Raw genomic sequence first — 103567 nt, 5'->3', positions numbered from 1 at the left:
TGGCATGGAATCCATTTGAAGAGATTGAATCTAGAAGGCACCAAGGCTAAAAGACGTGAACTGAAGGTTACTGAGCTATCTTTTGGAACGTTCCAATAGAGCTACAAGCTGATTTAATCACTGAGGTGATAGGTTTTCATTGTTCAGACAGTACATGGTCACTACAACCACTGTTACAACTATAGCAACTATAACAAGATAAACACTGTTCTATGTGATATTTTGTGGATCTAAACAGTAATAAAACATCTATTATTTTAAACACTCAAAGTAGAATGCAGGAAGAATTTTGACAAAGGAAGAATTTTGCATGTCCTGGATAAAAACTAAGTTAAAAAAATAGATTTTAAGGCTTTCCTTTTTAAGAAACTTATTTATATGTTAAAGTGATGCAGTTTGTTGCAAGATTTCATTAAACCTCTTCAGGGAATAACCTTTTTAAACCAACAAATGCAACTTTAGATATTAAAAACTGTAAAAAATAAATAAATAAATATGAAATATAACTGTGATGGATAGAGAGCTTAGATTTGCAGCACTACAGCAGGATAAGCCTTTGCATTTCAGCGTCAGCCTTGGGTGAAATTTGTTTTGTCACGTTTTCAATTCGTAAATACCAGAAACACATGAGCACATTTATTCCTGTCTCTTAGGGCTACTCAGGAAGGATAACATTCTTGCAATGCTCAGGTTAAATTACATGACAACAAAAAAGGTATTTCATTTTGCTGTCTTACATTTGTGAAAATATTTACAGAAAAGGTTTGATTTTCTTTTTTTGGGAAAGATCCCAAGAATTTTAGGCGGATATCTTAAACAACCAGGGTAAAACCCAGAGTTTTATACAGGACTTTGCAAAACTATTCACATCCCTTAAACTTAATAATTGGCATAATGCACAACAGCCAAATAAAAAATAATGCATAAATAAACAGATACGTTTCTGCATTTTGATCTTTTTGAATAAATAATTATGGAAATTGTGTGCTCTGAATCTTGACTTCACCCCCCTTTCTGTGATACCCCTAAATAAAATCCCGAGATATATTTTTCTTTTGCATAGAAGTGTATCATCATTAAAAGAAAAAAAAAATTACCAAGAAACCCTAATTAACTTAGCCTGCCACATTAACTTACGAAGGCATAATCGTCTGAAAAGGTGCAGCTTGAGCCCCATTTTAGTGTGCGAATAACAGAGAGGAATAACAGAGTCAGCAGAAAAAGGCTAGAACTAATGAGATAATTACAGATATGACACAAAGACATCTTTTTTAAACAGATAAGCTCTTTCAGCAGCCAGTTGTTGAAAGCTTTACAGATATACTCAGCTCATTTGGAATATAATTAAAGGCATCTTAATTGCAGCCACAATCTTGAATTTAATGTTTATAGAGCAGTGCTGTTGCATTATGGGTAATTTTGCCATAAGCCTAAACTTCGGCCTCCCACATTGTGATTGGTAGTCAGTTTTAAACAAGACATCCTTAGTCTCCCCACAATGACAAGCTGTGTAATAAATTCTCAGTTTTTTTTCCAGACAAATTAAAACACATTTCCTCTGAGGTGGAAAACTAAAGCTGCACAACAACCTGAACACACCAAAAAAAAAAATGGTGGTGGCAATAAATGGTCAATATGCGCCTCAAATGTATTATTAATATTGGTAGTATTTTCTATTTTAGGGTTTGACTAAGTTATGAATAAAGAAAAATAAAAAAAAATGTGTCCCAGTACTTATTGCTCTTTAAAAAGATGTGTGAAGTAGCTTCTTCACTATCCCAGTGGCTCAAAGTATATGATTGTTCAAACATCCCTAATATGTAAATGAATGAATATATAAAAAATATGGTGACAACCTTCTTGGGAATGCTTCCAACAGAGGCTGGTTAGAGGTGATAGGATGGCAGATAGAGGTAAATACACAACAATCCTGGATAAAATCCTGTAAAAGATTACCCTTAACATACCAGGGCCACAATAGGAGGGTTTGGAATAAAATATATATAGAATATGCAAGTTACAAATGAAAATCCTATTAAGAAATGTTGGCAAAGATTGAAAACTGCTGTTTAGAGATGCTAAACATTCAGCCTGCCTGAGCTTAGGGTAAAAAAGAAAAAAAAAGGATTGGGGAAAATGAGTCTCTAGATTTGTAAAGCAACTCCAAAATACTTGAAAATGTAGCTGGCTAAGGGGTGTGAATACAAATGCTTGCCTTTCTTTTAAATGTTTTATATGAAAATCCTTCTCCTTCCACTGCTTTTACAAGGCCTGATTGCTTCTGTTCCTGGATTTCTGTATAATTTTCTGTCTTTTTAGAAATGTAAGAGAAAAACATCCCTGTTTCTGTGGTCATCATAGAGGCTTCTGATGTTCAACTTGTAGTTTCATCATAAAGAGGAGTTTATTGAGCATGTACATCTATTTAAAAGGATGCACTGAAGACACCGAAATTATTCGAAACTGTTTGTGCCAAAACCAAGTGAACTTTTAAAGGCTTCCTTTTATCTTTTTTATTAAGAGCAAAATTATTTTAACAATTTCACAGATGCAGCCTCGTTGCTCTGTCCACTTGGACGTGCTTGCAGAAAAAAAAAAGCACAGAATTTGTAGTTCAGTATGTATACTTGACCAACATTGGCCTTCATACTTATAGTGACAAAGCAGGAAAGAGTTTTTATCCTTCAGTCTGTCCTTTCACATTTCAAAATGATGCCCTTAATATCCATTTAAACCTTTTTTTTTTTTATAAAATAAAGCGGGAATCTATTGATTATTTTTGTCTGCTAAGCAAGGTTAAAAAAAACTCCATGGATGAAATTTATAAGGTGGGTAGGCATAAGCTCGAAGTGGAATATTTTAAGAAAGAGAACAAATAACAAACATAAGTGTCTGCATATTAAGATGTTAGAATGCTGTACTTTGCTTCACAGAGCTCTGTGGGGAGAAGCAACGTCCTCCTGCTTTTCTTTGCTCTATGTGCCGTTTGAATGGGAAAACAACAAAACGCTCCTTTGTGCTTGAACAGACACACAACGTCAACAATGCATAATGGAAAGAACGCATTTCATGCAGCGTTGACCTCCATCTAGTGGCAGAACCGCTTTGGTTTGAAAGGCATCAAGATTAATGATGGAGCCTCTGTAACACCGAGGAGGGGAGACAAGAGAGAAAAAGGAAGAATGGAATTCAAATCATAATGGAGACACATATACGCTCACAAAGTAAGATTATAATGTATTGAACGTTCAGAAAAAGCGGTGAGCCAAATTGTGACACTGTCATGAGCAGTACAATAATTAATTGAATATAATTGAAAGGGACAAATCCTATTACAAACTACAAAGTATTTAATGACTCAGGAGAGAAATTATGATTCCTGTGAAATCACAAAGGGAATTATTTTCAAGTTTGCAGTGTGCAATGTAATTAGAATAACAAGCAGGCATGAAAAATGAACATTTCAGCTGTGAGAGAAGCAAATGAACAAAATGCACCAAAAAATAACACAGCGCTCCCATTTCAGGGGTGATTTAGATTCAACTATTCAGTTACATTTACCGAGCCATGTAATTCTAATTAAAACTGAGGGGTTTGCCAATATACAAAACAAACCAAAAATAAAAAATAAAAAAAAGAACAACTCCAAGCGAGGGACAGTAAAAAAATAAAAAATTGCATTTGTAATATTCAGTAAAAACTACTGCAGGATTCCCTCTGAGCCTTATTTGCTAAACCCTGAATCCCCCACAATCCCTCAGGTGACTGCAGCAGCAAAAGGCCTAAATAACCTTTGTTCTGACAGCTTTTACCAATGCACAGGGGCTCAGCATGAGTAACTGAGCTGGCTCTGTTGTTGTTGGCTGTAACTGAACATCACCAGCAGGATTCTCTGGTTTTGGATGAAATATTCGAACTGTTAACAAACAAAAGTGTCAAAATACTATAAGGCTCACAACAAATCCACTTTAAACACAAAGGCATAGATAACAGCAGGCATGGGTCTGAACATACAACACAATTCACATCCCTTAAACTTCATACATGTGATTTGCTCTTTTTATATAAAAACAAAAAAAACTGTTTTCTCACCCCTCGTGGGGTGGTATGTGTCATCCTCAAGCTCGGGTCCTCTACCAGAGGCCTGGGAGTTTGAGGGTTCTGCGCAGTATCTTGGCTGTTCCTAGGACTGCGCTCTTCTGGACAGAGACCTCTGATGTTTTACCTGGAATCTGCTGTAGCCACTCTCCCAGTTTGGGGGTCACAGCCCCTAGTGCTCCAATTACCACTGGCACCACTGCTGCTCTTACTTTCCACATCTTTTCTAGCTCCTCCTTCAGTCCTTGGTATTTCTCAAGCTTCTCGTGTTCTTTCTTCTTGATGTTGCTGTCGCTTGGGATTGCCACATCTATCACTACTGCCTTCTTCTGCTGTTTGTCGATCAACACGATGTCTGGTTGGTTAGCCATCACCTGTTTGTCAGTCTGGATCTTGAAGTCCCATAGGATCTTAGGAGCTCGGTCATTCTCAACTACTTTAGGAGGTGTCTTCCATTTTGACCTTGGGACTTCCAGCCCATACTCATGGCAGATGTTCCTGTACACTATGACAGCTACCTGGTTGTGGCGTTCCATGTATGCACTTCCTGCCTGCATTTTACACCCCGCTGTTATGTGCTGTATTGTTTCAGGGGCATCTTTGCACAGTCTGCATCAGGGGTCCTGCCTGGAGTGGTAGACCCTGGCCTCTATTGATCTTGTACTGAGTGCCTGTTCTTGTGCTGCCATGATTAGTGCCTCTGTGCTGTCCTTCAGTCCAGCCTTTTCCAGCCACTGGTAGGGTTTTTTGATGTCAGCCACTTCTTCTATTTGTCTGTGGTATACGCCGTGCAGCGGCTTGTCCCTCCATGATGGTTCTCCTTCCTCTTTCTTGTCCTCACTTTCGGTTTTCTCCTGCCTGAGGTACTCACCAAGCCATTTGTCTTTGGGGGCCATCTTTCTGATGTACTCCTGGATCTTAGTTGTTTCATCCTGGACAGTGGTCTTGACACTCACTAGCCCTCGGCCTCCCTCGCTACGCTTGGTGTACAGTCTCAGAGTGCTGGATTTGGGGTGGAACGTCTTGATGTCAGTAGCCTCTATCTCCTCCTTTGGCCAGTTTATTATGGCAGCAGGGTATCTGATGACTGGTAGGGCATATGTGTTGATGGCTTGGATCTTGTTTTTCCCATTCAGCTGACTTTTCAGGACCTGCCTTACTCTTTGTAGGTATTTAGCTGTGGCAGTCTTTCTTGCCATCTCCTCGTGGTTTCCGTTAGCCTGTGGCACCCCAAGGTATTTGTAGCTGTCCTGAACATCTGTTATGTGGCCTTCTGGTAGTTCAACCCCCTCGGTTCTGATCATCTTCCCTCTCTTTGAGACCATGCGACCGCACTTGTCCAGTCCGAATGACATCCCAATGTCGTTGCTGTAGATCCTGGTAGTGTGGATCAGTGAGTCGATGTCTCGCTCACTCCTGGCATACAGCTTGATGTCATCCATGTAGAGGAGGTGACTGATGATTGTTCTGCTTCGGAATTGGTATCCGTAGCCAGTCTTTGTGATGATCTGGCTGAGGGGGTTAAGGCCTATGCAGAACAGCAGCGGGGATAGTGCATCGCCTTGGTATATGCCGCACTTGATGGTGACTTGTGCTATTGGCTTTGCATTGGCTTCCAGACTTGTTTTCCACAGCTTCATTGAGTTCTTGATGAAGGCTATTAGAGTCCTGTTGATCTTGTACATTTCCAGGCATTCCAGTATCCATGTATGTGGCATTGAGTCATAGGCTTTCTTATAGTCAATCCAGGCAGTGCACAGATTTGTCTGCCTGGTCTTACAATCTCGGGTGACTGCTCTATCCACTAGTAGCTGGTGCTTGGCTCCTCTGGTGTTGCTTCCTATTCCCTTCTGGGCAGGGGGCATGTATTGAGCCATGTGCCTATTCATCTTAGCCGCTATGATGCCTGACAGGAGCTTCCATGTTGTACATAGGCAAGTTATTGGCCGGTAGTTGGATGGGGTTGTTCCCTTCTGCGGATCCTTCATGATCAGGATTGTCCGTCCTTGGGTTAGCCATTCTGGGTGGGTCCCATCCAACAGCAGTTGGTTCATTTGTGCTGCGAGGCGTGCATGAAGTGCGGTTAGTTTTTTCAGCCAGTAGGTGTGGATCATGTCACGGCCTGGTGCTGTCCAGCTCTTTATACCTGCCGCTCTTTCTTGGACATCTGCCGTTGTAATGGTTACTGGTTCTTGTTCTGGGAGATTGCTGTGATCTGTTCTTAGATCTTCCAGCCACTGAGCATTGGTGTTGTGGGATGCCTCCTTCTCCCATATGTTTCTCCAGTACTGTTCAGTCTCAGCCCTGGGTGGATCTGATCTTGAATTACCCTGCCACTGCGAGTACGCTTTGGATGGGTTGGTGGAGAACACCTGGTTTATTCTCCTGGCTTCTGCTTCTCCCTTGTATCTCTTTAGGCGGTTGGCCAGGGCGGCGAGTCTTTGTTTGGCAGTTTCCAGAGCCTCAGGAATCGACAGCTTGTTGCACTTAGGTAACCTCTTCCCTACACCTTTCTGCAGGTCTGAGAGCTGACTAACCTCTCTTCGTGTTGCCTTGATCTTGGCTTCCAGCCTTCTTCTCCATGGGGGCTCTGCTTTGTGGCCTGTGGTGTTTATCTTATAGCCAAGCATCTCTAGGATCACTGTAGCTGTGGCAGCTCATTGGTGTCCTTAGTAGGGATAGTATGTAGTGCTGCATTTACATCTTCTAGAAGGCTTTCAGAGGGTACTCTGTCACTTAGCCTTGGCAGTCTTGGTCGTCGTACTAGGGGATCCAGTTTCGTTATGATCTGCTGTCGCAGGTCAGCTGCCCTTACATCACAATTTTCAAATTGTGATGTGCATTTAAGCTTAACCCTCTGTTCACTCTGTTACCCATAAATAAAGGAGTTAGAAAAAGAACCTTAAAAATTAATGTCAGTATGAGGAAAGAGGGACTTTGGTTTGACCAAAATTAGACATTTAGGCCAACTTGAAAACCACAATCTATACAAAAAAAATGAACGCTCCACCCCAATGGTCAGCCACGGTTCACCTTCTAGCAAGGCAGTGATCTTATGCACACAATACAGCATGAACCAGGAACCAATCACTGGCATGTGTTAGGATGAAACAGTCAAAGTCTAGACATTATCCTAATTAATATATGTAGTAAGGCTTGGGAATTTGGGATACAGTTTTCATGCACTCTGACTAAGATGGAGCTATTTGCAAAGAATGGAAACATTTTCAGCCCTTGGATGTTGTGCGCTGGGAGAGCAGTGCCCAGAAAAAAGGGCTTTTACAAAATATGGAATTTTAGAGGGCCTGAGATCAAATATTTATCCTGGTTTTTATTAAACACATCTCATTTTATTGATATTGTACAGTACTGCGCTACTTTATATATTTAGATCACTTATGATAATTAATTTCTATTTATGACTTGAGTAAATAAAGCTTAAGCAAAAACTAAATCTGATGACTGTTATTGGCTTCACCTGAAACACCTGCAATGTCCCTGGTTCAGCTACAGCCAATCAACTTGGGGGTCACACCTTCTCCGAAGCCAATCAGCTTTTAAGACCTCCTTCATTTAGCTCCTGGTCCAGCTTCCCTCTCCCACACGCAAGCAAACTTTCACCCACCTACATCCCATCTCCTCCCTCATTCTCAGACTATTCTCAGTCCCAGTACCCACTGGCTTATTCCACCACCAGTGTCCCTGGGAGGAAGACTACTCTAATCCTTCTCTAGGTTACTCATCCAAGCGTATGTTGATTCACAGCATCGAAGTCTCCAGTCGCATCTTGGTTCGACTGGAGACTTCCCCACTATCACTACAAGCATGCTCAGCGCGAGGGAATGAAGAGTGTCAATGAGTCCTCGCAATTAGCTGGTTTTCCTTATATAGAAAAATTTTGAAGAATACTATTGTTAATTGTATAACTAGATTGAATGTTTTCTTATACAGCTTTTTCTCTGTGTGACTCTCTCCAGGTTGAAATATGCAAAAGTTTTAAAGGAATGTATACTTTTGCATGGTATTGTTCAGACCCCATCAAACATGTTCAATTGATTTTTTTTCTACTTTTCCTATTTGAAAGTTGTGTTAAATATTGATTGAAGTTATTCAGGATCGAGTGCAGCTTTAGCTCAGCAGCTGTTTTGACAATCTCATTAGCCTGTCCAATTTACTATTCTAACATGCTGTTTGCAGTTCCTAAGAAGAAAAAGACACTTCAAGCATTAAAAGAGAAAGGGTGCTTTCTGGGTTCATTTCTAAACACACTTTTTAGATTTTGGATATATTTTTTCTTCTTCCCCCATAAAATGAGGTTATCTCATGGGAACTTTCTCATTATCTGCAACCGTTTTGCTTCTTTGTGCTTACACTTTAATTGGAGACTTTCCTTATGATTTTATGAAATAAATGCTGCTTTCTAATTAACAAGAAGACAAAATGGTCTTTTGTTAGTTGCTCTAGCTTTCAATTATATTCCTTTAGGGTTACTGTACAACAGTGGCTCTGAGCTATCAAACTTCCTCCCGTAAAGATAAAAACGAAGCATTGCAAATGAACATTAGTCATCATAGCCTAGGGATTCATTAAATCCCTGGCATCAAACTGGTGTTTTTTTTTTTTTTGGTCATTTAATTAGGATGCAATAACTATGAAAAGATGAATTCCCACAACAGTAAAAAAGAAGCCGTGCCTGTGTTTCGTGGTTTATTAATTTTTTTTAATTCTGTTGTTTGTTTCTTTCCTGTGAAAGAGCAATATTACCTTCCTGATCTCAATGGGTGAGTGAAGCTGAATGACAAACATCGTGCAATAATAAATGTGTTCATTTTCATTTTGCAAAGTATGTATTTTATAGGATTTTTTTTTTTTTCAAGAAATTGGCTATCTGCTAATCAGGGATTCTCTCAACATATTCAAAGGGTTTTCTTAAACATAACAGAAAACATTTGGTTGATGTGGTGGCCACTAACGGTCTCATTTGAATAAGTTCAAATGAGACTTTCTTAGGTGGAACAAAAGGCCGAACTCTTCTGATCCACTATTACTGTATCCATCTTGCAGGGACGTCCTCATTAAATAAAAATCACACACATCTAATGGACTAGAACGACTCTTGCCACTCTAAATACCCCCGCTGTTGCTTTTAGCAGTATAATAAAGTCAGCATGGGGATGAAGCCAACAATATTCAAAGCAAGCTGTGAAATATTTGTTTTAGAGTCGCTCATGTGTTGGGCCTATTTTGCATAAGTTGGGCAGCCATGACACTTTCTGTTAGACAGATTTATCAAAACAACTATTTCCTTTTTGTTGCCAGAAACAAGCTCCTGGCATATTTCTGACTGAATAATTAAACACTAAAATGACTGGAAATGACAAAGCTCACATGTAGGCTCTTAGTTTGTTGAAGGTTAGGATTTGGATTGCAGGGTAGCCATTCAAGGAGCTAAATGTTAGCCTTGTTAGCCATACCAAAAACTGTTTTGTTTTTTGTTAGGGAGGCCTTCTTCTGCTTAACGTCTGCCTGGTCCAAACTTTTAGCTAAAATGGAAGATACATAAGTGGCTGTCATTTTAAACTGGTGAAGATACTATAATATCTGATCCAGGAAGTGTATTTTACATAGGCACCATACAAATAAATTCCCATCCAATATTGACTTTTTTAAGATCAAATGAAAAGCAAATACTGTTAACCCCAAATCACTGGCATTTTTTTTTTTAGTTTATCAACATGTTTCTTTTGACATGATGTGACTTTGAATTTTTTGAAATGGTCAAAATAGAATCCTGGTAAGAATCCAAAACTGAATCGGTAAAGAAAGCTTAAGAGTGGAGGGATGGTAAAGATGCCTATCAACCGCAAAGACATGAAGGTCAAGGTAAATCCTTCATACATCAAGAAAAATCTGCAAAATTAAGCTCAGAAAAAAGTTTTAGGCTGGGTGCCAAAAAAGATTTTACAATCAATTATACAGTTTGTCATTATGATCATAAAGTCTTCAATAAATATGAAAGGAATATTCATCGAAAATACAACAACAGTCTAAGGATAATAAAGTTTTGCCAGCTGAATTAGATGAATGATTATCCATAAATTTTGGATATAATTGTTTTTGTTTTAGTGAAGTGAGATGATTGTATAAATATAGAATTAGACCAAAAAATTTAGTTTTTATTCAAAAAGACACACTGAGCACATCCATAATACCTTTAAATGGAAAATAAAAAACATTCTGGGATGTGTCCATATTTTTTGCTTCCCTCTGTGAGCAGAGCAAATTGTGGACACTGCCTTATTTGAAAGGAGCACATAAAGCACAACTGTTTGAATATGGCAGAGTTGGTCCTTCATAGCTATGGTATAACATATAAAAAGAATACTGATATTGAGAGTGCGTGCTCTGAACAGCAGAGTGAAATAAAGAATACATTCGTTAAGTAACAGTACGTCATACAGAGTCGGATCTCAGTACACGTGCACATCCTGGGATTCCTTGTTAAGGAAAAACACTGTACCACTTTGGAAGTCGCCCGCATCTCTTGAGTAGCCCTGTTGGAGACATTACCAAGCAGGAATACTGTGATTACAAAGAAATATCCTCTAATATAAATGCAAAGCAAAGGAGGGAGAGCCTCGTTAAAAGCTTACACTGAACTTAGCTTTCATCTCCTCGACTTCTCTTGGAACTCTATCCGTCTCTAGAAATAGACAGAATATTTGAGCGGGAAATAATGACTATCAAACTCTTGACTTTTTATTGCATTTCATCAAGCTATTGCATTTTTATACCACAAATGTAACATTCAAGGAAATGAGTTCGCTTACTGTGCATCTTCCAGAACTTAATAGCCAATATGGCCACGACCACCAAGAAAATGACAGATGAACAGACCACCACAGAAAGCAACATGGGACTAAAAAACAGATATAAAGCTTGTTGAGGCAGTGTGCTTTTATTTAAAATGAAGGCACAGGACATCAATGCAATACAGTACTGGACTCTTACCTGTGATTGCTCCAGGTCTCCCTCGTGATGGGTTTGGCTGGGGGCAGGTTAGGAAAGGACTGATTTGTTACAGGTGGGACTGTAAGATTCAATACAGACAGAGATGAAGATATTAGAGATAAAAAACAAAACTAAAACTCCACTAGTATGGTGAGCACAGGAGAGTTTGTTTTGCAATAAAAACTCTATTCAAAGCATCAATATTCTTGACAGGTGAAATGAAAAAATCCATAAACTGAAGAGGTAGTAGTCCCTGCTTGACAACTGAAAAACATTTTGATCCTAAAAGCAACTTCTTTTTATTTCAAAGGCTTAAACAAGTTGATCTCTAATGTAATAATTACAAATATAAATTTCTCCATAAAATAAACTTGGCATTTGAATTGTGGAGAATCTAAGCTTTCTAAAGATGTATAACATGTCTATAATGGTAAAAGTTTAACCGGTGCTATTTTCATTTGACCCAGCAAACCAGTGGATGTTAAGACATAAATTAAACAGCTATCAGCGTCAATAAAGAATCTTGTATGCAAAAAAAGTAAACATAGTTGGTCTATTTTTTGAGAGTAAAGAGAGTTGCAAAATCTTTCAGTCTTAAACTAAAACAAAAGCTTAAAACACCATTTACTTAATAATTACGTTCTAACACATATCTGCCATTGGGTTCTATCGAATTTAAATAGTCCTAAAGTGAACACCGAGGACATAGAGATTGATTTAAACACCACATTTTAACAAGCAAGGTAAATTTGTATGTCTTCACCAAGGCATTTAATGTAAAATAAAATTCTTTTAAAATAATTGTGACTGAAAAAGCATTGGAAGGATGCCTCATTTAAAACATGAATAATTCTAGATCAAAGTCATGAATGAAGAAATTGCCGGAAAGGTAAGGGATAAAAACTGTTAAACAAAAACAAAAAGCGAAAAACTAAATTAATGCAAACCTTAGAGCCTAAATGTCCATGACTGAATGACTTAACCTCAACATTACTTACTGTAATATAACTATCGTGAAGTTAGAATCACATAAGAGAAGGTAGCCATTTTTATTTCTGTAATAAAGGGTATAAAACAAACAAAATGTATTAAAGTTAAGACTAAAGAATTCAGTTGTTTTTTGAAGATGAGTTTGGATCTTGAAATTACATCACACCTATTGGAAGAAGATAATTTGTTGTTAACTGTTGATGTGCTAAAATCTGTTAGCAACAATATTGCATATCTTTGAATTTTGTATCATAATATCTCAAGAAAGACTATCAGAAATAGAGGTTGGGCTTCTGATTTTGTATTAAACAAACCATATAATACACTTACCTTTTCTATATGCACTGCAGCCACATTAGAAATTGAATTTAAATTGAAATTTCACATTCCCAGTTGGAATTTTCATCTCAGGGGTCTGTTTTTCTCATTTTTCCAAGTGTTAACTTTTAATATTTTTCTTCAAAGAAAAAAGATAAATTATTTTTGCAGTAGGACATCTAAGCCATTGTGATAGACATAACACTAGAATATCTCTTGGGGTTGAGAATCCAATAGGGGAAATAGTTGGTTGCTTAATGATTCAGGGTTCAGCATCCAATATGGCTCCAGTCCATATAGAATGTAGTGAGTGTTGTCTGTATGAAACATTTATTATCCCTTCTGAGGGAATGCTCATTAAATCAGAGGCTACGGTTCTGTAAAACATGAACTCGTGAACTTCTTCCTTCTGTGTTTGAATACAGAAAATGGACAGGAATAAATCAGCTTGCATTGTAAGTAGTAGTTATTACCACAAAAAATAAGGAAATTCTGTTGATTTACCAACTTTTTTGCCTAATAACCCAGTTTATTCAAGTTTAATATTTTCCTGGATCTATGCTCCAACTTCAAACTACTGAGAGACTATGAGAGGTCAGGTGCATTTGCTGGCTAATCCTTACACTCTCCATATTCTCTTTGAAATATTAAGCTGTTATATTCCTAATTACAACAAAACATATCACAAAACTATATTAAATGCTTTTAAAAAGCTACAGGAGCAAGATGCAAAAAAGCTTTACCTCATGAAGCGACACCACATTACAATATCTTGCTACATTAGCTGGTACATACACCGTATTAAAGAGTTGAACAGTTAAAACTTCACAAACTCTAAATCTGATTTAGACTTGGCAGCAAAATAATACTTTTTTTTTTGTTTCAGCAGCAAATATTCCCATGACAATATGAAGGCCTTGAGGGTAGATGTTTATTTAGCTTTTCCTTATTTTGGTAAAGGGTGCTGCTTGCACTGCGCTGCAAGCTGTAACTCTATTAGAGGTAGAGATTGATCTTTTAAAAGCCTCGGTTATGTTTAATTTGCTGTTTTGTCTTTTGCGAAAGAAATAATTTTGTTTATAGCAGATTTGTCATTTGTATTCATATTTACCTATGTTAAAAAAAATAGACTGGTATGTGTAAAAAAGACTGGTAAAACTACTGATTGAACTCTTTTGCTTAATTAAAAGTTAGAAAATGCAGATTCTACTTTATACTTAAGGACAAAAGTAACATGTTTTTTTTTCCACAACATAACTTTTAAAAACTATTCTTAAAAAAAAAAAAAAACAGTTTCATGCATAAAAAATCTTTAAAATGTTCTGTTTTGTTCACTGTATAGGTAGGATTAAATAGAAAATACTGATCTGGCCTAGTTTTGGTTTAGTGTGAATTATCTAACTGTATAATGCAGCTTGAACTGAACTGGAAGAACAGCTGAAAACTTTTAGAGCTCTGCTATTCACAGCATTAAAGTTGCAAATAGCATTAAAATTGAAGCTGAACCTAAAAATAACCAACATATAAATGTGAAATCTAATAAAGGGTGAATAGATGAGGAATGCATTGTCTCAGAAACAGATCCATCATCTGTAATGTGCCCCCTTTCTTCATCCACGACTCTACCAATGCTTTAGTGTTTTTTATAAACATCTGTGCACAAACCAGACAGATTTTCTTCAGGATTTGGATTTTCCCCATGTTTTGTTTTGGCTGTGTTACATCATGTTGTTATCAATACGTATAGAAGTAACAAGCCTGTTTTTAAAACCTAAGGAGTCAAAATTAAAAACATTGGTGTTCAAATATAGTGAGTAAAGATCTTCGAAAATAGTCCTCTGAAAAATAAATACTCAAGTAAAGTACAGATATTAATAAAAAAAACTATTTAGATACAGTAACAAAGTATTTTATACTTACCTACTAGACCCCAGGGAACTATTTCAGTTGGCAGAAGTTTAAATGGCAAGTAATTAAAAAAATTAATATCTTTTATGGCACAAGCATAGACAATGAGACTGAAAATTCTGTACCCTAATATCTAAACACGATTTATTGTGTACGATACTTAAATAAAACTCTTCATTTATTCATTCATATAGAAAAAATATTATTTAAGGTTTACCTTCTCAACTGTATGGATTTGAATATACGAACCTACCGTGTTAAAATTTCAGTTAATATGCTATAATGCACTATTTACAAAACCAGATTTAAATATAATTGGTAAGTGTGTTATAATATCCAAACTTCTGTCTTTTACAATAGTAGACTAGACCTATTTGTATACTAAGTATTTTAAAGAGAGAAGAAAGATTAAGTAAAGGTATTCACACCCCTTTAACTTTGTTGTATTTTGTGTTGTTTCTACGGCAAGCTTAAATTTTTTGTGTTAGAATTTTGGGTGACCTAAATTCAGTAATAACTAGTAAGAAAAATATTAAATGGTTTGTAAATTTTTGCAAAAATAATTTTTTAAACGGTATATTGTTTTTTCTTTTTATTTGTTTAAGAGTGAGGAGACAAAGTGATGGTTTGTAAATGAACTTTTTACTCCAGTTATACTTGAGAGTATTTGGGAAATTTGGGCACATATAGAAACATATATTGTTCTGCGAATAATAGCTCAGTTGTTTACCATAATGCAAAGCATTTTGCATTAAGGCAAAAAAAGTATAAACTAGCCTATTGAGCTAGCCTGTCAGTGTTATGCCATATTCCATGTGAAGATGTTAGATTGAACAATGTTTCATGAGAAGGTCAAAGCTTGGAATATTGCTCTATAAACTAACGATGCTTCAAAACCTCACATATTTCTCCTTGACCTGTCTGCTTACATTGACTTCTGAAGGTAAGAGGTTGCGCTGAAATTTATATGGAGGCATCCAAGTATGAGGCTAAAGCTGCATGCAAAGCTGTTTTTAGAATTCCTATTTTAAAATGTGGTAAAATATGTGTTTTTGCTATTTTATAATTATCTGCTACTTTGCAGTTGCCTTTAATATAAACTCAAAGTGAAATACATTTGATTTTTTTTTTTTTTTTTTATGAAAATATGTGGGAAAAGGGCAGGATTTTAAAAGGCAGATCAATGCAAACCTGTCTAGTGCATTTTTAAAATGTATTATACGGAATCAACCTCCAAGCTGAAATATGTATTCAGTATATATTTTTTCTCTTGATCAACCTACTGGTGGTGGGTTTGGGTGTGACCAGCAAGTGTACAGCTATCTTCTGCTGCCCTGCAGAACACCAGTACCAAGCTGTATGTTTCATCTGCAGCTTCTTAAAGGTTACGGTGAAAGCCCTAGTTCTGTCATCTCTGATGGCCACGGAGGAATCTTCATAACTCCCGTCAGAACCTGTCGACAGGCAGGATCTCCAGTCACCACTCCGACACCATTTCTTCTCACTTTCTCTGTTGGCGGGCAGACACAGGGGAGTCACTGAAAACTGGTCTTCCAACAGTGTTTTGACATGAATGACAGATTTATGGTTTTCAAATGTGACTGAGAGCATTTTCAACAACACTTTAACAGCTGCTCTAGTGGTCTAATATAAAACCAGCACAATATTCTTAGAAATAAAATAAATGTAAATGCCTGTATCTCTCACTGTAGAGGCATTCAATTGTGACAGATCCCCCCTCCGCTCCACTCATCCTGCTGTTCACAGCTGACATACCTGCAGAAATGAGAAGGACAATTTAATGTTGATACTAATTCATCTAGAATGTAATAAATAAGTTGATTATTTTCAAGGATTATACACTACATGAAGAGTATTGCCTTAAATTATATCTCAGTTTATCCCTACTAAATGGTTATGGCTTACAGATAATGAAAACCCATCATTTGGTTGACTTAAACTTGAATTATTATATGAAAAGAATAAAAAGATGTTATCAAATAAATAAATATTGTGTGTATGTTTAGGGTTTGGGGTCCTTTTGCATGAATTACTGCATCATATCATCATATATCTGCATTATTGGGTATGTCTCTCATCTCCGTCCCTGCACCTCCTAGATTCTCTATGGGGTTTGTTGCGGCCATTTATGTAAACTTTTTGTAATTTGTAATTTCTACCAATTAAGTTTTCTTCTTTGTGTTGATAAAATATGTTTAAGTTGATTTAGAACCAAAAATTATAATACATTTTTTATGTTTAGATTACATTGTTAATTGTTAGACCCTCCCATTAATTTGAGTAATTAAGAACACACTGGGTACTGGATGGATTGTTTGGTAAATGTCGGGTACGGATAGGAGGTTTTGTAAAAGGATTATTGGGTTATTTTTATTGGATCATCTTTCGTTTTAACTTTGTTGCAAGACATTTTTAATAATCAATTTGTCTATGCTTTTACGATGAATAAGTTAAGTCGGAAGTGCGTACAAAGCCAAAAACCACCTGTTACCACCTATGGCCATTATTGGAAATTTCTGTATTTTTTGGAAACTAAGGCCGTGACAGGATTTATGTCAAACAGTCTTACGATGTCATTAAAGTGGGTATTAGTTCTATTTCAAATACAAGGCAATACAAATGTAGCTGGACAATAAATCAACATCTATATAAAGTACTCTCAAATGTCTTGATAGATGGCTGTGTTGACTTGGACTTGATAAAACACACCGAACCAACACAAACATATGTGAAGGCTGCACAAAACATCAAGGAAAGGAAACATTTTCATTGGACTTCAAGTCTGCTGGGGTTTTCCATTATCCTTGGGCACTTTTCTATTAGACTTTTTGTTTCACTCATTGTTCGTTCAGTATGCTTTTGTGTTGAATATATAGCAGGGTGCATTACTTTTTGTGACTTCCTCACCTGCATGGAGGGTGCCAGTGACTGTGCATTAGACAACTTTTAGGCCTGCAGTAGTCTTTGCTATATCAGGTCTAAATTTACAAACAGGTCTAAATCTGATGTGACTTTTCCCCAGTTTTCTGAAAGAGATTTTGACAGCTATCCAGGCGTATTTTCTGAATGCTTTTTCTCACATTTATCTTGTATTTGTAGTTCTGCTGTTTTTAACTAGATAGACAGCCATCCTGTAAGGTGCATTTGAAGTCAGATTCAAATAATGACCCACTCATCACTCTCCTGGGTCCATCCATTTCTGCATCATGCTTATCCCAAGCGGGGTCACCAGGGTGCAGGTGCCTATCTCCAGCTGTATACGGGCAAGAGGCGGGGTACACCCTGAACAGGTCATCAGTTCATCCCAGGGCAACACAGAGACAAACAACCATTCATGCACACACTCACACCTAAGGAGGATTTAAAGAAACCAATTCACTTAACATGTTTTTGGACTTTGGGAGGAAGCCAGAATACCCAGAGAAAACCCTCGCATGCTGAGGGAGAACATGCAGAAAGACCCCGGGCCAGAAATCAAACCCGGAACCTTCTTACTGCAAGGCAGCAGTGCTACCCACTGCACCACTGAGCAGCCCACTCTCTCTGTACAGTAAAACCGATGAAACAAATGATCCAGAACACTGTGGTGCATCAGTCCAAAAGGTTCCATGTCAGCCGTCTGTTCATTGAGCTTCATTGGTTATCCCTGGCTGCCCCAATCAAATTCAAGTCCCTAAAGCTAGCCTACAAAGTGTCTAAGGGTACGCTCCCGTCTACTTGAGCCCTCTAATAAAGGCTTATGTCACAACTCGTTCACTCCGGTCATCAGTGGATTGGCCTACACCTCGCTAAAGACAATCCAGACTGACCTACCAAGTGCAACAAGAACAGCAGCATCCCTTTCTCTCTTTAGGAAACTCTTAAAGACTAACCTATTCAAAGAACATCTCCTATCCTAACGTCCTAACATCCTTACCCATACCTCTGTACTCCTCTACTACTCTTTCTGTACTCCCCTCTCTCTCTCTTTGCTGTCACCACTGATTCTGACGATGGATTTTTCCTCTAGAGAAACCTATTGTCATATTGACGATAACTGTAAAATTATATCTACTTTGTAAGTCACTTTGCATAAAAGCATCTGCTAAATGCATTACATAAACACCACAAGGGTCTGATATTTAGTGAGTTGTTTACTCTGCCACCTGACTCATGATGACACTACTTATATAATTTCTTCGTAATTTGTTTAAAGGCAGGGTTATAGATGCTTTAAATCTCTCTGTGTTCTAAGATTAAAAAATACAATTTGAAAAACAGGTAAATTAAGCCAGCTTTATTTAACGAGAAAAGAAACTCTAATGCAGGGGTTTTGAGATTTTACCCAAAACCAAAATGATATTTCTTTTTTAGTTTTCCAAATATTGCAATTAATAATCTTTTTAAATTGTCCTCTGCACCAACCACAAGTATACATGTTTGGCTCCTGTTTTTATGGCCTTGAACGGTCCTTGCATGGAAAGTTGCTTACTTGTGACCTCTATTCACAAACCACTGGACTATCTGTTGATCACTTTTCTCCTTTGTAAAAATCTAAATTAAAGCGTAAGACCGTTATCTAAAGGGTTAGAATGAAGAAGTTAACCTCTTACTCTCGTTGAATTGAAGAGGACCAAAAATTTAGTAACTCTATGATTGGGAAACTGCTACTCTCATAGCAATGATTATATTGCAAATGCTATTATTATTTTTTTTTTCTACAGCACTAGTGGCTTGTTTTTTTTTCTAACAGTAGGCTGACAGGAAAGGAGGTATTAGAGAGGAGGAGAGACATGCAGGAAAGGACCAAAGGCCGGATTCTAACCCGGGTCGCCCATGTCAAGGACTAAGGCCTCCATACATGGGTTAATTTAACAGCTTTTCACTAAACATCTTATTCTCTATTGGCTTTATATTGAACATTTTCCTAAGCTAGAAACATGGGTTTTTATTAGCTATAAATCATAATTCAAATTATGAGAAATAGTTGTCAGAAATTTTAAACAAATGATGTCATTAATAAACGAGTTTGCATTTTTGATGTTCTGATTCACTGAGATTCGCCCGGGTTTTGAAAGCCTGTCAGGATTTGATTATTGGTGGAAAACCTTTACACTACTTACCATGTATGACTTTAATGTTGGTAAAAGTTGTGTCATCAGCGCTCCACATACCACCAATCTCCACGCCACACATGTACCAGCCAGATCCCTCCTCCTTCATGTCCTTCATGGTCACGGTGAACACCAGCTGAACTGGGTCATCAAAAATGCTCACTTTATTGTCAGCTGGATTTACGAGGTGGTGGTCATCGGTCCGAGCCAGCGTGGTACAGAATTCCTTGGTCCTCCCCTGGCACCAGTACTTTACATAGCTGGCAAACTGGGGCTCATAGTGGCAAGGGATTGTAAGAGTGTCGCCCTCTAGGACTGTGAACTCTTGCTCAGTGGTAACCTTAGATAGGAATGCTGACAGGAAGCGGAGATAATGCATGTGGGAAATTAGTTTAATCTTCACAAACGCTCCAACGGGAACAGAAGTTATCTAAAGAACATGTTTTTTATCCAAGTGACCTTCACTGTGTTTGTTGTTGCAGTTTTCTTTGTGTCATGGGAGAGTTTGTTCAGTTTATTCGTTTATTTTTAAAGTCCTTTTACTTAAAAGTGGATTTTCCTCCCTATATTTCACAAGATTTTAAAAGCCTGGCAAAATGAACCTCAAACATACCATTGCCTGCAGGCAAACAGTATAAGAAATTACAAGACTTAGAAAAACACTAAATCTCTAGGTACTTCTCGCAAAAAAAAAAAAGAGCAGCTATAAGAACTTTCAAGTCAGAGCCCAACAAATGATTAATGAAGGAGCTGAAAAAATGATATTGAGTAGTGAAGCAAAAAGAGTATGTTATGACTAAGCAGTATCTGGTAAGCACATAATAATAAAGTGGAGACGAAACAGCAGAGGCATTAATCATCCTTTGTGTTAAACTTCATCAACAGCTGCAAATGTGTTTGCCTGAAGTTTCTGACCTCAGTACTCATACCTGGAATCCATGGTAACAGGAGGAGGGTGACCATGTAGAGCGGTAGCATGTTTTGACTTCCCTTTAGGAGTTCTTAAAGATGATTCACTTCCCAGTGTAAACTCTTAGGACTCTGGGTTCCGTGGTGTCGATTTTCTCTTGGTCACGTGACCAAAAGCTGGACCCAGATGTTCCAGATGTTAACCATATAAATGCCAGGTACACAGAAGGAGAATTGGAATTGGGGCAAAGGGACGGTGGTTGTGAAAATAGGGGAACACAACTGCATAATAAAGTCACAGAAGTAACTTCACAAGAAAGCCACTGGTGCTTGCTTGTATTTTGGAATTTCCTACATATTTTATTTTGAAAAGATAGACCCAACCTTAAATCAAGACAGACAGTTAAATCTTCTTTGCAGTCTTACATTTTTATCATGCAAGTGAGGATTAATAGGTATGTGTTTCATAACGTTTACTACAAACCATAATCTCATATATACTGTATAAAAACATAGAAACTAGCTTTTCCTCTTACATTTCCTACACTACACTGTCCTAGTATTTATCCATAAGAATTTCAAACATTGGTCAATTATTTCTTATGGAGATTTTCTTACTTTATCCAAATCAATTGAACTTAAATTTCTTGGTATGTAGTAGTGTTGGCTTTGACTTGGCAGAGGTATCCTGAGTATCCAGAGCAACCTGCCTGAAGCTTCTCACTGAATTGGCATATTTCTCCTGAAAGAACTGGTGTAACCGAGCCAGGTTCATCGGCTGCCTTGCTCATAATAAAAAATGTTGGCCCTGCCAACTTCTTTATGATGGCTACTTCAAAACATTGATTTTGTTGACCTTATGCTACTTGATAGTACCCTGTGATATGGAAGGCTGCAGCTTTTCACTACATGGTTGATAGGCTATTTGGAGATAAGGCTGTTCTTTTTTATATTTTAAAGCACACCAGTTGCCCCTGCAGCAACACACAAAATGCTGCTGCAACCCCTTCCATTAACCATCCAAATGTAATGTTTGTTATTTATGCCAAACACTGATTTTAATTCAAATTACCTGACATGTTGAAAAATAATCAATCCTTGAATACATTATGTCAGCCTGTCACAAAGTTGGTGTGAGGTGAAGGGCTACAGTGCTGTGTACTGTAGCTATTGTTTCTATATTAAAAAATTCAGTTTGAACTTAAATAATGGATCAGGGCCAAGTCTTGGTCTCAAGGGTTTACAGCACTATCGACTCGAGTCTGTAGGAGACTGTGTTTTTATATCACGGAGCCCAACAATATAGGTTTAAAAGCCAAGTAAATAACTGGCTACATTCCACTTTCTGCAGATTGAGGAATAAATCAATAAGAGCTGACAGTGAATCTTGGGGTTATTTGAATTAACTGGTTTTGAACAAAGTTTAGTAAATGAAAGGCAAATTTAAAAGTATCTGCTTTTAACCTCACATTTCTACAAATCCATCTATGAAGATTAGATGATGGAATAAAGGTAAATAAAAAAATCTGAAATAGTTCTAGATTTTCACTGATTTAACTAAGTGAAAGTCTTGTATGTTAGAAATGTATCAGACATAGCGAAGAATAGTTCAACCCTTTTCTCACTTACAATATTGAGGATTATGCTTTATAGAAAATCATATCACTTAATTCGATCAGAAAATTGGAATAAGATAAATAACTAAATAAATTGTTAAACAGCAATGTTAGGCGTCTTTATTTTTACACATTTAATACTTTCTTGGCCTTTCTTTTGCCCGAATAACTGCATCAGCGTGGCCAGATACGGAGGTCATTAGTCTGCAAATTTGATGGAAGCCAAGCTTATTTAAATGATGTCCAGATCACCTGAACTGTTGGGTCTAGAAAGTTCTAGAAAGTAAAGGTCTAGAAAGTAAAGGATTTTAGGTCAGTCTGCCTGCCTGCCTAACCAGTACAGGAACACAATGGTCACTGATCTGCTTTTGGTGCATCTGGTAATGTGGGCAAGTACCAAATCTGGAAGTACTCCAAATGTGGTGTATGTGGTGCTAACTACGGACTTAAAACAGATAAGGTCAAAATCAGCAGACGACATGGCATTCAAAACTGTAACAGACTGAAAAGTTCACACTCGACTTCAAGGGATGTGGCTTCCATGCCTTTCCACTCTTCCCCGAGTCTCTGGGACCTTGTTTTATAATTTCAATGTCCACTTTTTCTAAAAAAAAAAAAAAAAAGATTAGATTTGTAGTCCAGGTTTAGGGTTAGTCTGGCCATGCTCTTGATGCACCGACTCCAGCCACATACCAGTCCTAAAATTCCCCATAAAGTTAGTTTTCATTTAACAATACCCTCAAAGCTTTGGTTATCCCTTTTTCTGGTGTTCTGTCTAATCAAACGTTTTCCTTCCACTCAACTTTCTGCAAATATATGCTTGGGTGAAGCACCTGTGAGCAAAAAGTTCCTTTAGAAATGAAATGACTTTGTGAAGTGTCAACATTTTCCAATCTTAACTGACTTTTACTATTAATTTTGTTTTTTCAGTTATTTTTGATTTTTATTTTTACTTCTTTTAAACCTTTATCCTGCAGCTGCATGTATCCTAACACATTGCTTATTTATTGCACTTCTGCTGCAAAATATGTTTAGTGTTCTTGCCATGTATTTATTGCTTTTATTGTATTGTAATGTCTATACTCATATTTATCTTATCACTGTTACCCGTCATGTCCCGCACTTTATGTCAGTTTTTAAATGTCAGTCTTTCTAGAGAGTAAACGTAATTTCATTTCCCTTGTATGTCTTGTACATATGAAGAAAGTGACAATAAAAGCTGACTTGACTTGCTTTAACCTTTATAGGTTGTTTTTAATAATCTGGCCAAAAATTAAAACTAGCCTTTTGGCTAACTGGCATATTTTACTGTTGTACTATGTTAAAATACATTGTCCTTTTAACATAAGACTACTCAGCAGTTTATAACGATAGTTTGACCAGCCCCATGAGCCCCGCTGATATCATTTAGAGCACGGCTCCTCAATTCCAGCCCTCCAGCCTCAGTGTCCACCTTGAAAATGTGTATCTGCTTCCACACACCGGAATCTACCCCTTAGTAAGCAACTATGGCTGCAACTAAAAATTATTTCGCAAATCGCTTAATCTGTCAATTTCTTTTCGATTAATTGATTAATAATCGCATACTCAAAGGTTCTTTAAAGTTTTTTTTACTAAATTAAGCCAAGTGAAACTCGAATTTTTCCACGAGTTCTGGATAGAGCATATTGAAAAGATAATTTTTTTTTTTCAATCTTAAATGCAAAATGTTTTATTTTTTTTACAATCTTGGTATAATTACCTCTCTAAGTGGGTCTCTGTAAGCTAAAAGCTTGTTTTACAGTCTCTATACTCCAGTTAATGATTACTAAATTAGTTGACGAGTATTTCAATAATCAATTAATCACAATTATTCCGATTGTTTCAGCCCTATATGCAAACAAGTTTTCCTATGTCTTGCTACGGAACTGAACATTTGACTCATATTCGACTTTGATTAGGGGGAGACACCATGAATCTCCAGCATTTAACTTTTTCACAATTTCATATAATATTGTGCATGTCAAATGACATGCAATATAATTTCTTTATATCCTTAGCTGTGTAACACATCCACTACATTGTTAAACAAGAAACACCAACCAGCAGGATGTTCTCTCACCACTAACCTTTTCTCTCATATAGGTAGCCAATTAATTCCAGTTAAATCCATTATTCTGACAGGAAGACATTTGAATTAAAGCAAAGCCACCATTACACTTCTTTTTTATTTCCGTCAGTGCAAAAGGGAATGTTTTACAAAGGTCAACATAACTAATGAATTATTTCAGTAAGAAAACTGTACGGCATCAAATGTAAGACATTGCATCTCATTGAGTGTTGATGCTGGATGTCGTCTGTCCAGATAAGCTGCTGTAAAACGGAGGAGATCTGATGACTCCTTTTGTGATCTGAGGGCAGAAAAGAGAGGAAAAAAATGACGTTTATTAACCAGGAGACAAAAACAATGGTCTGACTTATTTTGCTGTTGGCAAGTTCAAAATACAATGTCACTTTTTTTTTCTCCTAAGTAAAAACAGAATGTGGCACTCTACCAGTTTCTATGACAGTGGAATGATAAATTGGCAATGCTCGTTAAAATGAAACAGGCCTAAAGGGTAAGACTTGGTGTCTGCTTTTCTGTCCTATAGAAAATAAATACACCAACGTTCCAGATTTAGGACGCACAACGTTTATGTTCTAAGTTTTTAAAGTACATCTGGAGAGTATTACAGCACTGCACTTTTGGCACATCGAGTTATTTTACAGTTTCATTATAAATGTAACTAATCTCTTCACTCAAATTGTACATACAATATATTATTATGAGAATGCAGGAAATGTGTTTTGTGGCAATATAAAACTAAGAAATAACATTTAAGAAAGTATTTATAGCCTTTAGATTGAAGCTTGAAACTCAGTTAAGTTCCTTTCTGTTTCTTAATCATCTTTATGATGCATCTAAAATTTAAACATAGTCCATCTGTGGTGAATTCAGTTGACTGGACACGATTAGGAAAATACGTGCCTGTTCAGATTGGTTCCCCAAGTCGACAGTGCATGTCAGAGTGCAAACACTAAGCATTAAATCAAAGAATTTGGAACTCCAGACAGGATTCTTTCTTGTTAAATACCATTGATTCCTTAAAGCAGTGGTTCCCAAAGATTTTCTTCTGGGCCCCCCTTTGGATTACAATAAAATGTCCACCCCCCCCCCCCCCCCCCCCCCCCCCCCCAAAAAAAAATAAATAAAATAAAATAAAAAAAGAATCAACTGGGCGTTCAACCAGATATAATAAATCTATACACATATTTTGTTTTCAAACTCCACTGAAGTTTATTTCACACTTCAGGTTGCAACAAAACAAACTACACCATCTTTACAGTGGAACACTTTTGTGTAACTGTATTTTTTTCATAGTTCTATACTGTAGATTAGAAGAGGATTCTTTGTTGTCTGTGTTATTTTAAACATATTTCTTTTTTTTTATTTGTAACAATATTTAACTTTGCTATAATCTATACATTAAAAAAGCCTCTGTGCAAAATGGAGTGAAAACATTTAACAGCTCCCTGAGAGTTTTTTCTTTGTACTTTAATCCTCCCATCTTTTCAGTGGCTGTAGTGAGCCTGCTTTTTGCTGTAGATCTTCTCAAATCTGGGTTGCAGTGTCACAACTGTCCATTATGCTCAGTCAAGCAAGCGCTGTTTTTTTTTTTGTTTTTTTTTCTTCACTCATACCGCTTCCCGCGCCCCCCCTGCAATGGCATTGCGCCCCCCCTAGGGGGCGCGCCCCACACTTTGGGAACCACTGCCTTAAAGCATGGCGATGACGGCATCATGCTATGGAGATGTTTGTCAGCAGCAGGAGCTTCCAGGAAATGAAGCGATTTATAAGACATCCTGGATGAAAACCTACTCAGAACCACTCTGTAAATGGCAAAGCCAGATATATGGAACATGTACACAGATTTGTCCAATCAAATCTGATGGAGTTTGAGATGTACTGCAAAGAAAAACAAGCAAATCCACTGAAAGAAAGGTGTATTAGAGTTTGGCAGCATATTAAAAAAGACTTATGGTCGTTCCCGATGTAGAAATTTGTTTTCTATTCTTAAACTTTTAGCAATCTCAATTTTTTTTTCACATTCCCTGTTGTTTGATTTGTACAAAACTGATTATTAAATTGGAAAAAGGCTTTAAGATAACTAAATGTGAAAAAATATGAAGCATTGAGGATAATTTCTGGATGCAACGTAAGGTGATGAGACACCAAGCATATGCTTATAATTATAAAGCAAAAATATGTGTTGGAGACTCTGATAAATCAAAAGTCCTAAAGGAAAACAGCTTTGATAACTGTTGAGGTTAGTGAATGGGTAAAATAAAGACCTTTGTGAAGGGGTGATGTGTATCTGATTCCGATTTATTTCAGCCAATGAAGTTCATCACAACGAGATGCAAGACGGTGTGAGCGAACAGGAAGTCAGCGAAGGCCCGCTCAGGAGAAATGGACAAGAAGTCCCCTTTGTTCTGATGGTTGATCTGGATACGAAGACACACTGGAGAAAAAAAAAACAAAAAAATATGTGAACAAAAAAAATACCAAGAAATGCTGATTCATTTTCACTTCATTATACTAAATGCAGACAATTTACTTTAAAAAATTATTTTTGGAGGGGGGATTTTATTGATTTATTACAAATTGGCACATTCTGCAGATTTTTCTTTGAACTGTTCAAACTTATTTTACCTGTAAAAAAAAGTGAAAAGAGAAATGCAAGTCAACAAAAAAAATGAAATGCCTTTCTAAAAAGAAAAATCCACATTTTACAACACAGTTACACATTTACATGAAAGGAAGCTTCTGCGGCAAAAAGAAGTTCTAATATCAACATCTGAAAAGCTTAGCCTTTTCCTTGAATTAACAGCATCGAAGTGCCAGCTGTCACTGCAGTGAAAAGGTTAAGAAGGAAAACTGTGCATAAAGTGTCACGTTCAGGTTAACTTGTGCACTTTAAAAGGAGAATTTTTTTATAAATATCAATAACAAAAAACAACGTAACCCAGAGCTAAATAGAACCCCTATAGTGCACCTTAGCTATCTTTACTTCTTACAGCTCATACTAACAAAAAAGTACAAACAAATTCAGAGAACAGAATCAAACTCTCCTCTGACTGCATTGTAGGATGGAGATGCACTTCTGATAGATCTGTTGTGAAACCTGCTCTTAACAGATATTTTCATTTAGCAGTGATAGCACTCTGTTTATTGCAAGTTTCATAACTTGGAAAAAAAACAGTTTCCATCCGACTAAAACGCGATTGGGAAATCTAATTTTTTCCAGCTGCCTTGTCTTCTTAAAGATACAGTCCACTACATCATAAACTGCAGCTAGCAATAGTAGGTTCTCTTTTTATTCTCCATCTTAAGTGAGTTTGGCTTTGTGACAAGTGAAGCTCTTCATTTGCAGATTCAGGACAAAATATTATATTAATAGGCCAGGATATGATGCTATAGGCTTTTTCTATGAAATCAGTTCATTCAGCAACTTGCATTAAATATCCCAAATTATGTAATATGCATTTTACCATTTTTTAACCATAAAAAATTTTGTAAAAATTAAACAAGACAAAATGTCTTATTTTGTTTTGTATATGTTTTATTTCAAAATTTCTACCAAGGTTACTATTTTTTGAAGTAGACAAATCAATTGCCTAATATCCCCATAGAGTGAGCTAACATCTATCAATCAAGTGGCTCTCGCAGCCAACGGACAACAACATACAGCCAGGGTTGAATGCTTACCAGAAGTCTAAAGCATTGCTTTAATGATTTGACTAAAGCCCCCGCCTCGTGTCAGTAATTTTTATAAAAGTCACAGTGTCAGAAAGTAAGGCTGGGGAGAAGAGAAGTTGCATTGTCCAGATGGGTTGTGAGAGAAGCTGCTTGTATTCAAACAAGCTGCCAAACAAGAATACAAATCGAGCGATATAGAACTGGTAGCAATAAGTCAAATATGCAAAACTACTGTATACTTTAAAAGACACATTACTGAGGAACTTTTAACCTCCATTTATAACTAAAAACTGGCTGCATATTTCTTATATTATTTCAACACATTAAAAAACCACTTGCTGCATGTATTGAATTTATCACTAGTGATGCACCGGTCAGATATTAATGTCGAATATCGGTCCAATATAAGACAAAAAACAGCTTATAACAGATTTTATCAGATGGCAACTAAAATCTCAAATATTTACATGCTGATAGAAACACTGCTTCTGTTAAAGGTATTTGTAAGTCCTTAGTTTTGCATGGGTCAGTTGTTGTCATACGTTTTGTTGCTGACGTTTGTTCCCCGTTTTAATAATATTGCTTGATCAAGCCATTTGTAACATTCTACAGCATAATTAGGCTTTTGTTTGTGCCACTCTATAAGCCTGGAACTCAAATCTTACTGGCATAGGCCAGTATCAGGTATTGCAAGCCAACAACAACCTCAACAACTCCCCATTACTAAGGGGACCTGTTCTTCCAGTTCAGTTCATTTTCATGTTCTCTAAGCCATAAAAAGACTTTATTGGGCGACTCTATAAAAGCCTGGAACTCAACGCAAATCCAGACATTTCAATTGACAAAGCTTCCTGGATGGGAAGCCCAACGTCTTCAAACTTGGAAAATGGTCTTTTTTTTTTTTTTTTTACCATGTATTAGGGATTCACGATATTGGGATTTTGGCCGATATCCGATATGCCGATATTTTAAAACTCATGTAGCCGATAACCGATATCGATACCGATGTTAAAGCTGGACAAAAATAAATAGTCATTGAAAATAGCAGTTCTGTTATCCATTTCTGACACTTTGAAAAATAATAAACTTAATTTGTCTTTAAAAACATTAGATAGCTTCTTTATAACAAAAAAGAAAACATGCGGACATTTGTTTTAGCTGTTAGCCAGTTAGCACGAACCAGGCCAGAGCTCAATTTTGACCGAGAACTCTAAAATCAAGTGTTTTATACCCATCGCACAGAAAGCTTCATAAAAACCGTTGCAGAATTAGCTACCTGCGAGAATAAAAGAGCCCACGCAGGAGATGAAGCCTGACAGAAAGCTGTTGAATGGGAAGGTACCAACGAGGAGACAGTAGAGAAACTGCATCGCTCCGGTTAGCAGGATGTACAGCAGGTAAGCGTCCACCACTTTCAGCTTATTAGGCGTCGTGGTGGTGTACTCCTCCAAAAACCTGGAGATAACCGACACGACTGAGTTCGACATGATTCTTCTATTGTATTATTTAAAAAAGGCTGACGAAGGTATGCACAGCTTCTGGTCTTCACTTCTATCAGTGACGTGTCCTCACCAACCGGAAGAAGCCACTGTGTTACATTGATAATAATCCGAGTAGCACAGATTGCCGCTTGCCAGTTGTGTCTAACTAGTGCCTCAACGTAGTCGCCATATTGTGAGTGGCACGTCTGTTTAAAAACATCCGTTTCTCTGCTCCAACGCTTTACAAGTGATAATAAAATAAAAATGTAACCTAAATTATAATTAGACACAGCAAGACAACGTTTTACCTCCAATATTTCAAATACTAGGGGAAGACCTTCATATATTCAACACTGTTTACATTCCCAGACTATGGCTAAGGAAAACCATTTTTGCACTTATATAACCTTGAGTGATTAAATGAGTGCTCTCAAAGTTTGTAGTCAGTTCTTATTCCAAAGAAAAAGACGTGAATACATATTATCTCTTATCTGTACAACGAAATAACTCAAACAATGGCAATAATAATATCTATGAATATATGAATATATTTAATTGTGTAATTATCATTAGTCTTGTGTGTCATTATTTCATCAAACAACTTCACGCTGGCTTCAAAAGGGTTTGGCTAAAGCGAAACATTAAAAAAAACTAAAAATACATTTAGTTACAGGAAGTGAAACTGAATGAAGGTGCATGCTGAATTATTTTAAGTAATCTGTATATTTAGATATATTGTGACTACATTTTTTTCGTCATGGATATACTTGTTTATCTTAATTTACTGTCTCAGTTGTTGACATCGTGAGAATAAAAACTAAAACGTTTTCAGAAATCACAGAGCTTTGTTTCCGTAGCAAAGTTGCCACTCACAATATGTTAGACAACTTTACGTACCGGTCATGCGGGGGTGAGGAAGTCAAATTCCTACGTACAGTACGTAAACGTTACCCAACGTGAAGCACATAGATTCAAATAAAGGAAAGATGTTCAGCTACAATTTCATTGCATTTATAGTTTTTTGGCTATTTATTTTTAAATGTTTTTGCGTTTTAGATAAGCGTATATATTTAACTCACTCATATAGAAACGACATTTTTATTAACTTAATTATATATAGATATCTTAGACTTTCGGTGGGAATGTGCAGTTTAAAACGATATAGTTTATTTTTTCTTATGTTTGTATTGTTTGTATATTCTCAATTTGTATCACCTTGTGGAATGTTGTTAAACATAAACAATGGCTAAAGTGTTTTAGTTCTGTGAACTCTCAAAGGTTTTCTCAACGATGCTAATAAACAGGGGACTCAAATTTTTTGCGGGCAACTACATCTTTCTAAGAAGCGATCTTTGCACGCGGTCACATTACGTAGGAATTGGTTGGTTACAAAACGTACATAAGTTAAATAGATAGCAGACAGGGCTTAATGCAATTTCGGAGAAGTCGGTTGACATTTGTGTGTGACTTTGTTTGATTTGAATGTAACAGCCGATGGATCCAGCTCCAGCACCAGCTCCCATGCAGAACAACTGCGAGACAGAGTGAGTAACTTCCACACCTTTAACTAAACATCTCCGCTCTTTACATCACTCTACATTAGGTCAACTTGTGAAAACTGGACGTGTAGGTCCAGTTTTTATTATCTATAAGGGGTGAAAAATAAATAATGATGTGTCAGGGAGGTAGAAACTGCTCCCTAGTCTGGATTTACAATCTTTACGTAGCTGTTTATGTATAGCCTAATGTAAATGTAACATTACATAATCTGAAAAATGATAACCTTTTATAATAATCTGGCTCCTTGTTTTTAATCTGAGGGAATATAAACGTTTAATCGAGAATCATATGGTGCCATTATTATAATACATATCCAGTAGCCTGTTTAGTTTGTTTTCTATTATTAATGGTGGTTAAGCAAACATGCTTAACAAAAGCCCCTGCGTGAATAAAGGAGAGCAGAGGTTAGAGAATAATCTCCAGTGACTCAGAAAAACTGAGCTGCATTTTTATTGGTGGAACAGGTGATAGTTTTACCTTTGCCATTGATTTCTTCCTGCATTATCAGATGACATCATCCGGCATCCTTTATGTATTGCCTTTACTTTTTACCCACTTTTCTATCATCACAAGAAAAACCATAAAACTGATATAAATCTAAAGGTTAATACAGATATATATGAGGTAAAGGTAATTGCTGACTCATGTATTTTTACAAGTTTTGTTCACCATCAGATAATTGAGCTCACGTCACTTCAGTTCAGCTTCATCACTCTTTGTTCTCCAGGTTGGAAAATACAAAAAACAGGTGAGATTCCAGGTGCATTGCTATGTTATAAAATACTAATAACCAGTAAGAGACTATCAGGTTTGCACTGTGCTTTTGGTGAAGCATGTATAACCTTAAAATGTTTTAACTATGTTTTGTTTGTTTTATTGGAAAAATAACGCAGTGTGGTGAATAGTTATTTCATGGAAATAATAGATTCATTAATTTATTTGAAAAAAGAAAAAAAATTCTCAAGCATGAAGTTTGGTCTGTTGTATTCTCTTATGTTTTCCTCCCAGACTGCTCTGTATTTATGCCTCATCCTATCAATTCTGAGAACTTTTCCTTGTTGAAGCTGGAGGAAAAATATCCCACAGAATGATGCATCTACAACCATGCTTTACTATAGGAATGGTGTGATTAGTGTGTTAGTTTTCTGCCACACATGACCTCTTCCATGGAGTTCATGTTTAAAGGCACATTGTCAGAACATCTTTTTGCATTATTTTCTGTGTCTCATACACATGTGTGGTCAAAAGTAAACAGCATTTTTCATAGTTTTTTCTCTTTTTGGAAGTCCTCTACAAAGGAGAGTTTTGTAGAGTGATTCAAATTATTTGGGCAGAATCTTTAAGCAAATCAGTGAATCTCTGCGGCGACTCCAGAATGTTTTGGTTTCTTCTCTCAATAATGCTCTGAATCAATGACCTGTGAGGAATCTCTGATATGTCCAAACCTAAGGATGTTGTTAAATAAGCATAATCTGCTTTAAAATTTTCCATGGACTTTCTGCTGTGGTCCCCTAGCCTAATTATGCTGTTTGTCAGCGTTTTCTAAGCTTTAAGTCCTCTTTATAATGAAATTAATTTAAAGACAGGCACTTCATATGTATTTGCAATTTGTTGCACTAGAATTTATTTTAATTTGCTATTATCAAAGCAATAGAGGGATAAATACAAACACACACCTAAGTTTTCAGAGTTTTTTTAGTTTGGAATTCATTAATCCTTCAATTTTTAACTTGACATTTTTTTATTTTTTGTTAGTCTAAAGACAAACATTTCAATAAATCACATTAAAATGAACATAAAAAAGACCTAAGAAAAAGGATTTCTGTTAAACCATTTACCTTGTCATCTGGTTATGCGGTGTGTGCTTAAAGGAGGGGGGGGGGAAAATCCATATTTTGATATTTCCTGCATGAGAGAAAAGCACTTCCACAAAATGTTCCAAGGACCCACTTCTCTGACCTTGAACGTATTAAATAAAGGCTATTCACAGCATGAATGCTTTCAAATGCGCTGTAGTCTCTCTCTCTGTCTTCTCCGTTCTGTGTGTTTATAGATGCTTTTTTGTTACCTTGTGGGGACAGTGTAAGACCAACTTCCCCAATTTTTTATGCTCCTCTGTGTGGACTTACGAGTCCTTGTGCAGACCAGTTGCCTGTTTCCCATGAGGGAAGGTCCAGTTTTGGGGTAGGGGTTTAACCTTAGGATTAGGGCGTAAGTTTAGTTTTAGTTACCTTTAGGGTTAGATGTTTATTAGGAACAGTTATGGTAAGGGTAAGGCCGGGTCTGGGTTAGACCATAGAAATAAATGGAAGTCAGTCCAAATCATCTGGAGGATAACAAAAGTGTGTGGTTGGGAGTGTTATGCAAACGATGGCATTGATTACACTTACTCTAACCCTGGACTTGAGCCAGAGGCATTGTTAGTAAGCATTCAGCATGTGCTGAACAGTTTCTGTACCATCTAAAATCATATTCTTTACATGCTTCTCTTTTCATTTTATTTTGATTAGGTCAGGTTCAATCTGGAGCTGGTGGCCCTCCTGGCGTCCGACCTCCATGTCCCTGTTGAAGACTACAGAGTCTAAAATTCTTGCCTGTAAGGCTGTGTTCACAGACAGTATGCAGTTTGATTACGTAACCACTGAGCATTCGTTAGAAAACCTGTCTCACTGTTTCATTGCTCCACTCAACAGGTATTAAGAATGATTTATGGGCAAGGTTTGTGACCCTCCAGAACCAGGACCGAATATGGACTCTGTCTCTTACCAACAAGGGGACTCCCAAATCTGCAGAGCAAGGTATTGAGATCCTAAATAGTCCTTGCAGGAAGGAAATAGGCGTGAAAGCAAAATAAAAAAAGCTTAAGACTTTACATTAAAAGTCAGCTCTCAGAAGATTGATGTTTTCCTCATCCTGTTTTTCCCCAGCACCTAAGACTCCCCTGGTAATGGTTCATGGCTTTGGAGGAGGGGTTGGACTGTGGATCAGGAACCTAGATGCACTGAGCCGCTCACGGACAGTCTACGCCTTCGACCTTTTGGGCTTTGGTAGGAGTTCGAGGCCTCCATTCCCCTCAGATCCTGCCAAGGCAGAGGAGCAGTTTGTCGACTCTATTGAACAGTGGAGGCAGGCTGTTGGTCTGGAGAGCATGATTCTATTAGGGCACAGCCTGGGGGGCTATCTGGCTACCTCATACGCAATTCAACACCCTTCCAGGTAATTATTCATGGCTCTCTTTTTACTGAGAATAAGTTCACAGAAAAATTTGAAAAAAAAAAAAGTAATTAAAATATGTATATAGGAAAATAACAGACAAAATTCCTGCTTTCTACATTAATTAGGACCCCTGCTGTGTCAATTTGACAGTCCAATAACATACACGTCACTGCAGCATCTTTGATCAGTCCTCTGAGATACTCATGAACGAAGGTTGATTTTATGCCCATCGAACCATTGCTCAGTTGAGTTGAAGTCCTAGTAAACTCCACATGTTGTCATTTGTGATAATAGGACAAAGAATAGTGTCTAATGGTTGCTATGGAAACTTGCAGACTCCTAAGTTTCCACTCTGTACTGCGGTTTTCCAGTAGTTAGCTCTAAAAAGGATTTACCCCTCTTACCACACTGAATGCTTACTCTGCATTCTTTAGGCTGCAGTTCCACCTTTCATTGTTAAACCACCACTGTGAAGTAGGTTTACTGGTTAGCAGCTGCTTTCCATAAACAAATCCTACAAGCGCAATTTGCATAGCCCAATGCTAAGACTATTAAACAAGGTTTCTCTAAATGAAACTGATAATGTATCTTTTTATGTTCACTATTGCCTTAAAAATATTTACCCACCCAATAACATCTGTCTAATTTAATAGAGTTATCTTTACTGTTACAGCCTGCTGCAAATGTATTTAGAGCAACACAAAGTTTCTGAACAATCTTTTCAGATTTTAAAAATCAGCTCATGTTGAACATTTCTGAGATTTCTTTAACAAAATAATTAAAGAAAATGTTCCCTTTTATTTTTGTCACCATCTGGTGGTTATTCCATGTACTGCATTAAATACTACTACCCTTTTCTACATATAAGCTGCTTGTTCCAAATAAATGTCATTATTTTAATCTCTTTACAGAGTTTCTCACCTTATCTTGGTGGACCCCTGGGGCTTCCCAGAGCGACCCAAACCAGAGAGCCAGCAGAGTCAGGATCAAGGTTCTGAGGTGGTAAAGAGGCCCGGCCCTCCCCGATGGGCAAAAGCCATTATATCGATTTTTAGCTTGTTTAACCCTCTGGCTGTTATCAGAGCTGCAGGCCCATGGGGTAAGTATTTAGTATTTGTATTAGTTGAAATGTTGCACCATCATCTCACCATTTTGGTTTCCTCATTCAGGTCCAGGATTGGTGAACAGATTCCGCCCTGATTTTAAAAGAAAATTTGAGGACCTTTTTGATGATGACACAATGACACAGTATATTTACCACTGTAATGCACAGACTCCAAGGTACGGTCAAATAAGGTCCTAACATCTAATTTATTCCTGGGAAAAATTACAATGTCTCCCTTTCTTGTTGTTGTCTCTCACTCTCCCAGTGGGGAGGTTGGTTTCCGGGCCATGTCAGAAACACTGGGCTGGGCAAAGAGGCCCATGCTGCAGCGAGTAAATCTGCTGTCCCCTTCCATGCCTGTCACCATGCTGTACGGGGCTCGGTCCTGGGTGGACAGCTCATCTGGGGACAGAGCAGCCGAGATTAGGTGCAAGGCCTACACCAAAGTACTGGTGAGTGGACAAATGGCAAGCAACAGGCTTATTCAGTATATACCAGTAATAGGCCTGTAATTATTCATATCCCTTTAATTTGTACAACTACATCATCAATGTCTTCATCAGGATTTTATTTGATAAGCAAACAAGGGATGTCCCGATACAACTTTTTAATACAATATTGATATTGAGGTAATAAGGCAGCAACACAAATCATACATGCTTTAATTACTCGTTTTGCAGTCGGTAGTGTTAGAAAAGGCTTTATCAATTGGTATTACTTAAACGGAGAACGATAGTCGACAGCATTAGGTTTTAGAACAATTATCCAATTATTTTTAACCAGTGGGTTACATTAACTTTAAACTGTAGAAGATAAAAGCATAGTTTTTCTATCAGCTTACATATATTGGAGATTTTAAATGCAGGCCAATCAAATCCGATGCTGTATTATGGCTGTTATTCGACAAATTCTAAAAATTTATATTGGATAGGGATATCCCTAAAGAAAATGAAAAAAAGTTGTTCATAATTTGGAAAGTCAAATAATGTGTGTTTGTTTAGGAAACCAATAGATCTGACATGATCATCATGTTATTTGTGTTAATGTTAGAGTGGAGAGAAGAGAAAAAAGTAAGTTCTGGAAGATTGATACATGTCTTGGGACATATTAAACTTTTTTTTTTTTTGTGCCCTAATATGCAACTATAGGTGCCTTGGGAAACCAAGACTGAAAATTGCACTGGGCACCACATCACCAATATAAGCTAGGATAGTTACCATGGATCTATATATCGATCCGCCATTCAGTTTGACTTAGCTTAAACTATTCCGTTATGATGAACTGGCAATACTTTCTGTCCTTGGATTTACAAAGCTGATACAAATACTGTATATTCCAACCAAACTAATGCTACATTTACAAAAAAAAAAAAAAAAAAAAAACATTGTTCTTTAAAGTGTGCACTCTGGGAGCTTAACACCAATGCATGTCACACTTTCAACATGCATGACTTAGACTTAAGAGTTATTTGCTGGTTTTTATTTGTCTATAACATAAAATCTTAGAAAAAAGTATATAGAAGTTTTAATTGCTGTATGTTGAAATGTGAAAAGTCTAAACTAATGTTCTTATGAAAGGCACCTTGCCACTTCAATCAAAAGCTAAAACTGTAAACTTAGATGTGATTTTAGTTAAATAAGTCTGTAACTAGCTGTGTTTCATGTCCTTTTTTCCCCAAACTGTTCCCTTTGCAGCTGATAGATAACGCCTCACACCATGTGTATGCTGATGAACCAGAAGTCTTCAACAAGGTGGTGGAAAACATATGTAAATCTGTGGACTGAAGGCGTGTTTTTGCATCTCCAAAGAACCTATGATTCTGCGCTGTATCTGCAGAAGCCATCATGGCGAATCCAGCCCTGCAGCCTCAGCATGTCAAACAGTCTAAATGATTTGAGGCTTTTGTAGATATATTATGTGTCTGAAAGTAAATCTGCTCTTTTTTTAAATTGTTATAAATCTTTTTTTTTTTTTTCACTCCCAGTTAATGGACGATGTTTGTAATTTGACAAATATGTATTTATTACACGATTTAATCATTAATGTCATCCCACTGACAGTTAGCCAAATGTATTTGTCCAGCACTTAAAACTGTGGTAAGGTTGACTTTATGGTTAACACAAAGCGACATAGATTCATATCTTAAGATGCCTGTGTTTTATTTATTCCTGAGCTGCCAGATAAGCTTGTGATTCCCACTTTATTTTGTGCCTGGAAGGGTCATCTTCAGTTGCCTTCTAAGTCTCCTTTACTGTTTCATCTTATCACAGTCATATTTCATACCCTAAGAATGTTTCCCAACCACTTATCAGTCATGTACTACATTTCCCTACCAGTAGAGGTCAGTACTCATTTCTTTTGGGATCTGATAGATTTGTTTCTTCTTAGCAAAAGTAATAAAAATGAGCACCCTGTATTAGTCAGTTCATTGAAATATTTGTATATTTAATACTGTATTTGGCCTTAACTTTGATGAGATAATAGACTGAGTATTTGAGCAATAACATTTTGCACGGAATCTAGAGGGGAAGAGTGGCAAGAAGGACGCCATTGACAAAATAGTAAAAGAGATCCTATTTATAGTTTGCAATAAACCATGTTGGGGACATTAATCACTGCACATCAACCCATAAACATGCAATTTCATATCGACAGCAGCAAGATGCTGCTACTGTAAAGACTTTTTTTCTGTGATGTATTTTAGGATCTTGAGGTTTACCTTTCAGGGTAAACTTACTTAGATGTTCAAACCTGTTTACAGTTGTTTTGAATGGACTTCACCTAAAGACATTGTGTACATTGGAATGGATGATTTCCTTTTTTTTTTTTGACCTGTTTAAATCTGTACCTGGCTCATAAACGTCTACACTTTCCTGAACTGCTCAGACATGTTTTTGTATGTTACCATGGTGTTCAAAATTACAACCTTATATATTGTATCTATTATTACTATCTGTCTTCGGTTGATAGGGGGAATTGGTGCTTACCTCAAGGAAACTTTGGATAAGAGGTTGGGTTTAACTTTGATAGGTTACCAGTCACAAGGCTTCACAGAGAAACAGAAGACACACAACTATGCACACATGTACTCATACCAAAAGGATTAACAAAAGAAAGAAGAAAACATGCATGGAGAGAACGTGCAAAGTGCATAGAAAAGACCCCAATCAGGGTTTTGAACCCAGGACCTTCTTGCTGCATAGCAACCATAATTTATTCCTCATCAAAACTGATTTTTAAAGGTAATTTTAACATCTTCAGTTCCTGTTGATTTATGTTGCTTGAGTTGTTCAGTAATAGCAAAGTTAATATTAATTGTTCATTTGTCCATTTATTTAAAAAAGACATGTTTTTTTAGGACAGGTGTATATGAGCAGCTGTTCCAGTCCTGTCCTATTCTTACTTGACATCTCCCCCAGTGCTGCTGCATGATGCCCAACACTCTTTCAGAGTTAGTTTCGATCAGGTTCTCATTCGACACAAACTGTCACATGCGATATCCTTCCTCTGCACCCAAATACACCAGGGTTCGTTCAGCGCCTCATTGTGGATGCATTTTATGTTCACACTACCAGCTCTGCCATTTTAATGCCCATTGCAGGAAGAAAAAAAACAAAAGTTCAATTAGCTTGCTTGTCTGTCATTAATAATCACCATATCTTCATCAGATTTGATGCAGAGGTGTGAAGTAAGGTTGGAGGAAAATCTCATTACAAATTAACATAAGTTAAGATCAGTGTCTTTAAAATTGCAAAAAAGGACTTTCGCCAGTTGACAGCCTTCCTCTTCTGCACAACAAACTAAATGTTTTGTTTTTTGTTTCCTTTTTCAGTTAATGGTTAAACCAACAAAAGGTATTTGAAAACTGGCCCATTAGAGGCATTTAAATGCATGGTGTGAAATAAGAAATAATTAGGTTGTATTATTCACTAAGAGTCAGCCAAATTACCTTAAAGTAGGGCTGCAAAATGTAAAACAAAAATGTCTTGTTAAACAAATTACCATTATTTATTCTCAATTTCATCACTGATTCACTCAAGTTATTAAAACTGTAGTCAAGGACAGAAAAAAGAAACTACTATAAAAATCTGTTCATTTATTATGTCTCAGAAATATTAATATATACTTTCTCACTTAATCCTCCTCACAGCAGGAAAAAATGATCTATAGCCAGTCAGTCATTGATTTACCATAGAAACATCTTTAGTACATTACAGGGTGAGCACAGGTACATGCGACAATTCACATACACGAATACATTCTTAGCAAGGATGTGGGAAACCCACTAAAATTCTTAGTGTCCATGCCTGTTGTTTACATTTATCACTGCAGCTGGAACTTTTAACAGGCATGTGCACATTTTTTATGGGGGGTGGGCAGGTGTCTAAGCCAAAATAAAGCCCCACCCCCCATCAACAAAGTTATTCATCAAAAAACACAGTAGAATGTTGATGTGCTGGTGAAGATTCTCAGTCATCCAGGTCATAGTTATTCCATAAAACTTTATTTTAAAAAAACAATCCACTGGACTTTGTTTTCCAAGTTTAAAGACGCTTCACTTCCCATCCAGGAAGCTTTTTCAATTCAAAAATGCTGGATTAGCATTGAGTTCCAGGCTTTTATAGAGTAGCCCAATAAAGCCTTGTTATGGCCTAGAAAAAAATGCAAATTAACGGAACCGGAAGAACAGGTCCCCTTAGTAATGGGGATGCATTGACGTCTTGTTGGCCTGCAATACCTGATACTGGCCTATGCCTCTGAAAAGGGGAGTCATTAAGGGCGTTGTTGGCCTGGCTGACCAGGCGAGATGTCTTGGACCCCAGCATGGCGATGAGGATTGAGTTGATAGCAGGAAGGAATCAACTCTATTGCTGCGTTGTAGGTTTTTGAGAGCTGGAACCTGAGACCACCCTTTCTGTCTTTCAAACCACATGTCTTCTTTGTCCAAAATGTGAACAGTCTGGTACTCAAAAGAATTTCCTTTGTCCATGAGGTGTAGATGGACAGCCGAGTCTTATCCACAAAAAGCTTTGTGGATGGGAAGCAAAACGTCTTCAAACTTGGAAAACAAATTCCAGTGGTTTCTTTTTACCTTTTTGTAAAATAGAATGCTGATGCTTTTGTAGCCTCCCTATCAGTTGCTTAATTTGTAAAACTACATTGTTTTATGGTTTATATACAAATTAAAGGAATTAATGGAGCTTAACTGAAAAAAACTTTAATTTGAAATCATAAACCCACTTTAGTTAGTTCATGTAAGTGCATTTGATGCTAATAAAGTCCGACTAAGTAACAGTTTCCTACTAGTGTTTATTTTATTGATACTGCTAACATAGATCATGTTTTTATTTCTACATTTATTAATTATAATGTTAATAAACAGCGAAACTTTTTCTAGGCGACAGTAAATGAATGCATGAAAAATATGTCTTCACTGAAGGTGATTTTTCACAGAAAGTGTTTTAGCCAGGATCCTATAATTAAATATTGCATGTTATATTTTCGGGCTGCATAGTGTAGAAGGCAGCACTGTTGCCATGCAGCAAGAAGGTTCCGGGTTCGATTCCTGACCAGGGGTCTTTCTGCATGGAGTTTGCATATGCTGTGCATGCATGGGTTCCCTCCGAGTACTCTGGTTTCCTCCCACAGTCCATAAACATGACTGTTAGGCTAATCGTCTTCTCTCATTTGTGTGAATGGTTGTTTGTGTTTCTGTTGCCCTGCAACAGACTGGCGACCTATCCAGGGTGTACCCTGCCTCTCGCCTATAGAGTACTGGAGATAGGCACTGGCTCCATCGCAACTCTGACCAGGACTAAGCGGGAGTAAATGGATGGATGGATGGATGGATGGATGGATGGATGGATGGATGGATGTTATATTTTCCAGACTTTGTTTAAAGTATTACTGAAAATTCTGATGATGATATAATGTTAAGTATTGCTTATTTTTACGCGCCTGCCTGTTTCATAGAAGTTATGCAGATGCTGCAGTTTGGTCTGTGAAGCAGGAGATTGGGTGCTTAAGCACCACTCAGCTCCATCTGTCTGAACTTCAATGTATCTTATTATAGTTCTGCCAACTTTAAGTAGGGTATAAGTAAAAACATAAGTGATACATTATTTCTTGAAGTGTAGTTTTCATTTGTAACCTGCCTCCTTAAGTTGAGACTGAAAAACTGCCTCTTTACATCCATCTTCCATCCACCCTGTATCATGTTCTTTTGCTTCTTGACCCACTTGCAGAATCAAACCCAGAACTTGAAGCAAACAAGCTTATGTGCATCTTGCAGCAAGAACACTTTGGAAAAATTCACTTTAGTGACATCTGGATAGAGAGGATGCACACCCTGGATCCTGGTGGTAATCAGAAGATTGCTTTTAGTGAGAAGTTGCATCTCAGCTGGGTTCTGATTGTAGCAGAGCAGGTGGAAGATCTGAGCACAGTAACTGTTTGGGGCGCAGAAAATCTCCATTAGATATGATTTGGCTACAGCCGACCATGAGCATTGAAATTCAGATGAGGGGTGGTCTCTCAGCAGGACCTGGAATCTTTAGCTTTCCGATGACCAAAATGCAGACAGGTGTGTGATTTACACTTTTTTATTTATCTATTTATCCGAGTAAACACTGCTGGTTACAAATGCAAGCTACATGTTATATTTGTTAAACATTTTTAATGTTTTATTGTCCACTTTGCAGCAAACAAGGCAAAATCATGAGGTCAGATGTGGTCTGCATGGTATGCAAGGTCCACCTCTACTGTATGTGATATGTTACCTGCTGTAAATTAAGTAAAAAAAAAAAAAGGTTAATAAGTTAAGTTAAAAACCATCAATTAAATAATGCAGTTAAAAAGATCTTTTAAAAACGTATTAATCTAAGTTTAAAATGAAATAGCTACCTGCATCAGCATTAATGTTCTGACAGTTATTCTGTAACAAATATGTTACTTTCTGTAAGTGTTTTTCACAAATTTCTTAAAGATTTACATTGTATATATTTTTAACTTATTAGGGGAAGTGACTGTTTTTGTTAATGACATTGAGCTTGATTTGTTCCATGATAATCCTTCTTTTTTTAAGTTACAAATGTAATATGGTCTTGTTCTGTCCTCCAATAACACAGTTGAATTGAAATTTTGAACTATTTCACAGAGGGACATTTATAGGGTTAAAAAGATGTCTCAGTTTCTTCTCCTTCACAAATAGGTACTACCATCTGTTTGGCTAGCAAATAAAATCCCAATAAAACCTCTCATAATGTTCTGGTTGTAGCATGATAACATGTGGAAAGGTTTAAGTGGAATGCATACTTTTGAATTGTATCATGTAAACTTTAGCCTGCAGAAGGAAGCTGGTCCAAGAATAAGTAAGACTTTTGACTTCAAATGAAAAAAGAATAAGTGAAGTGGAATTTAATTCACCATAATACGTATAGGACCATAAGCTGTCAAAGCAGGATGATTGCTTCATCCCAGAACAGCTTAGTCACTAGTACATTGTGGTTGTGCTCATTTCTTAATGGGCTAGTCGTGTTCAGTGAATGTGATAAGTGAAAGAGTGAAGTATTAGTCATTATATAGGACTTTTTGAATGATGAAATTTACTTAGGGTGTGTCACCTGACTCAACTTCCCCAAAACATAAACACACACTGCTGAGTAATCATTTACAAAGAGCATTTTTTTTTTTTTTTTTACTTGCAACAAAGATGCATTAATAAAAAACTGAGTATAATTTAAAACTTTCTGCTGTTTCTGCTTTTACTTGTCATAGTAGCTACATCTGGGCTGGTGCTCTGTTCAGTTTTGACATCATCCTGGAGGGAAGTATTAGGTGAGCTGATGGTGCCAAGAACTTCCACTGCATGAAAAGTGGGATTTTTGTCAATATGCGGCACTGTAGATTGTCGTGGAACTTCAGGTTAGCGGCAGTTTACGACAATTTGCAGGCTTCGCCGAAAACTCCCGTAAATTGTCAGAAATTGACGTGGACTTTCTTAGGCAGTGTTCCCCCCATGCCTCCCCCCCATGGAATTCTAGGGGAGGCTTTAACATGTAAATGAACATGCTGTGAGCTATACAAATGCAAATCAGGGTTGCAGGGGGGGGTTTACCCCAAGTGACATTTTTCTAAAAGATAAGAAAATCTCTGATACAAAGAGATCAGGCTCAGTATAGCCTCTTACATTTTAGCTTGAATTGATTTATTTAATTAAAGTATAGAGACCAAAACAGATCTTTAGCTGACAGAGCAATACATTTAGAGCAGTAATTATTTAAAAAAAAAATTGCATTTAAGATAAAAAATAAAATGTTGTCTGTCAATATGCTCAATTCACAATTACTTAAGTGAAAAAGTTTCAAGAAATGAGTCTGAGATGATTCACTTTATAACATGGCGCATTATCCTGTTGGAAGTAGCCATCAGAAGATTGGTACACTGTGGTCATAAGGTCCGGCCAGGTCAAGATCCACAATTGCAATCGCACCAAACAGGAAAAAGAACATCGACAAATTCCGGTTCGTCAAATTAAAATATAGCAGCAACAGATCGGTGACTAGAAATTATAGCACAATTCTTATATATAAAAAAAAAATAAATAACACCGTTTATTTAAATGATTGGATCCAAACTATTGGTTATTCACCAACGAGGAAGCAGATTTCTCATCTCCATCAAAATATTTATTTTATACCGAGGGAATTAAACTTTAATCAAATCCATTCAAAAGAAACTTCTTATTACAGGAATGAAAAGAGATGCTGAGTTTGGGAGTAATGAACAAGTTCATTAAAAAAAAGCAGTTTTGAATTATCCTTATCCCCGTTACAAAAATCTTCAAAAATATATACATATATTTGGGCAGAAACTGAATATATGCTGGATGATGGTGGGATTTTTTTAATATGTCACATTAAATTAAGCGTTCACAGGGTTCATACAGGAATGAGTGACTCTAATTTAATGCTATTTGAAATGATTTTATTGCCATCAACAAGAACCATGTACACAAGTTATTAGTGTACATGAAAATGAAGGAGCTGTAAGCACAGTTCCATGACTCCTGTATGTATGTGAACACACACACACACACATATATACGTATATATATATATCCTCTAGCTTTTTCTCCGCCTGGAGCGATATAATATATCTGACGAAATTGTTTTTATAAGCATTTTTTATTAAAGAATTATAAATACTTCGATAAACATATTTAAATAATTTTAGTGCCAATTAAGGCCTTGATTTAAAAAAAAAAGAATGATTTTTTAATTATTTTTATTGATCCGCGGAAACCCTGGTTCATCTCGCGCATGCTCTGTACAATCTCCAAGAAACTCAGAGCGGAGGGGTCTGCAGCCACAGTGGAGGATGTATGCTTTGCTTTGTGCAGGCGGTCTGGAGCGTCTGGATTTCGGGGTAAAACTCCTCTTGGACGCGATGGCGACTCTGCATCGAACAAGACGAACTCAAAGAAGAGATGTTAGCGGTAAATATATGTTCGATTACTGCCTGCTAGGCTAAAAGCAGCCTAGCCTAAGCTACGGCTAATAGCAGCCTAGCCTAAAGCTACTGCTAATAGTAGCCTTGCAAGAACAAGCTTTATTAAAGTGTATTTTTTGTGATTCACAGGAAGCAGTACGCCGTCTTCACAACTCGGAGACTAATTGCAGGCGCTATGAACCGGAGCAAGGGTAAGATTTAAAGAATATGCTTTCATTCTGCGGTAAAAGGCAATGGATACGGATGGATACCGATCATAGCTCTACATTTTGTTTTCACAGACCTCCTATTTGCTCGGAGCCATATCAGCAAGTCCAGATTTGCACGATGTTGATAAAGACGACATTGTGTGTAAGTGACTTGTTTTAATGTTTTCTCCTTCCTTGTTACTGTGACTTGCGTTTGATTTTTTATTCATACCACTCTCATTTAATTGTTTTCCAGCTGCCTGTAAGACGTATTTTCAGACGGTACGCAGGAGCTTCAGATATACGCAGCTAGCCAACACGCTGCGTGCGGAGGCTATCGGCTCGGAGTCGGGCCAGAAGAAAGAGGGTAAGACTTTATTTGGTGATTATTTTTCAGGTGCATTAATAGATGTGTTGTGTCCATACGCAGTGCGCTGATTCATTGTTTTTTTTTTCAGCTGCTGAAAGGGAGGCAGAGTGTGCTGGCAGATGAGGAAGTGGAACTCTGGAAGTCGGCCACCGTCGGCCTCATGTCCGACGAAGAAGATGGCGTCGTTGGTGGTGTCTCTGGATGGATTGTACCATAGATATCCATAATAAAGGCTAGATGTCTTACGGCGGAGTCTCAAACGTCATCACCGGCGGCCATCTTGCCTCAGGCAGGCTTTCTGTTGTGCTCTGTGGCATAGATATCCATACTAAAGGTACCTAATGTTAGGTGAGTGATCAGCACGAACACAAATACTCCTACCTCACTGAATTCTTGACGGATTTACAAACAGTTTGGTTTCTTACAAACATTATGAACGTGGCTATTATTCTTGATGCTTGAACATGTCGAAATTGCTGATTTTCTTGTCGAAAAATGACTTAATCGCGCAGCATAGTTGTGCATCACGGCTACTTGCGCAAGTTATCACGGCTGAGATTATTAGTCAATTATATAGGTTTTACTGACACCAATAACGATTGTATGACAATTAATCTTTGGTGTAAATTACAATCTTTGTGGATGTGGTTGTAGTTATTAGTTGGCTAATAACAATAATCTGAGTGTTGTTGTATTTTCATTATTAGCCTAACGTTAGCTGGCTAATAACAAGAAGCTGCGAAGTGAGACCTGTCGCTACCCCGATCCGTACCGGTAGCACGATCCGTACCATCAGCTCATTTGCGCCTGCGCGAACAGAATAACTTCCGGGTCGCCAAAAAATAATGTAATTACGGTACTGAAAAAACTTTATTTATATCCTTAAATAATTAAAGAATACTAAACTACATCGTAAAGACAATATTGAAGACTTTTCTGGAAGAAATGGATGCTTTTTAAATTCAATCCATTGTATTGCTTGACGTCATTTTTCTGGAATAAAAATCCAAATTTTCGGGAAATGTTCCCTTATCAATGAAAAACTGCAGGTCACGAAAGGTAACAAATGAATCCATTGTGGGATTAGTACTGCTGGAGTGCATAGTTAAGTACAGAGTAAATCAAATATTTAAACAAATTTAAATATATACGCTGTGTGACGTATATTTGCGCATGCTCAGAGCAGTCAAAGTAACTATCACAAAGCGATTGAACTTTTTTTATGTATTTCTGTTTTTTTATTTTTAGAAAATGCAATATTGACGAAAATACAAAGATATACAAAAAGAAACCCATGCCTCTAAAAAATACAAAAGAATAAAAAAGTAAGAAAAAGGCCACCGGAAGTTATTCTGTTTGCGCACGCGCAAATGAGCTGATGGTACGGATCGTGCTTCCGGTATGGATCGGGTAATGACAGTACCTAACGTTAGTAAGTTAGCAGCTAACGTTACAGTTTAGCTAGCTGCTAACGTTAACCAGCAACTTTACATCAGTGGAAGAGGCAGAATTTAACATGATTTCCAATCGATTTGGTTTGTCAACACATCTTACATTATGTTACAGGAATTTGCTGGGTTTATTAAAAGGAAAATGCCAGACTTTTGCTATGACATAATAGTATTACAAGATTGTTGTTGACTCAAAGCTTTTATAAGTTTGCATTAGTTTCATTTGGACAACTTAAAGATGGTGTTGTGCCAAACATTTTCAACTTTCCAGCTCATCTTCAAAAGGGCATGTGTATCATTGAAATTTAATCACATATTGATATACCAATCTTATACACCGTGAATTGTTGTTGGTCACTTTTGTTTTTGTTTCTGCAGGTTATACAATGTGTAAGCAGGAGGAGAAGATCTTCCATCCCCGTTTGCTGACATTCCTGCGCTAGTACATGACCACAGCTACCTTCCTGTCCGCTTTGATGGCCTTGTGGACAACGCTCTCTTGTACATTACACAGAAGCTCAATAAAACCTTCCTTTGCAAAGGGCATTAGCCAAGCTATGTTTTTTGGGTCATTTTTTAAATCTCTGTCTTCCATGTGTATACCATCACAGTAGTGTAGGTGGGGATTTCAACATGCTACATCTATATATACTTGTGAAGGGGACTATTGTACCAATTTTAATAGCAAATAAATGTCACTTTTATAATGGTTTAAAAATAGGAACTTTTGTGTAATTACCCCTGATATATAATCCGAATAGTCTACATGAAACTTCAAAGTGTTACCTTTAATTTGAAACTTGGATTATGCTTCTACACCAAGAGGTTGCCACACAATAAGCCTTTTTTGTCAGTATTTCATATTCTATTATAACAATAATATTCATATTATAAAAGTATGTATTTAAATATAAATAAATTAGGACTGTGAAATAATTAATCACACCCAAATAAAAGTGTTTATTTATATATATATGTATATATATATATATATATTTATATATATATATATATATATATATATATACATATTTATATATATATATATAAATATGTATATATATATATATATATATATACATATTTATATATATATATATATATATAAATATGTATATATATATATATACATATTAAAATATATATATATATATATATAAATATGTATATATACATATATATATATATTATATAGGTATCTATATAGATATCTATCTATATAGATATAAATATCTATAGATATATCTATATATCATGTTGCCATTCAGTACACTGAGTTTTAATAGCATATATTGATTTAACATAAATACCTTGTGCATGTGTATATTTATTGCACCTGTATGTTCTATTCAATGTTCTTTTCATATGAAATTCCATGGTTATAATTATTCATAAGTGTGCAGTATCATAACTACATGTCTGACTTTTGTTTAACAAACCAAACAGTTTGAGAATCGTTAGACAATTGAGGAAGTTATGGTTATTTCAGTACATGCGCCTTTAAAACACAATGTTACGAATGAGCGAGCTGCCTGTGGCAAGATGGCCGCCACGTGCGGACGTCGACCCCCATTGGCCAGCAGCGCGGACGAGACATCTAGCCTTTATTATGGATATCTATGGATTGTACGGTCGCCGCCATTTCGTAGGCCGGATCTCACTGAACTCTGTGTTAAGCTGCAGTCCCGGTTAGAAGCGATGCCTTAGTACAGGGCCACGCACAGTGAATGCTGCCAGTTACCTCCAACCCCGAGGAAGCAAACGGACCGTTCACGGACTTTTAATTTTTAGATACGCATGTGTTTGGATACGCGTTGTATATAGTTGTGTGTGTTTTAATAAAGCTCTTTCTTTGCATAAACAGCTTCCTGGCAAATATCATTTTCTGTATAAATTCATTCATGTCCTTGATGGTAGCCTAATAATTGTGTAGTAGTGTAGAATAACATAAATACACAGCATATGAATGAATAAATATATGAATGAATAAATATATATTCATAAATTTATATATAAATATATATATATATATGTAAATTTCTATGTAGATATATATGTATGCCAACCAATCACGAGCGACTTTACTTGTTTAAAAAGAAGTGGTTCCGTCCAATACTCAGTAAGAAAATTAAAGCCTGGCGTGGCCACGTGTGGTTTTGCTGCCAATCACGAGCGATTTCATTTGTTTGAGAATAGTGATTTCAGCCAATACTGAGTAGGTTATTCAAGCCAGACCTGGCCAGCCGCGCGGGTTTACTGCATTCATATGCTAATTAGGGCCATTAGTACAGCTGATCGCTCTCCACATACGTCAGAGTCCGTTTCCGACAATTTGTGGCACGACAAACGCGGACAAGCGCGGGTTGCAAATTGTCGGAAACTGATGAAAATCAGGCAGATCTGCGGGAGTTTACGGGGGTTTACGGGGACGAAAATCTCACTTTTCATGCAGTGAAATATTTGAGGAGGAAGAAGGACGGTAAACATCAATAGCCAATCCTAGTCACTATACACAGGGGTATACATATTTTACCAGTGGTTGTCGTTGTGTGGGCTATGAGAAATAAATGTATGAATGAAGATGTCTGTGGGCACGTGTCAATGTGTATATGTATGATTTTATACACTGCCTGGCCAAAAAAAAGGTCGCCACCTGGATTCAACTAAGGAGATAGGTACGAGCCTCCTATTGGATAATTACTGCATGGCCGATTATCTTTCAGCTGGAAACAAGTTATTTAACCCCAACTGGTGCAATGACTTGCTTCTCATTTCCTAAACAACCATGTCGAAAGACACATCCGGTGGTCGTAGAAAAGATGTTAGTCTGTTTGAGAAGGGTCAAATCATTGGCCTGCATCAAGCAGAGGAAACATTGAATATTTAGAATATACTGTTAGATTAATGTTTTTATAGGAAAAACCAGAGTACCTGGAGAAAACCTGATGGATGGATGGATGGATGGATGGATGGATGGATGGATGGATGGATGGATGGATGGAAAGAAAGAAAAAAAAAAAAAAAAAAAAACAGAGCCTGTAGTTTTCATCTACTGGCCGTTAGAGGATTTCTTTTTTCGGAACAGGCCGTTGAAAAAGTTTCTAAATCCCCCAAAGAAGACATCAGTTTTACTGTTTCGGGGTTTTTGGAGATGACTTCTCAAATATTTTAACACTACAGTCTCAACTGGACAAACAGTGTCTGATGTCATTGCACTGTATATCGCTTGATCCGAGCCAAACTCCTCTCTCAGTTGTTTGCGGATATCTGTAATGATCTTTTTTGCTAATTTTTCATCTTTAGGCAGGTCTGCAAGTTTCTTTACTTTCTTTCCCGACAGATTGGATAAGATCCGTCTTATCTCTGATGACGTCAGGGGTCCGCCTCTTTTCTTTGAACAGTTCAACACTGCGGACATTACAAAGAAAGCCAAATGTCGGTTCTCATCAAATGTTTCTTCTCTTTTCCTGGGCAGATCAAACGGAATCTTTTCAAAAGAAAAAACTGGATCACCAGAGACAGATGCAGACCGGTCGGCATTTTCCTCCAATGTACATGGTTTGCTGTCTGACCCTGATTCTTGGGAAAGGTCTTGTTCATTTTGGGGTTGGGGAGTGCTCGGCCCTAGTTCTTGAAAACGATGCTCATCCGGTTCATTTTCCTCCAATGAGAAATTCTGAACACCGGCTTCTGGGCTTGCTTGTCTTGACAATGTTTCCACCAGATCATCGATCTTCGAGACTAAGCTGCACACGTTGTCTCCTTCACTTATCCCCTCCATTTCTTCTGTCTTTACCCAAAGAAAGCATTTTCCAAGGAAAAGCCTAACTTCGTCTTCAGTTCTGGCATAGAAAACTTCAGGGCAAATTTGGATCTCCCCAAAGGTGTCTCTAGTTTTCTTTATGGAGAGGTCAGAATCTGACAGCCAGTTTTCATTTGGAGGAGAGGGAATTTTACTAAAATACTCCCTCATGACATCTGAGTATAATTGATCAGTCAGTTTCTTTGCAAATTCCTGGATCATGTCATCCAGAAATGGATTTCCAAGATGTTCGTCACACAAGTCGTCAATTTCAGATTTGATGGTTTGGTAATCTGGTTTGGGAATGTCTTTTGTGTCCTTCTGGCCTTTTGGTGACGAAAAGTCCGGCGTACGTCCAAGCAAAATGCTTTGGTCCAATCCGTAACGGAACAGCTTCACCAGGTTGGTGTCACCTGCAAGTAAAGCTTTCTGCACAGAAGCGTACATGTTCTTAAACTGCTGTATGACAAACTGGGAAAATTCAGGTTTGGCGATTGCGTCGGAGCTGCCAGTTCTGAGCCTTGAATGAAAAATGTTTCTGATGTTGAGAACGATTTTTTCAATATTAAAAAGGGGGTCACCTGAACGGCTCTGTGGTTTTCCAGCTGAACTCATTTCCTCTATGATAGTTCTGCTGATTTCCTGCGACAGTTCTGCTATATCAAAAGGATCACCCCATTGTTCTGGCTCTGCGTCTTGATCTAAGATGTCTGTGGCATTAAGAATTATATCAGCGATGCCATTGGTCAGAGACTCCTGCAAGGCCGGAGTCATTACAAGTTTCTCTGAAGAGAGCGATCCAGTCTCTTCTTGGCCTGAAGACGCTTTGAAAACATGCATCTTTGTAAATAAACGGCAGAATTTCTCAGGGAAACGATAACGGATTTTCGCCACATATCTTCGGATACAGTCATAGGTCTCTGAAAGCATTTCTCTGAAGTTTTTCAGATTACCGAAGCATCGGCTCACGTATACCACTGGTTTCTCGGAAAACTCAGGGGTCTGTAGGATCTCGTTTACCAGCAATGTAACCTTATCAGAGACCTCCTGTTCCATCAATAAGTCTATCTTATTTCCCTCAGCAATCCATTCTGGTTCAACATCCAGAACATTTGGGATTGCTCTTGAAATCGGGCGGCTCAATGTCACATTGATATTTCCAATGGTTTCCGGTTGTGTTTTAGCAGCCAACATCTTTCCAATCATTGGAAGTAGGATTTTCAGCGTCTCCTCCACACATTTCTGGAATATGTTGGTGAGAATGTCTGCCAGGACTTCAGTCGTGTGTGAATCCTTCACACCCTGTAAAAGCAGGGTCCATTCTGTTGGAGAGAATGTGTTCAGCTGTTGTCTGATTAATTCCTCCAGGTTTGGAATGAGGATGGGGATGTTCCTGTTCATTTCTGATGTTGAAAAAGGCATTTCTGATACTGAATTCATTCCTTCTGGGTTGTTAATGTGGATAAACGTTCTGTCGATCCGCATCCAATGCTGCCCGTCTGGGGAATGATTTGAATGGGTAACGGCTCACTCACCGTGACGTCACAGTTCCATGAACGTTGACGCGGTGTGGGGAGGGTCTGTGGGCGTTCCCATTCGCTCCGTCAGAACTTTCATTTCCATTTTATTTGAGATTTTAAGAATTCAGTATTTTAATGAATGTGTGGAAAAAAATAAATGATTTTAGGATTTATAAACGGGGCCGATTTTGTTTCTTAACCTGAAATCTGTCCCTCCTCAGCCCGCAGCTCAGCTCACCATCCACCGAGGCTTTTAGTTTTTAATTTGGGTTTAGAGACAATGCTCCGTTTATGGTTTATGATTAATGGATAATAAACCGTTAAAAACTGCAGAGAGGAGCGAAAAGGCTCCGAGTTCTACAGCAGGAAGCAGCGAAAGTTACAGATCCGCTTAGAAGAGCGACTGGAGCAGCAGCAGCTGAGGAGATCACTATAGATATCAGCCTCATAACTACTATATATATATATATATATATATATATATATATATATATATATATATATATATATATATATATATATATATATATATATATATATATATATATATATATATATATATATATATATATATATATATATATATACGAGAGAGAGGGGGAGAGAGAGAGAGAGGGAGATAGAGAGAGAGAGGGAGAGAGAGAGAGAGGGAGATAGAGAGAGAGAGGGAGAGAGAGAGAGAGGGAGAGAGAGAGAGAGAGAGAGAGAGAGAGAGAGAGAGAGAAAAGTCACAGTCAATCACACATATTATCACGTTATATCATTATAAGAAGTGATTAAAAGTTGCTCATCAGATCTATTCAGTCTTCCAGATACTGCAGGGTAACATTGGACCACTGAGCACTCATTGTGTGAAAAATGATGCCAAAAATGACAAAATGATGAACCATTAGAAATCCTGTTAGAGAGGATGCACATCTGGTGGAGCCCTCAGTCAGAGATGTGTTATACTCCCACCTCCAGGAGAGCTTCTAGAATCTAGGGGCGGCTAGACATAGAGTCTGAGTGGACCATGTTCTCTGCCTCTATGGTCAGTGGGACCACCAATAGCTGTGGCACTGAGGTCTGGAGTTCCCTCTCTTAGGGGCAGGCACCAAAATCCAATGGTGACCTTGGGCAGTAAGGGATGCTGTCAGAATGAAGCCTGGCCAATAACAGATCATAAAGTTGTTTCTGTTTTTAGTGTTAATTATCCCTCTTTCTATCCTAGACATAGTTATGGGACAGGCTTTGAGTATAACTGTTTGTGCTCTTTTCTATCCTTTTTTGACATTTGGAATTCATCTGGTTAACTACTTCTTTCCCACACAGAGCCAGCTATGGAGCTAGTTAACCATTACCATCTAAAATATAGAAGGCATTCATCTATCATTGCTTATGTTCCTTTAGATTGCCGCCTTTAACTCCACTGGTGTTGGCATATGGCTGCTTGGTTCTGCAGCAGGTTTCTTCCTGTTAAAAGTGAGTTTTTCATGTCTGCTGTTGCTGTATACATGCTCAGTGTAATGGATTGTTGGAGTGTGGTTAACAGAATGCAAGATAATGTCTGCTGTGGCTACATGGTAATCCAGAAGGAGTGTGCCCTGCAGTCGCTGACTAGATGCAATCAGCTGGGTCTCCTTAGATAGAAAACTGCTAACCAGTCTGACTGCATTATTGGGTTCAAGTGTCTCTGAAAAGTAACTTAAGATAATATGTGCTGTGGATTTCTGCTATATAAATAAGCCGAATTAAAGATGTAGAGAAAAAAAATAGTAAAAATGGAGGTTTGAATAATTGTATCTGGTGAAAAGCTTTGTTTACATAATTTTAACCCTGTAGTCTTGTCTAAAAGGAAATGAATCATTAAGGTTTTATTGTATTTTATTATTTTCACAACAAAAACAACACAAAATATTTCAAGTTAGATAAATAGTATGGATATAGTTTCCTTCACATTGTACACTGAGTGGTATAGTTAAAGAGCTATGAACCAGAAAACGAGGAATCAAGAATTCTGGATGTTGAGTACAAGTTTTGGATCAAAAGCAGATTTTTATTCGAGTCATGCACAGGATCACTTCTCTTCTTAAAAATAACAATCTACCATTAAAAACATTATAAAAGTAAAAAATATCAAAACCAACATGTGCTGAGTTGATTTAAAACTATATTCTGCACAAGATTCTCTGTTTGTACAAACATCCTGTGCTGAAATTGTGATGGGTTAATGAAACTGACACTTCATTTTCTCTTTTTGTTTCAAGGCCAATAGAGTGCGACACACTGATCTAAACAGTAATACTGCTGTCAGCGTATCTGATTGGGACTGTTATGTGCTATTACACACTGACAGGGAGCGACCTGCTTCTGTTTGGCATGTGTAAATTGGAAATAAGGACTGTTTGGCTCTGCAGCGATTCTATTTTTGCCGCAATCTGGTGTAAAGAAAATAATCTTGGTGTAGAAAAGGGAAAAAATAGATTCAGAGATACAGTTTTGAGACATTCAATCAGCAAATCAAGGGCTTTAAATATGTGAAGAGGTTTAAAAAAAGATACCCCACCACCACCATCACAAATATCTAAAGAGATAAGAATCGTCTTCTCCTGTGCTTCTGTGTAAATCATCTCTACTTAAATTAGTAATTTATCTGCAATATGCAAAAAAGATGTGAAAATCCCTTTATTGTCCCACAATAGGGATATTCACCCTCTGCATTGAATCCATCCCCTTGGGGAGCAGTGGGTTGCCATTGCGTGGCGCCCGGAGCAGTGTGGGGATAAGAGTTTTGCTCAGGAACCCAGAGTGCAGGCTATGGGGATCGAACTAGGTACTTGCAACCTTCTCAGAGCACAAGCGCACTACTCTAACCACTAGGCCAACACTCAGTCAGATGTCAGTCTTATTGTGACCAGATGGAGAAAAACAGGAAGTACAGAATAACTTTTGGGTGGGGTGTGGGGGTGTTCAATGTTGCAGTCAAACAAAGGTTATTTGCGGCACTGACTTAGAGGCATTTTAAATAAAATTAGTTCATATTAAGCTACGGTTCAGTGTCCGATTTCCTCCTTTGGTGAAACGATTTGGATCTTTATTTCTTTTTTTATATTTTAACAGCCTTAGACTTTTTAATCTGACAATGCTGATAAAAATATTTGCAGATTTCTGCAAAGAAACTTTGATCATCTGAAAAAGATCTAAATACATCCTAAAGAGGATTCTTCCTTCATTTAAGCCATATAAAGTTAATTTTGTCAAAGATTTTCACATTAAGACATTTTGAATGAATCCTACACTTAGAAAGTATTTACACAACCACAAAGCGGCCCCACTGTGAACCTTCACGTTTATGTTCACTATTTCACATTTAAGTAGTATTAGAATAATTTTATACATTTAAAACATGTTAATTAAAGCGTCTGTTGCTATGCAGGGCTACTGCATGCATTAATATAGAAATTCAGAAGTGCTTAGTTTATAATAGATAAAAAAATATATGATAATACTGATAATGCTACAGTGGTTAGTCAATATTTCACAATTCAGAATAACAAATGTTTAAACTGGTAGTAGTAAGAGGTAAATAGGACTGCTTAAGGTAGAAGAATTCAATATGAAAACTCTCATTGTTCGGAAACAACAATGTCAGCGACTCCGTGCACTTGTGTCAGCTGTTTACAGTCAAGGGATGCCACCAGTTTTCTGGGTCCAGGTTGGTTGGGGATGAAATGCTCCGTCAGGGTTACTGTAGCTTGGCCTCCAACATCACTAAAATAGGCAGGGAGAAATCAAATGTTGGCATTAATGGATAAAGACTAGGGAGCCTAAAAAAGATGACGAACAAAATGATATAGTCTTCTTACCCTACAACTACTTCATGGCCTTTCTGAAGGCCCAAGCCCTCCACTCTGAACACAACATCCTTCAGAATACGAGTCAGTGGGTTGGTGAAGGTAATCTTAGCCGACATCTCCTTCCCGACCACAGCTTCACCCAGAGGCTGGTTTAAAAAAAAGGAGAAGCCTCATGAAGGACAAAATACTGAATCGAACAATCTACAGAATTTCTTGGTAATATACTTGTTACATAAAGGATTTCAGATTCTTATTAAAATCCTACCGTAATCTGGAGGTCAGGTGTACGGAGTCTGAAAGTTGTCTGGTTGGCCAACACCTGCTTTGTTTCACTGACTCTCCCTGACAATGTCAGCATCAGAGCAGCCTGGTCCACCAACTGGTTCTGGTACTGCTGGTAGGGCAAGATCCATTCAATAACTTTTTCTGGAAGCAGAAGAAAACACACATTTGACCAACAGAACAATACCAAATATCAAAAACTGCATTATTGTCTATATATATATATGGGTGAAACAGCACCCCCTTCTGGTGGTTGGTCACGCTAAGTGTAGTTAACTCTGACATCTCGTTGCCAGTTCATAAGAGATGGGTGCGAGGTAGGTTCACTGAGCTTAACACTCCAGTAAAACTGGGTTAGCTTGATGCTAACAATAACAATACTGTTCCGTGTAAGGTGCTGTACCGACTGTGATGAGCCTGATCGCTGAGCGTTATTATTCTGTTCTGCACAGATAAACATTTCAACTCACCCTGTCTCCTGGCCATCATTAACACAACGCAGAATCGAACCACACTATATGAAAGCGTGTACCGAGGTTACATATATACCACTTTAAGTAAGACAGACAGAGCAAACCAGGGGAAATTTGCAGCTATAATATGGTCACAAAGTTGATTAGCTTCTGCCTGTGTCGATATATTAAACAATATCCTCTGAAACAAGACCAGACTGATTCTGTAGCTTACAAATGAAAACATAACCTAACATGCAATGATTTCTTGATTAATGGCATTTTCTAAGCTGCACTTTTATAACATTCAGGAATCACTACTTTGGGCAACTCTATGGAGTAATTGTGAAACAAGCTGTTTTTACTAATCTAATGAGATACTATAACCCTGGATTGGAATTGGGAACTTTCATTTGCACCATATTTGATCCAAAAACATAAATAAAGGACTTTTAAAATCAAACCTTCATTGGGCAAAAGCTCCACAGGGATCTTATCCTTCTTGATAGCATTCTTCAGCACGCCGGTATAGTACATTACAGCCACCTGGCTGTGTAGAGTTGTCTGTCTGGGCTGTGAGCTCTGGTTTTTCACCACAATGCTCAGCTTGGCGTCACTGCCCATCCTGGGCCCCTCGCCATCTATCTTCACCTCCACCTTCACATCCTCGGCTGCAGGTGCACAGTAGACGTCTGGCTTGCTGCCATAACGACAAGCTGTCTCCACAGCAATGCGCTCCTCCTCAGATTCTGTCCAAGAATGGGATAAAGAGATATGGGAATATTATCCTGTCCGTAGATTTAAGATTTACATAAACCTGCAGAAGCATTGCTACGCACATGACTTTCCAAAAAAAAACAAAGCAAAAGGAGATGCACATTTCCATGTTTTAAAGACAAATGAGAGGTTATGTAGTTTTGGAGGAATCAGAGAAAAGTAAAACAATCTATTAAAAATAATATTCCTAATAAACCATTCCTTTTTCAGATAGCGAAATGGTATGATACGATTACGACCTTTAATTTTTCAAGTAAAACTTGCATTTCATTACCTTCTTGATGTTTGTAAAGGTGTGTGATGTCTTCACGCTCATCAGAGCCCACTGCTTTGGTGCTAATGCAATGCCCAACAGCTTTCTTTTCACTGTAGATCTGGGAGAAAGTACCATCAAGGTTCCTCTGCCAGTAAATTTTATCACTGTTGACCTAAGAATAAAATATAGTAAAAAGGATTATCCAATTGACAGATAACATTTTATTGTTTAATTGTTCACATCTTGAAGGCCCTGGATATCATTATTCATAATCCATTAATTTTATAAAGGAGAGGTTAGCTGACATCTCCTTACCAAATACATAACTAAACATTGGCTGTGAAATTGAAAGAGCATTGGTTCTCCGGGTTAAAAAGATCTGATCTGTAAATCATTTGAACCTTCAGCTTATAATTTTAATTCAATTTAATTCAGTTTATTTTTATAGCACCAATTCACAACACATGTCATCTCAAGGCATGATTCAAAATTTTCTATCTAAGGGAAACCAGTTGATTGCATCAACTCATTGACTCAGATGCAATCCCTCACACTAAGCATGCTTGTAGCGACAGTGGAGAGGAAAAACTCCCTTTTAACAGGTAGAAACTTACAGCAGAACCAGGCTCAGTGTGAGCAGCCATCTCACGCTGCACCCCAGAAAAAGCACACTTACTTCAGCAAAGACGAAAGGTGTGTCATGTTTGAGGTAGACATGTCCAGAGCGGATGGCACTGACAGAAGCAGGGCCACAGCGGAAGGTGCCCTGGCTTGTCTCCTGCGGTGTGGAGTCAACAGCCTGCCAGCCCCCATTCCCAGGAGGTAGGTCTGGTCTTGCCATCCAGCAATCGTTCCATACATGGAAATTCCTAGATAAAGTGTAAAAACATGGAGGGTCATTTGGGAATAGGAGGTTTGATTAGAAAAAATCTAACTTATCCTCATTCTATTTTGATATATTAATTAGCCAAATCAGAGTCGGTAATTGTTAAATTTCTAAGCCGAATAAAGAAATTTGATCCTATTTTAGACTCAGAAAATATAATAATTTTAAAAGTATTAAATATTTTTAAACTAAACCTTTCTATTACATATAGCCTTTGTGGCCTCAGTATGAACCTGTATTTCCATATGTGAACTGCTGATTCAGGAAAGCAGAACATGACTGCTAACCAAAAAACAAATCGTCCTCTTTACAAAAAAAAGATCCTTTTAATGAAAATATGTTAAATGGATATAAGGATGCATTTCCAAAATACAGAATTGATGAAGTAACCAATCTTACTTTCTCCATGATTTTCTGTGGATGAAATTAATAGGCATTTCTCTTTTATCCTGCACAACACACTGTTATTCCATTGTGGTGACAGACAGATGATGTTATCTGAATCAGCAGTCAGGTCTTAAAGGCAATTGTGGGTGTTTGAAAGCATAACATTGGTTCAGAAAGAAAATGTTTTTGCTTTTTATCAGCTGATGTCCACAGATTGCAATATTAGATTAACTAACTCTTCTCTCTAAATGTTTCTTGTGCATGGTTATCATCCCTTATGAGCTGCTGCAACACCTTGTTTTTTTGTTGTTGTCTGAGCCTAGTGAATGGCAAGTGTTTCAGAAGTATTTCTATTTTTTTTCTAATTCACCACATGCATAACATCAGCTTGAAGTGAATCACTTTGTGGCAAATTGCAAAATGATGTAAGAAAAATGAAAGTAAACCTGTCTGAATTTGAGTGGCAAGACAGATTGTTTCCCTTTTTTTAACTAGCATGCACTTAAATCTTACCTCGTAAAAACAGAACGATTATGTCTAAAAAAGTTAGATTTCTAGGGTTCCATCTCTACAATATTCTCCAATATAAAGAATTCAGATGACAGACGTACCAGTTTTTTTTTGTGTGTGTGTGTGTTTTGAATCATAAATTCATCTCAACTTTCACAACTGGTGAACACAGTTTGTTAAATCTCTAACATACCGGTACTACAATGGACTTTCAGTGGACAAATCAATGCAAATCAGGATTTTCTTCCTATTATTTCATTATTTAGTTGCAATCACTCCTTAGCATTTTTTTAAAAGATGCTGGACTGTCATGTGCTATCATTCCGACTTGCACACAATTTCTATAATCTATAATATACCTCCTGAACAACAAACCTACCCCTTAATTATAACATTTGAAATAGATGCAATATACTCTTTTAACAGATAAATCATATGTGAGAGAGCTGTAAATAGCTACAGCAGAGGACTTCTCCAAGCATTCCAGTGTAAGGGGAGTGCTTTTGGAGAGGACCTAAATTTAAAGTGTCTTCCAAAGGTATGCATTTAGCACCTGGTGTTATCATGTATGATGCTCTGTCAGTCTAAAGTTGTTCTTACCAGACAGAATCTCTGTTAAGGATGTCAATTGGCTCCAAATTCTCATCAAAGTAAATATCTGTGGTGAGGGATACATCAGTGTCATGCGCAGACTGGAAGTTGGTCACACTACGGGCAGGGATGCCAAGGCAGCGCAGCACTGAAAACATGGACAGACAATGGAATAGCTTTACCTTTGCAAGTGCAATTGATTACTGATCTGAGTTAAACATCCAGATTATAACTTTAGATCTATTACATTGCAGTGGCTACATGAAAGATACATAAGTGGATCTGTTTGCAACAAAAGTAGCAGGTATGACAGGAATGCAAGTGTGATGAATTTAGGCTATACGTGAGCTATGGCTTGCTATCTGAGGCATGTGCTAAAGTCAGCGAGCTATCATGTGAGGTTCCCTGAATACACAGAATAGACAGAAGATATGGCTCCGTTACAAAGTTACAGAAAGAGCTGATGAAAAGAACCCGATAAGACCAGAAAAATGTTTGGGTTTCTAATTGAGTTGACTTTTGAGCTGATGGATTCCAGGGTATGTGTGCTCTGTGGATTCCTTACGTGCACACAATCCAAATAAACATGCACAGGACACTCCTTACAGATGGCTTCAAACAACTTTCACGTCTCTCTGTGGTTTAAACCCTCCCTATAAACACTCCCTCCTTACTCTCATACACATACACACCCACAAGGGCAGCTTGTGTGTTTATTTTTCTCTGGCTCACCTGTTGTAGTGACCCCGGAGAAGACCCAACACTGCCCATATTTCACGGGTATGCCATTGGAGGAATGGTATTTCCGCAGGATCTCCACACTGCTGCTCCAGCCTGCAGGAGAGACGCCGTCAGAGTAGTTCCCAGACCAGTTCCCGACCAGAACTCCATAATCATCCTGGGCATTTATCTGGAAAAAAAAACAACAACAAAAAAAAAACATCGTTATATTGGTTCTTTTCCCATCTATCATACTTTCTATGTCTTTGCGTATGTGGTGTGCATTTACTCACCATGGCAGATATGACTCTGACCACATTGACTGGATCCCCTCGGCCGGATGGAGGCATATCACTCTTCTCCAGGATGAACAGACATGCATCCAGGATTCCCTCATGAAACTAGTAATGCAAAAAAAGGGTTTGTTACGAAAAGTTCATTCAAAAACACAGTGATGAAAAAACACACACTGTTTAAACAGAATTCTTTTCTATATGTCAAAAGAGTACGACTTTAGAAAGTGTAACTTTCAGAAATATAAGGTGAGACAATACTTGAGAGCTTTTCGACAATTTCAGACAAACTAAGGCAATATTAGTTTCAAGGATATATTAATTCCACTGATAATCTCTCTACAGAGTTCAACTATGATAACTTTTATATGCAGAGACATGTTGAAACCACAGTCATTTGTATGAGGTTGTTGTTTTGTTGTTGGAACTTGATGTTATAAATAAACGCAGTTAGAATCAGGTAGAAAGCCGTTGGGAAGTTTATGGTTAGGATATAAAATAATCCTCCTCTCATCACCTCATGGAGCAATATTCAATCCCTGAAAAATAGGAAGAGAACGGACCATCTAAAACATTCCACTATATGGCTGTCCATCTAATTGAAGAGCAAACTGAATTAATAAAAAAAAAATAAAAAAAAAAGAATAAAACTAGCCTATATGTCCATGGTAACTGGTGAGAAGCTGCAGTTGATTGGTCAACTTTTAGTTATGCACGCCACAAATTTTTAAAAGTAATCAAAAGAAGGACACTGTTTAAAAAATATATTTAAGCCCTGTTTGCAATTTGATACCCTGGTTAGATGAAATCAAACATAGATCTTTTGCCTCGTTACACACACCTGGGGATATGAATAATTAGCACTACAGCTTTCAGTGATTTTTTCCATCTGTCTGGACATGCAAAAGATTTCAAGTGCTGGCCTTAACGTTACAAAAGCATTTCTACAGCAATTTTAAGTGGTTTGAAAAAGTTTAACCAAATCAGAGGTTAACACAACCCAAGACTTTTCCTAAATTTAACTGTATTTCAAAAAAATTGCCCTGCTTCCATATCTATAGATGCTATCAATGCAGACGGATACATAGTTGGCTCTGTTTTTAGGTAACTATAAACCCGTGAAAAGTTTTCCAAGATTTTTCACTGTATGATATACCTAGTGCAGTTTTGAATCTGCTGTAAAGTGGAGAACTCCTACTGACTAACGGTGCTCTAATTAACCAGCAAAGCAAGTTTATATCACATTACAGTCTTATCCAGTCCATACCTGCCCAAAGTTCCAGGTGCGAGCACCAATTTGCTTCTCTGTGCCGTAGTAAATCCTTCCAGTGTCGTTCAACACATATTCCTTCCTCTGCTCTTCATCATCCAGGAAGACAGTATCCTCTAGGAAAAAAACATGAAACTGTATTTCTCACTGTTCATTGACATTAAACTTCGAGTAATGCAGCCAAGAGTCAGTTAAAATCAAACTTTCTGATGTCTTTTTATCAAATAGACAACATTTGGGTATGGGCTTGTCCATGGAAATAACCCAAAATCTCCGTTATATCAACCAGTGACTAAACAGCTTAAGAATGTGAGTTTTTTCTCCATAAATTGGTGCAAGTCCCAAAGGTCAGGAAATGGTAAGAAACACAATGAATCTATGGACCTTGCTGTGGGGCCCTCAGTGGTTTATGGGAAACAGTCTGTTTTGAGAGAAATCAGCGCTGCAGACTTGGGCGTTGGCCATTTCACATGAACATTTCTTTTTTTTTTTTCTCCCTCTCTTACTATCAGCACTATGATTAAACATGGGTGGTGGAAAAAGCACAGTAAGAAAGAAACAGAAAAGGGAAGCTTTGAAGGTATCAGGATCTCTAAAATGGGCATCAGAAAAACAATAAATAAATAAGTGGAAGGAAAGGATTAAAAGTCCAAGGAGACAACTGGGAAACAAGGGGACATTGTTTGGGAGTGTAAAAAGGAGGGGGAAGGAGAGCAAAGAATAACTCAGGGATGTGCAGAGGTAAAACTGCAGCATCTGTCAGCCGTGACTGTTCCCATTTTCCCTCCTTAAAAGAAAAAAATTCCCGGAATGTGAGAAGAAACACACAGGAGGATATGAAGGACGATGCTGAAAAACAGCTCGAAGAGGCCAGGGAGTGAGGCTCAGGTCAGCAGATAGCAAGAAAAAATTAGCTGAACTGGGTTGAGGAGGCGTAGAAAAAGCAGGAAATACACATGGAGGCAGTTATAGCCCAGAAAGAAAGCAGGTTTTCCCCAGCTGCTAGGATCACTCTGAACTCAGCCCTGTGGCGTTTTATACAGCAATTGTTGGATTTTGACTTTTTATGAGCATGCGGGACAGATTGGGTTTAGGAAGAAGAGATTGGAAGTGGGGAAAAGCGGATTGGGCGCTACTCCAAAAAATAGAGGAGAATTTGTGCTCCATTGCACATATTCTCCTCTATTTCAAATATCCTGCACGGTTCATTTGCCAAACTCAGCTCAGTAAACAATAAAGCTCATTTCCTTAAGCTTTCTTATCTAGATAAAATAATAAGCATTTGCAAAAAGAAATCAAATTAATTCTCATTTTTTCAAACAACACATAATCAGTCGTCATGGAGATTTTAAAAGAGATTTCTAAACAGGGATTTAATACAGTGAAAATATGTCAACACGATGCAACTAAAACAAATTAAAACCCTTTTATAGCAAAAAATTGGGGAGATCCATCTAAATTCTTTTCAGCAAAAGGTAAATTAAAGAAACAATCTGAACAGGTTCAAGAAACTTTGATGATTAGATGCAATCTGCAGGCAGCTGCATACAATATACTGTAGATCTTTTCTAGGGAGGAATGCTTCTATAAACCATGTCTGCACCCATACCTGCAAGTCAGAACTCCACCGTGAAATAAGACAGCAGAGTTTGTCCAATGCCTTCAAATGCATTTACACCTTCAACTTTTTTTTTCCCGTTGTTGTGATGCAGCTTTAAATAGCAGCTTTGCAAACCTATGTACTGAGATTTTTGTCTATTTTGTTGGCCAAATAGTTGAAGCACAGTCAGACGGTTCATATAAGCATGCATTTTCAAGGCACATATTCTAATTTTGATTGAAATCAGGAATTTAAATTGGGACAATCTAGCATATCAAAACACTTTGATCTAAACTGTTTCTGTGCAGCTTTTATTTATTCCCTTTCTGCATAATAGAGGCCCATCAAACCTGAAGTCTTCTGCAGTAGCTTCATATCTACATCCTTCAACCTCCTTCTCTTACAGCTCAATAAAAGTTTTTCCACAGCCTGATGCTACGTTTCATAGTAGAGAATATATGTCCATGGGAATGTGCAGGCTCAACCCCCCCTTTACACACACACCTAAAGGGTTTTTGGTTTCATCTGAGCAGAGCACCACCGTCCACATGTTTTCCACCCCTACCCATTTACATACTGGTATGAAACCGTTTTAATGGGTTTTCTTTCAATAATGGCTTTCTGCTTGCCTATCTTCCATTGGGCTAGATGTGTGCAGTGCACAACTAATAGCTGTCTTGTTGACAGATTCCTACTGCTGAGCGGAGGATCTCTGCAGTTCTTCAGAGTTACCATGGGCCTCTCAGCTGCTCCCTTGTTGTGTGCTGTTGCAGTTTAATTTACATTTTGTTTCTCCTCCTTAAATGAGTGAAAATGGAGAGTTTTTTAAACAAAACTTGGGCCCCATTTGCAGCAATACTTTATCTGGATGCCTTAGTTTACTTTAGAAACTGGGGGCTAATTGAGATTCTGGAATGAGTCGGAGAACAAAATCATTAATCGGTAATTGTTCAACAGAAACCCAAAGATTTCGGTAGAACAATCTTCTGTGGAAGCTTCTATGGAATCATTTAAGTTAACGTACATGATTGTCAATCTGTTGTATGGGGTTCTGAGGGGCTGAACAATTGGCTAGGGTGACCAAACGTCCGTATTTCCCGGGACATATCCGTATTTCACATCCTGTCCCGGGCGTCCCAGGTTTTTTTTAGAAAGTGACACCCCACCAGGTGTCCAGGTTTTCCCAAATGAAAATATGGTCACCCTACAATTGGCACCATAAAAGGCCAAGAAACACAGCTAACACCGTCACAATGTATGTATGTATGTATGTATGTATGTATGTATGTATGTATGTATGTATGTATGTATGTATGTATGTATGTATGTATGTATGTATGTATGTATGTATGTATGTATGTATGTATGTATGTATGTATGTATGTATGTATGTATGTATGTATGTATGTATGTATGTATGTATGGCTTGACAATGTGAAAAAATGTTTTAGGAGAGTGATTACTTTCATTAAGCGCTTGTATGTTTAAATCTCTGCTGGATGAGGAGCATATCTGGTAAGGAGGTTGCACTTACAAATCAAACAAATAAGACTTTTTGTAATGTTATGCATTGAAAGTGTTCTGTGTGAGATTTGTTTAGATGTTTTACAGATGTTTAGTCTCAGGGCAAAAGTAGATCTTATGTGTAAATGAGCCGTCTTAACGTTTGTTTTTATTTTCAGGGAAGATACTGTTTTGATCACAAATGTAGCCAAGAGCCGTGCTTGAGAGGGCCAGCTAAGTGTGCCGAAAGCTTTGAATCAAGGCCAGGGGAGTTACATAACTCACATTCTTACCCACAGTCATGCTGCTGCGGCTTGATGGACAGCAACACACTCTTTGACTCCCCTAACCTTCCTCACTCATGTGAAATGCTATATCAGTGCTCTTTTCAGAGAATAAAGGTCCATACAGTAATCTCTTTTCTTTAGGAATCCTCTCAGACTAATTAAAACTTACTTGTAGCAGAACAGAAACGTTTTAATAACAACACTCTTCCAGGTTTATTGATATATATCAATGAATTCATCCCAATCATACAACCTTCATTATATTTCCCTGCTATCTTTCCCATTTCTAGCCTACATCAATGCAGGTTTGCAGCTAACAATTATGTCAGTTATTGAATTATCTATAGATTTTTTTTTTATCAACCAATCTGTTAACAGAAGGTACTTAATAAGATCTTTTTTAATTATTTCATCCATGAGTAGCTGAAACATTTTTTTTTTCATCCTAAATGCAAAATGCATATATTTCTTACACAGTTTTGGCTTAATTAGGGCCTACTTTTCTGGCTTTTTGTTTCTTAAGCAAACTTTATCTTTTAGAGTTTGCACTCTCCATTTTAAGATTATCCAATCACTTAATCAGTTGCACATTATTTCATAATTGATTAAATTAATTGACTGTTTCAGCCCTATACTTATGCAAACTAGGGATGCGCGATATTGGGATTTTGGCCGATATCCGATATGCTGATATTTTAAAACTCATGTAGCCGATAACCGATATCGATACCAATGTTAAAGCTGGACAAAAATAAGTAGTCATTGAAAATTGCAGTTTTGTTATCCATTTCTGACACTTTGAAAAATAATATACTCAAATATATTTTCATATGCTGATATCAAATTGATTTTTAAAAACGCGGTATCGATCTATTTTACTTTCAAAATCTCATAAAATTTTATTGTTCTGTTACAAACTTTTTTAGATTTTTTTAGTAAAATGGATCGATACCGCGTCAATATATGAACATATAAAAAAATGGCAAAATTTCGTGAATTTTCGGGGGATTTCGTAGCATAACGATGACATATAGAAATATTTTATTAGTAAAAGAGATTGATATGGTGTTTTTAAATGGCAATATATTAGCATAGGAAGATATTGTGATATTTTAATGTATCAATGTTTTTTCCCTCGTCTTTAGAAGTTTTTAAGTTTGTAAAAAAGAAGTTTTTGAGGAAGAGGAAGAAGTAGTACTCAGAAGCTGATCAAATATCGGGTTAAATATCGGTGGGGTGGCCGATGTCCGATATTCAGTTTTAAGGCCGATACAGGCCGATACCGATAGGGGGCCGATTATATCGTGCTATCCTAATGTAAACCCTTTTTCCCTCTTCCTCCTTGCTGCCAGCTTACCTTCACACCAAGGGTTGAAGAGCACGATGATGTCCTTGTTGGATTTGTGAATTGTCGGCACCTCATCCTTCCCAGACCGAGTGGTGATGGTGAGCCCGTACAGGCCGATCACCATGTTGGCTGGGGAGTTAACCGACAGCCTGATCTTGTTGCCGTTCTGCTCTGTGATCTTGGCCTCCCAGCGTTCATCCTCTAGGTGGTCCACCATTGGAATAATGACATGGGTCCCTTTAGAGACAAGGGGCAAAGGACCTGGGACACACAAACCAGATTATGCATTATATACAGTATATAGATTGAGGGATTTCAAAATGGTGACATTGGTTTTGAATTGTTAGAGCTCTTTAGAAGTTACATTGTTTGCCACATTCATTGACATCCTGTGTACAAGGCCTTCATAATTACAATAATTTCACACATAGCATATTTTCCCTCTATTAAATCCCAGTAAATATGACCTTTAATGTGATAACATCTATTCAATGGATGACCGAAAAGGTTACTTGGGTAGTTTGGAAAGAAAGGTCCTGTTTTTTAAAGAAATCCCCCAACATTCAAAACCTGCATTGGTCTGAAAAGCTAAATATTACTCTTATTTGATAAAAGAATGACAAAGTAAGTTAAAGTCTCTGAAGAGTTTAGTAAATTCTGCATCTTTCCGGATGGCTGCAATCAACTGGTTTTCCTTAGATAGAAAACTTTAAATAAATTGGACTGTAAGATCTGGTGAACTGTAAAGTGCCTTGAGATGACATTTTTTGTAAATTGGCACTTATATAAATAAACTGAATTGAATTGAATTGAATTTGTGATAGCTGGATAGAAAAAAAAAATTATAAGCATCACATCCAAACAATGAGTAGATATTAACATTTATATTCATTAAGTTAGAATATCTTTGTAAAGTTCTCCTATTTCAGAATTTCACATTGTTCTTGCTTAGTCCCACATATATTCATTCAACTCAATGTGCTTCTATTAATCTTTTTAATTCCAGTTAAGATTTAAGGTAATTTTAATTTAAATTTGGGTTAAAAAAAATCTAATGATTTGAGCACAGAGCTTATGGTTAATTTAACTCATTCTGAACACAGATTGAGCTACATTTGTGATAGTCAGGGAGTTCTGAGAGCAAAGTTTAAACCACATATGTATCCCAGCCCCTCCCAGCTCTGCACTTTTTTTTTTTTAAGTAAACAAACCTTCAAGCCTGGAATTCCTCCAACACATTCATTCTTTCCATTTGGAAAGCAAAGCACATGTGTTTTAACAGTTGGTTTAAATGATTGTCTTTATGTGAGTGATAGGCTGTTATTGCCTCAGAAGCCCGCTGACTGTCCAAAACACTGAATGCTCTCAACGGAAGCATTGGGTCTCTGTAACTCAGCTAGATGACCATAATCTGACTCCTGCATTAGGTTTATCAAGAAGCCATTGTTCCCCATCTGACCGCATCCAGGACTCCGTGCCCTTCCTCTCCTCCCCGTGGATATTTATTCAAAAGGAAATCTAACCGAAAGCACTGTCTCTTATCTAAAGAAACAACTTTTTCCTCAAAATAAAATTAACTTTTGTCCAGATGACTGATTTAGAAACTTAAATCGCTTCAAGTACTTGATGCAGACACATCCCTTTTAATGCAGCTGAGAAAAATCCTAGTAGTTATCTAAGCACTGGCTGATAGTGAAGCCTTGCTATGCATAATATGGTCATCTATCCACAAGTGTGTAGTATGGGGATGTAAGATTCCAGAGGGAGGTGTCTGCTGTCCTGAGGTCTGGAAACTGTTAGCTCTGAGGAAATGTTGGGAGGAATCCAGATCCTGAGGCAGTTATCGCTGCAGTGCAGCTCAAAGTGACGACCTGAGCACGAACCCCTCAGCATCAGCAGCCGTGGAGTGGAGAGAGTTAGAGAATGAAATCTGCTGGAGTGTAAATCTCTGAAAACTTTGCTGTAATGCTGCAAAAAGCTGTAACCAACATCCTGACATTGGACAGTGACGTGCTTAAAAGCGTGTTAAAAAAGTGCCACTCAGCTTCAGCTGCGTTTTGGGAAATGACAGAAATGTGATGAAGACAGTGAGGGGGGGATGAGGAGGATCACTGAACCATCTCCTCCCTTTAGAGCTTTTGCAGGAAGTCTTTGAATATTGTGTGAAGCCGCTCACACCCTCTGAACTGTTGCCATCAGGAAACCAACAGCATAACATCAAAAGTAGAACAATCAGACTGCTGCACGTTTTTTTTGCACCGAGCTGTTGAAAAACTGAGCCGCGATTAAGATTTTGATCTTCACGTTATTCTTTCTATTTAGGAACCTCAAACTAGGCCAAGAAGGCATCAAATTTGGCATCGCTACAACTTCTCCTCCATGTCTCAAGTAAACAAATGGAAGCACCATGAAAACCCCTTTTTTTTCTTAACTGACCTGTTTTCAGCTCCAAGTTCACCTTATCCGTGTCAGCGCTGAAGGGCCTGTTGAACTCTATTTCGATCTGAAAGGTCTGTCCTCTGCGGATGATCAGCTCGTCCCCCTGGTACAGATCAGTGTGATGCTCCATTCTATTCTGACCAGTCTTGGAACTCAGAAGGTCCACCGAGCACACTGACAGCTTGACTTCTGGGTAGAAACACACAGAATAGAACGAACAAAAATTCAATTTCTGGCTTTATTTCTGGCTTTTTATGATTTATTCAAAATGTAGAACAAAACTTTGATTCTACCTTCGAATTCCTTCATTTCTCCATTCTCAGGCTTTGGTTTGACAGGCTCAGGCACCGTGACAGCAGCAGGGGTCTCGGGCTTGGTGTATTCCACCTTATCTGTGACATCATAAGAGGTACTGTTCTGACGCTTACAGCAGCATGGACAGATCTTCCTGAACCAGCGACGGCAGCCTCCCTCCTCCTGCTTCTTCCCTACTTCACTCTGAATGGTAACTTCCACCCTAGTAGGTGGAGCTGCTCCGGGGAAACGCCCGATTTCAGATGGGTTCCGAACTGTTAGCCGCTCACCTGGCATTCTGAAAGATGCAGAAAAAAAAGAATATTGGCTTTTTTATTTTTTGGTGAACAAAGGCTCTAGATGTTGCATACCTTAAATAATTAACTAAGAAGTAACTATACACATATAACCCATCCTTTGTTGGATGGAGCAAGCAGTTCTCTTACTTAACCCTGTCATAACCCGGCATAACCCTGTCATTTCAAAAGAAAATCTTTATCAGACTTGTTGGAAAAACTGCAAAAATTAACCAGACAAGAAAGATAAGCTATCAGAGTGATGGCATTTAGTTTCAGTACATTTCATTCCACCTCCACAGCAGTTTGTGTGATTTACCAAAGAGCTCCAAAGCTCTCTCTCTCTCTCTGCATCTTTAAATCATGAAAAGGTCAAAGACCTTTTTTTCATGTTTTTCCCACAATGACATCACATCTAAATTAGACGTTCAGTCATTCCCCAAGCATTAGAAGATCTTTCACAGACCTGGATGGGTAAACTCCCTGTGTGTTCTAGCATAATTCTTACAAGCAGCTGGATTCAATTTGCTGCACCCAGCCTGCACATAAACATAAACTGCAGATTAATGTAGTTAACATGATCAAAATGTTTTTTGTTTTTTGTGTGTGTGTGTGTGTGTGCACATATGGTTTTAGTCATTTAGATTCATCATTTAAAGATTTATCTTGTTGTCAAAAGACAGATTTAAACAGAGTTTAAGTAGAAGCATTAGATTTATTGTTAGGAAGAAAGTGCATCCTCTTTTAATCCTGGAGCTTTAATTTTCAGAACATAAAAACATCTGTCTGGAATTGTTTATTTAAATTGTTTGAATCTAATATAAAGTGGATGTAAAGACTGAAACACCAAACAGATTAAATATGTTATTTAATTATCAAAAAACAACAACCTATAAGTCAAATGGCATTAGTGATTTTAATCACTAGGATTTAAGACAGACCCTGGAGCTTTTAGTCAGATACACTAAATAATCTGAGCAAATGATGAGTAGCAAAGGAACCTAATAGAACGCCAAGGCAAAAGAAAACAACACTGAGAGGAACAGCTTGTGTAGAGTTTCTCACATATGTAGCAGATTTTTAATGCATCCTCACCTCATCTCAAAACAAAGAATACAGAGCTTGACTTTACTTAACCAAAGAGTCTTTATCTGCAGCCACTCTCTGGGGATTTTCCTGCATGTCTGTCCACTGCACTGCTTTTTCTCCAAAATATCAACATGTTGTAACAATACTGAAATCATTTTAAGTTTATCTTAGAACTGTGCAAGCATTTCTCTGTTTGCATTCCATTGATTGATTCAATTACAAAATATCTATACATATATAACAATGTGGATGAACAAGATGTTCGTATTTGCATCAAGGGTTTCTTCAATGCAAATCATGTCAAATGGACATAGCAGGCTTTTTCAAAAGCAGTGATAGCAAAACTATGTAGCCGTGGTCAAAGGCCAGTGAGGGGGGAGTCGGGTGGGGTCCCTCAACGCATCAGGCCTTGAGAACCCGTGCTTAAGAAGAATGTGTGTGCAGTTGTGTGGATGTGTGTACCATCTATGAAAGGGTAACTGGTGAAGTATGCTTCCAGTGGGAGTTTTCCTTTCTTTTACTACATGGTTTCAGATGGTGAAAAGAAAACAGTTCTCTTCCTCTTCTGTTTTCCGTATTAGACAAATACTTACTGCATGTTTCTCTAAGACTATTATTGCCTTTATAGCTTAAAACTGTAAATCAAGTAACTTAGATAAAGTAACTGATATAAAGATCGATCAAAAGAACTAAGTAATTTGAGAGTTGCTGTATTTTTCTTACCTTAACGACAAACTTATAACACAGACATCAACCAAGTTTGGAATAAAGTGGTTTTAATCCTGTTTTCTCCTTCTGCCTATCATTTGTGCATGCATCAGTGTATAAACCCTCCAATCCACCTCTGCTTGGCATACAGGATGGTTGCTAGGCTCCCATACGGGATGAAAGCTGCACATTCTGCTCAGCAATTAAAATGAAAAATGGCCTGTTTGTTTGGGGATGTTAGTCTCCTTAAAATAATCTTTCAGTGCTGATATGTCAGAGGACATGTCAGTGCATTTTAAAAATCCTGTGCATTTTATAAATTAGTAATACAATCTCACTTTACAGTTTCATTCCTAGACTTCTTCCTGCATTTTAGAGTGAAAGTTTAGAAAAAAGCCATGGTGCAAAAACTAAAAGGAAGCCCCCCTTTTCTCTAACTCAGACTTGAAGATGCTTTAAGTTTAAACCAAAAAGGTTGTTTTAAAATGTATAATTTGTCGACATGCACCTATTGACTTTGAATGAATATCACAAAAAAAATCATAGAAAGATTGATAGTGAACCCAGATTGATTTAATCACACTGTTGTCGAGAATGTGCTAACATAATAGAAAATTATAAGATTTAGACGTGGTTCTAAGTTTATTCAAAGAGTTAAAAAAAAGAGTTCTTTTTTTTTGTTCCAAAAAAGATCATTTTTAACAAAACAAAAATAAATACCTTATGATCATTTACAGAAACAATGTTTCTGTAAATGATCATAATCATTTCTTGGTATGAATTTGGGTTTGTTTCTGAACATTATATCCTAAAATATATAAATGCTGAATTGAATGCAGGTTGTAAAAGTGAGCAGAATCTTTGGGAAAAACAAATATAAAAGGCAGCTGTTGAATACAACCAAACAAGCTGAAGTCCTGATAGGACCTTAACTAATCAACAAAGTGAATTTAGGGAGTGAAGAACAGAAAACTGGGCAAATATTATCAGCATGAGACAGGATTTAATCTTCATTTTCAACAAATGACGCGTAATCTAATAAGATTTCACTTTCTCTAAAAACAAGGCATAACAATAAAGCTTTAAGTCCAACCCTGAAAAAGAATGAGAGAAAAAAGAAAGAAGCTGACCTGTTTTTTATTCTTCTTTGGATCAGCGGTGAAACTTCTTATTTCTCCTGGGCCAAAATACTGCGCTCTCTTTAGTTTATTGGAAACTTTTGTGGAGACGCGGGTCGCTCTTGCTTTTATGAACTTCTACGCTTGTCCAGGAGCAGCTCGGTACTTAAAGCAGAAACACGCCCCTCTGCCTCACTGCTGATCCCCACCCTGTAACTGAAATCACCCCACACCCACCAGAAGGTCCCGGTTCAGTAAACTTGATTTGGTAAGCGGTGCGTCATGTATGTTCCTGCTGAGTGATGGAGTGCGTCTGTCTGTACAGTGTCTTTGTGGTAATAGGGAGAGAAAATGTTTATTCAATAAGTTTATCATGAAAAAGGGTGAGAATTACAGCATGGATAGATTCTTTTTTTTTTTTTTTATCTTTAGTGGGTTAAAAAACAGAACATTTCTATCTACCTGACCTCTTAACAGATCCTGAGGTTTAGCAGACCCATAACTTTCAATTTTGGTGACCCTTGGTTGCAGATTATAAGAAAAAAACAACTTCCCAGTTTTCTTTCTCTTCTGCTTTTGTGGTTAGTCAACAGCTAAATTTTCCACAAAAAAACCCCCCAAAAACATTTTGACCCCTGACCAGTTAGAGTGCATAATTGCATTTTTTGACTGGGACAACATGGCTCACTGCCCAGAGCAGCATCTTATCAGGTGTGGCATGAATGTGAGAATAGTACAAAAAGTGATACACATTTTGGCTTGTTACTAAATGTTTGTATAATAGCTGTGGCCCCTGCTGAAATGCTGAACGGTTATTTCATTTTTTCAGCAATCTGGACTCTCTTTGGACCCTCTCCAGCGGCTCTTATTAGTGGCTAAAATGTATATTAAGAGCTCAATAATTTACTATAATATATACCGTAGCTTTAGCGTTTTTTTATAAGATGGAAAAGAATAAGATTAAAAGAACCAGAAATATGTTTTAAGAGACATTTTTCTATGAATTAGTTTGAAAATTATATGTTTTAACATTAAAAATATATAAATTGATTGTTTGAGATGGCAACAACTAATTTCCTATACGAGATAAAAAAAAAAAAAGGTTTTCTAGAAAAGTCATGGTATATTTTGCAGCTCTAAACTATTTTTATTTGGTCGTACTCTGGGCAAAACGGCTCTTTAGATATGAAAGGTTGCAGACCCCTGGGTTAGGGCATTGTGCTTTGAATCCTGAGGTTGTGAGTTCGATCCCCCACTCCCACAAACTGTCACTCTGGCTCCCTGAGCGAGACCCTTAACCCCACACTGCTCCCTGGGTGCCCCACAGTGGCAGCCCACTGCTCCCCAAGGGGATGGGTTAAATCAACATATTCTCATTATCAGCTCGTATGAAAAGTTGTGCACAGTAATTTTGTACGTTTTTGACGTTTTTTTCGTCGTATTTCCTCGTATTTTTACGTCTTGCCTCGAGACAAGATATCCTTGCACATGCGCATCTTACGAACCATTCAATAACATAGAATTTAACATACAATTAACCCTAACCCTGACCCTAACCCTAACCCTAAGATACAAAACAGCAAGCAACCTAGTGAGAGACATCAAGAAGTAATTATTGTACTGTTTTTCCCAGGTTTACGTCCGTCCGCGGATCTGCTTTTTTCGTCTGTCTGGCTGCGCATGCGCACTGATCTGTTTTTTCGAGGAAAAACGTCCAAAACGTACGAAATACTGTGCATAACTTTTCGTACGATTTCATACGAACTGATAATGAGAATACACTGGTTAAATGCAGATAAGTAATTTCCATCTGGGATTATTAAAGTATAAAAAACAAAAACAAAACATAATAAAATAAAATACACTCATAAGCTTACCAAACTTGGCCAATGGCACTGTGGTGTGTATCTGACCTGATGCTTTTTTCTTTGGTCTCTTAATTGTATGTTATGGACAGGGTATTAGGGCCATACTAAGACACTTATTGCTAATGGTTAAACATTAAAATAGTATCATGCATGCAAATATATCAAACCAGTCATTACAAATCTGTGAGTCAAAGTGGACAATGATCTTAATTTGATGATCATATCAGAGCAGTAGTGAAAGCAAAAGCTAAGCTGATTTTTTTCTAGAGCGAAATATGAGGCAGCAATCCACTCTTTCATCACTTCTTGGTTAGATTACTGTAATGGGCTTTATATAGTCATCAGACCTTCCTCTCTTCTGCTGCTTCCTCCAGAAGGTCTTTTAACTGGCATAAAAAAAAACCATGAGCACATTACCTCAGTTTTATCTTCGCTGCATTGGCTGCTTGTACATTTTAAAGACCCTTTATTTGTTTTTAAAGCATTACATGATCTTGCATGGCTCTACCTACTGAGCTGCTGCAGCTTTGTAACCCCTCTTGCTCACCCAGGTCTGTAGATCAGCTGCTCCTGAGTATCCCAAAAAGCAAACTAAAGCTTCACAGGGATCATACCTTCTCTGCTGCTGCTCCTAAGATTTGGAACGACCTGCCTTTGGGCATGAGATATGTTTCTTCCCTGTTGACTTTTAAATCGCTTCTTAAAACCATTCTCTCCTCCTCGACTTTTGGCAACATCCAAAATGTTGATTTTTAGTTTAATTTAAGATGGTTTTAATTGGTTTGTGTTTTTGATTTAATTTATTGTTTTAATTGTTTTCATTTTCTGCTCAATTTTATATTGCGTATATTGACTGTTGTTGTGATTTATTGTCTGTAATCTGTACAGCACTGGTACTGTGACTTTTGAAAGACTTGTTCAAATAAACCCAGCATTGTATTGTATGGTAAGGTATAACATTGGTGAAATTAAGGAAAATCTAGAACTTTAAGATTTGAGTCTTTATAAGTCCATCAAAAAAAGACAAAAACAAAAAAAATGAAGATTTAAAAAATGTCTGTTTTTTAACTGATACATAAAGTACATGTCTCCAAAATCAACCCAGTGACCAACGTGCCAGGTTTTGTAAAATATTTAAATCTAATTAAAATTTTCCAATGAAAACTGTTGCTTTCAACTTTTCAATAAGTGCCTGATTTTAGCCGTGAGAAACACAAAAGAACTATTTAGTCCCAAGAACTAAACACTTTTTTTTTTTACCACAGAGTGTACACTCCTCAAAGAGAGAGCTTTTAGATTGGATGCATAACATCAAAAGAATTTCCAAGGCACCTTAAATGGGAGTTTGACAACCAAGCCCTTTTTATCCCACACTAGAACAAAACAATGATTACAAGCTTCATATTAAAGTACTGGAAACTTACATCACACAGTCACACTAAGCCTCAGTCATGAATGAAGCACACCAGTAAATGTGTGGTTTATCTAAATCAAATAATGACATCATATGAAAAATAGTGACTCAGGTAATCTAAGCTTAGATGTCTGCTGAGAATATTTCTTTCAGCTTCCCCCATACCAACTGGGGGTGTGGGGTGTCTTTTACAGAAAGTTTCTTGGTTTGGTTTTTGCATAATCAGCATGGCATCACCCTCATTGCAAAACAGTGACGTATGTTTCTATGGATTATAACGGCATTATTTTTCACAATTTGGCATATAGTTTGTTAAAACTGTCAAAAATATTACATATTCATACAACAAACTCCTAAAAGGTTTTACTCATAGCATACAATGAACAGATTAACTATAATAGATGACTTAAGACTAAACATTCTTAAATAGAATGAAGTCTTTTTTTATGCCATCTTTAAAAACTCTGTCTCATGGATGGATGGATGGATGGATGGATGGATGGATGGATGGATGGATGGATGGATGGATGGATGGATGGATGGATGGATGGATGGACGGATGGTAGATGGATGGGTGGATGGATGATGGATAGATAATGGAGGGAGAGAGGAAGGGATGGATGGATGGATGGATGGATGGATGGATGGATGGATGGATGGATGGATGGATGGATGGATGGATGGATAATAGAGGGAGGGAGGGAGGGAGGGAGGGAGGGAGGGAGGGAGGGAGGGAGGGAGGGAGGGAGGGAGGGGGGGGAGGGAGGGGTGGATGGATGGATGGATGGATGGATGGATGGATGGATGGATGGATGGATGGATGGATGGATGGATGGATGGAGTATGGTATAGTAATTAAAATTTTGAGAGTCTCAAAAACCTATTTGTATTTTCCGGATCCACCACAATAAAGATGTATTGCAGTTCATGACAGGGACAGGATTTGCATCTTCAGCATGTGAGTTATTGAACAATCTCGTTGGAATAAATGACAAACGATGACAAATTATAAGCGCTTTGCTTTTTTTGTAAAAAGAAAAAAAGATTGAGCAAGACGTTTTCAGGAAAACTTCGCAATGAATGACACATTATGGTGCAAAATGACACATGTGTTTCATAAAACTCCTAAGAAAATATCAAAGTGATGTGTGAATTCATTTCTATTTGATTTATGTGACAAAATTCAACTTAACCTATCCATCCATTTTCTGTCACATTTATCCCAGCTGGGTGCTGGTGCCTATCTCCAGCTGTCTAAGGGCGAGAGGCAGGGTCCACCCTGTACACACCGATAGTCCATCGCAGGTCAACACAAAAAAAACAGGTCAAACTACCATTAACACCTAGGGAGAATTTAGAGATGTCAATGATCCTAACAGTCATGTGTTTGGACTGTGGGAGGAAGCCGAAGTACCCAAAGAGAACCCTCACATGCACAGGGAGAACATGCAAACTGCATGCAGAAAGACCCCCGGCCGGGAATCAAATCAGGAACCTACTTGCTGCAAGGCAGCAGCACTACCCACTTTATTTATTTTATGTATTTATATATTTTACTTACAAAGACAAATGCCTCATTCATGTTTTTATTATATTTTCTAAATTTAATGACTACTAAAGAAAACTTGAACAGATGATTAGCTCTTATTAGCATGGATGCTAATTGAAATCCTTCTTTCACTTGAAAGAAACAAAATAATGTTAAAGAAGAAAGAGCAGAAGAATGAAATTGTGCTCTTTTTCTTTCTTGTTGTATTGTAGACACAATATAATTTAGCTTTTTATATGGCTTAGCTTTTTTTAAGCTAAGCTATGTGGCGTATTTATTCAATAAGTAGCTGGTTAGCTTCAGAGCTAACAATTACAAAAAGAAACACTTTTTTTATGTGACTTAAAAGCACTGGTTGAACTTCTGTGAGTTGTGGAAGCAATGTTCCCCCCTATCATTTAAAGGGCGCGTCATATTTAATTTTCCTATCTGCTTTATATGACTCAATAGTTTGACATCAGGAGCTGTGGATGGTTACAATGGTGTGAGAAAATATGCTTGTATGTGTGCGTCTGCTTAATTTTGTCATTTCCAGTGTTCATTCACAGCTTACTTCGCACGTGCTTGTTCATGCAGTGTTGCTGCTGTTGCTCTGGAGATAAACACAAATAGAGGAAACCAGCAGGATCTCTGCTGGTATAGCTAGAAATGATTTATCCTGGGCACGGGTTGGCTGACAATGCCCTGAGTGTGTGAATAAAAGCAACCTTTAGGCGGTAGGTTGATACTTTGATTAAGCAGAAAATTGTTCCACCTATCAATTTTCTTTTTGTTTGTTTTTAGGCAAAGAAAAAGACACAGTAAAAGTTGTTAAAGTTGGGCGTGCATTTTTAATCAGTCCACTTAGTTTTTAAAAGTAAATGTCTCTAATAGATGTGCCCTTTAGGAGACTATAATCTTTTACGCTGGCTCTTCGTAAAACAGTTTTTATCCTCGGACTGGATCAGGAATTGGATGGTGTTGGTTTTTTAACATATGGCTTTGTACCAATCAGTCAACACATAAATCAAGACAGAACACGGTCAGAGAAAGGAGTGAGAAAGGAATTCAAATTCCAGCAGCATGCCTTCCTTTCCACCATGCACCAGGACAAACTTTATAAGCCTTGCTTATGATTCTAACCTGGATTTATGGCTAGGCTTTGGGCCGTTCCAAGATTTACTTTACTTTCTTTACTCTTAACCCTCCTTTTATAACACCAACTGTATGGTGATGATTAAAAGGTGAACCTCTGCTTTGCAGAGGCGTAGCCGGAAACCTTTTCTAAGGGTGGCCAGCAATAATCAATGTACAATGAGGGGAGGCTGGAAGTGGATCGGCGCCAGAATCTCAGGGTCAATCTACAGTACACTGTTCCAACAAGAAAATTAACGAGCACAATGTCTCTATTTTCTAAATGAAGACAAACTATCGGTATACTTTCCTACAGCCTTTGCTAACAAATAAACACATATTTTTAAACATCAGTCTAGATAAAAGGTATAGTGGATAAAATTCTTTCGGGTTTGAGTTCTGGGGCGAACATCTTTTTCATTGTAATTACTTACCTACTTTTATTAATAATCATTCTGCATAAAATTTATATTTAGAAGTACTAATATCCACATAAATTGGATTATTTAATACGTTTTTGTTAAAATTGTTATTTAAATATGATTTCACTGAAGACTCCTAGATGACTTGCAGAGACACATCATTTTCTCTTTACCCCATAACACATCTAGTTCTGAAAAGAGCATAAATTCTTTATTAATCATCCTTAATGTTAGTATATTGATTCGCATCATTAATCACAGTGTTTTTGTCAAGTAATTGTTAATATATGACAAATTTGAATCTTCAGAACACTGAACATTCAAATTTCCAAATTGCCACAGGGGTGGGCAATGATTGGCTAAGGGTGGCCAGGGCCACCCCAGGCCCCCCATCTAGCTCCTCCCCTGCTGCTCGTTGCTCAAGTTTTAAACAGTCTATTACAGGTGTTCATCTGGCTGAAATTTGATTCTCATCATCCATGACCAGCTGTTCCCTACAAATTAAAGAAAGGCTTCCTCCCAGCATGATGCTTCCATCACAATGTTTCATCATTGAAATGATTAGTTCAGGGTGCTACGTAGAGTGGTTGATTTATATGCAGAGGAAAAATGATTAAACAGCTGTCCTTTCAACAGCATCGCCCCTCTAGACTTACCATGGGTTTTAATTGTGATTATTAGGAGTGCCCTGTGAGCTTGAGGCATTGTTTTACAACCCAACCCTACTTAAAGCCTTTACCTGGACTTTATCCAAGATCTCCCTTGTTTATTATGATACTCTTGGTCAACCATGTTATTCTAAAGAACTCCAAAGAACAGCTGTATTTACACTGAGATTTTATTTCACACAGGGTAATGATTAAGTCATCTAGGAATGGTTTTGCAATAAGACAATCAGATGTGAATCAGGTGAATCCAAATGAACACCACATGTTTTAGCTGGCCTTTTTTCCACATAACCCCCTTGCATAAATTTTTTTATTGTCGAGGCTTCAAAGTGCCAAAGAGACAAGCTGTAACAGATAGCAGAAACGTATAGAGGTCCCCATCAGTGTCTTTGCTTTTTTAAATCTTGCTCTGTTCATTAAAGATGTATAAACGGATATATTTTCGATGAAACCGATGCCTTATTCTTGCATCCACCCTCTTCTGTGGGTTTACCAGGCAGCTGACTTCCTGTAAGCTGAATTTCTGATATATCTGTATGTAGAAGTGTGAAAAAAGTCATGAGCGTGAGAAATGTTAAATAGTAACAGCTTCTGCTGAAATGCCTGACTGAATTTAGGCTGATTACGTGACAGAAGGATATGGAAGGGGGAAAAAAAGGATGCTAGACACTAACATATGGCATAGATAAAATAATGTTCTGTCTGTGAAATATTTTGAAAATCATGCATCGCTTTCCTTTCACTTTGCAATGGTTGCCTATTTTGGGGAGATCGATTACATGAGCTCCTTTGATGTGCTGAAGATTGAGGATGTTACATTTCTCAATGCTGAAAAGTTCAAGGGGTACTTGATACTTACTTCTGTAAAGTACTGAGAGTTTTCATGACAGTGTTTCTGTAGATTTGGACCTGTGAAGGAGGGTAAAGATGTTTTACAAAAATTAGAGCTGTGTTTAAAGAGGAGCTACTGGGCCATGCGAGATCTTAACCCCTAGAACCCTACGGACCCACCGGTGGGTCCAGTTGCTACGTGACCTCGTAATTTTAACAAACCCCCAGTATTGATGTAAAAAACACATTTGGCACAGTTTGGTGACATTTTTGGATAAATGTGCCAAAATGGCCTCTCCGCCTAAGAAATTTTTCACTAATACCATTCTAAAATAAATATGATTCATCTGATTGAGTCCAAATTTGGTATATTTTTACACAACATTTAGATTTAAAAGTCTGAACTACTTTTTTGTGCTATAAATAATATTTTGGTAGTGTTTTGCAATGTTTATTTCAAAGAAAATTTTGGCAAGGTTCAAAAAATGGAAAATATGTATTTTGTCCCTAATATTTCAGGCAGGGTCAAAGCTACAATGGTGCTGACACCAGAAAACCATTCTATGACATCTTACCTTTACAGAGTTTACAAAGTGTACAAAGTTTCTTCTTAAATCTAATAGCTGTGAGGCTATAAGTGATTTACTTTTGTGTGTTTTTGTCAGGCAGAAATGTATTTATACCCCCTGAGGGTGTAAGAGGTTAAGTATTCACCCTCTGGGTCTTTTGATTTAGTTTGACTTTTTTCAATGTATTAATTCAAATATCTTTTTTTCAGAAAATTCTAACCTCCCTATGACTTTTTTAAATTCACACTCAAACATCAAACCGAGGTACAGATATGTCATTCTTATTGGGAAGGAAGCTTTTGTGATTACAGCGCCCTGTAAACGTCATTATTTCATAATTTGGCTCATGTCCTAACAAAGGAATTTAGGTTTGCTGCCTCAGCTTGTTTAATTGGATCATTATTAAAAACGTGCTTACGTGTGCACCACAATGGAAAATAAAACATGCTGTGGATTAATAAATAGTCTAAAGTCAAAACATTAAGTACTTATTTCAATATCAGATTAAATAAGTTGAAAAAGCAGCTTGCTATGTGCTTAACAATTCCTGGGACACTTTGTGTAGTTGCTCTTTTTTTTGGCTTATGAAAGTTTAAGATGTTTGATATGAAAAATATAAAATGCTGGGCACACCGAGTGACAACATCTGAAATAGTTTATTGCTTATGTCCTCAATTTCAGTACTGTCTTAAGAGCTGAAGAACAATAATTTGTTATGAGAAAGCAATGGACTGGCAAAGTTACTCTACTGCCCCCTGCCGGTTTAAGGTAGAAGTGTTATACCATTTCATTATTATATTATATATTTTTTTCTTTTTGCATAGTGATAATGATATATTAAAATCCATTATGTCATCTTCAAGTCTTTATGAGATGGTTGGCCTCTGTATTTATAAACCTTTTTGATCTTCCTGGTCATCTTACCACCCCTTGTTTATTTGAGATCTTACAATGAATTTTGTTCTATTGACCAAATCATCATCTAATAGATAGGCATACATATGACCAGGTAGTGATCTTAGCTGCTCCTTTGCATTTTGCTTTACAAAACAGAAAATATGTATTTTCCTTCAGATAATTTTAGATTCTAAAAGTTTACTGTCTGTTTGATGAAATTTCAGAATTCAGTCTTCTTAGGTAGAAGTTGATCAGCAAAATATATCTTTCCTAGATAGTATTTTCCCACCTTGCCTTGAGAAAGCTTACCAATTCTTTCAGATCATATTTCCATATTGTTCTTCATATAACCCTTTACATTTTCTTTCACTGCTTAGCTGCTGCTCATTCACTGTCTAAAAGATGTATAAACACAATTTCTTTTTGTATACACTTATACATAAAGTTTGTCTAAGTCATATCTAGTTATTTCTAATATCATAAATGTATTCTTTCTTTTTTTTTCTTTAATTATTGTAGATGTAGGCTCCATGGCACACACTTTGGTGCTAACAAATAATAATTAAAAAAAATTGTACACTTCTTCTGAGACACCACATATTTTTGACAGCTTTTATTCTCAGATGTGCTGGGAAAAATAACATCCAGAACAAAACTAATTCCAGATCATGATGCAGAATTCTTACAAATTATTTTAGTGGTACTTTTACCTCTTGACAGTCTCTCAGACCAGTTCCTCTCATGTGTTTTCATCCATTTTGGTGAGACTTTATACTAATGTATTGATTGTTATGTACAGCTCACCATGGTGAAATCATGCAGGCACAGTAGAAACTGCCAACTAACTAAATACAATCATATAATGATAAAAGAGAAAAAGAAAACAAAAACACAAGAGATTTTTTTTCTTTACATATTTACGTTTAAAATAGAGCAAGTTATGAAAGGTCTCATTCAAATAAATGACAAATGAAATCTTTAAACAAAAAGGTAAACAATGATAAAAAAAAAAACTCAAAATAAATCATGTCAGAAATTTATAAAACAGTTTTTAGCTTAATAGAAATTTATACAGAAACGAAAACGGAGTTAGGTATTTAAAAAGTAAATTAAAAAAAATTGTTTACACAAAAATCAAGATCTCAATCAATGGTAAAAGTAATGCAGAGAAAAACTATGATGAAAGGCAGCTTTTGGAACAGTAATAAAAATAGATAATCATTTAAAAATGTCAAGTTTAGGGAACAGGAAACTTTAATTTTATAAGTCAAGTTAGGAAATATGTTAAGCTTTAAAAGACAAACAAACATGAAACGTTTTTTTCTTTTTTTTCTTTTCAGATATTGCAAATAATTCCAAACAGTAATTGTGTCATTACTAAGGAATAGCTAGATTTAACATTTAAAAACATGAAACAAGCCAAGAAAATTTGACGTTTACTTCTTTTTAAGATAATTTTTAAAGGTATGTATAGTTTTATTATTAAATGATAAAGAACCTATTTTACTGTTTAATAACCCCAGGCCAGTAGGGGGCAATAATCCTCCTATATGCTCGTTCTGAAGCGCTTAAGCAGGAAACAGAGGAAGAAGGAAGATTCGTACTTCTCACACGTGAGTTCTCATTTTGTGTTTGTTTCCCTTCTTAAATGTGTCTATTTTATGGAAATACTAGATAAGTGCTAAGGACGCGTGGCAGAAGTTTGCAGGGGAAAGCAAAGGAGTTCAAAATGCGGAGAAGAACTGAAAATAAAGGAGTCCAGGGAAGAAGCTGAAGGGTGCTGCAACTATGGCGGCCCTCATACAGTTAACCATGGAGGATGTGAGGAGAGAAAGAAAGCGGTGGAAATGATAAAATAACCAAAAGATAGAAGCTACGCAGAAGCAGTGAAGAGAGTTGAAGGACAAAAGAAAGGAGAAATGAATTAAGCACAAAGTCTGGTACATATGCAAAACAAAGGAGAAAGAAAAGAGAATTTCACTCAGACACTAGAAAAACTCATTTTATTCAGAGTTTATCATTAACTGCACACTACAAGCCCAAAGATGTTCAGGTCGTAAAGAAGTTAGTTGGATAAACATAAGTTACAAGGTTGGAGATGGATGGAAGGACAGGAGCATCTGGTTATTATTTCAGTCTTAATAATACAAAATAAATTGAGATGTTTAATAATAAATGGATAATGATTGAATGAATATATGGTTAAATTAGAAAATGTAATACAATTGATAGATAAAAGGGACAGTAGATGGATTTAGTTGATTAAATTAAGAATAAAACATAAAAGTTTAGGATATTGTTTATAATAAATACTATTTATATCAATTAAAGATAGAGTATAAGCAATTATTATATTTAGGATATAAATGTTAGCTGGAATACTGTCATTTTGTTCTATGATCCATACTGTTAGGTGGCGGTAATGCATATTAAAGTAGTTTGCCAACCGCCAATAAACTTCACAAATAGGAAGACATCTCAGTTCAAATAATGTATTAACTTGTTTGACAAAAATCTTGCCCCTTTTTTCTTGCTCTCTCATTTAATCTGCTTTAGATGTATTTAATCTGTAAAGAATTGCTAGCTCAGGTGAGAGATTAGTCTTTAGAATGTTAACTCAGCAGGAATCCAGTAAAAACTGGAAATGTACAGATAATAAAACCTTATAAATACCAAAGTTGTTGATTCTCCCTTTCTAGAACAGCCCGTCTGTTAATGTCATATACCTAAATTTGATGTGAACCTATCTCTATTTCATCCAGGGATTTAGACTGATCATCTGATCAGCGTGTGCTGAGATCCTCAAAGATGCTGGCTAAAGTGGGAGAAGCTGAGCTGCAGAAAGGGGCAAAGAAGAGGAAGCTCATGGCTGAAGATGGAGAAAGAGGAGAGCAGAAGAAGAGACATTATGAGGAAAAAAAGAGACCAAAAGCTCGGGGAGACGGTGGAAGGAACAGACTGGATGCTCTGAGTGTTGGCTACTTCCGCCGAGTTGGAGAAAGACTGAGCGAAGGCTTTGAAGATGACGAGGAGAGAGGTGGGATGAACGGGTTCTTTGAGGGGAATTAGGTGTCCGGAAGTGAAATAAGAAATACCATACTGTGACTCTCTAATTCAGGGTTTCTGGATCCCTCCCCCTGATGCCCGCTGTTCTACACATTTAAGATGTCCCTCTGCTTCCACACCTGAATCAGATAGATAAATTACCTCCTCAGCATGCAGCCAGAGTCCTGCTGATGACCTATTTGGCTCATGTGTGTTGAAGCAGAGATGTTTCTAAAAGGTGCAGGACACCGAACCATGAGGATCAGGACTGAGGAACCCTGGTTTAACAGAACATTAACTGTAGATACTTAAACAAGATTATGTTTTTCCTCATTGAAGCTTGTATGCACATTTGCTAGAGAGGTTAAAGCTTGAATCTGATCGGTTACCTTATGAATTTTTTGCAGATATTTCAAATAATGCAATGATGGTTTAATATGCTTTATTTTCTCCTTTTTTCTGAAAACTAAATTCATAAAGCAATTAGATGTAAGCGAAGGAAGCTAGTCTGATCTCATACTTAGGAGTGGGATCCCCACCTGAATGCTTAGTGAAGTAAAGAAAAGAAAGTGATTTTCTTCATTCTATCCATCAATTCTCTGTCACGCTTTATCCCAGTTGGGGTTGCGAGGGGTGCTGGTGCCTATCTCCAGCTGTTGACAGGCGAGAGGCAGGGTACACCCTAGACAGGTCGCCTTTCCATCGCAGGGCAACACAGAGGCAAACAGGACAGACTGTTTTAGGACATGCACACTCGCACCTAAGGAGAATTTAGGGAAGCCAATTACCCTAACAGTCATGTTTTTAGACTGTGGGAAGAAGCCGGAGTACCCAGAGAGAACTCCACGCATGCACAGGGAGACCCTGGTCCAAGAATTTAACCCGGAACCTTGGTGCTGCTTGGTAGCAGTGCTACCCACTGTGCAGCCCCTGATTTATGAAAATTATTTTTTAGGGCTAGGGCAGGACATAAGGGCTGAAATGTAATTCTTGATATATTTCTTAATTGTGGTTGATACAATATTATTTTGATATTGATATAAACCATGCCCACGAGTTGCATTCTGTTCTGTTGTATCTTTTTTTGCCAATGCCTATTGCAAAATTATCTACACCATTTACCTACAGTGACTAAGAGTACTCATTGTTGTTCACCACACTTCTTCCATCTCATACACTATATTGCCAAAAGTATTTGCTCACCCATCCAAATTATTGGAATCAGGTGTTCCAATCACTTCCATGGCCACAGGTGTATAAATTCAAGCACCTAGGCATGCAGACTGTTTTTACAAACATTTGTGAAAGAATGGGTCGCTCTCAGGAGCTCAGTGAATTCCAGCGTGGAACTGTGATAGGATGCCACCTGTGCAACAAATCCAGTCGTGAAATTTCCTCGCTCCTAAATATTCCACAGTCAACTGTCAGCTGTATTATAAGAAAATGGAAGTGTTTGGGAACGACAGCAACTCAGCCACGAAGTGGTAGGCCACGTAAACTGACGGAGCGGGGTCAGCGGATGCTGACGCGCATAGTGCGAAGAGGTCGCCAACTTTCTGCAGAGTCAATCACTACAGACCTCCAAACTTAATGTGGCCTTCAGATTAGCTCAAGAACAGTGCGCAGAGAGCTTCATGGAATGGGTTTCCATGGTCGAGCAGCTGCATCCAAGCCATACATCACCAAGTGCAATGCAAAGCGTCGGATGCGGTGGTGTAAAGCACGCCGCCACTGGACTCTAGAGCAGTGGAGACGCGTTCTCTGGAGTGACGAATCGCGCTTCTCCATCTGGCAATCTGATGGACGGGTCTGGGTTTGGCGGTTGCCAGGAGAACGGTACTTGTCTGACTGCATTGTGCCAAGTGTAAAGTTTGGTGGAGGGGGGATTATGGTGTGGGGTTGTTTTTCAGGAGCTGGGCTTGGCCCCTTAGTTCCAGTGAAAGGAACTCTGAATGCTTCAGCATACCAAGACATTTTGGACAATTCCATGCTCCCAACTTTGTGGGAACAGTTTGGAGCTGGCCCCTTCCTCTTCCAACATGACTGTGCACCAGTGCACAAAGCAAGGTCCATAAAGACATGGATGACAGAGTCTGGTGTGGATGAACTTGACTGGCCTGCACAGAGTCCTGACCTCAACCCGATAGAACACCTTTGGGATGAATTAGAGCGGAGACTGAGAGCCAGGCCTTCTCGTCCAACATCAGTGTGCGACCTCACAAATGCGCTTCTGGAAGAATGGTCAAAAATTCCCATAAACACACTCCTAAACCTTGTGGACAGCCTTCCCAGAAGAGTTGAAGCTGTTCTAGCTGCAAAGGGTGGACCGACGTCATATTGAACCCTATGGATTAGGAACGGGATGTCACTTAAGCTCATATGTGAGTCAAGGCAGGTGAGCAAATACTTTTGGCAATATAGTGTATCTTTTTAAGAAAACTGGTGTTACCTTTTTCCTAAACAGTCTCATGCTTGGACGTTTCTTTATTTTAAACAATTTGTTCCATGCATGTACTTTTTTATGTTTGTGAAAGCATATATAGTTTTGAAATTTATATTTAACTAAAATAAAACCCTCCCCTTCTTTCCAGAAACAGTTTTTGTGTGCTGTCTGGTAGCTCAGTGAACGAATACAGTTGTTTTGGCTCCTAGATAAAAACAAGATCGCTTAGGTAGGTCATCTCTGACCACATCCTGCTGGGAAAGGTTGAGGCGAAGAAACTGTTTTCACACTCCCGTGTCATGACTTCTTCACAGGGGATGCAGTAGGATGATTTTAGCAGAGAGCAGAGTTAGTTTAGCCGTACAAGGTTAAGGCTTTTTTATGCTAAAATGTGATTGGCTCATAAATTGGATGGAACTATGCCCAAAAATCGCAAACCTTCTTAATACTCAACGTTTTTCTAATGGTCATTCCATGTGCATGGTTGTGGGCTTTTAAAAATGTCTCAGAATGAAGAATATATTTATGTAAAAACATTTGCTTTATGTTTTGCAGAGATGTTTGTGAAGAACGTCCTCACTGAGGTCAAAGGTAAAGCCAGCCTGGTGGCAACAGACCAGACAGGAAGCATCACGCTGGAGCGGCTGCTTCAGCTGTCCAGCCCAGAGCAGGTCGGCGAGGTGCTGGCTGAACTGGGGGGGGAATCGGGGTCTGGATTTAAGGAGGTTTCCTGCGATCGCTGTGGAGGCCACGTTGTGGAGAGCGCACTCAGACAGATGTCCAGATGGGAGGGTGAGTGGAATTAAACTCTTAATCAACTATTGTCTAAACATTTCTTTATCTCTTCTAAGACTTTAAGGTGAGTTAAGTTTGGTTATTTTTCAAATCCAAATTGACTTTCACTCCATTTGAAACCCAACAAATATAGAAGTCAGAGTGCATTTTTTGCTAGGATCCTTAACACGTTAAAATGTGTTTACATATAAATATAAACATGATTAAGTAAAACCCTTTGTTTACAATCTGTTTCCTTATTTTGTCTGTTTTTACAGAAATGAAAAGTAATGTCTTGAATTCTGAATGTTTGTTTTAGAGTTTTCACAGAAGGATCCATCCAAATCATCAGAAGATGCTGATGATGATGATGAGGAGGAGGAGAGTTCTGGGGTGTTGGAGACCCAGGTGTTGTTGTTAAGTCAGGCGGTCAGAGAAAACAGCGCAGAGTTCATCAGGCACATCCACGGGACGCACGTAGTCCGAACGCTCTTACACGTACTGGGGGGCTGCGTTGGACCGCCGCGCACTGAAACCCATCCAGGTAAGCACACTGACACGCCCAGAAACACCGAACCTGTTCCACGATCTGATTTCTGTACATCTTTGTCTTACTAATGTCGACTTTTCCTGGTAGGAACGAGAAAGATCAGAAAGCAATGTGATGTACTTAGTTTGTAGATTCAAATATTCTTTGCTCATTATAGTAAAATCATCTAATTCTTTGAGGATCTCTCTCCTGCATTTCACTCATGCTTCAGCAGTTAGATCTCAATGTGTTTTCTGCTGCTTTATTTTTAGGGTCTCTTGTAGAGCATTTGTATACTAGCCTGATAAACCAGACTAAATCTGCGATGAAATGTATAAATTAGTCTGGCCCTGATGAATGAGACATCGGAAGATTGTAGATGAGAACAACCCTTTGTTTTTCAAACCGATGTCTGTGCCTATTGGCCAACGCGCTGACCAATGAGCGCAACTGACTGTGACGTAGGAAGAGCGACAGAAAGCTGCCTGTCGGTAAAACTGCGAATACGTCCTTCTTAAAAATAAATGAGCGTAGAGCCTCTTCCTGCTCACATTTCAATGAAAACCCCAAGTCTACTCCTTCCCAAACTGATTCCAAAGCTGAGTCAAATGAGAACTGTTCAACAGATGGTGCCATCTTCCGTGTTTTGCTTTCTCCAGCGTTGCGCAGCTTTGTCATTACGCCCTCAAAACCCTGCGCTTCCCATTGATGACGGCTTCTTACTCTCCCTTACGAACTTTGAGCTGACTTTTCTCTAATATTTCATTGATATCACCTATTATGTAACCAAAAAAAGTATCAATATCAAATTTGTGAATAGGTTTACTCAGGATATCGATCAGCCATGCATATTTTTATTACTGATCACAGGAACCGATCACTTGTGTCCTTTACTTGGCAGCCTTCAGAGGCTCCGGCTGCAGCGTCTCTCTCTCTTTCCTTCTCACTGCGCAGCGAGGAAGCAAATCCTAAACATCATGTTGAACTTTGGTGCTTTGAGAGTGATATGAAGTTTGTGTCTAGCAATGGAAAAAAATAGTCGGAGATCAAGCACATCAAAATGCATCAGTACTTTGAATACAACGTGACATTTAAAAGAAAGCACCTGATGGAATATGATAAGTTATCAAGGCTTTTGCAATGAAAAAGGACATTAGGTAAAACAGAACACAATTATACTCTTCCTCCATGAGCATGATGGTCAGAAAGACATTACCTGCAAAATGATTTAATAATCAGGTTAAGGATCAGCAGTGAAAGACTTTGGGTTCCACCAACTGCTCTCACTAATGGGGCGTAAATATTTCAGAGATGCTGCGCCGTCCAAAATTCCAACAGAGAGTGGAGTCTCAGAACAAACGTCTCCTTAAAGCTGCAGGGTGTATCTTAAGTTTTGATATACGTATTAAAACTTTGTCCTAATATTATGCAGATAATCTGTGGGGGAGGAAATCAAGCTTCCTCCATTCTTTCCTATGTCCTGAAAAAAAACAACAAAACGTTCAGAGCCGGGAGGAGGGTTTTAACGCCTCAATGAATCTCTGACACAGTGCAGGAACCAGAACAGCAGAGTTTGAACATCCACTAAACAATCAGCCAGACTCTCTGGCAGTTTGGATTTAGTAACTTATGACTCTGAATGTTTCTTTATTTCTTGACATTATTTGAGATCCGCAGTTTTGTGATGTATATGAAAACAGTGTTAAATCAAACCTTTTAGCAGGTTTTTTATGCGTCCTTTTGACCTATGAAATACTATGTAATACTTGCTCCAGTGTGCAACCCCCCTTTTTTTTTTTTTTTTATGTTTTGTCTAAATTAGGGCATTTTTAGTATTTAATTTTGGCAGATAACATAGCCAAACCAGCCATGTGATCAGCCTTCTGGTCCATCGGCAAATCAGACCAAATATTTGAAATATTCTTTTTTACATATTGGTTCATTTCTCATTACAAGTCAAAAAAATAAAATAAAAATCCAACTCGCAGCAAAAGGTTAATGAAGGAAGCCTTGGTTATTACTTTTTAATTACTTTACAGTAAACACTTTCCTTCATCTTCAATCCTCAGTTGGTCGGCATCCGCAAATCATGATCGGCACATGTCTACATTTGGGTTGATTGTTTTTTTGTTTTTTTTTGTGGCATTGCAGGCTGCCTGGGTGAAGAGTATGTGATAGTAACTAATGTATCACATACATTTAGCACACTATTCATTTAGCTCACTAGTACCATGGGGAGCTACATGAACCAAAGTGAAGTTCCAAATAATGGGATGTTTTTTTTTACATTTTTTTTGACACAATACAGTTAAATTTGCATTTAAAAGAAAAAGGTAGTGGTTCTATTAAACCAATCTAGGAGCCATAAACGCATCAGTCCAATGAATTTCTTGCTGTTCTTTGCTGCAGTTCAAAAGCTCAACGTAGATGAAGCTGAAAATCCATTGATGTGGGTCACCAACAGATTTTTCTCAATCCGTTTCTAGTAATGATGCCGTTTCTTTTCATTATACTATTGGTTTTAGTTCAAAATGGACAAATTGAAAGAAAAGTGTTAATGTTGTTTGGTTAAAATGCAGAAAAAGAAATATTTCTGGATGAAAACAGGCTGAAATCCAAATTGATGGTAAAAAGTCAGACAGCAGAGTCAGACTAGAAATACAAAATGCTTTTACAAGGAACCATTTTTAAAAATATCAAAGCAGGAAAATGCTCTTACCCATGAACAAAGATATCATTGTTTTCCTGTTATTCTGTCCTCCAGGTGCTCCTCTTATTATACGCTCATACATCCCTACATGGGTTAAACTGTGCCAATTACTCAACAAGAAGTTTCTGTGCAGAGTGGCCATTCATGCCCTGACGAATAAAGATCTGTCTTTTCATGCTGATTCCTCTCAGCTGGTTTGATTGCCGCCGGGGGATAACGATGTCCCTCGGATGTGGAAGTCATGCTCAATAACTAAATCTGTCTGTAATGCCTGGGTTCCCATTTAAATTGGAGGGCTTTTGATGCAAATTGCAGCAATTGCTTGCTGGAGATTTAAAGTACTTTATTTGCCTCCATGAGGAAAACGAGGACAAGCTGATCGACTGACTGAAAAAACCCAGTATTTTTTTCACCTTCTCTAAAGAATGCAGAAAAGAATTAAAGCTTTTGATCCTTTTAGGAATATTTCCTAACTGCGTCAGGGCCTCTGTACCCTGGGGTGTGTTCATTTGAACTTTTATATTCACATCTTCATTTTTTTTTTGTTTTGATGTTCCGGTTTGAACCAGGTGGAAAAGAGCAGAGAGCCGCCCCTCAGCTGACAGACTTTGAGATTCCCACCTCATTCTGGTACGAGCTGAAGAGCCTCACCGAGACCCTGATGGAAAATATTAATCGTAAGCTGCCTTTCATCAGACCATCAGTTCTTTTTCTGGACACGCCTTTTTTTTTATGTTACTGGATTATACATAAGTACATTCTTTCTCTGTACTCTATCACAAAAAAAGATTAGAGGACGAATAGATTTCATGTTTCCAAAAAAAATAGTCTGAAAAATATTTGAGGAACTGTAGATAATTGGATTTTCTGCAAGTAATGATTGATAATTGAGCTCTTATACAAAAAACTCATGTTGCTGCGGGAAAGGAGATATTAAGATCAGATAGAAAAGAAGCAAAGAACATTTTTTTTAAGTTGCTACACTACATGAGTTGTTTTTTTTGTATAAACCAGCTATGTCCTCCAATGTTTGCCTCCATCATTTTGTTCCCTCCTCCCTGTTTTTTTTTATCTTTGTGATCAAAACATACAGTCTAGATTATTCATATAGATAAAACTATTCCACTTTATCAGTAAAACTGATTGAAGTCAATAACCCTCTGGATAAATGCACATGCAGAGGATTTTAATCTGCCTTTTAACTAAATCCTTACCATCTGGAAGAACTAGTATAAGAAGCCCTGCTGGTTTTGAGGTTGTTTTTTTCACTGCAATTCTGCATTTCTGTTTCTTTTAAATGACTGTTGAAAAACGCCTGCAGCTGTTGTCTTTGCCTTCCCACTAGTCTGTATTTTTTGCACTATGAAGTGTTATGGCTCCATTTTTTTCCAATACATACCATATATTGATGCTGCTCGGCCTTTTTCACATTTGTCACTAACTCGTGTATTTACTGGGATTTTATATAATAGGTCAGCAATATTGTGAAATGGAAGGAAGAGTATGAAAGAGGTTTCAAATCGTTTTATAGAAGTAGGACACAAGAAGTAGGCCTTTTTTTTATTCAGGCCTTAGAGCAGATTTAAAAAAAGAATGTTGATGATCAGTTTCAATTCTCTGATTTTCTTCAATGCTTTGATTTTGACTAGTCCATTATGTCCATCACATAATATGCTTCGATCTAAGCTACTTCATGTTAGCTCAGGATGTTTGTAAAGAGATTATGTCCTTGAAGATGAACCTTCAGACCAGTCTCCAATCTTTTGTTGCCTCTAACAGGTTTTCTTCCTGGTTTGCTCAGTCTGTAGCTAGCTCCAGCTTCCCTGAATGTTGGTGAAGAAACAGATCCCCATAGGATGATGCTGCCACTTCACTTTCATATTGGGGATGCTGGGTTTAGCGGGGCTTTCAGTAGTCTAATATATATAGTGTTTTACATGTGGATCACAAAGTTTGATCTGTTCCCATCAGATCAGACCTCCCTATTCAATATGATTAGTAGATCTTATTTATTTAGGGCTTTGTTCCTGATGCTAAATAGAAATGCATCCCATATGATTTTACTTCCACTTTACATTTGCCAAAAACCCAGATGAAATGCAGAGTTCTGGGGAGCATGAAATGTAAAAAGGTTCAGGAGGTATGTGTTTTAACGCTACCTTTTTTCCCCCCTTCAGTGAGTGTTACGGACGCCATTTCCAGCACAGTTTTCCAGACCATGTTGACCGTGTGTCACAGAAAACGGCCTAAACTCTGCAAGCAGCTTCTGAAGCGCACCATGGAGTACCTAACGAGCCGCAGCTCTGCCCCTGGGGTCAGGTTAGAGACGTTTTCCCTTAACTTCTAAGAATCGGTTATTGTAGAAGTGTTATGACTAAGAACACCATCATTTTTGTTTTTTCCTACAGTCCACTGCTGGTCTTCCTGAAGGACCAGGCCTCCAGTCGCCTCATAGAAACAATTATTCAGCTAGCTCACTTATCTCTACTCCGTGATCTCTATAAGAACCACCTGAAGGGTAGTTTGGTTGACCTTGCCCTTCACCCAATCGCCAACTTCCCCATCCAGAGGCTGACAGCAGCTTCAGCCAAATATAAACTGGTGAGTGACGTCTTGTGATTGAGCACGGACTTTACTGTTAAAAAATGAATTGATCTCATTCCTGCTCCTGCAGTTCCTGAAGCTGTTTAACGAGATGATCCAGGGCATGGAGGCCGTCTTGGCTGCGGGTCACATGGGCGTGATTGTCCAGTTAGCAGAAAGCTGCGCAGAAAGTGGAGAAAGGCAGGATGAAATGATGCGGTGCCTTCTGAATGTAAGCTTTAAATAGGTGCTTTCCTCAGTAGCTGTTTTTTAAGTGCCTCTCCATCCTTGTCACTGAACTCAAGGACTTAAAATTAGCTCTGTGCTGTTTCCCCTCAGGCCTTCCACTGCGCTGAGCCGGGCTCTCGACATGTCTGCTGCCTGCCACTTTTTATGTCTTTGCTCACCTATGAGGTGTATTACCAGTCTGATACAACAGAGGGCAGCACACAGAAAGAGGTAAACTGCAAACCCCTTAAATTACTTCTCTTTATTTGGTTAGTTTACTGCCTTTAATTATTTCCAAAGCTTTAAATTCCCTTTTTACATTTCAGCATCCCTTATTATTAGAACAGTTATTGACTCAGTTTAAAATACTGCAAATATGATTCATACATTTAGATTTATAATCCATTTAATATTAAACAAACTCTTATTTGACCTGCTTTATTATTATTATTAATTCTGTGAATTCGTTTCGATTTATTTGCTGTTCTTTTTCAAAAACTTAGAACTTGCATATTTTAGTTTGTATGCATATTCAGCGCTGCATCAGGTTGGTTGAACAGTTTTTCTTCTTCTCTTGCTGCTTTTAGGTTCCACTGACCTCCATCTGTTACCATGGCTCCCGGCTGGTCCAAGCACTGGCCAAGTTTAAGGAGCGCTCACACCTTCTCAGCAGCCTGCGCACTCTGAGCCCCTCTGACCTCCTCACTATGGCCTGCAACCCCTTCGGTAGCCATGTCCTGCAGGCCCTCATCACCACATCCAGTGACAAAGGCAGGGGCAAGATCCTCAAGAGACTGGAGGTACAGGATAATTACAGACTTTATAGGGTTTTTGTATGTGGGGTCAAAAAATGTGACCCATTAAACCTAGTTTCCTTTCACAGGGCCAGTATCTGCAGATGGCCTGCTCCAAAGTAGGCAGTCGAATGCTTGAAGCCGTGTGGAACTGTGCTTCTCTCAGCCAGAGACAAAGCATCGCTCAGGAACTTGGTAACTTTGACAGTTTTTATTCTCATGAGTTTCTTTTTGGGGCCTATTTCTTTCTTAACATAAACTTTTTCTTTCCTTTCTTCTCTTTTAGTCTCCAGTGAAAGTAAACTGCGGTCGGATCAGTTTGCTCGTCATATTTGGGCAAAGTTTGCCCTCTCCCATTTTGCACACAGGAGAGCCCACTGGCAAGAAATCCAGACAGGAGAGTCCAAGAAACGGAAGCTTTTCTGTGACTTTCTTGAATAAAAATAAAATAACCTTCAGATTGGTTTGCTTGATTAATAAAAATATATTTGGACTTATTTTCTGTTTTTACATTTTTTAATGTTGTGCAGGAAGGGATATGACCTGTAGGGGGAACTAAAGGTACAAGTATCCTGAGGTTGTCAACCTCAAAACTGTCAAACATAAGTTCCTAAAGTAGACCCAAACACAGGACTCACACTTGATCAGTTTCTAAATTTAGTTTTAAATATACAGTTTGTTGTTTTTTGACTAAGGGAAAGTCTTTGATTCCGTATCCCCATGGGTTTGTAACAAAAATATATAAAAACAAGGCATTTATTAAATAAATATCAGTGATCATAATGATTAAAAAAGTTTTAAACCTTTTATTTGATTGCATTTTATTAGGGTTTTGATTAGAGGTAGAACATATTTTTTTCCATATGCCCTTTAAGTATAGGCTGTGTAGCTGAAGGTACAGCATGCATTTTTATTTTTTTTTTTTTGTCAAATAACCCAAGCTGGATCAATTGTAAATATTAATTATCAGCTTTTGCACATATTTTTCTTTTTTTTCTCCCCCACACTTTTTGTGCACATTGTCCATGATTTATAGAAAAATGCTTACAGATACTCAGTTTTTTCATTCTATATAGGTCAGATTCTCGGAGGACGCAACTCATATTCCACAAATTTTGTAACTTAAGTACCAAGTTACCAACTCATGCCTGTATTTTTCTTTTTTAAAAACATTTATTTCCTGGCCTTTAAGTTCTTGTTGAGGTCTCTGTTAGTTTTCCATTTTTGGACAATGGATTATATAGTTTCTTTAGAAATGTTCAAAGGTTTGGTTAGGCGGGTATTTTTAAACCCCTCATACATCATAGTTATGCACATATAGGAGAGAACTGCATAAGGGTCACAGCCTTTAATGAGGTTGCATCTTGTGTCTGCATACCATAATAATCATCTGGCCCTTTAGCTTTCCCATCGCATTTTTGTTTTCTCCAGACCAAGTTTAATTACACATCCCTGCCCCTGTCGGTAATAGTCTGGCTCCTTTGCTCTTCCTTATGATCTTTGTTATAAAAGTGTGTGCATGTAATTGTCTCTCTGCACACATTAAACCAGAGGATTAATGACCTTTGGGCTAAAATGAGCCATGGCTCCTTGAAACCAGAATCAGATGGATCCTCCTGAGATCCTCTGTCGCTTCCCCTTCTGGGGTCACACGGTGTGCAGCAATGTCTGTTTTCTTCACAAACTGCTTTTTTATCAGTAGGTATTACTTCCATCTCTGCACCCAGAGGAAAAAATACAGATCTCATTAGCTATGCAAAATGTTTGAGAAAAATAGGCTTTCTTTATTGGAAACTGAAGTGGAACTTCAACAAGCTTCCAGTGATACTCAGTGGGTGGCTTTGAGTCTTCTGAGCTCCCTCTGCCTCCCCTATCTTGAATGAAGTGTTCATTTTGCCCAAGAACCACAGAAAATGCCCACTGAATGAGTCAGCACCAGGGAAACACAAAGAGGGAGGATATCTGTCACCGTTTGAAACGCCTATAGGGTGGCACAGAAACAAATTCTGTCATATCTTCCCCCTTCCCCTCCTCTTTCCCTCCCGGGGTTGTTGGCAAGGCTGTTATCTGACAGTTTTCTGACCTGTTTAAATGTGACAAGAACCTTTGTTTCATTCTTTTCCTTCTAGCAGAATAACTGTATGACTTCATCACATTGAGGATGAGGAGTCCTCCTCTGTTTGACCTTATTGCTGTCAATCCCCTGCTCCTGTGGTGAGGAGGCGGAAAAAGCTAAATCAGACCTAACAAACCTCTTCCTTCTAAATATCAAAATAAATGTAGGACATTTTGGATGCCAAAGGACTTACAGTCTCCTTGACAACGGTATCCAAGCAACCGTTACTCCCTCCCTTCAACCCCTCTGCTTCTTTGCCAGTTTGACTTCTTCTCAAGAGTTCTTTAATGCATCCACTCCAGATAGTTATCACTCTAGACTCTGAACCTGAGAGCTGCTTAAGTCTGATGGGATCTTATAAAAGGCTGCATGCTGCTTACTTGCAACTGTTTAAAACCTAAAGACTAAATGTGCAGCCTGATAGGGATATTTCCTGGTATTATTTTCTATAATATGCATTTAATATCTTCTCGATCTAAATGAAATGTGTTTTGTTGTTTTGTATTTAAAAGAGTGGCAGGACACAATTTATGCTCTGAACCCTAAGTGGTGATTATGTAAAAAGAACCAGCATTTATTATGAATCTGAATCTTAAGCCATAAATAATCCATTGGCCTAAGTTTAATTTTGGAGCCGTTTCACGTAAACAAAGTTATTTTTAGCTGTACTGTTCTGTTTTTTTTCCCCCCTTAGAGGTAGAAAGCAATACCCCAAACAGCACACCTCACAGCTGTGATTTGTCTTAAAATCAAGACTAGGCAGCATACAGGTTTAGGTGGAAAAAACCTTTTAACTTCTTCTTAGATTTATATTTTTGTTAGTTTTCAGTTTCATGAAAGCATCTAAATCAATATCTTAATGAGTAAATAAAACATGGTGAGGATATGCTGCATAATGGTTAAATGAAAGGAAAGGAAAACAATACATTGTTTTAGAGGAATTTAACAAATGGAAAAAAAAAAAAAAAAAAACGGCATGTACTAAAAACACCCAATGCTTTACTGCTGTAAAGCAATTTATATTGTATCTCGACCAGCTTGTGCATCCAGAACCTATTAAAAAGTCTCAACTTCTTCTTGCACGTTTTCTCTGGATTTGTCTCCTTCCACCGACCTTGAACAGTTCCTGCGGAAGAAAAGCATCTCCCCAACATACAGTAATGATGCTGCAACATCGTTTCCCACAGTGAAGGTAATTTTCCAGTACATATGGATTTATGTTAGCTTTCCTATTGACAGTTTCTACTTTCTGAGATGTGCATCTTTGTAGCTCCTCCAGTGAGATATTCCATAAAAAAAGAAAATTAAAAAACAATCCCCTGGACTTTGTTTCCAAGTTTGGAGACGTTTCGCTTCCCATCCAGGAAGATTTTTCAATTCATATGTCTGGAATGGTGTTGAGTTCAAGGTTTTATACAGTAGCCCAACAAAGCCTTGTTTTTGTTTGGAAAAAAAGGGATTTGGAGCAGACGATACCCCATACCGATCTAAGTGTCTGAAAGGTCGATCATTAAAGGGGTTTGGTGTTTTTTATTTTATTTTTTTTTTTGGAATTACTATGACCTGGATGACTGAGAACCTTCACCAGCTCCAGTGAGATATTTGCTTACTGTTTTATAATTTTACTCAACATGAAACCTCTACCCAGCCTTCTCCATGACCCATCTTGTCTTCCTTTTTCATCATTATGTGATTTTCCTTGAAATGTTCTAACAGACTAACTGGCTTTATGCTGCGATTGAAGTACACAAAAATGATCTGCTTCCAGTTAGAAGAGGGCTGTTTGAAAATGCAGGCCATATAGTTTTTATTCCATTGGGGGGAAAAAAGAAGAAAGGAAAATATGTCTCCCTTCTGCTCCACATTCAAAAACAATCACAATAAAATACTATCTGTGCCTTTATTATGGCAGCATGAAATGGATGTTTCTGTAAGGCACTGTTCCTTGGTGGGTCACTGTCTGATGAATCAATCTCCCTTTACCTTGCTTCAGTAATTCAGTTTCCAATATCCAGCTCTCCCAATAGCATACTGAAGAAGTAACACAAGGGAAGCAATTAATATTATTTCCTCACTCCCAGCATTAAATGTGGTCAGGTTTAGAATTCAACACCGATTTTAGGATACCAGAGTTGCTCAAGTTGAATATTCTTAATTCCTCACCTTTTGTAATGCTTTTAAATTTAAAGCCTCTTTGGAAAAAGGATGCATAAAATTAATAATCAAAAGCAAATTGCATACATTTTGGGATGTTCAATAAAATGGCAGCAAAAAATGTAAAAGTATGAGAAGAGAACATCTTGGTGAAGTTACAAACATGCAGAAAACTACAAATCTTCTGACATAGCCGGTCTGAAATAAATAAATGAAAAGGATATATTCAAAGACTCTTCATTTAGGTAATACAAATGGGATATTACAAGGCACAACTCACTGACCGTATATAACTGTATTTTTGTACAATGAGGGTTGGGATGATGTGTGAACCTGCGGGGGGCCAGCAGTGTTTGGGTTCATGGAATTGTCCAGGAAGATCTATGTGCAGCTGGCAGTGGGCTAACTTCGCTTGGGTGGCCTTAGTTTTCCTAGATGGCTCCCACCGGGAGAAGCAGCCATACTCTGGCCCCCCGGGATATTTAGGGGTCTCTGGGGGATCATCATCCATGGTCGCTGCTTTAGTAAAGTGGGTGCAGTCGGGAGCCAGCTGGAAAATTGCACCCCTGGGGGATTTGTGCTGGTTCCTTTGAAATCATTCCCTTCTCTTTGAGTTATGTAGCGCAGCATCAGTGGGGTTTCAGGGTGTTGGATGATGGACGTTGCAGGAATGAGGACACTGTGCATGAGTAACATGGACCATAAAGTTCAGCTATTTACTAAGTGTTCAGTCTTTATGTCAACAATCCTCAGCATTATGGTTCATTAAAGTTTTAGTAAATACAATAACATGAATTGATGTTAAACATAGGTAGCATTCTGAAATTAAACAATTTGGCAAAAAGTGTTGTGGTCATTGTAGAGCTTCTAAACATGGACTTGCGTGACCCTCCTGCTCCTTTACCTCAGGATGTTCTCATTTTTCAATCATACCATAAAGGGTTTGAATTCATCCTCCTTAATTGGATAATTGTCTTGACCCTCAGCCATATATCATCAGCTTTCCCCCCATTTTTAAATCTATATTTCCCCACTGTTTATAGACAGGGTCTGCATGCAGAGGTGGTTAGTTAATAGTTGCATTTACTCAGTTACATAAACTGGGGTAACTTTTTGAAAGTTTTCCACCATTGTACTTTTACATGAGTAAAAATTTGAAAAGTATCATTACTAGTACTTGACAAATTTTTTTTGGCTACTCTATTCATTATGAGCAACTTCACTTATAGAAAACAAACTTGTTTTAAACAAACACTTTGTTTTTGTATTCAATGCCTGTGTCATCTGGGTCATGGCAATCACAATACAGACTTTAATTGGAAGGCAACCAGACCTGCTCAGCTTTTTTGAAGACCTTTCCACACCTATCCAGGACAAAGACTCCTAGATGGGTGTTGAGACATCTTCAGAAAAACTAAGCAAAAGTCTGGTAGCCTTCCAATCTAAGCCCGTTATGTGGTTATTGATTAAATGTTATTTTCCATCCGCTGAGTCTGCTGTGTCATTTGGAGGGTTGAGTAGAAATGCAGCAAACAGTAGACCGTGATTTAACCTACCTACTCTTACACACTTTCGTACATTTTATAACTCAAGAACTGTATTTTGAAGAGTGGATTATTTATGGTCTAATAACTGTACTTTAGTTTGTTTCTACCTTAATCTTTGAAAAAGCATAATGTTATTTATTTTGTTCAATTTTACATCATTGCGTAAAATATTACGCAATAATGTAAAATTATAGGTAGTAAGTAGATCACTTACTCAGTTCTTAAGCAAATACTTTACACAAAACTTTTATACTCTTACTTGAGTAATTCTTTAAAGGTTACTATACGTAAAAAAATATGATGAAGTAATGCTACTCTTACTTACGTACATTTTTGGGGTATTCCACCCACCTCTGTCTGCATGACCAAAGGCAGCTTTAAAATGGCAAAGATATGCTTTAATGTTGTTCTTGCTCCAATAAGAAATCAGCTGGAGCTTAGAGCCTCAAATAAGATGCTGACTGTTGATAACATTGTAATAAAATTCTTTAAAAAAAAAATTCTCGATATATACTATTTAATGACCTGTGAGGAAAGCTTGGAGGAAGCTGAAGTTCTGAGTTACTTGACGTTAACTTAGTAAGACAGTGTGGCCAGCTGAGCAACTCTGCCCAAGGCTTTCTTGTCATTTCATCTATACCTGCAGGGCATGAAAATAGCTTCAAGTAGGCCAGTATTGGTTCCTTTCACATATTGGCTGTCTGACTCAAAACTTGTGTGGTTGTAGTTGATCCTCTGCCCTGTAGCCTCAGAGTATAATGGTTCTATAAGTTAAGTTTAAGTTCCTACATTAAGTATTTAAGCATATACTGTGAGAAATTGTAAAGAATACCTTAAAGACACAGCAAGTTCAGAAAATAGCAAATATATGATATTTACACTATAATTATTAAAATCCTTATCCTATGGGACAGATATATGTTTATATTCCGTGTTAAAGGAATCATATTGCTTGAGCTCAAAATTCATTCATGTTTTGCTCTGATATTTTTTTTATAAAAACCTCGTGGTACATCATAATCATGAAGCACAATTCAGATAATAGTTCTGAAAAGGTTTAAAAGTGAGCATTTCAAAAGGGAATAGTACTTTATGCCTGTTTTATACTTAATGTCTGTAAGCTGTGAGTGTCAGTAAAGGTCAGTAAAGCTGCTTCTGATTCCACATAAAATCCAATCCAGGCCCATGTTTTCATTTAACTCTTAAACATGTAAGTCATTTCATCTCAGCAAAAATCAACATGTAAAGGTCTTGCAAGAGAAGAAATAGTTTCACGAAAATCAAAGAACACCAAGCAGTAATATCATAAGCTTTGACGTCTCATAGACACCTTATCTAAAAATGGAAAGAATATATAACTACTTCAAACCTACTGAGATGTAAACAGCTGGTCTTAATGGATCAACAAATACAGTAGAAAATAAATCAGAGAATCGATCAAGGGGCACATTAAAACTCTGGAAGTGCTATAGAGATCCACAGCACAGTGTGTGGAAGAGGCTTTTCTTGATAGAGTGGCTAAAGAAAGTCAGGAGGTCCTATTGGTAGTTTGCTGCAATCCATGCAGGGAAAACAGTAAGCATGTAGATGAAGGTGTTCTAATAAAAAGAAATGAAAATGTACATGTTCTGGTCTTCCTGGCAAGTGCTTGGTGTGGCAGAACTTATTAGTGCATATCACCGCTATGCTCAAACATGGTGCAGCATCATGCTATGGAGGCAGAAGAGATAAGAAAGCTTGTCATTAGTGATAACAGCTTATTAAACTGCAATGCTGAAAAAAAAACAATATTTTAAGGTAAGACAAACAACAATACAAGTCAACTTAGGACAGTGGAAGTGGACAGTGGTATCTTCCAGTAGAGCAGCTTGAAAATACAACCAGAGCTAACAGCATGTTCCAGTTAGAGACCAGATCTAAATCTAACTGAGAAGTTGTGATAATGAATGTTCAGATGCTGTCCATGCTCTGAGATATTTTGCAAATAGGACTGGGCAAAGACTGGAACTTTCTCTAGTTTCTAGTTTTAAAATGTATCTTTTTTTTTTTCTTACTTCAGAACAATGCATGTCTTTGTGTATGCTACATAAAACCCCAGAACATACAATCAAGCTTGTGTTCATAACCTGAACATTAAATGCTTATACATTACTTTGTAAGCCACTTCAAATTATAGCTGTCATAGTTACTCTGTGAGTTTTGTTAGGACTTATAAACAATATATACAATATGGGGACTTTGGACATTTTTGTCATAGAATGTTAAAATACTGGGAGAGAAAAAAAATCTTTAACCTTAAAAATCAGCTGCAGGCTTGCATTTGTAGTTTTATAAGGCCAGCCTCTTGAGGAAAAGGTCGAGAATCTAAACAAAGTTGATGAAGTGTCTTCTGGCAATACTGATTTTCACATATGAATGGGTTATT

The 103567-nt window shown here is 37.6% G+C and overlaps 5 protein-coding genes across 7 annotated transcripts; 2 read left to right on the top strand and 3 right to left on the bottom strand.

Annotated features, from left to right (window-relative positions):
• Positions 1 to 10463: 10463 nt before the first annotated feature.
• pigr (polymeric immunoglobulin receptor) lies at positions 10464 to 20525 on the bottom strand. The gene is made up of 8 exons (XM_038300434.1): positions 20369 to 20525; positions 19449 to 19793; positions 16020 to 16101; positions 15609 to 15835; positions 11110 to 11188; positions 10929 to 11017; positions 10752 to 10801; positions 10464 to 10652 (listed from the first exon to the last, which is right to left on the bottom strand). The coding sequence occupies exons 1-8, from the start codon at positions 20415 to 20417 to the stop codon at positions 10569 to 10571; spliced, it is 1005 nt and encodes a 334-aa protein (XP_038156362.1). The 5' UTR covers positions 20418 to 20525; the 3' UTR covers positions 10464 to 10568.
• A 3627-nt stretch (positions 20526 to 24152) lies between these two features.
• On the bottom strand, positions 24153 to 29339 carry dad1 (defender against cell death 1). Its single transcript, XM_038300430.1, has 3 exons — positions 29020 to 29339; positions 26336 to 26505; positions 24153 to 24354 (listed from the first exon to the last, which is right to left on the bottom strand). The coding sequence occupies exons 1-2, from the start codon at positions 29228 to 29230 to the stop codon at positions 26375 to 26377; spliced, it is 342 nt and encodes a 113-aa protein (XP_038156358.1). The 5' UTR covers positions 29231 to 29339; the 3' UTR covers positions 24153 to 24354; positions 26336 to 26374.
• Positions 29340 to 30586: 1247 nt separating this feature from the next.
• Positions 30587 to 38044, top strand: abhd4 (abhydrolase domain containing 4, N-acyl phospholipase B). 3 transcript variants are annotated; one of them, XM_038300540.1, is made up of 9 exons: positions 30587 to 30768; positions 31512 to 31532; positions 33295 to 33380; positions 33478 to 33582; positions 33712 to 34000; positions 34912 to 35099; positions 35170 to 35281; positions 35371 to 35557; positions 36800 to 38044. In XM_038300540.1, exons 1-9 carry the CDS (start codon positions 30719 to 30721, stop codon positions 36887 to 36889), a joined length of 1128 nt encoding a protein of 375 aa, XP_038156468.1. In that variant the 5' UTR covers positions 30587 to 30718; the 3' UTR covers positions 36890 to 38044. The 3 variants fall into 3 exon arrangements, with proteins under 3 accessions (XP_038156468.1, XP_038156469.1, XP_038156470.1); XM_038300542.1 differs by having other exon boundaries at positions 30630 to 30768; positions 31460 to 31532; XM_038300541.1 differs by lacking the exon at positions 31512 to 31532 and having other exon boundaries at positions 30588 to 30768.
• A 15916-nt stretch (positions 38045 to 53960) lies between these two features.
• tgm1l1 (transglutaminase 1 like 1) lies at positions 53961 to 73060 on the bottom strand. The gene is made up of 14 exons (XM_038300460.1): positions 72901 to 73060; positions 69677 to 69975; positions 69381 to 69572; positions 66954 to 67205; positions 62204 to 62322; positions 60937 to 61044; positions 60656 to 60833; positions 59933 to 60071; positions 58226 to 58418; positions 57568 to 57721; positions 56981 to 57265; positions 56048 to 56208; positions 55792 to 55928; positions 53961 to 55696 (listed from the first exon to the last, which is right to left on the bottom strand). Exons 2-14 carry the CDS (start codon positions 69972 to 69974, stop codon positions 55552 to 55554), a joined length of 2361 nt encoding a protein of 786 aa, XP_038156388.1. The 5' UTR covers position 69975; positions 72901 to 73060; the 3' UTR covers positions 53961 to 55551.
• Positions 73061 to 83767: 10707 nt separating this feature from the next.
• Positions 83768 to 95822, top strand: LOC119793301 (nucleolar protein 9). The gene is made up of 12 exons (XM_038300404.1): positions 83768 to 83832; positions 84982 to 85256; positions 88263 to 88499; positions 88801 to 89025; positions 92290 to 92397; positions 93898 to 94039; positions 94129 to 94321; positions 94395 to 94535; positions 94643 to 94762; positions 95119 to 95331; positions 95415 to 95520; positions 95612 to 95822. The coding sequence occupies exons 2-12, from the start codon at positions 85028 to 85030 to the stop codon at positions 95764 to 95766; spliced, it is 1869 nt and encodes a 622-aa protein (XP_038156332.1). The 5' UTR covers positions 83768 to 83832; positions 84982 to 85027; the 3' UTR covers positions 95767 to 95822.
• Positions 95823 to 103567: the final 7745 nt, after the last annotated feature.

The sequence above is a fragment of the Cyprinodon tularosa genome, unplaced genomic scaffold (genome assembly GCF_016077235.1).
Source record: "Cyprinodon tularosa strain WSP-4 unplaced genomic scaffold, ASM1607723v1 ctg45, whole genome shotgun sequence".
Lineage (NCBI taxonomy): Eukaryota > Metazoa > Chordata > Actinopteri > Cyprinodontiformes > Cyprinodontidae > Cyprinodon > Cyprinodon tularosa.
Note: the sequence above shows the minus strand (reverse complement) of the source record. Positions and strands in the feature narration are given on the sequence as shown.

Coding starts and splice junctions, on each gene's coding strand:
- pigr (XM_038300434.1), bottom strand. CDS start 20,417: ATGCTACCGCTCTACATGGTCACCCTCCTCCTGTTACCATGGATTCCA. Junction 11,189..15,608: donor CACACCCAAACCCACCACCA/GTAGGTTGATCA, acceptor TGAATCTTACAG/TCCCACCTGTAACAAATCAG. Junction 10,802..10,928: donor TAAGTTCTGGAAGATGCACA/GTAAGCGAACTC, acceptor GTCTATTTCTAG/AGACGGATAGAGTTCCAAGA.
- abhd4 (XM_038300540.1), top strand. CDS start 30,719: ATGGATCCAGCTCCAGCACCAGCTCCCATGCAGAACAACTGCGAGACA. Junction 34,001..34,911: donor GCAATTCAACACCCTTCCAG/GTAATTATTCAT, acceptor ATCTCTTTACAG/AGTTTCTCACCTTATCTTGG. Junction 35,558..36,799: donor AGGCCTACACCAAAGTACTG/GTGAGTGGACAA, acceptor TTCCCTTTGCAG/CTGATAGATAACGCCTCACA.
- tgm1l1 (XM_038300460.1), bottom strand. CDS start 69,974: ATGCCAGGTGAGCGGCTAACAGTTCGGAACCCATCTGAAATCGGGCGT. Junction 69,573..69,676: donor AGAAATGAAGGAATTCGAAG/GTAGAATCAAAG, acceptor GTTTCTACCCAG/AAGTCAAGCTGTCAGTGTGC. Junction 57,266..57,567: donor CCTTTACAAACATCAAGAAG/GTAATGAAATGC, acceptor ATTCTTGGACAG/AATCTGAGGAGGAGCGCATT.
- dad1 (XM_038300430.1), bottom strand. CDS start 29,230: ATGTCGAACTCAGTCGTGTCGGTTATCTCCAGGTTTTTGGAGGAGTAC. Junction 26,506..29,019: donor GGGCTCTTTTATTCTCGCAG/GTAGCTAATTCT, acceptor TTTTTTCTCCAG/TGTGTCTTCGTATCCAGATC.
- LOC119793301 (XM_038300404.1), top strand. CDS start 85,028: ATGCTGGCTAAAGTGGGAGAAGCTGAGCTGCAGAAAGGGGCAAAGAAG. Junction 88,500..88,800: donor ACAGATGTCCAGATGGGAGG/GTGAGTGGAATT, acceptor TGTTTGTTTTAG/AGTTTTCACAGAAGGATCCA. Junction 95,332..95,414: donor AGATCCTCAAGAGACTGGAG/GTACAGGATAAT, acceptor TTCCTTTCACAG/GGCCAGTATCTGCAGATGGC.